General features: G+C 40.7%; 4 protein-coding genes and 1 non-coding gene across 9 annotated transcripts in view; 2 read left to right on the top strand and 3 right to left on the bottom strand.

Moving 5' to 3' along the window:
- The window catches only part of LOC108670085 (mucin-5AC), a 44862-nt gene extending 32388 nt beyond the window's left edge, over positions 1-12474 (bottom strand). For 2 of the 3 annotated variants that reach the window (XM_018157538.2, XM_047883651.1), the window contains exon 1: positions 12377-12449. The gene's annotated coding sequence lies outside the window, so the exon portion shown is untranslated. Of the gene's footprint in view, positions 1-12376 lie in introns of all 3 variants that reach the window. The other variant, XM_047883650.1, reaches the window with a different exon arrangement.
- An 11180-nt stretch (positions 12475-23654) lies between these two features.
- On the bottom strand, positions 23655-33886 carry LOC108670078 (fizzy-related protein homolog). The gene is made up of 11 exons (XM_018157531.2): positions 33850-33886; positions 33293-33303; positions 32409-32516; positions 31672-31857; positions 31309-31443; positions 30273-30461; positions 29227-29451; positions 28679-28811; positions 28162-28325; positions 26578-26775; positions 23655-25374 (listed from the first exon to the last, which is right to left on the bottom strand). Exons 1-11 carry the CDS (start codon positions 33884-33886, stop codon positions 25333-25335), a joined length of 1428 nt encoding a protein of 475 aa, XP_018013020.1. The 3' UTR covers positions 23655-25332.
- Positions 33887-63696: 29810 nt separating this feature from the next.
- LOC108670084 (fidgetin) lies at positions 63697-124433 on the bottom strand. 3 transcript variants are annotated; one of them, XM_018157537.2, is made up of 6 exons: positions 123655-124433; positions 118449-118512; positions 67892-70368; positions 67584-67701; positions 67083-67182; positions 63697-66683 (listed from the first exon to the last, which is right to left on the bottom strand). In XM_018157537.2, the coding sequence occupies exons 2-6, from the start codon at positions 118449-118451 to the stop codon at positions 66577-66579; spliced, it is 2805 nt and encodes a 934-aa protein (XP_018013026.1). In that variant the 5' UTR covers positions 118452-118512; positions 123655-124433; the 3' UTR covers positions 63697-66576. The 3 variants fall into 3 exon arrangements, with proteins under 3 accessions (XP_018013026.1, XP_018013025.2, XP_047739608.1); XM_018157536.2 differs by lacking the exons at positions 118449-118512; positions 123655-124433 and adding an exon at positions 77562-78406; XM_047883652.1 differs by lacking the exons at positions 118449-118512; positions 123655-124433 and adding an exon at positions 70781-70983.
- Positions 118977-120010, top strand: LOC108670077 (octapeptide-repeat protein T2-like). The gene is made up of 2 exons (XM_018157530.1): positions 118977-119006; positions 119462-120010. The coding sequence occupies exons 1-2, from the start codon at positions 118977-118979 to the stop codon at positions 120008-120010; spliced, it is 579 nt and encodes a 192-aa protein (XP_018013019.1).
- A 9906-nt stretch (positions 124434-134339) lies between the features above and the next one.
- Trnak-uuu lies at positions 134340-134412 on the top strand. Its single transcript has one exon. It is a non-coding gene; the product is annotated as a tRNA-Lys (tRNA).
- The last annotated feature ends 9767 nt before the right edge of the window (positions 134413-144179 follow it).

Raw genomic sequence — 144179 nt, 5'->3', positions numbered from 1 at the left:
CTGAAGCAGCTACCTATATGAGTTATGATAGTACAGCATTATGATCAAATAATGACAATGTTGTACCGTGAATATCATTTATAAATCGCAACTGAGGCTCTCAACTAAACTTTCTCCGCAGATGGAAAATAATCCCGTATAAAATTGCTATCTATAAATTACACGGAGTATGGTGCTGGATGAGGGGCAGAAGAGGGGGCAAAAAAGGGGTAGGGAAGAGGGGGCAAAAGGGGTGGGGAAGAGGGAGGACGGAGAGAGGGGCAGGAGAATGGCAAGGGATAGTGACACGGGAGAGGGGCAGGAGAGAGGGGCAGGAGAGAGGGGCAGGAGAGAGGGGCAGGAGAGAGGGGCAGGAGAGAGGGGCAGGAGAGAGGGGCAGGAGAAATGCAAGGGATAGTGACATGGGAGAGGGGCAGGAGAGAGGGACAAGAGAGGGACAGGGAAGAGAGACTATAGAGAGTGTAGAGGAGGTAAACATCGTAACGGGAAGAGATGAGACTAAAAGTTCCTCGTCATGCGGAAACTTGCAAACAACTATTAGGACGAATAAGAGCCTGCAATGTGGCGCGGGAGAGAGCAAGACGTGGGAGAAAGTGTCGGGTGTTCAGCTAGTCCCGAGACGACGTGGCTGAGACACTCGCGACGATAAGGACCGAACTACGGGACTACGGATTGCACTTCAACACGGACACAAAAATATGGCTACATGGCAGCTGTAGGAAAAATTATTTCAGTCGCCAGGCTACACACTTAGTTCAAGTGAATCAGTTCACTCGACACATTTCCAATCATGATGCGAACCAGAATCGAGGTAAATAATATCCGACTAACCACCAGATCTATTTTTCAAGTAAAACTAAGCCAAATAAATGCAAGATAACATCATAAATTCGTAAATTTCAAAAACTCAACTCGGCTCGTGTACTTCAAGATAATTAATATATTAGCCAGGTGCTTCACGAGGCTCAGGTTGCGCGTGGGAGCGTCAGAGACTGCTCGTCAGGCAAGTGATTAGTTAAGTTAGGATAAGTAATGTAAGCATTATTGTTTATGAATGTACTAATAATGGCTTAGCTGGTGTTGCTATTGCCAATGATAGCTGTTTAAATATTAAAGCGAATCTCTCACTCCATGGAGAGTGATGGGCACATGGCACCTCATTCAATAACGAAGGAACATACCAATGTTCAAATCAGTTTAATGTTCAATACCGTAAAATGGGGTAACTTAGACTACTTTTTTTAAATGATGCCATTTTTTACTAGCTAAATTAAACTTAAATTGAAACATGCTAAATACAGGTTTATACTCTAGGTTCACTCATCATAAATTGCTGGCTCCTGCTTCTCATAGTTTTTATGTAATTTCAAAAAAAGTGATGGTCTTTGTTACCCCAGCTCTTGGGGTATCTAAAGCCGGGTGGTAAAATCAATTATATTTTTTGGTAAAATAACCTCAAATAACTCCAGGTTTTGGTGCATTGTAGTAGAACTCTTCTAGTTACATATGCAAATGACAAATTTGAGGAAAGTGTCATAGTTTGCAAATGGGTAGACTATAGAGTGTAGAGGAGGTAAAGATCGTAACGAGAAGTGATGACACTAAAAGTTCCTCGTCATGCAGAAACTTGCCAACAACTATTAAGACGAATAAGAGCCTGCAATGTGGTGCGGGAGAGAGCAAGCCGTGGGAGAAAGTGTCGGGTATTCAGCTAGTCCCGAGACGTCGTGGCTACGACACTAGCGTCGATAAGGACCAAACTACGGGACTACGGATTGCACTTCAACACGGACACAAAGATACGGCTACATGGCAGCTGTAGGAAAAATTGCACTTCAACACGGACACAAAGGTACGGCTACATGGCAGCTCAAGGAAAAATTATTTCAGTTGCCAGGCTACACACTTAGTTCAAGTGAATCAGTTCACTCGACACATTTCCAATCACGATGCGAACCAGAATCGAGGCAAATAATATCCGACCAACCACCAAATCTATTTTCTAGTAAAAGTAAGCAAAATAAACGCAAGATAACATCATCAATTCGTCAATTTCAAAAACTCAGCTCGGCGAGTGTACTTCAAAATAATTAATATACTAGCCAGGCGCTTGACGAGGCTCAGGTTCCGAGTGGAAGCGTCAGAGACTGCTTGTCAGGCAAGTGATTTGTTAAGGTAGGATAAGTAATGTAAGTATTGTTGTTGATATTGTTGAATGTACGGCTTAGCTGGTGTTACTATTGCCAATGTTTAAATACTGAAGCGAATCTCTCACTCCATTGAGAGTGATGGGCACATGGCACCTCGCTACATAACACAGGAACATCACTAATGTTCAATACAGTTTAACAGCTTTCATTATTTCTGTACAATTTGAAGCACCACAAGAAATTATGATAAAATGAGGAAAATTACCTAAGATGCGAGTTTTTGTTGAAAACGTTAATCTCAATCTCAAAAAGGAAGACGCAAAGACAATCTAACAGCAATTGGCAAAAGACGCCGCAAGACTGGATGACAGTTGCAGGGCACACGCAAAGGTCTGCAGCGACAGCAACAGAAGCAGCAGCAGCTGGAGCAGCAGCGGCTGCAGCAGTAACAGCAGCGGCTGCAGCAGCAACAGCAACAGAAGCAGCAGGGCTGGAGCCAGAGCTGAAGTAGCAGCTAGAGCCAGAACCGAAGCAACAGCAGCAGTAGCTGGAGCCAGAGCTGAATTAGCAGAAGCAGCTGGAGTTGGAGCAGCACTATCAGTAGTAATAGCACCAGCATTATCAGTAACAGCAGCAGTAGTAGCATCATTAGCAGTAACAGCAGCAGCAGGAGCGCAAGTGAACCAGGCAGCCGTAGGGGCGTTGCAGAGAGCGAGGGCGACGCAGGTCTTCAGTTATTCCCGTTACGCGACACCAATGACGTGCAGGTCGCAGCTATCCTGCCTCCCCACCACCAGCTTACACATTAAAACCTAGTCAACGTTCAACTCTTCATAGCTTTGCTTGCCACGGTAAACTCGCTCACACACCAGATCTTTATCTGTAATTTTAAGTACTCCTAACATAGGGTCCAAACAATTGATGTTTCGTTCCAGGTCGATAATATTGATGAAAACTAAATGCAAACGTATTACCCCATTATAATCAACTAAATTACTAGAATTTTACTCAAGACGCTCGTAAATTTATACTTTTTGAAAGGGTTGTATTGGTAATTATGTCAGGTAGAATTGTGCCATATGGCTTCATTAAAAAAGTGTTCCTAAAGGCCGTATTACATGTAACTTAGTCACACAAATGATATGATTATGTAATATCATAAAGTGTAACCTCAATATAATACTAATTAATTAATAGCTCTTTATAGCCCATTTCTATTATTTCTGAGCTCATCCTTGAATTTCATTGATAATATTATATCGTTATTAACGGGTCCATGATTTTTAAAGTGGAGAAATTTATTTCGACCTTGGAACACGCGTCATGAGGATCAGAATCAAGACATTGCCATTCATGAAGGAGGCGTGGCGATAGAAACTCCGGCGCGGCAGGAGGGTTGTCTGCTGGACGGCGCGTTCATTACATGCAAGTTGACGCAACACAACGGACTGCGTACAAGTTCAGGGCTCGACCCAAACGTCGGAGACCCGTCCAATGTGACCATGTGTCTATCTAACACGTCGGAGTCTGACCACAACGTCGGAGACCTGACCAATGTGACCATGTCAGTCTATCCAACACGTTGGAGTCTGACCAACGCGTTAACGCCAGACCAAAACTAAACGTCATGTCAAGAATTAATACTTGACCTAACACGTCAAAACCTGACCAACGCGCATCAAGAACGCATGTGATTTGCTTCAGTAATCCAGCAAGGGCAAGTCCAACTATTAATGATAGTTTGGATTCTACGGGGCATCTGTCAACACGGCTCACATCAAATGAAGATGTGGATTGTGCGGGAGACATGGCAGGTTATCTCGAGATGCTGCAACTTGCAATGGTAAAAGCACCTGACAAGTTCATTCAACGGCATCACTTATAACGTAATGGAATAAAATAACTCATCCCAACCAAAAATTTGGATCGTCTAATCTTATCTTTTTCTAACTGCCCAATTTTTCACGGCAAAAGAGAAAAACATAAATTTAAACGTAATTGGTAAAGGCACATGGATTAAACAACTGCAAGGGTTTACACTATTTTAAATTTACAGACGCCAATAATAAGTGCAGGTAAAGCTGATCAACGCCAAACAGTGTGCTATAATAGCCAACTGCGCCCTCGTTACAAACCCTTGTCACATCGCACCGGGTCAACAACCAACCAAGATAAACGGTACAATATATAAACCTGGCTGAGCCTCAAGTAAAAACGCGTACTTCAATCCCCGTCATGCATTCACGTTACTGATTAGGTGCCGACAGGCAAGAGGATGATTAGTTGCAAGACATGGTGAACGAATTTCAAGAGTTTTTGCAGTTAAAAATATTACCTTAATATGATTATTAATTATGATCCATCATATGTTATTTGTTAGCGGTTTTGATTGCAGCTACAGAAAGAAGAAGGCACACGAGTTTAAGTGAAGACATTTCGAAGTACTTAATTGGCCGGTAAAATGCATGGGCCACCGCCGACAAGGGGAGGCCCATGGCGGCAAGAACTTCACACTTTTGTTGGCCGACAAAGAATGAACACCACAATTCCCCTTCTGTCATACTTCCCTGCCTGTACCACTTGCCCCTCTGCTGCCTGCATCACATGCCCCTCTGCTGCCTGCACCACACTTTGCTCACTACAATCTTTCAGCTGCATATTCAGTTTTTCCCAACTCCTGTCATTCACGTTATCGCTTATCTGCAATAAGACAGATCAACCAACAACATCCCCTCTTCTTCCCATAAACCTAAATGCTGCTTTTATCCCTTCCACCAACCTTCGTTCAGCTTCCAACCACTACAGCAAGCACCATAACTTAATACAGCAGCACCACTCTTGTCAGACCTCTTGCTTCATCACCACAGCCTATCCACCACAAGTTTCAAGTGTCCTTCACTACCGCACCACACGTTCCCAGCACCACACGTGTTCATCATCACAGCACCACGACAGCACTACAGCGCAATAGCAGCAGTTGCGTACGACGTATTGCACAGAACGCATCGTGGCAAACCTCCTACTACCCTCGTCTTGACGACAGCTGCAAAAGCCTCTTTAGACTCAAAATGATACGATTATTCAATACTTATATGATAATAATTATAATTATTATTTATCAGACGTCCATGCATTCTACGCGCTGCACCGATCTATCTTAAGTCAATGTATAAGCAAACCGAAATATTTTTACTCAGGGTAAACACACGAGTCGACACGATCTGACGACATGTCAGATCGTATTTAGACGATTGGTTAGAACCTCTATTGTAATATACCTATGACAAAAATTTATAGTTGTAACTTGTACATAACCTCAATAGAAACTAATACAACTGAATTTTTGTAATTTTTGAAACATTCAGATAGTTGTGTATATTAATTACTTCATATCCTAGTTTCAAAAAGAGAGATCTTTTAAAACAAATAGCGAACCTCAGCTTTATTTGAGGTGTGAACCCAACGTCCAGCTATCAGCCAATGCACATCCAAAATGAATGCAGTAATTGAGCGCGTTATACGCTCAGGATGTAAGTGCACAACCTGGAACTCTGCAGCAGCTATTTCCTTTTGAAACTCAACCGCTATTTCCTTTTGAGCAATTAACAAGTGGACAGCAAACATGGTTTTCGCATTGTAATAGTTTACATTACTTAAATAACATTGAACGTGGAGAAGCGATGTTTAAATGAAAATAGAAACTCGCTCAGAATGAAATTCAAGAGGTGTTGCAAGTTGCAAGAAATGCTGGGTAAACTCTCAGGGTTTACGTGGAAAGTAAGAAGAGAGTATCATCTCAGCTCACGCACGAAGTAAATGCACCTGACAAGTGTTGAAAAACTCATCCCCCAGTGAGGGGGGGAGTAGGGGGGTGGGGGTGCAACTCAAACCACACTCTCCCCCCGCGCCTGCTCCTACAGCTAGCTATAGGATTTCCCTTCCAGCTTTCTCTGGTGCCTGCCTACATCCTCCCTGCTCCTGCTGCTACTCCTCGACGCTTCCTTTCCCGTAATAAACCATTGCCATCATCTTAATACACGTGCATTCCTCCGTCCACAACCACCGAGGATATTCGTGATAAAAATTTGTCAAAAAATTAAACGTACCGTACTGGATTTTATTCGGTCAGTCAGCAACCTGCGTAAGTTGAGTGCGATAATAGGTCTGGATTTCATTTTAATTATAGAAAGAATAATTGGCAGCAACACTAGAGTACTATACACAATTTCTAAATACTTTATAGCAGTCAAAGAACTAGTTGTCGACAGATAATATTGCTTTAGCTCCAAGAATACCGTTCAAAATATCAAACCTTCATTTGACTCAGAACACAAGCTAGTAATGACCGTTTTTTTTAGACCAAATTAAGCCGTATGCGTGGGACACTTTTTTCCTCAATCTGAATTGCCCCTCTGCTGCCTGCATCACATGCCCCTCTGCTGCCTGCACCACACTTTGCTCACTACAATCTTTCAGCTGCATATTCAGTTTTTCCCAACTCCTGTCATTCACGTTATCGCTTATCTGCAATAAGACAGATCAACCAACAACATCCCCTCTTCTTCCCATAAACCTAAATGCTGCTTTTATCCCTTCCACCAACCTTCGTTCAGCTTCCAACCACTACAGCAAGCACCATAACTTAATACAGCAGCACCACTCTTGTCAGACCTCTTGCTTCATCACCACAGCCTATCCACCACAAGTTTCAAGTGTCCTTCACTACCGCACCACACGTTCCCAGCACCACACGTGTTCATCATCACAGCACCACGACAGCACTACAGCGCAATAGCAGCAGTTGCGTACGACGTATTGCACAGAACGCATCGTGGCAAACCTCCTACTACCCTCGTCTTGACGACAGCTGCAAAAGCCTCTTTAGACTCAAAATGATACGATTATTCAATACTTATATGATAATAATTATAATTATTATTTATCAGACGTCCATGCATTCTACGCGCTGCAACGATCTATCTTAAGTCAATGTATAAGCAAACCGAAATATTTTTACTCAGGGTAAACACACGAGTCGACACGATCTGACGACATGTCAGATCGTATTTAGACGATTGGTTAGAACCTCTATTGTAATATACCTATGACAAAAATTTATAGTTGTAACTTGTACATAACCTCAATAGAAACTAATACAACTGAATTTTTGTAATTTTTGAAACATTCAGATAGTTGTGTTTATTAATTACTTCATATCCTAGTTTCAAAAAGAGAGATCTTTTAAAACAAATAGCGAACCTCAGCTTTATTTGAGGTGTGAACCCAACGTCCAGCTATCAGCCAATGCACATCCAAAATGAATGCAGTAATTGAGCGCGTTATACGCTCAGGATGTAAGTGCACAACCTGGAACTCTGCAGCAGCTATTTCCTTTTGAAACTCAACCGCTATTTCCTTTTGAGCAATTAACAAGTGGACAGCAAACATGGTTTTCGCATTGTAATAGTTTACATTACTTAAATAACATTGAACGTGGAGAAGCGATGTTTAAATGAAAATAGAAACTCGCTCAGAATGAAATTCAAGAGGTGTTGCAAGTTGCAAGAAATGCTGGGTAAACTCTCAGGGTTTACGCGGAAAGTAAGAAAAGAGTATCAACTCAACTCACGCACGAAGTAAATGCACCTGACAAGTGTTGAAAAACTCATCCCCCAGTGAGGGGGGGAGTAGGGGGGTGGGGGTGCAACTCAAACCACACTCTCCCCCCGCGCCTGCTCCTACAGCTAGCTATAGGATTTCCCTTCCAGCTTTCTCTGGTGCCTGCCTACATCCTCCCTGCTCCTGCTGCTACTCCTCGACGCTTCCTTTCCCGTAATAAACCATTGCCATCATCTTAATACACGTGCATTCCTCCGTCCACAACCACCGAGGATATTCGTGATAAAATTTTTAATATTCGTTTAATATTTCGTCTCGAAATATTGAACGTACTCGATTTTATTCGGTCAGTCATCACCCTGCGTAAGTTAAGTTCGATAATAGGTCTGGATTTCATTTTAAATATGGTGAGAAAAATTGGCAGCGACACTAGAGTATTTTACACTATTTCTAAATACTTAATTGCAGTCAAAGAACTAGTTGTCGACAGATAATATTGCTTTAGCTCCAAGAATACCGTTCAAAATATCAAACCTTCATTTGACTCAGAACACAAGCTAGTAATGACCGTTTTTTTCAGACCAAATTAAGCCGTATGCGTGGGACACTTTTTTCCTCAATCTGAAGTGTAATGAATACAAAGCAGCACTATATAGTAACAAGCAATAAGCTTCAATATAAGTAATAATGTCACTCGTTTGCTTGAATCGCAAATTCACTAAAAAGTTAAAAGCAAAGAAAACCACAAAAAGGCATAGTATTTTTAAGGAAAACGTTTTCTTTTTAAATACTATGAAATTTTGTGGTTTTCTTTGCTTTTAAGTTTTTAGGTTCAATATAATCAAGCGTCTAAGTCCCGCTGCACATACCAACTCAGACGAGCTAAGCCTTGCATACCGCAGACACCGTGGGGCGATGTACCCTCGAGCGTGTTGAGCAACTGTCCCTTCCAGGCGCCTCTTACATGCCATACAAAGCCCTCTCCTCACCCCCTTACTCCTCTTTCACTGCCTTTACAACGGGGCAGTGAATTGCCCTCCGCTACCCTCCGAAATTCCTGCCTCTTTCCCACGCACATTCTTTCTTACCCTTCTTTTGAGTGGCTAACGAACTGCAAATGCCAAACGATTGTGCACGATAGATATTAATATCTTCCTTTGAACTTTCAATGTGCAAGAAACTATACGACAAAATACGCTCGCACTTCCAACACCCTCTCTTCGAAAATCCTTCTCACCCTAAATTTCATACTTCCAACTCTCCATATTCGGGGATATTATACCTGGTTTACTACTCTCCTACCGCGTATTTGCTACTCTCGTACCGCTGGTATGCTCTACTCCTCCATATTATCTCTGAGTCATGTCTTTGCCAGAGTCCACATGTCGTTTTCACTGCCACTTTTACACTCCGGTCTCCCCACTTTGTCTTGTCTCGCGCCAGGACACTCCCCTCTCCGACCCACGCTCGCCCAGCCCTCGCAAAGAAGCGCGCGCGTTACAGGCAGCGGTCACATTCCTGGACCTTTTCTCGTCCAGCACATCGCATCCCATCATCCCTGGAGCCGGCGTCACTCCAGTGATGCTATTCCAGCCTGCTATAGTAATATACGCGAATATATACATTAATACACAATAAGTACGTGGTACACGAACGATATAAGTACGTGGTACATGAACGCAATAAGTACGTGGTACATGAACGCAATAAGTACGTGGTACACGAACGCAATAAGTACGTGGTACATGAACGCAATAGCCAATAAGTACGTGGTACATGAACGCAATAGCCAATAAGTACGTGGTACATGAACGCCGTGATAAGTGCATTGTACTCAATGAACTCTCAAGGAACTTAAAAACATGTCCCATGATAATAGTAAACAATAATGATAAGAAGGAATTTATGAACATGTTCCATAATTACACTTAACAATAATGATAAGAACGAACTCAAGAACATGTTCTTTAATTACACTCAACAATAATGATAAGAAGTTCGCGGCCTTTTCACCTATGGAAGCAACAGACGCGCTCTCCCACGTGACGCGGTGAGCATACAATACAAGGGAGGTTCTTTGTGCGGTGCAGCGCCAGCATGGCTGATGGTTCCTGGCGCGCGAGGGCGACACTAACCCCCATGCCTTACTCATGTATCGACCCATCACATGGCTGTGATGCTGGCATCATGGTCCGCTCATGACAGTATTATGCTCAAGAGATGAGGTACATAAACCTCCAGTTATGTCTGCATCATGCAAAAATGATGGAGCATCATGCCTGAGGAATGTATGTATCATGCTCAGATGATGAGATGCAATATGTTCCAGTGATGCCCTGCATCATGCAAAAATGATGGGAGCAACATGCCTGAAGAATTCATGTATCATGCTCGAGGGATGAGATGAATCATGCTCAATTGATATGGCATCATGCTTGAAGGATGCATGTATCATGCTCCAGTAATGCCTGCATGATAGTCCAGTAAAGCCCGCATCATACTCAAATGAATCATGCTTAAAGGATGCATGTATCAAGTGATTAGATGCATTAGCAGCAGCAAATTTTCATGATCAATAGGAAAAAATCATTGGCAATTTTTCTAAGAAGAATAGTTACATAAGTGATTGCAATTAACAAATACATATGAATGTGAGTATGCTAAAAAACCAACCAATATTTCTGCATTACTAAACTTATTTCATATAGTCACCCCAAGTTATAGTCTATTGGCTAACACAATGTTTCCAATTAAAATTCATCAGGATTTATATCAAGTGAAATAAATCAAGGAACATTAGTGGGATATCAAGTGTATTCACTGACTAACTGCAAGCTTATGGGCAAGTAGAAAAAATGTAACTCAGTACTCACTGCAGTGAGTGACAGAGAGTGCATTTTCTCGTTGACGAAAACTTGAGGTCACGAACAGACGGACATAGCGAGCACAATAGTGCATTTTTTCCATAAATGAAAAAATGCGCTAAAAAGACTGGCAATCAGAGTACAAAATCATTTTTGCGAACAAAAAGAGCATAAACAGAATTTTATTATCCGGTACTCATGAAAAGAATTCTTTCATTTATGATTTGCTAAGCCTGGTAAGCCATGAACAGATAAGGGAATTCTGGTATCAGTGTTAAATGAGAAATGCTTTTCACTGATGCAGTGCATACTTGGTTTTGCCAAAAACATTCCATCCAGCCAATCTACAAACATTTACAACATCATGAATGCTTGCATCCATTGCAATAACTGCGCATACAACTTTGATGAATATTGTGATCATGCTATTAATTATACATGTTTAAAATATTCATTTTTGTAGCACCTGGCATGACTTTGATCCAAACCTCTTTATATTTGAGCTATACTGTTATTCTTAGTACAAGTCAAAGGTGGGCAAAATATCCCAGTGTGGATCAGAGGTATTTTGGTAAAAGGTAATGCTGTGTGGAGTCTCCATTAATCTGGCTAGAGATACCTCAGTTGACAGTAGGTATGTGACTGAAATGAGATGCTTCATCATTAAATACTTCAGAAATCCTCAGGAAAAAATCAATTGTTTTCTATTTGCTAGGTAATTCCACTAAAAAAAATGGTATTGGAGATGGTAGATGAAGGTGGGTTCTTTCTGGTTGCAAGCTGGTGACTTAACCTAACAGACTAGGTAATTGATGTTTAATAGTAAGAAAACTATACAATCAAAGGTAATAAATTACAAATTGTTGAAAAGATAGATAAAACAAATAGTGAAATAGAAGCACATAATCACAAAACTGACTCATCAATTCAGGTTTCCAATTGTCTTTTCCAGTTTTAAAACCTTCAAAAATAGCTATTGAGAAGTTGGCTGTTGCAAGTAAATCAGAAGAGAGCCTAGAATTTAAATCACAAGAAGAATGACATGAAATGGCAAATGTGGTCACAACTTCAAGCCTCAAGGGCACTCAATTGCCCACAGTCCAACACTGCATTATCAGGACAAACCGTAATTGCTACATGCGCAGCCTAACCTGCTAACCATATTCGAGTTTTGGAATCGGGATTCGGGAACAGTACCCAAGATAGGATACATAAAATATTAAAGAAATCAATTAAATATAGCGAGAATCAGCATAGGTCGGAGTCACGTATAAATAATTTATAAGTTAGGCCTAATGGAGCCCCATATCACCTTCGGCTTCGAGGTTCGAGTTCTAGGTTCATGCAAGTCGCTCATATCACAACCGCTTAAGTCCGAGTAGCTACCACACCTTACATATGAGAACCATTCACATTTCACAGCATAAAATATGTCCCATATCTTGCTGATCATAGCTATATAACCGAAAAAATAAAGCAAAACAAGCTATGAAGTAATGTCACTCGAACCATGGAAGGAGCTAAGGAATGACGAAGCCAGCAGCAGCAACATTACCTCCATCGTTCCCTCCTGATTGTACGAACGAACATGATGACGATGTTTACCCTCTACACTTTAACATCTTACAAGTCGTAAGACAGTAACACAATATGACTAAAATTATAACATAGAGATTTAAGATGCAGTTGAATACACTGATAATATAATATTGCAACACATATCAGTGAATCGTGCATACTTACAATCTAAAATGAAGAGTCTTCTTACGCACACACCATCCTCACTCGCATCTGAAACGCAACTGAGTTTGTGACGTCATGAGCGGCCTCAAGTCCCAGGAACGCTCGCATTGGTGTGTCGTTGGAAGATGAGACCCTTACTTTCTTGAGCAACTTCAATTCTCATATAACTTACCCTTATAATTCATTACATGATTCAATTTAGATACTAATTGCACAAGTTACAATGGGTTTTGTTACTTTTACTCATGATTGTAGAATTCCTATCTTTAAAATAACCGATTTATAAAATTTTAGTGTTCTTCGGGACATAAACAAAGAAAACTGCTTTCATGAACGCTCGATTTCTTCCAGGATTTCAGAATGTTCCTTCTCACACGAGAGAGTCGAACCCTTTTTCCACGTGATAAGATTATTAATTAACAGTAATTTTGTATTTTATTTTAAATAAAATATACTGTAGATTAATTCTTATTATATACTGTTAATATACTAACTAACTTACAAGCTTGAAAATCTCCCAATACAGACCCACGTGCCAAGAAGTAATTTTAGGCCTAAATGTTAGCTTAGACTGGAAATGGCCGTTTGCTTTATGCGTAGAAAATTTTAGGGTAAACGAAATTGAATATTTAACAGAAATTATTGGACGTGTGAGGCTTTCTTTCATTGATTTAATGAAAAATAATGAATTTACACGGGTGTCTAAATATTTTGTAACCCAATCCTAATCCAAGCGTAATTACAATCATGTTTCTGATGAATGTTCAGGGAATATCACTTTCAGAGGGAGGCAGTTCCAATACTTTTTTCGTAGTTTCTTATGAAGATATCACATTTTTTTTCAGTTGGTAGAGTCATTACTTCAACTAGGTTTGCTTGTCGTTATTCAGTCTCATTCAAATGGATAAATTTTCAGCGCAGGTATGCCACGGCTCCCTGTGCTGGGGAGCCGTACGAGGCAGAGCAATTGTCTTTTTAATGTGTGTATCAAAGTTCATACAACTGATGTCTGTTCTTGGCCTGGTGTACTTTGCTAAAATTTTGCTTAAAGCATTGAACTAACTCTAGTTTACTCAGGAAAGTTCTCTGATTGAGGCTTGCCAACATCTCGTCATACATAATGAAACTATGGTTTACATAGCATACACGATGCCCACAGACTTAGCTTCACTGCAAGCGATTAGAGATTCTCGCTTAATAACTATTCTGCTGATAATATAATGCAAGCTGAAGAACCGATGTTCGAGGGCTATAGTTTATAGACGCAATGTCTGTACATGTATTTTTTCACAAAATTTTCGCGTAAAATTTTGAGAAAAATAAATAAATTCATGTTATAATATTTTTATTCGTGTGTAGTTCCACGTGCATATGTGTTCGAGTGGTTGTAATAATATGACCAAAACTAAGTAAAATGAACGTCCTAGGTAGCTTTAACTATGCTCACAATTTTTTTATTTGCTTATTCCTCACTTATTAAGCGTATAGTTGAGATGTCATTAGTTACTAAATTTTTATTTCAAATAGTAATTGTTATTCTGCATGCAAGGAAACGCCATCTGGAATTTAGTGACGGGCCCAAAGTTCCGAGAGGAGAGACATTGCCGCGCTCCAGCGGCCTTCAACTTGTCCTCGAAGCTCCGTGGCAGGACATTCGAGCAGTTCCATCTCGCGACACTCAGTTCCATCACCTGATCATTGCAATGTCTGCCCTCAGTTAAGAACATTATTTATCACTGGATAGTACTGAATTCGCTGAAATATGTTAGTGTTAATTATGAAGAATCAGGGTTGTCTTTTTATGGCTAGACAGCGACAGGTGTCGGTGCTGGTGCGAAACTCCAAACCCTCTCGCCACCAAAGAGAAACGACAAAACAGAAACACAAAAAAGTAACTAATTGAACAAAGTTGTGAAGCCTATGCTACTCTTATTTCTCTAATAAACATTTGTAAACAATATTGTTCTCAAATTAGACTCAAAAAGAATTGTGAAGCGCGCATAATTACGAACTAAGTTTCTATGTTGAGCATCAACAGCACCTGCTGCGTGAACGCAGGGGCCGCTTCCTGACTTACCTGCCGCATAGCCAGCAGCGCTCGCCAGGGACAAAGAGGGGAGCCGAGCACAGCTGCCTGGTGTCCGTAGGTAGCGAAGTCATGTTCGTTTATCATTCAAAACGATCATATGGTCTCACTGAAAGCAATAAGCAATGCTATAAATGGGACTTTTTATATTTTGGGACTTAGATATTTTTTTGTGAGTATATACATGTCCAAAAAACATGGACAACTTGAGTATCTAAAGAAAATTTTTATGGATTATGAGAACCAGTGGAGCAATGACTGAATAAGAGAAGCTTTGAGGTAAAATGACTAATAAGTCAATATAATGTCATGTAATGAGTTGATAAACCTTGAAAATATTACGTCAAAAGTGTGCCTGGTTGTATAAATTATTTCTGTTGCCGTTAAAATGTACTTGATGTAACGAGATCGGCACAGAAGCAACCGCTGGCGTCCATGACATTCAATGAACAACGTCAACGCAACTCACGCCACTGCGCGGGGGGAGCTAGTCCTATACACGTGGGGCTATGCTCATACAGAAACTGAACACTATTCACAGAATACATGGCCATAATGTTCCAGGTTTGAATGAAACCGGCATAATGAATAATTGACTGCAAGTGTATAATGAGATGTGCCCATAAAACCAGTCTCATTATTTCTATGTGATTATTTTGCTTCCAGTGAGCAACTGGCATAATTTCAGAGCTAACCTGAGGTCGCGGTAACGACTCAGAAAGCTGTTTATGTTTACGTAAAGTCCTGTTGTTATCTCTCCTAGTTCGACAACTATCATTTTAGAGAGAGCACAAAATATTTTAATTTTAAATTTGTTCATTCAAGCCTAAAAGTTTATTATCTTCGTCTGTTTCAACAATAATTTCATACTCTAGCACTTCAAATTAGTAATAAAGTTAAATAGAAAGAACTTAAAAAAATTTAAATATAAACTAAAGCTGAAACTGCAAGCAAAAATTCAGTGTTCAAGTTATACGCGTATGAAGTAACAGCTATGAAAATATATAAGTTTTCAATTTTCAGAAAGCAAATTTATACGTTATGGCTAGCTGTTATTCATAGAGGTTTAGCGGCGCAATTGACGCGGTTGTGCGATGTAAGAATGAAGGCAGAGAAGGTTACCTCTAAGAGGAGGGAGCTGCTGTGCTGTGTGGGTGAGGCGCAAAGGTAAGGTAAGCAACGGACTCGTCAGCAAAGGGGAGGCACATGGAGGGTCGCGGGAGAGCTGGAGGCGGGGGTTAGGAAGATGCAGGTAAGAAAACTACGTTCACGTGGAGCGTCGTCCCGCGTAAAAAGTTTTCTGAATTTGGTAGTTTCTTGTCAGGATTTTTGTTGCTTTTAGTATTTAAAGTATCCATGTTACATTAGGATTATTTTCAGTCAATTACTGTGGAAATAACTATCGGCTTTTATGGTAAAAAAAGAAAGATGAGCAAAGAATGTGAACGCAAGAGCCGGTGTTTCGAGAGAGGGGGGTTGGCGAGGGCTGCTCAGCTTGGGGGTTTCGGAGGGGTAGTCTCCAGAGTGGTGGTTGCTCGCTACAGAAAAAAAAACACGTAGGGAGTAAGGAGGAGGTTAGATGGGGAAAGAGACAGAATGAAGAAAGGCACAGGGATAACGATGGACAGGTTTTGATAGTTGATGCGTACCGTGCGTTGTCATTCACGACCTTCGTGGTACGAGGGCGATAGCGCATTATACTGCGCCATGATAATAATAACTCGTGTAAATGCTCATTCACGAAGGTTTTGAGAAATGTAAGTAGAATGAACAGTTTTCTGAAATATTTGTAAATGAATGATAGAGATTAATATTTTATTTAATTAGTGAATACATTAGTCGGCGTAGATTAAAAAAATTGCATGATCACAGTCAAGAACTCTAAGCTTCGTTGCCATCATAGTATTCACACTGGAGTGAGGGCAGACATCTTAGAGTGCCATATTGGCAACTATTCGAGACGATTGAAGGTCAAGACAGGATTAGGTTTAGGGAATGTCTAAACCTCTAAGAGTACATCATATTGAAGCAGAGTAAAGTTAACGCAAATATTGTTATAGTCAAGGAAAGTGTTGGAATTCCTACGTACGGATTGCGTTGATTTGCACTAAAAAGTATCAAATTTTAGAAACACTCAATCATTTTTGAGAAAAGTGATGAGCTTAATGAAAGATGGCGTAGTGCAAAAATAATTCTTGAATAAGTACTACTAGACTTTTGATTATAAAATTGATTATTCCAATCAATTATGGCATCTAGAGACAAACTTTCCAATTATTATTACAATTTATTTCATATTTGTCGAATGAAGTGTGACGTGAACACATTGTGTCCTACATGAGTGGTATAATTACAGACCCTGTACACAAGGCGCCGTCTTATCGCGCTCAATGATAAGGTAGTGAGGTAAAGCTCTAACTTCACAGGCAGAGGGACTAGTCGCCACGCTACGGTCTTCTTTCGCTAAGGAAACTAAAACAAAACAAGTGGTGGAGAGCGGCGCTGTGAAGAGGAACATAGACGCTATTCAATTGTCGGCGCTGCAGTGCTATGGTCATACCTTTATGGTCATACCTGTAACAAAATCTTACATGACTGATCAATAATTTAGGTTTTATATGAAATATTCTTCAGTGAGGGAAGACATTTATATTATAAAATGAAGACATGAGTGAGACCAAATACATAACACGATCAGCCTCCAACCTCTCGTAAGCTTGCCTTACCAAATAGGCCTATATTGGCATCCCACCGTATCACAGATACGATGCGTTCCGATCGAGGCATGATTTGTGATTAAATACTGAGAAAACAAACATGTAAAAGACCCATTTCTCATTATAGGCCGACAATGCCATAAGTTTAAAATATTAAAAAAAAATCGTCGCTTTCAAAAGCAACAAAAAAAAAAATTATTGAGCTTAGCATCTCATAGTCAAAGATTTTTGAAACTATGTTTTTATAGGCGTTAAAACAATTTAATTGTTTCAATAAATTTCTGAATTCCCAAAATGCATTGCATAGTAGTTTTAAGTTCAACAAAGTAGAGACTTCAAATAAAACAAAGTAATGGGATCCTTTCAGTGCATTCTCCTTATTCAAGAGAAACCAACTTCGTTGCTAAGAGATAGAGGAACTTTGCAGGTAATGAAAAGTAGAATACAATTGCGCAGATGCATGAGTAAAGTTATAATACGTTTTAGCAAGAAGCGACTTGATGGAAGTTAAAAGATCCGCATCGCGGGGATTTGTTGCTGGAAGGATATATACTGAAAGAATAAGTACTGATATGAACAAACATTGTAAATGTGTATTGTATCAGGGACAGCAGTACTCAACAACAAATGGCTGTTCTAGCGCTAGAACAGCCAAACTAGAACAACAAATGAACACATATTGGCTGTTCGGCTTCACGTAAGGAAAACCCGCTAACTTCAGTGGAACAACAACCTATGTTGGACAGCACTCCGCGAGACAAAAACATTAAGAGCAGCCGAATTTTAAAGGAATTAGCGCAGGAGCTGAGAAGAAACATTCTCAGTAACAGAACAAATACAATAACAGTATAAAAACGGTAACATAAAAATATAGTAATGACAAATTACAGTAACAATAAAATTACAGTAACGTGAAATAACTGTGACACTTTCATGGCAGTAACAGAAGATACAGTAACAGTTAGAGTTAGAGCAGTTAGATACAGTACAGTTAATCACCCTAACATGAAATACACTAATACAGTATTAGTATAATCACATTACCATGAAAATATAGTAAGAGTTTAATGACAGTAACAAAGCGACAGAAGACTCAGTGTTATACTGTAGTAACGGCTGGACGTTCTAAGTGAGGCAGGTAACGTTGGAGGACAAGACACAGGTTGCGGTTGTCAGGCTTTCGGTTCTCATGAGACAAAAAAAAATAATAACTCGACTCCACAAAACCAGAGGGAAATCGTTTCTTTCCAGCTAGCCAGATCCAGTCTCTCAGTTGCACCAAAATGGAAGAAACGGAGGATTCGGGAAAATGTCCCTCGTTCTAAACCGGTCTTGTGAAGAATCATACATGGATTTTGAAATTCCGTCTGTGAATTTTACCTGGAGTGAATGGAGGACAATAACTTGAGATAATTGGCATACGTGATAGGATAATTAACATGACACATTTTTACGGAATCTGATCAATTATCATTTTAACTGGCCAAATTTGGCCCATTCTTCAGCGCCCTCACTATTGTACTATACAAAAAGGTAAAACGTTAAGAACCTCTAATCCGAGCCAAAAGGATTGTTAGAATATTCGCTCATGGCCCACGAGCTGAGAAAAAACAGCAATCAAAGCTTATTGTTTGGCCAAAATGAAAGATTACTTGACATGAAAAAGAATTTCTTCGAGAAGCTCAGTCAGTACCGACGTCGTCGTTATTATATCCAAGCGTTGTCACATCCGGAACCAAGTTCTATATATATACTTGCATTTTGACAAAGAGTCCTTAAAATAATGAATGAAGATTTAACGATCATAGTCAGTCTTGTTGACTAATGTGCCTCGATTTTCCTGATGACCGCAGAAAGCAAAGGACATAGCAAAATGAAGCATTTGTTTACGTATCCATTGGTTGTCGGCAATGTTATTCGTACCCATCAAATCCTTGTAACTACTACGCGGCTATGGGCGAACGTTCAATACGGAGTTGGGCTCTCAAAAGCGATATATTTAATTTCTTTTGATAGTATTTTTGAATACTATGCGTCTCTATACATAATTTAAATCACTTTTCCTGTTAAGTTTGTGTACTTACATACATTAAAATACGATTTTTCGAATGTACGAATATTTATTTCCCCCCACTGTATATACGTACATTTTGATTAAGAGTCCTTAAAATAAAGAGTGAAGATTTAACGATCATAGTAAATCTTGTTGACTAATGCGCCTCGATTTTCCTGATGACCACAGAAAGCCAAAGATATAGCAAAATGAACCATTTGTTTACGGATCCATTGATTGTCGGCAATGTTATTCGTACCCATCAAGGCCTTGTAACGAGTACGCGTCAATGGGCGAACGTTCAATGCGGAGTTGGGCTCTCAAAAGCGATAAAAAAGCGTCCACCTTATGAGGCGTGTCGAGAAAAGTTTTCAATACCACAGTCTAAATTCCTAGTTAACCAACGATTTCTAACGAAGCTTTCTGTCAGAAAAACTTAAGTTCTGAATTTACTTGTACACCTTAATAAAACTCGGCCGTGCGCGACGAGGTAGTCTTATCCTTAAAGGGTATTGATCAGATTGATTTTTCAATGTTGCATGAATTTTGCGAGGTTTCGGTCAATGAAAAGCTATGAACTGTCACAGCGTGTGGTTAGAGTCATCGAAATTTCACATATAAAGCGAAAATTGTATATATATATCGATTGAATAAATTTAAACAGTTTCATATAAACGGTAGGTAGTTCACTAATATTCACATAAAATAGAAATCAATTCACCGATTAAACAATAATTTCACATAACTTTGATTTAGTTAATGCGGTAATTAATGTGCAAAATCCCAAGTCGCAGGAACTACGGCGTCTGAAAGGCCAGCCTCAGCTGATGGAGGAGGCCGAGTTGACTGCGTCGTAGAGAGGCTCCCGATGTCGGGGCGGCTGGTGCAGAGGCGGTTCATTTGCCCATTGTAAATAAGACGCTAGTTTAATAGCAGAGGCTGGGTTATCAAAAATAGTTAGGACTATATAATATAGGACTATATAATATTTTCAATTCAATGTGGAGCTTTTCCTCGAGCCATCGGGGTAACCACTTTTCTTCATTAAAAAAAGACTATGTATTTCCGTCAGCCAATCACTCGAGGTTTTTCAAGCTAAACCAACCAATCACAGACGAGAAATCTGCCGTCAAGTATACCTAAACCACTACGACTACACTAGCGAATTTTGAAAGTTGCGCCTCGTTGGGCATCACTAATGGGAGATGTAAGGTCATCGAAGGCGTCGTTTTTGGCTCCAGTTTTCGCCTTGCTTCGACCCACACCAAACAGCAGCGGAGCCGTCACCGAACAGTTCTCATATCATTACCCTGCTTAGATTGCAACTTTACCAGGAATAAACAGCAAAGAAAACACCAAGTAAATTAATCAAAATTCTAATTCTGAATTCATTGTCTTCTCAAGAAGAGAAGACGATCTTCTCTCTGAATTCATCGTGTTCTCATCGTCTTCATCGGCACAACAGCAAGAATTCATCGCCTCCTTTGCCGATTGTTGTTGTGCCGTCATTACCACCGCACTCTAAGCCCTCTTTCTTGGCAGTTTGTATGAAGAATCGCGAAGAATTGAGTCAGGTGTTGGATCCTATGCATACTTTTCTATATTTGGGCCACATGAGAGTTAATGTATGCATAAGAACCCATGAATTATGAAGACTTCAATTTAATTATTCTCTCTATATACTCAACCCTGCATACCAGAAGATTTTAAAGCAGCTATTGAGGTCTAAACCCACATTGCATGCACTGCAGCTAAGTTCTCTTCGACTTGGTTATTCAGTTAATCCTGTCACAAAAAGCCAGTCACTGCTTTCATATCGTCATCGACTTACATGGTCAAATTTAAACGATTTTTTTTTTTGCCTAGAGTAATTAATGGATGGCCACCGTAACTCATGAATTCGACCACCTGCCGCTTGAGCTCAATTACTAGCTTGATTCAGGAGGTCCTAATAACACAACGGGTTTTGTCGGCAATATATTCTGAAATATTTCACCATCACTAAGATAAAAATTACCTTACAAACTTTCCATAAATTATTAGAGAGAATTAAAGCTCAGTGGCGTAAACAGCCACACAAGGAAACATACTAAAGAAAGAACACGAAACACGTAAGTACATTCCCAGCATCACACGGCAGTTTACCTTAAATGCGATTTTGCAGTATTTTCGTTAACGGATTTAATGGAAATAACTGAAAACACTTTGTGATACTCGTCGGAGTCGAACGTAATACGTTTGAATAAGAGTGGACGAACGTAACACGTTCGACTTGATAGAAGATGTGCACACAAAGGAATATCCAGGAATAATGGAAGTAAATTAGAAGTTAACATAATGGACAACACGGCCAGAGCAAAAACGCCATGGCACACAATCTATTTCTGTGGGATTTAGGGGAGAAGCTTCATGCTATATTAGGTTCGTTTTTAGGAACTAATGCAGAATGAAAATGAAGGGAGGAAGAATATGAAATTAAAGGAGAACCTCAAGAGTACACGAGGGTTTCATGACGCAAACACAAGGGCAAAACGATTTTGAATGCGAGTGTCGGCCTCCGATTTCATACAGATATGTAGCGACTAATCGTTCGAAAACTAGGTAGGAAAAGTACAATTGTGATAAAATGAAGCTCCAAGGTCAAAAATTTCTAAATTGTAGAAAACTGCAAAAAAATTTTGCGCTCTTCGAGCTTCTATTAAATTAGGGAGCTGCGCCAAACTTTCAAATGACACAATCAAGCCATGATGTACATTGCGTTACATTAGCCAAGCTAGTTCAGTTAATTCAATGAGCTGCAAGTTAACCGTTAAATAAATAGAGAAACCTATACCCTGTACATGTTTGAACGCGCTCGAATTCTTACCGCCAAAGAACTTTACTCAATACAGGGAAGAACTTAATCTGTCGTGTCGGTAGGCGTGCTGAGAAGTAGGACTCGAGGCTGGGAATAATTCTGCACTTAATTACATCTATCAATTAAAATAAGATGGATGTAAGTAAGTAAGATGGATAAGATGGATGGAGTAAGATAAGATCAGATAGTGACAAAGGCCAGAGTTAAGAAGTCCCGACCAAGCGTCCGAAAATGAGGGTTTCTCACTGAATTGGCAAGGTTGGCAAGAAACCTCAGCCAACATCTTGGATAATTTATACAGAAATATTATTTTCGTGCTTGCCACCTACAATTTTCACGAGAAAATTCCTTTGATAATTCAGTTTAGAAAATGAGGTCGCTCCTTTATAAACGTGTCATAGTTGCACACAGATGTTTGCACGCAGTTGGTTAACTCGTTTGAAGCGCAATGCTATTAAATGACAAGAAAAACACAATTCGACGGAGTAAGTTGCGCAAAAATGGGTTGAGTTAGAAAATACAGACTTGAAGTTTCGGACACTTAGTCGGGTCCAAATATTGCAGTATAAAATCAACACAATATTGCAGGTCGTAAGATAAAAGTCTATTATTGCAACAAATGCAGCATTTGACACCACGCTAGAAACTTGCAAACAGAGCGGCTACGTCAAGGGAATACAAATTTGAAGCGGTTAAGACGAACTAAACACGCGATATCATGACTAGGATACAGCAGTCGTCACGCTCGGCCAATGTTTTGAAATTTTTTATTTCTCATAAGGTACGATCCTTAGCCAGTAAACTGGATTAACATAGCTGCGATACTGACGGCTGCGTAAGGTTTGGTTCTGTTGCAACAACATGAACAACGTAAATTGAACACTAAACGAAATTTTTGAACAAGCTAAAATCGAACTCGAAACAAATCTCGCTTATTTTGAGAGACACTGCCACAACGATAATTGCAGGAGCAAAGACAAGATACGTTGAAACTGTGGGCCAAACATAGCAGAAACGATAGAAAATAAAAGAAAAAAACAGCACCTCTGATGACGTAACGTCACATCAAACAAAACAAACTAAATAAAATATTTGAATGTAAGAAAATAGAACACAAATCTGTACAAATGCACGTGCATGCATCGAAACAACAGATAAAAGAACGGAAAACCAAACAAAAGGAAAGTGGCAGCAGTAATCCCATAAGAACTTTGTACACGGCTCGGCTGGAGCAAGAGGATGCAATTTAGGTTAGATCGAACAGAACATTCAGCAGCAAACATTGCGACGACCGCAGCACTGACGTGAGTTCATGACCACGTTTGGCTTCTAACAACGCCAGACAAAGAGTATGAAGCATCCACCAGGCGATTTAGCCACCAGACAATGTACGCCATCCACCAGGCGATGTGCGCCATCCACCAGGCGATGTACGCCATCCACCAGGCGATTTAGCCACCAGGCAATGTACGCCATCGACCAGGCGATTTAGCCACCAGGCAATGTACGCCATCGACCAGGCGATTTAGCCACCAGGGTGCAAGCCATCCACCAGGCGATGTACGCCATCCACCAGGCGATGTAGCCACCAGGATGTACGTTAACTAGCCATCCAACTGCTAAGCACATCATACAGCCATAACAAATTGTACACGTTCAGTAAGAATTACACCGCACATTCGAACGCGACACTCGCTATGTACATATTAGAACTACTAATACCTAATACAAGTGAATAAATAACGCAAAATTAATGATAAATGGCACAAGTGCCTCAGTACGTTACGCAGCTATCGTACAAATGATTTACAAGTACGCAGAAGCGTCGATCGGAATGAAAAATAAAACCGAAAGTGAATTTTAACAACAAGAGACGCGGCACAAATTTCACGGAGTTTCTCCGTGAAAACTTCATGCCGCAGCTTCGTTCCACATACAAATAGAATTAATTTGACCACTCACACATAGGATCAAGACAAAATCTTCAAGTGGCTACAGCAATAAAATATTTATCATGTATAACTGAATAAACACAATCCATTTAACACATTTTAAAAAGTGATCAAACGATCGCACATTGTACTACAACATAGGTTTTTCTGAACTTTAAACCGCATCAAACAATTACGCTAAAAATCTCAAACCTTCTGTGAGTATATCAATGTTCCACTTTTTCTATAAGAATGAAACAAGTTATAACTTTCAAACTTGAATACCTTCAAAATGGAATCGATAGCGTAACAACGAAAACCACGAATTTAAGAGGCCCAAATTAAACTGGGCTCATTGCAACCAAATCTCGTGCAGTCATGCCTACCCAATTGATTAATATGAATGAACTAGGATCTAGTCGTTCCTTATAACCCGTTTTCGAGAGAATTGTTTTAATGCACGCCTATATCGCGTCTATCCCGAATGCCAACAGTCACTCTAACATCAAGACTGGCACACTTCAGTCAAGACTGTTCATGGCTTCGTGCATCCGTCATGTAAAGTCCAATATTGTTGAGTCAGTCAGTCAGTCGGGAAAAGTCACAGTTATTCTGCAAGCTTCAAAACAATAATACAATATAGGGTCCAATCATAAGATTCTCATGATACTACAATTCATGCCTTGATTATACTAAATTGTACGATAGCGTGACTATCCCTTTACATCCAAGCCAACACTAAGACCAGATGAGACAGTATTTTAGCAGAAGACTTTATCGAAGATAATAAACCTCGCATTTTCAGAACCTCGGTAAAATATTATACCGAAACGTCTCATCATCCATTCAAGTCTGTTAACGAGTTATACTCAAACATGACGAACATTAATACAAATCGACTTCTCAACATTACAAAGACATTCGTAGGTGAGCTTGAACGTGGAGAACAAGAACAGAATAGGCAATGCTTCGGAAAGAGCAAACGAGAACGAGTAGCATGCAACCAGGAGAAACGCATGCTTCTTATGCAACGAACGGGAATTAAAAGACATGAGTGCAGTGCAAATGAAATATTAGTCAGTCTCCTACTGATACTTGGGGAAGAGGCCAGTAATGAATTAACGAAATCAAATAAACCAAGTTCCAAGACGAAGATTATAATATGCATTTGATGCACCACCAGAGCAGAAGAATAACTTTTCCATCAGGAATAATTTTATGTATGGCCGCTCATCCAACGTCCACGATGCGTGTAGACAAACGACGGAGGTTGGCGTCAGAACTGTACAAACTTCGTTGTCCACTGAGTTGTTCACCGCAGTGAATGGAAGAGGTTCAGAGCAGACTTCGATTCCTGGAAAACAAAATGAAATTAATTCTCTTCGTGACTATATTGTAACAGAGGGTGGTAACTTTTTTGGCATCAAGGAAATCTGTGGATTTTGCTGTTGTTTCTATTATAAGCATCAACTGAAATTTGGATTGTTGCAGCTCTGAGAAACTGATTTATATTTATGATGTGATGATAGTTCCAATGACCATCAAGCAAATAACCACCATTATATATAAATGAAACTGAATAATGGCAAGCACCGAAAACCAAATGTGTGAGTGATCACTAGGGTGAAGGCATAGGTAAGGATATTTATAACGATACGGTAGGTGATTAGTTTTAATCAAATAATTGCGCACGAGTTTTCCTCCACAGATATTGCATTCTGCCAACACACACTATAACTCGTCATTCAACTCGTCAGGGAACAATAACACTACAGCAAGTCCATCAGACTTCGCCCAACGACGCCCCAACAACGATAGATAGTTTCGATTGGGATAGTTTGACGGCCGCACGTTCTCTACCCCTGGCAAGATAGTTTCATTTGGGATAATAAGGTATGTTCCCATAAATGGAGATCATTGACTTGTTGTAAACAGACCACAATAACGACGCCCCAACAATATCTGCACTTCGGATAACTTCATATGAAGTCTCTTAAAAGGAAATTCTCAAAATATGATGATAATCCTCTTATGATAACTTATCCTGAATGAGTCAGTCCACCCGTGGTTTCCCAATAGTTTATTGTAACTTAAATGCAACTACCCGGTTAATGACTTATCTATTAGCTAATTGAGCAATTAAAATGTTATAGTGAGAATAACTGGCAGCTGGCAGAACTATAGAGTTATAGTAACTGGCTGCTATGAATGTAACAGGACTTGGCCATTGATAATTCATTCTCTACTTCTGGAATCAAGCGTTCGTTTCAAAACCTTGGCGGGTGGTTCTGCAGGAGATGACCCAGACACGTTCAGGTTGCGGGCTTTGCTGAAGACATTCCAAACGCACGAGCCTAGCAGACAAGACCCACCTTGTGACTTCGAGTTTGCTGAAGAAATTCCAGATGCACAAGCCCAGAAGTCAAGACAAACCTTTTGGTAGCGGGCTTTGCTGAAGATGTTCCAGATGCACAAGCCCAGAAGTCAAGACAAACCTTTTGGTAGCGGGCTTTGCTGAAGACGTTCCAGACGCACGCGCCCAGCAGTCAAGACCCACCTTCTGGTTACGGGCCTTGCTGAAGACGTTCCAGAACCTGAGGGTCTCGTCGCCGGCGCCCGTGACGATGGCCTCGCCATCAGGAGCCATGGCGAGGTACAGTACGCGGTAGCTGTGCCCTGTAAGCTTGGCCACTTGACACAGCGACGGGTACTTCCACACGAGGATCTGGTTCTGGCTGTAGCCGTGAGTTGATACCTGTAATAAGAGATCATTTCAATCAATATCCCATTTGATACGATGTAACTAATCACATGAGATGAATACAGAAACAAAATTGAAAATTTCAAGACTCAAAAAACACAATTTCCTGATAAATAATTCATTCAATTTACAAATATATACAATTACCGGTAATGAATTTATTTAATCAAACTATAATTAATTCAACCATTGTAAAAAATCATAAAAATAGATCAAGAAGATTGGAGAAAATACAATGTGCATTCTGTTATTATTGTCACTGTTTGCCAAGAAATATTGTATTATTATTATTATTATCAAGAGGATGTATTCAGCTCGTCAATATTTTCCTTCTGTTTTCTTATATTAATGGAAGCTAGCTTATAAACAGTAATAGAGAATAATAAAAGTTAATAGAGAATAATTCTTCAGTACCATTTATCGAGATTTCTCATCGGCTTATAGTGTAACAATTTGAAAATTCTACATAAATCAGCCTTAAGTCTCTGATGAACAGATCTCAGAACATTTCACCGGCTTTTTGAGAGGAGCGGTATCTCATGCAGAGTCGAAATCTGACCGGGATCCAATAATTAATACTTTGTAGCATCAGGTTCGGCCTAAGTTGAATCATCATAATTACTAAATATTCATCATCATAATTAAGGCATCAAGCTTTCTCACGGCTTTTCATCGCTTGCTTCAGTCAGCATTTTATGGCTCAGCTCTAGCGCTGCTAAGTAAATTACATCATCATCCATGCAACTGCGCAATATGCAACAGTGTTCAGTTACACGTAGAGAAACCATCATTTCACAACAGCAATGATTCACTGCACTAAAGGCACAAGTTGAGCATGAAACAGGGAAATAAATTATCAGTTTACAACAAAGTACAGAGGAAAATGCACCATTTAACAACAGCAAAAATACATTGCACTAAACTAAAAGCACCAGTTGAGTATAAAAGAGGGAATGAAATGCATCAGTATACAGCCAAGTACAGAGGGAAATGCACCATTTAACAAGAGCAATAATACACTGCACTAAAAGCACCAGTTCAGTATAAAACAGGGAAAGAAATGCACCATTTAACAACAGCAAAAATACACTGCACTAAAGACACCAGTTGAGTACAATGCAGGGAAAGAAAGGCATCACTTTATAACAAAGTACAGAAAGATAGGTACTGAAGTACAGTAAAACTACACTGCCCCAAAGGCACCAGTTGAGCATTAAACAGGGAAAGAAATGCATAACAAAGGGAAGAAATTATAACAAAATACAGAGGGAAATGCACCATTTAACAACAGCAAAAATACACTGCACTAAAGACATCAGTTGAGTACAATGCAGGGAGAGAAATGCATCACTTTATAACAAAATACAGAGGGAAATGCACCAGTTCAGAAGCGTGTTTGCTCCAGGCGAGGTTGCAGACTTGTGAGCCCGTGTCGACGGCCTGCAGGGGCTGGCAGGTGAGTGTGTTCCAGAAGCGGATGTGGCGGTCCGCGGTGCCGCCTCCGCTCGCCAGCAGACCGTGGTGGTGAGGTGACCAAGCAATCGCTGAGGAATAAAAGACATTAATTGTAATTAATAATTAATTAATATCACATTATTTAAATACATTAATAATTAATGAATTATTTAATAATACATTAATGATTAATTAAAAGACACATTAATCTTGGTGTGATCGTGGGATGAAATAATATGACAGTTCAGTTGCACATTTTACCTAATGAATTGAGATTAAGTTATTACATAAGTTATAAAATGACAAAAATAAATTATTTCCCTAAATTAGCTCTAGTGAATTTTCAGACCAAGTCGATATAATCAGACACAATGGGATATTTAAGACAAAAATACGCTTGTACACAAGACCGTCATCACGACCATCATGCAGCCGTAATCACCTTTGACGGCAGCGTTGTGATCAGTATAGGTTTGAGCCGGGCACGCCGTGTGAAGGTTCCATACAAAAAGCTTGTTGTCATTGCCTCCTGACGCGAGATGAAGGTTATCTGGAGACCACTTCAGTCCACATACCTGCAATATAACTTAAATGAACACGCACTTCTGAGATATGGGCAGGCGAAAGAAAGTAATAAGAGCCTTCATGAACCAACCACAAAGCCTACACTATATAACAACTCAAGGATAAGATGACGTCAAGTTAAGACTAACACATTCAGTCAAGTACATACACACCTGATAATAAACTATGAAAAACGATATAACAAATGAATATAGGACATAGAAACGCAAAGTATAACTTGTTGTTGACCTCTCAATGAAATATGATAAAATGCTGCTAAGAAGATTTTATATTCGAATCTCCAAGAGGATCAAGGATATTATATTCGAGAGGAAAGCTCAAAAGAATTAATTCAATTAAGCAAGCGATGATAACGTGCCATGCTGTGGTGTAAACCAGATGCAAGTTAATGCCTCAAATAGTGACCTCTTGTCGGTGCCCCAGGAGTTTCCTGATGGGGGCAGCACGCACGACACGCAGGTCGCGCTGCAGGATGTGTCGGTCTCTTGAGCCAGAGGCCACTGTGTCGCCGCTCCAGGCCAGAGCTCCGACGCGGGCAGTGTGTCCGTCCAGCACCGAGAGGCGCTTGTTGCTCCCCACATCCCACACTTGTACGAGACCTTCATGTGTGCCCACCGCCACACGATCACCCTGAACAGCAAAAATGACAAGTGAGAGGGAAGTGATCACACTTTTTATTCCCCACTTAGGGCTGTAAGCCTGGAGTATCACTCATGGCGTGCTGTTGGACTCGAATGAAGTTTTATTAGTTAGTACATGACTTATGTGAAAGATTTAATTTTTTTAACAGCTTACACTGCAGCATCATAGCTTTTCAGCATTATACGAGGATGACGTTTCGAAAACAATCTGAGAGCCAGGGGACAAAGTTCATGGTTCACCTGACGGAAAATTCAGGATAAATGAATAAAGCGAGTTTAAAGCAATTCGCCTACTGGCTCTTTGTGAGCCTCACCTCCCCTTTAAAGAGCAATACCTTATAATGAAGAATATTAGATCTACTTCTACTGCCGATTCTAATACTGCAGCACCAATTGAATGGTCATTGATTTCGCCAATACATATGTTGTTTGAAGTTTACTACTTTTAATTTTCTTTTCCTGCATAAATTAAATAGAAAAATGAATTACTGGTGAGTTGAAAGTCAAGAGGTACCTATAACTCTACTAGTTTGGTAGGAGCTCTCCTACAACAGCACGACTGAATTGTTTCAAGTTGCAATACTGCTTTCACATCTGGGAAGTACACAGCGGAGGTGCCACCAACAAATAAGCATCTGAAAATCAGTCAACTCCTTCGTTGCACTCGCACAAACTGCTAAGAATATCTGCACTATTCCAACAGTTTATAGTATGAACACAGCCAAAAAGGCCAGTATCGTCAATTTTATGACATGAATGCTGTCCAGAGTGTCAGTCCGGCTAATCGAGTGTAACGCAATGATAACGCACTCGGTCACTCCAGGAGACGCTAGTGACGCTGTCACTGTCGTTGCTGAGGTCACACAGTCGCGTGACCTGCGACGTGTAAGCATTCCAGAGATACACACACGTGCCCAGCCCCACACTCAGCACGTTCTGTGAGCTCCAGTCGACCAAGTTCAGGTAGAAGTCGTCCTGCAGTTCCGGGGCATCCAACACCTGTCACAAATGAACGAAGTCAGAAGTGGACAGAATTTATGAAACACGCACTAGGAAAAGGAGTGAAAATGCAGTCATTATATAACCATCTTTATAAATGTAGTTTAAAGTTATCTAACACTTGAAAACCGCGTAGATATGACCGCGAAATATGATATAATATTAAATTAATCAAAATGATAAACTTTTAGGGACACAAAGGAAACAAGAAATCACTTCAAGTTTACAGTAGCAATTATGTAGCCAGTTCCATCTATTCACACACCAATTGGGCTCAAAATATCAATACATTCCAGAAGAAACTTGAAGGGGATATAAAAAAAAATACCTATGAGAAAATATATCAGGATGATTTTATTACAAGGTCAAGTGAAATACCATCCAAGACAAGAGCAACACAAATAAAAATTGTAAACTGAAGTAATGCAGAGGAAATAGATTATCTTCACATCAAGGCAAGGCATTAAAGAGGATGAAAGCCCGTAACAAAAAAAAAAAAGTTAATCATTAGAAAAAGTTCACAGAATTTCAATCCTTGACCAACTATGTCTATAGCTCTATACGGTACTACTCACTCTCCACGGTGACAATTAACATTCTAATTACCTCATTCGAGATATAATCTTGTTGAAATTTGTTTGCAGTGGATGAAGAGAAAAACTAACTGCAGGATAACACGCAAAACAAAATCTCCATTACTAAAAGCTATACATGAGGCCTACAAGTTAAAGATTTGGTTGTTGTTTGCTCTTGAATTTTAGCGAGGTATCAAAATCTGGAGCTGTAGATGCGTTTATGACTATTGCAATAATGTTATTTAGAGCCATTAAAGACAACAACAGCTTGCCTTGAAGGGAATTTTACTAATTTTGCGTGTAGCCTTGCGCGGCGAGCTCAACATCCTGTGCGTCTTGTTAGACACGGGCGAGAGGGAGTATGGTGACGTCATGCCGTCGCGGTTGCGTGCTTTGGCAGGGGAGAACTGCAACACAATTGTCACAACGCAATGTTAAAACGATTAGGTACAACTGAGTAATGAAGATGGGAGCTTTATGGATTAGTATATAATGCGACCGTTAGAGCAATGCAAATAGATGCAAGATCAGAATTCTTCAATAGAATGCAGCAGTTTGGACAAGAACAAAACAATCTAGCATAGAGCTTAACAATAATTTAACTATAGTTTTTATTTCCAGTTTTGGAAACTCACAGAATATAGACTAGGATTAGTGATGCTGTGCATCCTGCGCTCGTCTGTGCCGTAGGAGTTCTCATCAGAGCTAACCCCAAGCAGTTCGTTGTGCAGCAGGGCAGAGTAGGCGCTGCTATCTTTAGTACCGTCATTGCTGGAACTGAAGTCTGCCTTCAGGACTTTGCTGCCATCTTTGCTGTGTTCCTGAAAACACATAGAAAATAAGAACAGTTCCTGCTATATCCAAATCATATATTCAACCAACTTACTCTCCAAGTGATAAAATTTTTCTTGATTCACCATCTAAGCCATATACTATTTGCCTGCTTCATCATCCATGTTGTACATTGTAACATTAAGGTATTTCACAATAAAAATCATACATATTTGCCTGTTTAACCTAACTTTACCTACCAGCTTTACCAAGAGAACTCATCTCATTCATCATTCAAGTCATATGCAAATATACGTTTCATATTTCATTCATTAGTCAAGTAATATACAAATATTCATCTGATTCATCATTCAACTTATCATCATTAACTAAACACAAGTATAAAAAACATTCCAATCAACAGCATTAGTTACAATATATTAATTACAACAGATTACTATATTAATTACAACAGATTATTAATTAACTATCAACAGATTACAACGATAGAACATACCACATTTCTTGACATATGTATCAAGGAATATGTAAATACTTTAGAAGGTGCTACATTCAGAGACATATTAAGGCATTTAGTCACCGGCAGAAGGGCAAAGTTAACCTCCCAAGCGTTGTTGGCGCGGGTGGGGATGAAGCGGTCACCACCTCTTTGCTTTGATGGAGACCCAAAATTCAAAGAGCGTCTGGGCTGCAGGCGGAGATCAAACACTGATACTTTCAATTATGCTCATATTTTCTGATGAAATTTTCTCACTTCCATAAAATATTCAAGATTTACTTGAATACAATCATAATATTAAATACAATGCTCTAATGACAGGAATTGTTGCATCTATATTGTAAGTCTACAAAATGTAAGTCTACAGGCGTCCCTAAGACAGGGTCAAGTTGAGAGGTCATAAACAATAATTTTGTAATATTACAAAATTATTAAATTATTGTTATGGAATTTAATTTAAACAATAATTATTTAATTATTGTTATAATTTTATAATAATGCACAGAGAAAAATATTTTTTTAAAGGAAATTATCATTGAACTAGAAAATTTTTCATGAAGAAAAGGCAACTCACTTGGAAATCCTTTTTTAAAAACTAATTAATAATGACCAAGACTAGAATTTTCACACGAGTTGAATAGTCTCAATAGAGTTCAATAAACTTGAGTNTTTCATATATAAATATATATATAAAATATTCATTTTACATAATTTTACAACTGCATTACGCAAAAACTATTGCATGCACATCCATGGTAGTAGCTTTGTTGAATGAGTCTTGTTTGTAGCTTTCAAAAGAGTGCAAACACTTTGTAATTAACGAGAGCAATGATTTATATATACAGATTTAATTCAAATAAATCTTTGTACATATTGTTAAAAAATGTTCATATATATATTTTTAAAATTGTCTTGCGCAAAAACTATTGCACGCACAGACATGCGGTAAACTGCATTAGACGCACCTTTTCAGCAGCTACAAAATGAGTCAAAAAAACAGAAAAGCCAAAATTTCCAATCTTTATGGTAGCCAGTCCCCTTAAGCTGTCACAGCATACATAGATCCTGCCAGATTTCAAAATAAATTTATTTTATGAATTAAACTGAATCACAACTTCCCAGCTATATTAATATTGTCATCCTCGGCATTCATCCATCTCAAGAGGCAATGGAGTACCTATCAGGCCTGCCTGCATTGCTTAGAATGGCTGTACATACCAATCCCAGAGTGGCAATCCAATCCACAACATCACAAGTGAAGGCAGATAGTTGCAGTAGCATCAACCATTGTTTTTGTCAAAACCTCCTTCGAGAGTTTCTAACGTAGCACTCTACCTCAGTGCAGAACACAGCCTGCCCAACAGTGAGTCTCTAGCCTAGGTGCTGCTAGAAGTGGGAGAACCAGCTGCTTGGTTCTCCCACAAGAATGGGTTGATGCGGCTCAGTTTAAAATCCCTCATGCAGATGTCCCTGAAGCTTGGTTTTAGGCCTCCCACTTTCCATCAGCCTTCTACAAGCTCACAGTAGAGGAGGTCTGTGGAAATGCAGCCCAAAACCATCTTGCTGCCATGTGATATGAGGTATGCACTCAAGACACCTCATGTGGAAGTTGTCAAGATTATTTGGGGGGTCTCACATAGGTGGTGTATGTTTGGCAAACCATACAGAAGAGTGCCAAGGACAGAAGCCTTGTAGATGCACAGCTTGGTCTTCACATTGAAGCTCAAGATATTTCAAGTACGCTGATAACACAAAACAGGTGATAAGTAACTGGAGTCCCTTCTTGGTATGAAATGCCAAGGCTGCATTGTTGGCAAAGAACATCTTGCTGATTAGGACCCTGGTCTTGGCCTGTAGATGGGCTGTGTTGAAGAGCTTTCATGTCTGTCAGAATACGCATCTCGTACTCACGATCCATCCTTGGTGATTTACACAACAACCAAAACAACCTGTGAAACATAATTTGAAAATATTGATAAAAACATACAATTATCATTATTGACAATTTGCAATTTTTGAATCTGTAGTGTATTAGATAGGAATCTCAGTACTTGCAAGGCTCAACCAAGATTGGAAAATTCCTACTTATTACTAAAATTTTGCAGCTCCAAAGTGAAATTTTTACTTTTTTTAAATTCGGAAATCTTGCATCTAATACATAAATCCAGCACACTATTTTCAATCTTCATTTTTTAATCATATTCATCAAAGGAAGTAGACATAGGAAGTAGACCTTCATCATGGAAGTAGACCAGGAAGTATCATGAATACCAGTACCATTCACAAGATATCGGAAATAATAATGAACTGGAAATTATAAATGAACTTGCTCCTATATATAAGTCTATACTTTGCCAATATGACAATAAAACTCTAGTGGCAGCTTGAAAATCAGATATATTCCATGCCTGAAGCAAAGAGCCCAGCAAGTAGCTACTGTCAAAGCCACTTAAGGGGACCGGCTACCCTCCAAGAAAAATTTTTTGTTTACAGACGGATCGTTTTGAAACTTGGTGCACATATGTAAAACATAAATCTAAGACATTTTTGTTCGTGTAAATTTTTTGACAAAAATCACAGAAAACATGAAATTAATAGAAAATGGCAAAAAAGGGGGTACTCTAAAAAAGTTTACAACTTTTACAAATCACATGCTGCAATGTCAAGACACATATCATTCAATTTGTAATAACAATATCTAGCGACTGTAGAGCCCCGATTTTTTATTTTCCTCATCATTTTTTTTATTCGCGTTCTTCCCATTTTTACCCTCCACTCCTCTTCCACCCCATATATAAGTCAACCATGCACAAATTAAAAAAAAAAGGGCTTCTAGAGTTGCTAGGTATGGTTTTTACAAATCGAGTGGTATGTCTCTCATTTCCGTAGCTCAATAACTATTGGATTTATAAACTTTTTAAGGTGGCGTTTCTAGGATTTTTAAATTGTTCAGGGGAGCCAAATAAAGTAAAATTCATTGAAAACTGAAGAATATGCCCCAAAAAATCTTGATATTGTAGCCCAAGCTTTCCCATTGCCAATTTTCAAGACACCTCATGTGGAAGTTGTCAAGATTATTTGGGGGGTCTCACATAGGTGGTGTATGTTTGGCAAACCATACAGAAGAGTGCCAAGGACAGAAGCCTTGTAGATGCACAGCTTGGTCTTCACATTGAAGCTCAAGATATTTCAAGTACGCTGATAACACAAAACAGGTGATAAGTAACTGGAGTCCCTTCTTGGTATGAAATGCCAAGGCTGCATTGTTGGCAAAGAACATCTTGCTGATTAGGACCCTGGTCTTGGCCTGTAGATGGGCTGTGTTGAAGAGCTAACTATCATGTCTGGTGTGCTACTAAGCCTTTACCATGGGAGATTGGCTGCAAGGCAGCAGAGGTTTGGGTTTGGAGTTACCTTCTCTTAGGCAAGTTGCCCTACAAGGTTGATGAACCTCATTATCCTGAGCTGGTACTTGAGACTGAGAGCCTAGGAGAACTGCATGTGCTGCAACAGAGATGTGATTGTAGTAAATGATAGGAATTTTCTTATCAGATGTCAGTCATGTGACATGGACAAGCAGGACTGGAAAAGTACTATTTTTTCCCGCAAAATGTTGCACCTCTAATATCATATAATTTCTGTAGGTATGAAATTTGGCAGCTCTAATGTCACCATTTTTTGCGTGATTGAAAAAATTGCAGTTTGCACTTTGCAAACATGTCATTTCATAAAATTTTCCACATAATTCCCCATTATATATTGTATACTTCTCCAGTATATAATCCCTAGTATATATAGTTCAATGCTCCTGCCTCCAGCCAAAATAACATGCACTCGTGCAGAATGTAATAACATCATAAAGTCAACCCAAAACATTTCCTTGAAGATCATGCAGTTGTGGTCACGTCAGAGCAGTCAGACTGCATTATCACTTGTTCAGTTGCCGCTTAGTGAAGACAAATGTTAGTGACTTTTTAGAGTAAAATTAGAGATGTGTGGTAACAAATTCATGGGACTTTGTAAATAATAAGTTTGCGGCTCGTAAATGGCTTTTTATGGCTGAAATATGGAATTCACGGCTCAAAGAAATGGAATCACGGCTGGCAAACCCATAAAACCATGGCTCAAAAAATCCAGTCACGGCTTGCCAAGTAGCAAGTAGATATATTCCATGCCTGTGGACAAGGCTTACTGAAAAAGTTTGTAGTGCAAGATGTTGTTATTTCATTTAAGCTTAGTTCACCATCTTTTATTATTGTTACTGAACTAATGCATCTTATCATCCTAATTAAATTTTTTGAACGACTATTTGAACTTGCAACGTTGCAAGTGATTACGTTGTATGGCATTGGAAGAGTGAGGAACTTGTTCTCAAATTATTAAACAGCATAGACAGCATTTGAACTTTTTCAAACTTACATTTTTAGATCAAAATACTGGCTTCCAAGGACTGAAAATAATAAATGAATAATTGTTTTTAGAATTCCATCCTGCTTGCTTACAATTTTAAAAATAGGTAGCCAGAAGACTTTTTACCATCAATTTGTCTTTTATATTCTGCCTGATATTAAAGACTGGCAGTCAGCAGTCAGGCACTTGTGCATTGTGTCCACTGCCCAGTTACTAAACAAGTTCTTTAGTAAAAATTATATAGTACAACAGTCAATTTCTTCCTTAAATTTTCAAAAATCATACATGGAACTATCTTTTCAACTGAGAAACATCAGACATTTTTATTCAATATTTTATATGTATACATAGACAAGTAATCATGCCACACTCAGGATGATGTATGTTTTTGGGGAATTTTCCCGCGCATTTTGACTTTTTTTAAGCCATTACTGCGCACAGTTGACGCAATGTAATCAAAATTGTTTCTCTTCGCACACATGTTCACGCAATCCTGGCCATCAATTCTACATTGCACTGCCGTGCAAGAGACGTTTGTGGAGGAACAGACGTAATACTCAGAACAGTATGCCTTTAATTATCTTTCAATAATATATGATTTTTCTTGATACGGAAATTTGCTGAATGAGAAATCTAGAACTTTATTTTAGAAGAAATTTTCTCCAAAGTCCTATGGCAACACTGAACACAGTTTGTTTACATTTTGTAGGTATGTATAATAGCCGCAGTTTACAATTACCATACGTATCCGACAAGCGGAAGAGTCAGAAGTAACCTGGACATGTCTTACATTTTATTATTGTTAGTTCAACTTGCGTAGTTGATATAAACTTTGATCTTTGATGACCAACGAAATATAACTTCATGTTTATTATGAGGATTGGAGACTTCATGTTTATGTTATTCATGAAGTTATTGTTATTCATGTTATTATATTCATGGGAGACTTCATGTTTATTATAGTACAAGTATGTAATGATCTTTATTTAATTAGAGCCATGTTGAAATGTTTTTTTTTTTTTGAAGCCCGCTTCTAGATCATTAATGTTTTTATATACATCTTCATATTGTTAGGGACACTCACCGCTTCCATCAGATCTTAAAATGTAAAAGTTTAATAGATACAGATTTGTATGAATAATGCCATTCAATATCGTTAGCTACTGGTACATTAAATTGAGGGTGAAACATGGGAATGGCAATGATTAATTTATCTGAAGCAACCTTTACAAAATTAGCGCAAAACAAGCAAACGGATGTCATGTCAACCGGAACTCAAACACCACAGCAGAGAGTATTTTATGCAGCTAATGAATTTCGCAAACTTTGCTGGAAGTGAGATTACTGAATTTTAGAAAAAAAGCAGGATAATTCCATGAAAGGTGGTAGCAGAACTGCAATCTTGATGCTCTATGGTGATTCGTGCTATGATAACCTACATAACAATTTTCATATGATAGTTATAATTTTTGCACATTCAAAGTACACATGACATAACATAACGCACGGTTACGCACCCAGATTTGGAAACCATAACTGCTCAAATGAAGCAAAAATAGACGACAGACCATTGACTTATCTTGCAAATATATATATTCATATTTTGTATCACATAGTTTAATTACGCTCTGTAATTATGCCGTATTGGCCTAATTTGTATAGTCAATTTACGCGCATTGTTATTAGGTATTGATCGTGTCAATTTTGCCGGCCTGGAGGATGTTGGGAATGTAGTCCCAACATTGGCATGCAGGTTTGTACTGTTGATGTGCAGGTTAATACCCCTACTTGCCGCAACCAGTCCAGATTCCAGTCATTCATTAGAAGGCACCAATGGCACATCTAAACTTTACTGGTCTACTTATAGGACTCAAAAATGAACTTGAGGGAGAGTCTAAAATACTCTCTGCTTTGCCACTATGTCAGGTACAATGCAGAATTGCAGATGGTACCTAGTGTAGAAATTGTGCTTGGTAATGTTGGCAAATTTGAAAACAACAAAATAAAATGATACCACCAGTCCGCCGCCAGTCCACCACAGCACCACTTATGGCCAAATTGTGAATTAAAAAAAAGTTAAACATAGACTAGGCTAGGTACCTATAAAATTTACTTTTCAGTCTTTTGAGTAAGGCTATGACAAAGAATCAGATGTTGAAACTGATTTCTCCAGATTACTAACAGTCAAGACATATAAAGTATAGAATTGATTCAGCGCTGACAAAGTATTTTTTAGCCAAGACTTAAACTTTATCTTGAAGTTAAACTAAAATAATGACCGTTGTTTGCAGCGTCGTGCAGAACGGGCAACGGCACAGAGTCAGAAATGTTCACCTCTAAATGCAGGCTATGCAGCATTAGTAAACAGTTTGTCTAATCAAACACAACACCAAATTCGAGAAAAGTACCAATAATTAATTAGTAAATGCATTAATAGTAACTATCGTTAGCTTTAGGGCATTGTTAGTTGTTACTGACCCTGGAAGGAGATGTTATCTGCATATCACCTAGTATCCGCTGTTTACTGTAAACAGTATAGTATTGCAGTGATACAACATGGCTACCGATGGTGCATTATCAATGGTATCGATTAAAACGTGACCAGCATCATGGAATATGGGGCAAAAATAATAGTAATAACAAAGTAAAATTAAATCTGCGGGAATGGTAAAATTAATTAGAGTTGCAATTCCACTCATTAAAGGTGCTATAACATATGATTTTTATTCATCTCGACTTGAACGTTTTTATTTGTATATGTATATATTAATTTTCATGAAGAATAAGTTTATACCAGACGCTTAGTAGCATCTCCGTTGTTAAGGGGAGCATCTACCCTAAAATTGAAAATTTTTACTTTTTCGGTTTTCATACTAATTTTAAAGCTGACATTCTGCCCTATCCAACGGTACCACTGCCATCTCAATACGTTGATTTATGATTTCACGACATTTCATGAAAGGGTGGCGGGTGGGGAAGTTCTTTAAGTAATTAGATAGGAACTAATTAGCTGGTGAGCTCTTTATATATAGTGTCTACTTGAGTTGTGCTGCAGTTACGTGTTTACTCTCATCTTAAAGCTGACATTCTGGCCTATCCAATGGTACCACTACCATCTCTGTACGTCGATTTTTACGTACACGACACTTCATGAAAGGGGGGCGAGGGGGAGTTCTTTCAGTAATTAGATATGAGATAATTCGCTGTCCACCATTACAAATATAGTGTTTTTGTGAGGTCTGACTCAGTGTGCCTCCGGGCTTTGTAGGGAGAGATACGCATGTAGATGCTCCCATCATCCTTGAGTGGAATCAAGCTCCAGAAACGTTTAGTTTGGTATCTATGCTACATTGAGCGCATATTGTGGTGCGCGCTGGACTTTGTCGCGCTCTCCTCAACATTCACACTTATTGTCACGGAAAACCTATCTCCTAGAGTTTTGAAGCTACAACAATGAGACATATACCGTTCGATTTGCGAAAGAAAGATCTACAATTCATCGTAAACGTTTTTCCAATTTCGTTATAGTTTGGATTTTATTCCGCCAAAAGGGGGTGTGTGGGGGGAAAATCGAAAAATTTCCGAAAAATTTACAAAAAATGCCGCCACACCCAAATAATGAGAATTTCAAAAAACGTTCACGATGAATTATAGATATGGTCTTTACGCATCGCATGATGTGTGTTTCAATGTTGTAGCTCTAAAATCCTAGAAGAAGTAGGATTTCTACGGTACCCCCTTTTTTGGCCGTTTTCTAAGAATTTCACGTTTTCTTTCATTTTTTTTGAAAAATTCACACGAACAAAAAAGTCTTAGATTTCTGTTTTACATATCTGTACCAAAATTTCACCAAATTTCAAAGTGATCTGTCTGTAAATAGCCGAGATAAATTTTAGGGTAGACGCTCCCCTTGATCAACCGAACAATGCGGGTAAAAAGATTTTGATGCGCTAACATTTTTTACCTATTAATAAACTGTGTATTCCTTGCACTTTGTCTTTTACTTAAAATTAGGAGAACCGAGATGCTTGTTTGTAAACAAACAATTTTAAGGGTTCTTCTTTTCCAATAGTCTAACAAATTTTTAGGCCACATTTTCGTCTCATTTGTGATAGTGAAAAATATTCTCCAAAACTATGAATAACTGTCACAATGACACTATCTGGTAACATGAAACTAATATACTTATGCGCTAAAATTCAATAAGCATACACAATCAGTCAATTTGCAGCTCCTTCAGCTCAAATTGACCTAATAGCTATTCAAATGATATGACAGATCTCAGCTTCAAATACCGGATCGACACTTCAGCGAACTCGCCTGCGAACTGGCCTGCGCACTCGAATGCAAAAATTAACTTCACTTTCAACTCAACCAGCCATAAATCCATCAATAATGAACGAATTTTATTAAAATTTGAAAGATAAGTAGATAATATCAGTAATTTGTGGACGGAATTATTTCAGATTTTACATCAATACTTTTATATTAATACGGAAAACCTAACTTCATTTTTAACTCAACCAGCCATAAAACCATCAATAATGAACGGATTTCGTTCAAATTTGAAAATTAAGTAGATATTATTAATAATTTGTGGACGGAATTATTTCAGATTTTTACATCAATTACTTTTTTTATTAATACGGAAAACCTAACTTCACGTTCACCTCGCAGGTTAGGTCCTAGTCATGTCAAGTTTCAGTATTTTGTGGCATTAAAAAAAAGTAATTGATGTAAATATCTGAAATAAATCCGTCCACAGACTATTGATAATATCTACTTAATTTTCAAATTTGAATGAAATCCGTTCATTATTGATGGATTTATGGCTGTTTGAGTTGAAAATGAAGTTAGGTTTTGCATTCGAGTGTGCAGGCCACCTCGCACGCGAGTTCGCTGAAGTGTCGATCCGGTTGAGTAACGGCATTCTCACGCTTTTCTGCAAACCTGACTGATCAAGCCATAGTAGCAAAAGTCGAATTAAAAGATTAAATTGATATCGAGACTTTTCAAAATGCTTGAAACTTTATTTTTACACAACAGCTATATAAATAAAGAGAATTTGACGCCACATCAACGATAGCAACAAAGAGAAGTTCGTGACACGTTAACAAAAGTAATAAGGAGCAGCTAGCGACCCGTCAACGATAGCAATAAAGAACGGCGGCTGGTGACACGTCAGCTATAGCAATAAGGAGTAACAGCGATGTGACAACGATAGCAATAAGGAACGGCTGGTGACACGTCAACTATAGCAAAAAGGAACAGCTAGCGACACGTCAACGATAACAATAAAGAATGGCTGGTGACACGTCAACTATATACAGCAATAACGAACAGCTAGCGACACGTCAACAATAGCAATAAATAGCAGTTGGTAACATGTCAACTGTAGCAATAAAGAGCAGTTGGAAACACGTCAACAATAGCAATAAAGAGCAGCGGGCGACACGTCATCGATGACAAAAAAAAAGAGTAGTGGCGGCATGTCAATTATAGCAATAAGGAGCAGCTGGCGACACGTCAATTAATTAACGATAGCAAAAAAAGAGTAAGTGGCGACAGAAGGAGCCTTTGGAGACGCAAGTCTTTGTTATCAGACATCGACTTGTTCTTATCAGCGGCTGTGTCGGTGGCGAGATGAGATATCGTGATGAACTCGATCCTTACACAATATCTGCTTGATCGGTAACAACTGTAGCAGAAACAACTGTAGCAGAAACAACTGTAGCAGAAACAACTGTAGCAGAAACAACTGTAGCAGAAACAACTATAGCAGAAACAACTGTAGCAGAAACAAATGTAGCAGCAATAACAACAGCAGCAACAGAAGTAACAGCAACAACTGTAGCAGCAACAACACTTGCAGCAACAACGGCGGAATTTAAAATCTAATTTTCCGTCTGCATTGAAGAAAGCAGTATTTTTCTTCGGTTATAATAGTTCTGATATACGACCTTTAAATAAAGACATCATTCTTCTGGTCTTCCCAACAGAGTTTTTTTTATTTGATATTGAATATATTCATAGCATTTAATTTAAAAAGTAAGCTGTAGTAACTAGTAATCATTGTTAAAATTATTGGCTGAACTACATCATCATTAGAGTATCAGAACTGTGGTACGTGGCTACGAAAAATCCCACGTTTTTATCGTATGGTATTTTCAAACCTTGTTTTCATGCAAGAAAGAATAAAAATCCACGAATACTACTAACAAAGCGCATTAGTATTCTAAAAGTTGTGTGAGAAAAATCACGTGATTGTTATCTGTAATTTTTTCTTATTTTGGTTCTAAAACAGAGTATTGTTGTGCCATGGATCACGAAAGACTCATATTAAAAAAATTATTGAAGCCAGTGTCAATTTTGGGATGAAATAACTACGGTAGAAAGTAATTTAAAGGCGCTACGAATTACGCAAATGCGTTCATATAAATAACTAGCCATTCCATACGAACGTACAATATCATCATTTATGTTCAGAAATTGAAATTGACTCGAAGGTATGACTCGGAACTGGTGTTCCAGGCGCACGTAAACAACTTGGCCATATCAGCGTGACGAAAGCTAAGCTGAATATCGAGGAAAACATCCGAACAAGTTCAGACCTGAAATATCAGGGTCGGTTCACTCCTCACGGTAAGGCTTTGACCAGCAGCAACTTGTTCAGGCGGGTACGTTTTACTCTTGTCCACACGCTCACCTACTGTTAGAAATAAGGTGCCCATTAGAATATTTTTACTGGAACCTTATTTCTACACCAGTTCTCTTAAATACCACATGCCACCACATTGAGGAACAGAAACTAATTGGTTCTTTAGAACTAATCTTTTAATATTTGAGAGTATTTCGTATTTAGAAGGCAGGCAGGTCGAGCGACTGGATAAATTAAATTCTGGAGCAGCCTCAAGACCGAATTTCACATGCTTGAAAATACGAGAGATAAAGACCTTGAATTTAAGTTGCTCATCATTGCGTCGGGCGTTCTTATATATATACTTGCAGCATTTGATGCCATTAAAATTTGATCATATGATATCGCGATACCAGAAGTATGTGCATAAGATAAGGCATAAATCTATTTATAGTTCCAAGCTGTAAATTATGTTTAATTTGGAAAACTACTTGACAAATTTGAAACTCGTAACGCAATTAATTTTTGAAAATGTTCGAGAAAAAAACAATTGTATGTAGAAAGCTATTGGTTTCGGAAAATTTTTTAGAGGAGGTAGGAGAAAAGGATGAAAAGATTCAAGGTTGCAGGAAAAAACTAAAGATGATGGTTAAAATGTTTGGGAACTGTGTTGAAGATATGGAAAATGGTTTAAGCGTACGGATTAATAATTAAAACTGTTTGAAGAATACATTTACACCCTATTGAAAATGAATGGAAAGTGAAAAAATACAAGATATTATGGATGACACATGTAAAATTTATTATAAATAAAAGGAATGCGTGTAAAATTGTAATTAATTTTAATTTATTTTGAAATTAAATACATAGAAAATGTACGTATACACACGCATATATTTTGAAACGTAACATGAGATCAATTCTCATGAAATGAGACGACAGGTTCTCAACGCAACTGATAAACTCGATGATGACATGACGAGAACGCTGCACACAATTAAACTGCCATCCTAACGTTACATTGGAATGCTGTTCTTCAAACAACTACACGAAGTGCTTAAAGTCGTTAAAAAAATGAAGTATCATTGTTTAATCGCTAATCACTTTTCAGAATGAATTTAGGCATGGTTGCCAACTCTACCGATTTGCGCGGCAAATAATTCCTAGAGATGCTAACCACTGGCGAAAATTTAACTGTTATCCCACCATGGTTGAACCAGTATAAGGTTGACCCAGGAGAAGCTCATTTTTGCGGATGTAGTTTCTTGTTCGCCTGTGACGTCACTGATCTCAGTGACGTCACGGGCATTAACCAATCAATGAAATGCTATCAAACCAGTCAACCAATCCGTCATGGAAATGACGGGATTGTTTACGTTTTTCGATCACAGAGACGTAACAAGAAATTAAGCTGAACTGAAAGATGGAAATCCTCGTGGGTCAACCTTATATATTCCAACCATGTTAACCCACAACCTAAGTCAGAGTTGTTACGGTTAGGTATGACTCCTTGTGGGTCAACCTTATATAGTTATAGTTAGTACAACCCAAGTCAGAGTTGGTACTGTTAGGTATGACGCGCGCTAGCCGGCAACCGCGTCACCACTCACGAACAGGACGTCCTACTTGCGGCAGGCGAGCCCGGCGAGGTTGTTAAGTGTACAGATTACGTACAATTAAATCTATTTTGTGCGCCAAGCAAAATTTTACGCAAGATTTTTTGATTAATCTTGCATGATTTAACTTGGCAGATATCATTAAAAGAAAAAACATGGGGTAATAGAAAAGATATAGCTTAATTATTTCAAAGTTAAAAATTATTAGCTTCAGTATATTCCTAGAAAGTTTAGACAATTCAAAAGTGAATTAATTGTCATCAATACCAATGCGACGAAAGATAAAGAAAATAGAACTACAATGGCGTCTTGGCTGTCATAAATCTATCCTTAATTGAAACGGTAACCAGGCGTTTCGGTACGAATAGCATTCACGACACTTGATCTATCCGTAGACGAAAGGTCGTTGTTTGATTTATTCGTCTAATAAATGCCTTTTGTTTATCTGCAGGACGAAAATCAAAGATGCTCGCCGCCATTATTTTACAAAAGCTTTGACAGCACGCGGCGCATCAGGAATACGAGCGCCTGAAGGTTTGGGGCACTACACGCGAACGCTTATGAATGATATTTGTGACACAGGGAGGTATCATTCGTGACACAGGGAGGTATCATTCGTGACACATGGAGGTATCATTCGTGACACAGGGAGGTATCATTCGTGACACATACACAGAGACGAGGTATCATTCGTGACACAGAGACGAGGTATCATTCGTGACACAGAGACGAGGTATCATTCGTGACACAGAGACGAGGTATCGCAGATGAAGACCAATTGTGAACTAAATTAGGCAGAACGAGCTCAACTGCTCCTGTAAACAATGCGCCGGCGCCACAATTTGCCATTGAGCTACGAGAGCTTTTGTTGGGCGCGAGAACAACGCAATTTCTGGGCGTTAATAAAGCGCGTCTGTACAGCGCAGTTTATTTTGACGGTATAACTCAGTGAAAAGCAGGGAAAAATTAAGCTGTAAGTTGGGATCGTCATTAAATATTGATAAGTACATCAAAATTGGGGGCAGTGCGACTAACTACTAGCATAAAACTATAAGCAGTAAGACTTTTTATGAGTGGAAAGCTTAGAATTTGTAAAATATAGGCGGGAGAAACTTTGAAAAATATGGGCATATCAACAGCTTGGAAATTTTCTGCGGCATGTCGCATTGAAACATTGGAAAACATTTCCTAATTATAATAAACGTTTCAGGTAGAAACCGTTGTTCTCTTTCACAGGATGAACCATTCAAAAACTGATACGGATATTTTGCTGGTTTATTGAAAAAATTTCTCTCAATTTTTCTACCATTACATTAATCAGACTTCGCGCTCATCGGCAATAAATATGAGCTTTAGTTTCTATATCATGTTCATTTCCAGGTTTATTGTTTTATGCATTCAAATTTTATGACTCAATCTTGCTGTGTGTTCTTATTTAATAGGAATAGAGAATAAAAAAGATCAAATGTTATCAGTGTCGTTATCAAGGTAATAAATGTCGCTCTGCACGACTGCACCCATCATCACTAGCATGAACTTCTGCTTATGTTGAACCCAAACAGCCAAACATCAACCAATGTTTTAACAGCTGTTGCGACTGCAGATGTAGGTGATGCAGAGTGAGCTGCACCAACAGTTGTGTCAGTGGTAGCATCAGTTGTGTCAGTGGCAGCAGCAGTTGTGTCAGTGGCAGCAGCAGTTGTGGCAGTGGCAGCAGCAGTTGTGTCAGTGGCAGTATGTTGCACAAAGCTTCAGTAAAGCTAAGATGGGTCACGTAAACAGCGTCGGTTTATCTTACACATGGGAACAGCCCTGCTCAGACCGTCCCATGCGATACCCTAAGCCCATGTATAAAGGCTCCATATTACATGGGCTCCTAAGCCCATGTATTGGCAGAGACGCTGATGCGCAACAGCGATGGGGCACACGTAAAAAAGCAGACACTTCGTCGATGTTGCTGCTTTGATACGCGTGACATTATATTCATATAATTAATATATGAATATAATACATATACGTCTCGTATACTCGTTTCGAACAAAATTTACCTTACATCAACCGCGAAACGATCTGCCTTTTTGACTGGGAGGCAGGCCTTTGTGCTGCCTATATATAGAGGAAGTTAAAATAAAATCAAAGAAACGATTGTAAAAAACATTATGAACTTGAAAATTGGAACCATTGTGTTTATACGTTAATCTACATGATTGTCACCGAAAGGATGTGGTCATTTATTAATCACCCACTAAATAATGTTATTCTAGTTCAATTTTTTTTATTTCGGAGCGACGATGAGCGGAACACAAATAATCAACCATAAAATTCAAGGAGTCGAGTTATGAGCTAACAAGTAAGATGTAATAATTGTCCTGCGACAAATAACCTTCAGGTAATAATTTATCGAAGAGCTTTAAACAAAAGTGTCAAATAGAAACGGAAGTAGAAATGTATACAAAAGAATAACAGGATTAATGTTTACATTCATCCGTTTTTCTCTAAAAGCTGATGAGATTGTATTATATATTAGATTACAATGTGAATTGACGAGAAATCTGGACTGGGCTTCTCAATCGCTCATATCGGGATTCATGTTAATTTCATAATTTCATTTTCAATCAAGGATTCTATTGCCGAAAATTAGAAAGATGTCGTGGCTGCCGATTTGGGAGAGATGAGTGGTCGTGGTAAGGTTTACACACAGGAAGAGGTGGCATGGGGGGTTTATTTGTAGCGAAGGAACACGGCAACTTATTAATAAGAAGTTCCCTAACGGAATGTTTAGGTAAGACGAGAGCTTGCTTCCGTTTAGTTTTTATAGGAGCGTTTTGTTTTTGCGTTCGCCCTAGCAGTTGTGGAGACTTTAAAGCTTCCTTCGGCCGTATGTTGCGCTTCGTGGGGCAGCTGGCGAGCAGATAATTTGTCGTTCGAGGAGCCGTTTTTTAGCGGCACTTATCGTCGCCTGAGTAACAAGATGCTTCTCTCCTCAAGTGAGACTGCAATAACGACCACAGCCAGAGGATATCCTCATCTGCACCGCAGATACGTCCTGAAATGCATCATCATGACGCAGATCACAGAGAAGCTTATCTTGAATCCAGTAATGATGAAGAAAACATTTCTTGCTACGAATAAGCATTAGTAATTTGTATTAAAGTCAGTTCCAGTAATCTACTTTTACTTTTCCTCTCGATGCACACCGTGTAGTTGCAGAATTCACTCTTCATGACCGCCTCCGGGTCTGCACACGCAAAATGCCTATTAGCTCGTAGGTGCACGACATGTGCATATCATGGTCACTTAAAAGCAGTTAGCAGAAAAATCTGCTTTTAAAAGCCAATAAGTTGAGTTTAATTTAAAATAGAGAGGAGTGCAGATGCACGCTAGTGTCTGAGGCCCGCGACACACGAGCCTTTCCGGCGGACATGCCGTCTGCCAGAGCAGCGTTCTGCTGCTGCGTGTGTGGGGGCGCTGGTGCAGGTGAACCAACAAAAGTGGTTCTCACTGGAGGCAGGCAGAACTTAATTTATGTTAATGATGGCTACATGGATGATTGGGTAGCTAGTTTATTCCGACAGGTTCAATTGAGTAACAAGGTGAGGCAATTTAACACGCAGTAACCAAACTTAATTATTTCAGTAGCGAGGCTGGACTCGTGTTTTTTTTAATTATGGAAATAAATTTAAATCATAAAATAATAGCTTTTTTACGGGGAAATTATTTTTATTTTAAAGTGAGATTACAAAATCATTAGTCATTCAATATTTTAATTTTAATGATGCAGATAGGGTCAAGTCAAAGGACTCGTTTACCAACATATCAGAAGTTCAAATTGAATTTATGAAATGAAACAAAAAAATTATTAACACATGCGTGTGTTAATACGGTCAGCTTGACCGTGGACTACGAAGTCCTACACCCATTATAAGGTCGTAAGGTTGTGTATAGTTTAACAGGTTTGTTTATACATGTTTTTATGATTAATTTTTCGAAAAAAAAAGAGCCGATTGAAAATCATCAGGTAATGGAAAACTTTAACGAGATCGCAAATTGACGGCACGCAATTTGATGGTTTCAACCCTTGGAATAATTTTTTGAGGAAGTAGACGCTGCACGAAGCTTTTTTCACCGCAGAGACAATTTGTCATCTCGGAATTTTCTGATAAATGGCGAGCAGGAAAAACTTGCTGACGCACGTACGGCGAAAGGAAATCTATGCAGAGATGACAGGATGGACAGTGAACAGTGACGCAGGATGATCTCTGTCGTGGAAGGAGTAACAGCACCTACAGTGAACAGTGACGCAGGATGATCTCTCTCGTGGAAGGAGTAACAGCATCTACAGTGAAGAGTGACGTAAGATGATCTCTCTCGTAGAAGGAGTAGCAGCACCTACAGTGAAGAGTGACGTAAGATGATCTCTCTCGTAGAAGGAGTAGCAGCACCTACAGTGAACAGTGACGCAAGAAGATCTCTCTCGTGGAAGGAGTAGCAGCACCTACAGTGAACAGTGACGCAAGAAGATCTCTCTCGTGGAAGGAGTAGCAGCACCTACAGTGAACAGTGACGCAAGATGATCTCTCACTGAAGGGAGTTGCAACACTTACTGGATTCCAGCAAATTTATGACTTGATGAGGCTTAGTTTCCTGCTATAATCACTTCATTTGAATCACAATTTAAAGTTAATTGAAGCTTTTGCAGCCATTGATAAACATATTTATGAATATGCGCAAGAAATCCTTCCAGCTTAAAGCTTATACAAATTTATCGATAACATAAACAAAAAATCTTACTCTTGTATTTCATGAAGTTCATTATTAGTGCCTGCTGATAGAAAGAAAAAAAAATTTAATTGAACAACTCTAATTATTACTTTTATTTGCGGGAAGTGGTTTAGCTTTGACGAAAAGAATTGCCAGTTCCTAGGCCGTACACCGCGTTGCATGAGCAGTCCTCGCATTATATGACGCATTGAAATATTGATGCCTGCTTAATTGATTTGAAATAGTCCTGCGATAGATAAGTTCCAAGACATTTGTATAACGGGAATATATAGCATAATTTGTGATTGCAATTAATTACCATTCATGTGAATGAGAGAACTCGCATTTATTCATGGTGATTTTACTAAATATTTTACAAAATTTAAGGGAAAACGTTCCGTACATATGGTCAATTATATTTTATTGAAGCATAACTATTCAGTAAGAAATATATTTCGTTCGATTAATGGTGTGAAATATATATTGCCATATACTATACGATCAAGATCTTTTAACTCAAATATTATTCACGCTTATCATTGTAACATATCTCAAAATTTAGTATTAAATAGGCATTTTACCTATAGGTGTAAATTAACTAAATGTTTTACATGCATATGGCTGAAAAATACGAAATGAAAGCTTGCATGGCAGCAACGAACGTATCGATAACACAATATATCGAAAACACAACATATCGATTTACACAATATATTGATAAGTTGATAACACATTTAACCAATTTAACTTATTCAATCTCATTCAGCTTTTCTCTTTGGTATTTGTATTTCAGTTACATAAATTATTTTTTCACTCTTCTATTGATGTGATAAAACATAAGTTTTATGCTCTCAGTCATCATAAATATGGTAATGAATTTATTCTGCTGAAATGAAACAAGTAACTCCATTAGTTGATGTAATGTGTCTATTTTGACCACTAGTTATATATAATGGATAAATAGTTGATTTTTTTCTATAAATCAAAATAGAATGAAATAATTTAGGACTGCGGAACGCGTAGCGAGAACGCAGATGGCTCTAGGTCAGGCTGAGTGCGGCTGAGTAGACGGTGTTAATCTCGGGAAATTTTAATTAGCGTCCCGACGTAAATGTGTTGGTCAGCGAGAACGATTTAGAAATGCTGGAACAATTTGAGTCCGGCTTAGTGGGGTGATGTTAAGAGCGGGAACATACAGGCTGAAATAATAAGCAGTTAACATATGCCTCCTGACTTTAACTCTAATTTCCAGGCTTTATATACGTTGTGGATGAACACTTGCTGAAAGGAATAAAAAATAAAATGAACATTTGAGGACTTGGAAATGAATGTTATGTAATAAATATAAACAGCGTAATAACAAAGCTTTATTGGAAACAAAATTGTAGACTTGTAGAAACTAAAATGTGACCGGGTTGAGGTCAATCTTCACTAAACGCCTTGATGCTAGACAGTTCAATCCCTCATACAATGAGCTGAACATTAAAGGAGGCAGTAAATGATGGTTGTAAACATACTACATGACTCACTTTCCCCAAGAGGCGTTTCAAATGACGTGAAACTGAACACAAATGGACAAAACAACGGACGGCGCGACAGCTGCCGCTTGGCCTGAGATTAGGAAGAGCTGACCAGCGCGTGTTCAGCACGAGCGTCTGTCGTTCGTCGGGTCGTCCACGTGCATGATTATGTATAATTATCTTATTAGTACGAACAATAGTGAAGTGTTAGTACAACAAATGAAACTAATTGGTACATGTACTTATATTATTAGTTTGCTTTAATCTGAATTTCACCATGAATTTAAAAACAAATAAACAACATAAGAAAACACCGTATCTTCACCGGAAACGTTTCGTAGAACAGCTCCATCTTCAGTTTAAAAAAACTTTGAGATTAGAAGAACAATCGATAGGAAAAAAGACAAAGTTGCACGAGTAAGATTAAAAACTGAATACAAAATAAACGAGCAGCGAACATAAAATCTATAGTTCAATAATTTCAAATGTATTAGAAATTGAATATAAATGTCTTAAATGGATTTAATGCCATAAGAACGCTTATAGTTTTTTGGCCGCTTCAAGTTCTAAATCAGTAGTTTTTAAGTAGGCGACCCATTTATACTTATTGACAGGGTAAATGTTCACGGCTGCTTATCGCCAATAACATAGAATCATAGATGAATGGAACGATGTTTATTGAATAACGTATACAGTACGTGTGGGATTTTTAATCATGAACTTCATCCGAGTTCATTCGAGTTAGGATCTGATCTCACTTTGACTTCACGTACACACAATATACACTTCCAAATTGTTCGCCTAAGAACACCTTAAGGTTGGACAGAATAATGTAGCGGGTCGCTCAGCACTAAAGCATTCAAATGACAGCAAAATTAGCATTTTTTAATGTAAAAATTGTGTCTTGTAGATGTATTTAAAATAAAAGCCGTACGACATTAGCTGTGCGTCTTGCTGATCACTTAGCGGTTCATATTAATGAAGTCTATATTCCTTCAGCACAGCTGACAACAGTTCTCTTCCTCATAGTTTATTATAATGAATATTAAATTTTACATAAAAAGTAGTATTTTGGATGAAATACTTCTCTTTAATTGATGAAAAACAGTTTTCACGCTGTTTTGGTTTCTGAAATTTCAAAATCTGTGCAAGATTAATTGTGTTCACATAATGTGCTGATTCATTACGCGCTTTATTGTTCAAATAGTAATTTAATTTAAAACAATACATTTCAAGGGCAAAATATCTGATTCGATGGCATGTCGCACTATAGGGACAATTGGTTGAACAAACTGTATGTATGATATTATAAAAAGACTGCACCTGGACCACATTCCCGTCTAATGCAAATTATAAACAGAAGTACATATTAATGTAATTCTAAAAGTTTGCAAATTATTAATGAAATCAACTGAGAATATTCACCAGGCATGTTTAGAATAACCAACTCCTCCGCACGCAGTCTTCTAATAGTTCACGGTCAATGCCATACATCTCAATGTGTGTGATGTTCATTAATGTTCCACTCACGCAAGACGGAAGCCAAGTTTCGTGTCACGAGTTTTGGTTACGTGACCCACCATGGAAGGTCACTCGTGTACGTGAGATAAGTGGCACGCCGTCCGTGCGACGGAAACTGTGTTCGACACAACAGGAAGGCGGAGGTAAAGTTCGTCTAATGGCTCTTAGGCCTCTAGACTCTTGTACCGACTTCGAGCACGGAAGTTAAACATCGGTGTTATACATAGAGTAATCTAGGCATGAATATGCATTTGCATGTAATTTACAGCTGAGTGCTGATGTCGCCGAGATCAGCAGCGTTTTAGTCAGGTAAAGCGCTATACTCTATCCTAGAATCGGTTTTGTTTATGTGAGAGGTCGATTGTTAAGATACAATAAAGCGTCTTCAATAATATAATATGGAGGGAGCAATAAAATTAATTTCCAAGCTGAAATGAACTTGCCGCTTCTGTCGTAGTCTTACGTTGCTCAGTAGCCAAGCAATAGCTTAATTTAGAAAATTTGTACATTATAGATTGCATCAAGGAAAGGCGATAAGTTTTCTACATTCCAACTTCCTGCAGGAAAATTAAATGAAATGGAAGATAACAGTACATAATGTAATACATTTTTCGTTAGTAGCCAATTGTTATATTATCACATCACGTCAAGAAAGTCGGTAATGTTCTATTAATCTCTGATGTTCGTAATTTGGGACGCGTTTTTATTCAGAGAAACGATAAAAACATCCTGCTTGTTCCACAGAATTAAAGGAAAGATTTAGTATGTCCGCCTCATTCTACAATACTCTGATACAGTATACTGCATGGCACCTCCTGGTACAGTGCTGCACGGCTGCCTTTTCACAGTGGTGCATGGCACCCTTTCCACCTGCCCGGTGACACTGGCACTAACAATTTAATCCAGTCGTCTGTTCCCATTTTGCCAGTTTAAACTTGCCAGGTTAAACCGATTTTGATTCCTCGCGACTTTGTCAGTACGTGCCACAAGGATAACATGCAATTTATAACACTCTGCCTTACCAGCATGCCCATGATAAACCTATACACGGTTAACCTTCTACGTATACAATCCTGTTCCTTACTGACATAACCTGGTTAGCCTTCATATAAGGTTGACCTGCAACATGTAACCCTGTTCATCACTAGCATAACCTCTAAGCTACCATGATTGTAATCTTCAGGGTTAACCTGTCACGCATTACTCTTCGCTTCACGAGCATGACTTGTTATATACCGTCAGGGTTAACTAGTAACTACCTTTTAACCTTTTTCGGATTAACCTGCTCGTAACTTGCTATGTTTGAGACCTGGTATTATGGATACCGCAGCTCTTAATTTGCTTCTCAAGTGGGCAGACGGTGAACTAATTTATTCGAAGGTCGTGCGTTAGAATCGCAGGTAAGCTACCATGTGTTTGTATCTGGGCGTCCATCTTGACAAGTTTTATTCCTTCAAATTTTTTTGCGGGAGGTTAAGCATTGCTTCTCTGTCAGCTGTTGCTTGAGCGATCTAGTTTTTATAGCATCTACAAGACTTACGCTTGAGAAATATGAATAGCGATAAACGGACGATTGTTTTTTGATCTGCGAAGTTCAAATCAGTCATATTAATCAACAAATTCAATTCGAAATATATATTGCTTTATCAAACGCGCTTCGACAGCAATTATATTATCGAACTACCAACAAGATCATCCGAATAGGACCTAACATAGAGCGTAAAAAATATAAAAACAATAATTTTTAAGGGAGTGGCTAATTAATATATATAAGGGTTAATTTATTTATTAATCAATATATTGTGATTAGGTTTTCCGGTAAAACCCAAGCACAAAACCTTTCCGATTATTTCTTTCATTGTAAGCCTTTTAATTAGTATTCACTTATTTATATTTTAGGGCAATTTTTGGTCTAGGAATAGAATTACTATTTTACTAATATTATTATTAATATTACGGGAATTATCCGTCTTTCCAAACAATTTTTTGTGGGTATTGTCTTCGTAACCTTCAGCTCCGCTTCATGAAATTTTTCAATTTCGTAAACATATTTTTCACCGTTAACTCCCTTTTGAGGAAGTTAAGTGCATCAAATAGTGCAATAGGTCTGAAGTGATCCAGTGCTTCGCATTTGATGTTTTGATGTATAGAAATAATTCATCAACATCTAACTCAGAACAGGAAAGTTCATACAAAATTAGGAAAACAAAAATTTGAACAACAAACAAAATCCTGATTCGTACGAAGACATGAAAAATACGTATCACATCAGGAAGGAAAAAGCAAATTTGTACTGAATTGTTAAGTCGCCATCGTAATTCCTTTCTACGAAATCTTTTTGTATGCATTTTCGATTAATACCTCATGCTTTTAAGTTTAATTCGGCGTGTATTGCTATCGGAGGAATGTTCAAACGTCGATGTATTCCATTTTTTTAGTCATTCCAGCATTTCGACGATAGCACATGAACGTTCGCGTGTTAGGGAGATAGAATTAGGGTTTCAAGATCACAGCGTCGATCGTCAGTATAATCTTCAAAAGAAATTAATGTGGTGGCCTTTGGAATGCCTATGGTCGCTTCTAAATGTCTGATGACGGAAATGTTTATTTTGCATTATAGTGCACACACAAATGGTGGCGAGTTGCGACAGAAATGTAACTAAATGAAGTACAAAATTTTGGTGTTGGCCTGTGAGAATTTCCTTATTACTCATAGGGATCAATTTGTGTCTAGCTATAGCTTATTTGCAAGATCTATTATTAGCGTAGAATTGTTTTTGAATCCGCTTCTCTAACTTCATCCAAATAATTAGTATTTGTTCTAAGTCAAGGGTTCTGCCGCGGATCTTAAGGCGTCGGCATCATCAGTTATCGGTTGTATAGAATTATATTTGCCGCCAATGACAGCCTAGAGTTGTAACGCCTTAACACGGTGTTAAAATCTCATGTAATTTATTATTTACAAACTCAAAACATTCGAGAAGATTGACGTTGCTGAAGTGTTTGACAACTTACACGCAACACGCAACATCCAAGTATTTCTACCATCTTGCTATAAGCCTGTTTCTCTATTCCTTGGTTTGTATGCATGTCGTGTAAATTTCACATTGTTTATATATGTGATCTATTAAAATTATTTATGTAATCTGTTGGGAAATTGGACTTAGTTTATAGCTTACAATTTCAAATTAATTCAAATTAAAGCTTCATGCTTTATATTGATTATTATTTCATCTAAATTAAATCAATCGATTCATTTTTTTAGTGTTCTTTGCTGTTCTGCGAAGATCATTATTCAAACTTTAGCCGTAAGTCCTTGTCTCAATTTCAAAAGCATCGAAACCTTCAACTGTTCTTATTTCCCTGTCCAACTTCCTACCTCTTGAACTGATTTAAATTATTTTCCTCAAATTATTCTTCCTTTATAAAGTGATCACCACACTAGACATTTAAATCTCAGGTTCGTAGTGTTTTCTGTGTACAAGTGATATTTTGATCACTTGTTATAACCGTAATTAGTTTACCCTGGCATATTGCAAGATTTATAATTCAAATTTATTTCTTCTACAGTACACATTTAGTCTGATCCTGAGACTGGCCGGCCTAAATTTATTTCTACATCACACATTTATCACGTCTTCTTTCAACCTGCCACCTTCAACTTTTTGTTTACCGTATTCTGAAAATTGCATTTTGGGATTTGGCTCTTAAACGCCTCATTATTGCCTGCATTAGAATGAAGCAAATAAACTTCAAATCATACTCAAAACTTGGTTGAATAAATTAAAACCTTCCTTGATTATTTCTTTAATTTGACATCCTGTCTATTGTGTGAAAACCTCCTGGGCCAGTGAATGCGTTTGATTTAATTAACCTCTAATTTGCTCATAGCTTGGCTGTGACTGAATCTGCGTGGTGCCACTGTGCTGTGCATGTGATCTACACACGTCGGTCAGCGGTATACCTTGTGGAGCCTGTAGCAGGTTACTGATCCACCTGCCGGAAGCGCAGGTCAGGAAGGTCACCCACCCACTGGAAGGATCCCCCTTCCACATCATCCTCCTCCACCTCCACCGTTCCCCCTCTTCTACGCCGCGCGTAAGGCTTCAGGCGCCGAGGTTTGTAGGCGAGATGTCCGGCGTACGCAGCAGCGAACATCACACTCATGTAGGCTGAGTTCTTAGCTTTCGAGGGCTTTTTAGGATAAATCGAAGCGCTACTTACCTAAACACTTATAATAATAATGATTAGTTCATACACTCATCGTCACACCTATTCATTCATTATGATGATGATGATGATGCATGATGAGTGTATACACTCGTCACACCTAAACACTCATTATAACTATGCGAAAACATATACCTCATGAACTAATTAATTTAGGACGGTTACAAATGATCAAGTATTGCGGAACAGCCAATTGTTAACAATAGGATTATTTTTAGTATTCTACTAAAATTCTAGAATAGTAGAATTAGAATTAGAATTAGAATTAGTAGAAGTAGTAGAAGTAGTAGAAGTAGTAGAATTAGAAATTAGAAGTAGAATAGTAGAATCTAGAATAGTAGAATTAGTAGAATAGTAGAATTAGAATTTTAGTATTCTACTAAAATTCTAATTCTACTATTCTAATTCAATATATAAAAAAATAATTATTACTCTTACTACATAGAGAGATGATGTACGAGTCTCTTATTATCTCTTCCAAAATTATTTATCAACTTATTATTTCCACTCAAATGACACCCGATGAGTATATGCGCTGCTCGGCAGGTTCACTCAGATGTCAAGGTTGCGACGACCGTCAATCGATGAGTTCGTCGCATGTGAATGAGTGCATCACGTACAAGTTCCCGTGGGCTTTTCGATAACCGCGACGGCGTCCTGAGGAAATGACAGCGCCGCGGTAGGCAGGCAAGTCACGCGGTCGCTGCCGAGGACTAACACGTTCTTGCTTCGCGACTCAACGCCAATTTTCTCATTTTTTTGGTGGCTAATTGCCATGGTGCGCAAGTTTGGTATGTTTGTTGTGCGTGGTATATCTGGAAGCCGTGTATAAATATTCCGAGTGTGGTATATCTGGAAGCCGTGTATATTTATTACGAGTGTGGCCTATCTGGAAGGCATGTATACATATTTCGTGTGTGGTATATATGGAAGGCATGTATGTATACGTATACATGATATTGCGTGTGTGGTATATCTGGCAGCCATGTCTACATACATGTATTCCGTGTGTGGAATATTTCCCATGTGTCTTTCGGCCTTAGCTTTTGTGGGACACGATACATAATATACACGTAGCGACTTTCACATACTTTATTTCGATTTAAAATTAAACAGTTAAAAATAATGTGTGATCTTGAGTAATATTCTCTACTAATCGAAAGGAGTATGTCAGTTTAATATAACAGGATTTATATTATCGTAGTATTTTGTTTATAGAGACATGAGAGATTGCGAATGATGGAATTAATTATGCAAATGCTACAAGTTGCACATTCATTCTGCCAAATAATTCCTACGAGTCTAGTAACTGTTTTTTAAGCTGCAGAGAGTTCGATAAAGTTTGTTTAATTTTCAGAGATAGTCATTTCTTGTAACTACTATATACCTTGGATGTTTTTACAGTGCAGCGAAAGATGATTTGTGAGTAGCATAAAAATTTACATTCAATCTTTAATGTCATTATGTAGGATTTTCCGTGAAAAAGATTTTAGACTTCCTCATTATAAGTAGTTTTAACTCATTGAGTAACGTAAAGTTCATTTTGATGATAATAAATAGTGCCTACCTAAATGGACTTCGACAAGTGTAGAGTACGTGAGTAAGAACAAAAAACGAGGTATTTTTCAGGAAGAAAAAGACAACAGCCAAAACACGGGATTTGTAAATAATTTGGTTGGCAGTGAATGCATTGCCTAGAGGGCCAAGGAGGAGGCGTTCTGTGGAGTGGTAGCAGGAGTGGCTGGAGGGAACCGCGTCGTGCAGTAAACCAAGAAACGTCGAAAAATCAGGACCATTTAACTCGGCTTTCGGGAGCGGAAGTGGTCGGAGCTTCGCCGGCTTTGGTGATGGTGGAGAAGGGGTGTAAATGTGGAAGGTTTAAATGATGAAAAAATCGAGTAAGTTTGCTGGAATAAAGAAGTGAAGAGTTGAGATCGAAATTTGTGTGTTTAGTCTCGTCGAATTATATTTGTTGAAGTTATAGATTGGTTGGATTTATAAAGGATATATTTGTTTGAAAAGAGAAAAGTTAGATTTGAGTGGTTCAAAATGAGTGGTCATTAAGGAAGAGAGTTAAATCAAGCGAATTTGAAGCTTTGCATTGTGACGAACAAAAATACAGGGGAGCGAAATGTCTTAGTTCCCTATTAAATACCAGTTTACTGAATAGGCCGTATTGAATTGTGCACGGTCTCCAGTGTATGATGAATGCTAATACCAACGAATATTACGAAGTTACGAATCCTCAATCAAATTTTGATTAAAGTTTCCCAATTATCCTCAATATAAAATATTTTTCTATATTTTCATAATAATGTAGTTAGTAGGGCGATTCAAATACTAATAGAGATTGTTTGATTTACGACGAAGTGAATTTCCTTCTGTGCGCCAGGCCAACAGAAATCAACGATTTGATCCTCCCACACTTCTGACTCGCTAACGAAGGTATTCTTTCAGAAGCCATTAATTACGAGTTTAGCGATTCAACTTATGTCGAGTTTCACGTAAAATTTTCCAATGATCAGTTCAGTTTAACTGCCTTTTTAGCGCATTTGCTCATTTTGAAAAAATGCACAATTGTGCTCGCCAAGTCCCTCTGTCTGTCTGTCCGTCCGTGACCTCAAGTTTTCGTCGACGAGAAAATGCGCTCCTGTCACTCACTGCAGTGAGTACTGAGTTATATTTTTTACAGATTAAGATAATGGACGATCTTGTATGCTTTATATAATCTGAGCTACAATATTTACTTTTGACGCTAACGCGCTACTTTATTCCTTGAAAATCGCGTGACTGACGAGCGGTACGTGACATCGCCATTTAACCACAGTACCAGAGGGCGGAATTAATGATTTATCGATCGACTTTCCAGGGTTTGAAGTACTTAATTAATTAACAGTGGAATTTTTTGGAAACACAAGGCGAGTACGTGATAAGTCAATCGAAATTAAGTTACGGCATCTCAAAATGTAGTGTAGCCCTACTAGTGAACATTTGAACGCAGCGTCGCGCATGAGACGATGCTGACGATGCGACGTCCGAAGCGTCTCCGAGGCTCAAGCGCTCATGTGATCCCATGAAAGCCGGAGTCCAAGGTGCAGAAATAAGAGCTAATGGCTCTTTAGAAATTGAATCGAGTTTGCATTAATGATGCATCGTAATGCATCATATGTATGAGTTTGCATTGACTATTGTAAGTACCATTTAATAATGATTAGAGACTTTCAAGAGCCGGTATGGCTAGGTGAAAATGAAGCGCCAGCAATTTTTAGTATTGAAATCCGAATTCGTGATTGAGTGGACTTAAAAGTTTCCAGAGAAGTATTTGTCTGATTCTGCATAAGTGAGTGACAGTGCATGATTAACTATTAATCGAGCACATACACATTCAAACGTCGTGGTTGTCACTACCCTACATGAAGCTGCTAACGCAAAAATTTACTAATTCCATTTGCATTCACTTTATAATAACACAAATATCACTGATATGAGTTAGTCAGCTTCCTCACATGCATGCAGCGATATAACCATTTCAACGAATCCTAAACAATTATCTTTCCAGGCTTAACATGCCAGTTCCATCTCATTCTGTTTTCAGAACTTCGAATTTCAACTCCACTGCGCGTTTAAACAGTTGAAACCATCAGCTACCCACCGGTCGTGTGCAGCTGAGGTGCGAATGACCACAATATCACGATGACATTAATTATAGATGAGCCTTCAGGACAGGAGCGCAGTTGACCTACGTAAAGTAACGGGCTAAGTGTGCTGAACAAATTCTTGCGTGCGACATCATAATTTATAGGAGGTAATAAAATATATTTTTTTTGTATGGCTTTATTTTAGGTTTCCTTTGCTGCAATAGTAGCAAATAATAGGAATAATAATAGCAATAGGAGATATAGAAAGTTTTTTGTACAAATTTAGGCAATGCTGACGCTATGATACATATAACAGGTCTGCGCTAAAAAAAGCAACAATGTGACACTCCGCTCTAGCTTAGACGAGCAGGGAATGAACTATCTGCTTTAATAATAATTAACATTTGAGATCCCAATCAATTAAGCTTAGTGCGAATACCAGGTGCCTCAAAGTGATCATCAATTTAGATTCCGAAACAGAAAGCTTTGATTTAGAAATTTTGAACGTCATGAATAGGAGGAAGACAGCGCATTTCTGCGAATTGGAGAACTCATGGCAACTGTAACGAGTATAGCGACTGTAAAGAGCAAGCGGAAGCTAAAGAAGCAAGTTATGGGCTAGATTCAGAGGTGTTATTACTGCAGCTTCCTACAACCTAGGTCACGCCACGATCATTTTACATTTTGCCCTTTAAAAAGACAATCGCACTGTAAAGTCGATCCGATCATGCATCGCCCCACTCACAGGTCGATTAAACGAATATCTCAGCCATGAGGGCTGGGCAATTCAAGCGACAAACGTGCGTATTTCGCGGCGCCAAGTGAACTACAGGGGAGACTGCCCTAAGCTGAGGAGCTGCAGGGGAATAAATTAGGCAAGGCAGAGCACAGTTCGTACGTCCTCATTCACTTTATCTCACTAGCAAAATGTCCAGATGTTCCTGCCTCAACGTTAGCAATCAGTAAATGAATTGTTCGGTGCACGTGAAAGAATAGCCCACAAGGAGGACGTCCAATAAATTTTCGGTTGAGATTCATAAATTTGTTGCACAAAATTGTCATCTTTTGGTGTATATCTTGAAGCGAGTGAAGGACGCAGGCGAGACTGGCAAAGAAAGGAATTAAGGCTCGAGAAGCGGACAATTAAAAGCATGTTGCTAAATACTAACCAGTGTTTGAGTCTCCCAAAGCGTCCTGCCATCCCCGTATCAAAAAGCTGAGACAAGCTTAAGTGTAGGAATAATACAACAACAACCAAACGCAACTGAATGGTTGAACCAACACCTATAACTGCATGATTGAAGAACCAACTTCAATTCTGTGTAGAAAACACATCATGTAAATGTAAGCTGACAATTTTTTATTACAAACTGTGATGTCCCGAGCTGACTGAACGGTTTATAATGTAGACATTTTAATATAAGACGTTTATTTGCTACATTTAAGTCGAGCTCGGATCGATTATACGAAATTTTATTCACATTGTTCACTGTTCCTTCAACAAATTTGAATTTTTTGAGGAAATAAGAAGAGCACCAGAGAATTTACTGAAAGAAAAACGTCTTATTTGGAATCAGTCTTCTTATTAACTTCGAAGCTAATTTAAATTAAAAATATAATGAGCGTTTAAGGGGTGTTGCACTGTTGTGATTGGTAAGTATAGCACCGATGCCATGTAGTTTCGTTGATCGTCACCATGCAGCATCTCAAAATATCTAACAACGCAAATAACTACATCACACAACACAAATAACTACATCACTTTTGAACAACTACTCCGGTAATCAATGTGATCACGCAGATGCAGTCTTTTCCACATTGACCATATATATACGATGCCGGAGGCTCAAATGAGGGCCCCGCGATCAAAGCATTTTCTTTAACATATATGATGTAACTATAAATGATTTAACCATATATGATGTAACTCATGCCGTGGCAGGACGAAAAAATGCCTTCGAGAGCTTGTTCAGTGAGAAATTATGCAATCAACTTCACACTTCTCACTACAAGAAACTCCCAATTAAGCTCGCAAATAATTGCACTTGGATTTTTTTTACAAACAACAGCTACATTCTTTTAGAGGTTACTATTCGTCAAGTGGACGCGCTACTGTCCATTAATACAAACAATGAAGCAAGTCTGCTTAACAGCAGCTGCTTCTATATTTTGAGATCTAGGCAAGTATATGAAGATCAATTATTTAAACCTACATAAAAAGAACATTCTGCTCAAGTTGCTATGTTTTGAGGAAAAGAAAATAAGCGACCACCGGAATGTAAAAAAAATTGTGGAGAAGGCGAAGTTTTTGTTAGTGGTGATTGAAATAATGAAACTCGTAATGGGAAGAAACTGAACGATCCCACGCTTCACCACTCAATGAAGTTAAAATCATTAACTTAGCAAGTCTAAGAACTAAAAAGCTGAAAATTGTGACAGAAACCCTGGATCCGAGTAATCCAAGAACAAACAAACACACGCATATAAAAAAGCACGTTTCCATGGAGGAAATAATAAGCAGAACGTAAATCCTTATGTACAACCAAAGATTGAAAGTTGTCCTTAAAAGTAATCAGCACGAGCTGCCACATGACGCCACATTAAAGATTTACAGGACACTGCCATCAGATCACAACGAATAACACACGCTATAACCGCGCCGTGAGCACTTAGGCCAAGACTGAAACACAGGGCACGTATCGTAATGTTTCTTTAGTTAGAATCCTCACAGCACGATCACGATTACGCACCAACAATGTTTTTGTGTTTCACTACCACTGATCAAGTGTCTTCTACAGGCGCGATTTGTTGAACACCATCACTTTCAGGAGCAATTCTCACAGTCTCAGTCTCACAGCGTTGACAGTCTCAGGACTTGTCAACACTTTTTTAAACACGCGACGAAATTCTTTTTTTTTTGGTGCTACTCTTCAGGCGATCCAACACTTGGATGAGCCATCAGGGATTTCTTGGCTCCTGTCTTGAAGGATATAAGGACACCACATGTTCTGGATAACAAGCGAACAACACCTCAACTTTTTGTCGCATCACAAGTTGCTGTCCAAGCCTCATCTTCTGTAGCAGTCGTTCCTCACGTAAAAATACATTATGATATAGAAACACAAATTTGAAAGACGATTAAAAGACTCGATGCATACGTAAGATGAACCCAAGCCAGTATCTAAAGTAAATGTTCAATGTACCGCATTAAAATTAAACTTGCGTGCCGTTGAGCCTCAGTCATAGCACTTCGACTCGCTTACAAGTTCAGTTCCGTCCTTATAACTGACACTGAAATGTTGGTTCATCAGCACCCTATCTGGGGTGAAGAACGTGCAGTGCAACAGATAATTAAACTCAGAACTCGATATGAAAGTATTTTCTGGCAAATTGAAATTTTTTTAGGCCAGCTTCCAGAGAAAGATCACGGTGGACAATAACGAATACTGATGCATGACAAAAGGCTCGCTGGCACGAAGCGCTTAATCTAAATCAAAGAATAAATGAATAAACGCCTAACCACCCACCCAAACATGTAAAATAGAAAGCAAAGAGTAAGAAATCTTTTGACCAAAAAGTGTAAGCGAAGATATCAGGCAAAGCCAAGGTGTTGTGGCAAGTAGCAATTGTCAGGGTTGGCTAATTCCTTTACCTCCCGTCGGAACTGGCAGTAGCCACGCTACGCATGTACCCTAACATCTTGGCGAAGAGTTGTATCTTCCATAGAAGCGAACAAGTTAGAAGAAATTAGTAAGAGTAGGAAAGTGGAACCAGTAGCTGACGTACATCTCTAAGAACCTATTTACAAAGCAAAGTTGAACGGGCCTGCATGCATCCTAAATATTTCTTTTGCGAGCTAAATTTGAAGCCTATGGTTACCTCTTGGAATCATTATTTCACGCCAATTTCAACTTAACACATCATAGACAAAGTTCAAAGTAAATTCAAAGTAAAGCCTTCTATTTCTGTCTAGATAGATAGTGGAATTTATTCTTTTTAATGAAAGTGGCCCCACTTCGAAAATAACAAATTCCATGAAACCAAAAACGAGCCGAGATATGCATAGCCTTCGAGCGGGAGCAAAGCCCAAATTTCAAAATAAAATTTGCCGAACAATAACCATAGCTGAAGGGTACAAGATGGCTCAAAAGTAGAAAAATATAGAAATCATTTTGACAATATCTGAACGTTTCAGCACAATACAAACGAGCCCCTTTAGATGACGTCCGGATAGTTTGAAGAATTAACGCATAACTGAATGGTCAACATCGTGAGTTGTGCCGAGGAGTGTCCGATATTTGTTACCTAATAAAAGGTGCAGTAAAACAGAAGAGAATAGCATCCACCAAACTCGACGGTCGTGTACTCCTCGATTTTTAATGAAAGCTCGGACTCCATATGATCAGTTTTTGCAAGGAAAAGAAAAAAAACCTTTAATGTCGACGATGAGTTTTAAAGTTCAAAAGAGGACAACAGGTGAACGAAAGTGAAGTGTTCAGGGTAATAGGCAGCATAGGATTGTCTTTTAAATACACAACAACGTCAACAAATAATCTTCCATTTATACAAATGAAAAAGAACTCTTCCAACCCAGATTTCTACAGAATCCTACGTAGATCTAGCTGACATGAGTATTTAATATGTTCAATATAATATATATTGCAATATAAGCAGATACCTCGATATATATTGCAACGAAAGAGGTATATTGCTTCAGGGAAGTTAATTTGTTTAGCAATCCACGCAGATATCCTATGGACGGTTAAGAACAGACTTATTTAACATCCCGAAGCACAAACAATATAGAAAACGCAGAAATTTTCTTCTCCTTCATTACTTCAAGCACTACAAATCCTCGAGAATTACGTCTGTACAATAAACCGATTTATACAAAAAGCTGAAATTAAATGAAAAAAACATAAAATTGCCCATCAACGCTATGAATTACTACGAGCACAGACTTTCTTTCCATCAACAGAGGCGACGACAATCTCAAGCTAAAACCTAATTGGCAATGACAAGACAAAATGACCTTAGCAAAACTTAAAAGCTTTTTTGTACACTACAACTAGCTCACAAGTAACGCTTTACTCGTTAATAGGCGCAATAAATGCAACATGAAACTGATTCATCCTCAGTCTCCAATCATCTTCCCAGAACTTTCCAAAGTTTCAATCGTCTCAATAAAGAATATTGAAATTAGGAATGTCATGAATAACCGAAAATGTCAAGCGAGTTTTGTTTTAAGGTTGCTTATGAAAAGTTCAGTTGCAAGACTGCTCCTAAAAAGACTGTTAGAACAAGCTTAAGAAGCGATCTAGATAGCAATTGAGAAACAATGCAAATAATACAAAAAGCTGTCAAGAGCAACGAGAATGCGTGAGCAAACAAGCTCAACAATCAAATGGTCAGATTTTCAATCTTGCACAGAAACAGAACTATCTGTAAATATTGTAACCTTTGTGAACACAAGAGAGCAAATAGCCTGGGCGACTAATGGTAATGATGGTACAAAATCCTAAAACCTTGAAGAGAACAAAGCGGGGCACTATTTCATAATTAAATTTTGCTCTTATCATCTACATTCCCAGAACTTCACAAGATAAGATCACATAACGACACTGGAGCAACATGTAGGAGTACTCTCAGACGCCATAGCGCTACCGGAATATTTCAAACACATTGGCGTTCAGAGCCTGCATGTCCGGTGTGGGGAAGGTTAAGTAGAAGACACGCCAAGGAATTGAAGGTTACAAAAACGCTCTTGAAGATGACAAAATGGGAAGAGCTTCAGTCGAAAGACAAACTTTGTGACCAGTGGGTAGGGGGAGTTAAGGGTATCTAGCGGGAGAGTCCGAAGATGAATCATTCCGATGTCAATGAGAGAATATTTCTAGCACCTAGCATTACTACGATTTAGTCTATCACAGAGATGACAGCGGCAGCCAAAGATTTGGCGAATCTGCCCAATTTTTTAACTCCCTTTGGCTTTCCTTTCTTGTCATCGTCGTCCCGGATATCTTCTGCAAGAGAAAGAATGATTATTTAGAAAGGAATGAAAGGTCTTCTCCTTGCATTCATCAAGTGAAACGAAATACGGACAAACAAAATTAGACTAAGTATATAAAATTGTATGAGAAGGTAACCTGTCACAATCATTAGGGAACTTCAAATAATAACATCCATTCGTAATAAACAAGTAAGCCGAAGAGTTCCTTACATAAAATGCAACTGAAGAAATTTCGGACAGTAGTACGATTCATAGGTGGAATTCAAGGCAAGAAAACACGATTAAAACCAATAAATTCTGAGCGTGTACGCACAGCAGTTCTTGATTACCGTCTTTTTTGTTATTTTATCCACCCCCTTAAGCGTCAATTAACACGGCTTGCAAGATTAGTTTAATGACTGGCGTTACGAACCTGTTCTGTGAGTGGCTTCTTGAATGTATTTCTTATAGTAGCTCATGTGCTCGGCCTTGTATAGACACCTGTAGTTGGTCATGACGGATGCGAGATCATCCTGTCGAGAATAAATCAAACATCACATTAGTATATAAAACTAATTAATTACCAGACGGTCTTGAAAGCTATGGCTGCATCACGCAGACAGTTGCGAAACGGGATTAAATTAGAATGGTCATAAAACATCTGGAGGAAAATTGAATATCACTGTATTGCTTAAATAAAATTAATGATACATTTTTCAAGTAAAAAATCATTATGAACAAATGATAAAAAAGATTGAAAATCAACAATATTCTGAAAAGTATAACAGAATTTAAGTAAGAATGAACAATAACTATAGTTAAAGACGATAGACAGATGGGATTGGAATAACATGGAAAACTCGCTATACAGTTAAAGCATAAAGCAAAAAATAAATTCGAATACGCAAAATAAAATGCACCAAGGACTACTCACGAAAGTAACAACTCGAGGATGGTTCTGGTGGTGTTGATTATTGCCGTTGATTGACTGCTGGGTCGGTGGATTATAAGAGGCTTGCCTCACCACCGTGTGGATATCAGCCGCAGAGTAGCTAAAACATGGACAAAATCATCGATGAGAAACTCAAAACATAAGTGAATACTTTCAATTTTATAATGTCATTGCTATTGCACTACATTCTTATAGAAGGCATTGCTAGAGAACCTATCAGTTAGAAAGGAATAATTTAAAGGTAAAGTTAATGAATAAAGTTAATTTAATGGAATTGTCAAATGACTCACCCTTCGCTCTTGGAGAGAAGGCACTTATACTGATCACTTGTGACGTTATTGGCGTAATTGTTAAGGAACATTCTGAAGAGTTCCTCTCGCTGTTTCTCGGCGGGCAATTTGATGTGGATGTTGTAGGCGAAGAGTCGTCGGAGCTCGTCAGGCAGAACCCAAGGGCTGCACGTTGTTGCCACCAACATAACTTGTTCGTTGATAGAGTTGGTAGGATAACTGGGCTTGAGAGTTGTCTCTCCGCGTACTTGAGCCATAAGCTCAGCCTTAGCCCATTTACCAGCTTCAGTGAGTTCAGGCAAAGCGAGCATCTCGATCTCGTCCATGAGCATGACGCAGGGTTTGTGAACGCGCGCATGATCAAACATGTTCCTGATGAGCCCTGCGGCGGTTTGAGGATGCATGGAGCGGCTCATGATGAAGCTGGGCGTGCAGGCGATGAGTCGCGCACCGCCAGCTTCGTAGGCTAGAGATCGCGCTAAGCTCGTTTTGCCGGCACCTGAAGGTCCGAATAACAAAACTCCGCGACAAGAGCCTTGTGAGTCAAAAACTTCGGGGAACTTGCTACCTTGGAATAAGTTTTTGAGCGCATCTTTGGCGTTTTCGTGACCAACGAGCGATGACCATCCATAGCCTGGTGTTTCGATAAGCATTGGCACCGCATTCGGCATGAGCACGCCACCGTTGGGACGGTTCATGGGCTCGTGCTCCATTTCGTGGAGTCGTCTCTGAAGCTGATGTCTCTGTTGCTCCATGTGGTCTGTGTCAGAGTCTCGCATAGACTCAGTGGCGCTGGGAAGATCAGACAACGAGGCGAAACTCGTAGCGTTCTTGACGTGGCCGCGGTCACTTCCACTCGAGGATGAGCCGCTGCTGCTGTCGGGACTGACGCGTCCGGGGCCAACCAGCGTGGGGCTTGGAGTCTTCTTGGTCGTGGACTCGGTGTCACTCTTGCCGCCTCCCGATGTCTCTGAGCAAGGCACTGACTCGCGATCCAAACTTGTTTTGTCGCCATCGTTATTTTTGCCGGGGTTGGTCGAGTTCGGAGAAGCCATGGCAACACAATGAGGAGGCATAACGTGCATGCCCGTGCTCATTGGTGGTCGGATCATGCCAGGCAGCATAAACTGATGGCCGTATGCCATTTGCTGTGGCCCTGCGTTGTGCATCTGAGCGAGATGTTGGTGGGAGTAGGCGGCCTGCATGGCAGGGTTGTGAGGAGACATGGGCTTTTGAGAAATTCGGACATTTGCCATGCTATCAGATAGCTTATTGAGTTCATCCAAGCTCTTGTGCATGGCAGGGCCAGTGCTGGGGATCGAGGAGAGATGGTTGGACTGAACTAAAGCTGTACCACCTCCCGTGTTGTTGCTGACGGTGCTCACCACTTTCCCTAGGACGGCACCTCCTACGACGGCCGCACCTCCCATCGCAAGGGCGGCTAAGGGATCGACACGACTCATGGTACCACCTCCAAGTCCACTGCTGATGGACATTGGAGGAGCAAGGACCGTTGGTGGACAGGAAAGTGGCATGGAGTGAGAGTTTGAAGGACCAGGCAAGCTCATGGCAGCAGCAGCACTGGCAACAGCAGCGGCGGCCAGACTGGACATGGTGGTAGCATGAGAGGACGAGGGAGGCCCTGTCATACTCGGGGAGTACATAGGTTGGTTGACTGATCCCAGCGACACATAGGGCGAGGAATGAGGCAGAACCGGGCCAGGTTGACTTGCGTACATCTGGTGCTGCTGCTGCTTTGGTTGGCTCATCATAGCAGCCATCGCAGCGATGCCACCACCAGCCGCCATTCCACCCATAGCAGCCATTGCAGCCATGTGGGCTCCACCGCCCCCGATGTGTCCTTCGTCGTCTTCTTCACTGTCCTCTTCGTCGTCTTCATCTTCAGACGCTCCGCTACCTTCGGTGATGTCTTCGTCATCATCCTCATCGTATTCATGGATGGTTGCGCCCCCGCCGTTTCCAGGACTCCCAAGTCCATCCATGAGGCCGCCTGCTGCGGCACCAAACGCTCCAGCGAGAGCTGCACCAACGTTGGCTGACATGTTTGGCAAGAAGGAGTTCATATCAAAGCCGGCACCACCTGCATCCATTGGTGCACCCATGATGCTGGCACCCATACCTGCAAGTCCCATCTCTCCCATACCTCCTGCCCCGGACATGCCTAAAAGCCCTTGTAGTAAGGACACGGCCCCAGCATCAACTTCACCGCCCCCTGAACCACCGCCTTCGCCGCCGCCGTTGTACGGGTTCTGGAACATGTTTATGTTGTGCTGATCTCCAGTGTAGTAATCTTCCTCGTCATCGTCTTCTTCATCATCGTCGTAGTCTTCGTCGTCGTCATCATCATGCAGGTCTTCGTACATGTGACCTGCAGCAGCCGCAGAGCCTGGGTTCTGCTGCTGCATGTGCGCCAACAGCGCTTCGATCATGTCAAGGTCCGCTCCCGAAGGCATCTCCTGCACAAAAGAAAATACAATACGTTAAGAATGAGTGATAGAAAAACTTACAGTAGAGACAAGAAAAAATTAATACTGCGGTGAGTTTATGATAACTAAGAGAAATGCATAAAATAAAACCACGAGCGTGCTAACTGCAGAGCTAAAAAGTTGGAAAAAATCTGGAAAAATAGAGCAGAATCATTTTTACATATGTTATCGAATAGACACAACATACCGAGGCTCTGTATACGCAAAATTTCATAACCGCCGGAAAAAGACAGTTTTATGAAAATTATCATTCCAGACGGATTTTTAATTGCAACGACGAAAATAAAAACCAATTTGTTTCTACAGCTTGAAAGGCAGCAACGTTAATTGAAACAGAACAGCTTTTACCCATGAATAATGATAATAGGTGAACAATACAGACCGAAGTAGCAGGCTGAATCATTGCGTTGATCATCTTTGAAGATTCGTCAAATAAGCGTTTGTGTGAAGATTTCAGAACTCTTACACCTTCTCCACAGAGAGCTACTAAGCAAGCATCGCCTTCTTAATGCCTGACTAACTGGCTCAATAAGCGACAAGCAAAAGTTGAGCGCGTTTTCAAATCGAACGAAACTCCGCAGCTAAATAATAAATCGAATAATGAAACAATTGGAATAATCCATTAATTGTCTGCAATACGAGCTAAATAAAGCAAGGTAATCCAAACCCATGCACTTTGACCAGAGAATTTAGAAGTCGTAAGGAGCTACAACAAGCACGACTTATTGCAAGCACCAACGCTTGAAAGATAAAATGCTACAACATTAGAAGAGTGTCTCATGCATTTTACTAACTTTGTTGAAGAGAGCGATAAAACTCTCAAGATATGGAGATGGCGACGTGCTGATAACAAGAGAGCGCCGAGATAAGAGATAGCACCTGAAGAAGCCGTCGCACCTTCCCACGCCATATGAGTTTCGTGTTATAGTTTTTGAGCGACAGGATGTCTTCTCAATTTTCAATTCGTTTAAAAAGAACTTTAGACTAAAAAAATGCGTGGCTGACTGCAAAAAGTTAAGAAAAGAGCGAGCACAACCAATTGCAGTACAGAATTTTTACTAAGTGAAGTAAAATATCACGTCAGTAATGAAGCAAATGAAAGAAAAATATCATCGTCATAAACGATCGATTATTTATCTGACAAAAGATTTGTGATTGAGGAATACTTAGCAGGTGCGAATCATGTCTGCTGACTATCCTTACCAATAGTAACATTGAGGCAATAATTATAGATCATATAGGAGCGAGTGGTAAGAAGCGGGCGCCTCAAAACTGCCAGAGGGAACGGGTGGTGGTAATACAAGAGTCACCGCTGAACATCTGTCCCCACGTAGCCACCCTAGTGTACGCAGCGCTGCATGGTCGCAATTGGCTAGTAAAATAGCAACAGGAGATTCTCGCGAGATAAGGCCTGCTGAAGCAGCTACACGGATGTCTTAAGAAAGGATACGATCTTATCGGAGGCCTAAAAACATGGGCAGTGTCAATGCGAAAATGTTCGTCGCAATGAGTAACTGAATTAGAAAACGGACGTCACCAAATAAATAATCGCACAGTTGTTACGGATCGGTTTTTACAAATTTTTGTTTTTTCACAATCTACAGAAAAAGAGATAATAAAACAATATTAGAAATTAGACGAACGGGATGTGAAACAGAATGGTGAAGTACAAAATCACTACAATGAAATAAATGAAGTTTATTAGAGCAGGTACAGGCAGGTAGGTGTGATAGGAAAAACGGAGAAATTGGAAATTATCAGCAATCGGTATGAACTGAAAACATCATAAACTAATGCCAAAAAACTTCTGTAAATTCAAATAGAAACAAAAAAATCTGCCCGAGAAGTACGTATCAGAAGAGCGGAGTTTTAGAAGTTTCCCTTAGAAGTAACAGCGCGAGTTACATTACTGATCTTGAAGTGATGTAAACATTTCTGGACCACCTCCAGTTATGGCATAACGAAACCAACTGTGGCTCAAAAAAATTTATTCTCAAGATTTATAACCTGATTGGATAACTTAATCACTGTAACGAGCATTCATAAGAAGATTGTACAGAAGATAGGGCCCCTAACGCAGATAACTTCCATCCAGACATCTTTCCATTAGTGGTGATAGGATGCGGAGATCATCTAAGAATCTATACACATTCCCAGTTCTGATAAAATGTGACGACAAACTAGTGAAGAACTCTTATCTACCGAATGCTCGATGCCTTTGTCATTATTTGAACAAGTGATCCCTGCCGGATTTGTATACATGTACGATCTTCTTCAGCTGTCACGCTCAAGCTGTGCGAGGCTCAAGTATTCAATCCCCTTAGAGCATACTGCTGAAATTTATAGCTTATTTAGTGAGCTCCAAGCTTCTAAAGACATGAACAGTTGCTCTCGCACGATCATCAAGTCATCACAATACAATGATGAATAGTTTCTTTAGTCATAACATAAGTGTCAAGAAGTACATAAATCTAATGTTAGAAATAGGTTTTTACTGCTAATCCAAAAATAGTATATTTAGATTCTATTGATGACAATTACACTTGATGACAATTATTACAATCATCTAAATTATCATTATTATTAAAATTATTGATGACAATTATTTAACTTGAGATTCTGATGACAATTCCACTGCATGAGTGAGTTGTTGGACTTTAGCACACCCACTACGGTGCATTGAGTACAGGACCAACAGGTTTAATAAGGATAGGAGCACAGCAAGGTGGTAACTTGGACCATGTTCACGCACCAGCGCAATAAAGTGCCAGAGACAGGAAAAACACACGACAACACGCAATCCTTATAAAACAGGGTAATAAATTATGTTATTTCTGTCACGTTCTTGGTTTACCATATGCCAGTTCACAAGACATGCATGTTAATGAGCTCAATATTCAAATCGTCAACCGAGAACTTCAAACATTTGCAGTTTTTGCAAAAAAATTAAGGTTTTCAATCACGATTATGACACAATCACGATTATGACAACAATGAGTTGAAGTATTTTGACACACCTGAGAACTGAAAGTTGATATGATTTTTTCCAGAAGACTTTGCTCATAAGAGTGAGTGTGAACGAAGCCTCAGGTAGGTAGGCCTATACAGATGCCTATCTATGCTACGGGGTGGTCCGAAAGAACGATACCTAGTCTTCGTAATCGTCCTGACTAACCGTATTCGTGATACGCACAACAGACATTAGAACTGATCTTCATCAGCTATGTTAATTGCCTACAACTGATCAGAACACATCAAGCGGGAGGCTTCTAATCTTAGCGCACAAATTACAAGTCACGTAATACTCTTTTGAATTTATAGTATCAATAAAAACTGCGATGTCATAATAATTGACAGCTACGTAAAGTTCCATCCTACTTAAAAATAATTTTTGTGTTGATCGCAAAAAGAAACCTTTTCTCTTCATACAACCTATTAGAAAATAATTTGCTAACCTAAGACACCAATTAAATCTTAAGTGATTGGTATTGAAACCTTCACAAGGAATAAAACGATTCTAGATAATTCTAAATATCGAGGCACTAAAAATTGAAACTAAATAAATGACTTTGAACTGAATGATAGTGGTTTGTGGTGAGACCACAAGACGTGGATCGGCACCACCTTTAACAAGTTCTGAGCGGTCATCCAACGATTATAAAAATAACTTTTTGCGTGAAATTAATTAAAACGCAGGACGGTTACTTTGCTATGACTAGTTAGCAATAGCAGTTATCAGGCGTAAGTATTCTTAAAATATTAAATCTTTACAGCAATCGTGATAAAGAAAAGTAACTCTTGAGTACTCGAAAAATAAATACGATGGTTATTATAACAACGATTGTTCTTCAAAACATAAGGAAAACATGATGAAGATAATTGAAGACAAGGAGGAACCATCAAACCGAAAGCAGCGTCACATAAATGTGTAGGGCGCAATAAGAAACGAAGAAGCTGGCACAGACTGGTTTAGAGTGAGTAAATTATAGAGAACAAAAAGCGGTATGCGCATAATTAGCTTTTTTGTTGGGGTATGGGGCTGAGTTAGTGGGGTTGGAACCCACCTGAGACTAACTCAGCAGGTCAAATGAGAGATCTACGCGCGCTGTCATTTTGATGATGGACGCAGGTGCGGGTGGTCGAAATGCCTTCGTCAACTCAGAGGTTCATGGGCACAAAACAAATTCTCACTCATCGCTAGGACAATTAAATACTTATATTTTCGAAAAATAAAGTCATTAGGATACCAAAGAACAAAACAATTTCTCACCCATCGCTAGGACAAGTAAATACTTATGATATTTTCAGAAAAATAAAGTCATTAGGATACCAAAGAGTTGGTCATCCGTGACGATGAGAAATAACAGCTGTGAAGTTAATTTTAAGGCGTATACGTGAAGACCTGACAGGTAAACATAGGGAAAATAGGAACTTGAATTTAGCTAAAACACAAAATGTTGCTCAGATGAACATGCCACGTAGGATTTTGTATTGACATGAATATCAGTTGCAGGAAGCTGCGTTGGTACCATAATGTGAATCAGTTCACAAGGGACTCGCTCACTTCCGTAGGAGCGAAATACTCGCGTGTTCAATGATGCATATCTCATAATGGCAGAAATTGAGGAATAGGCCATAAATGTTACTCAAACAGGAAAAGGAAAAGCCTACGTACACGAGAATAGGAGAAAATAATCTGCCTTTTGGACGATTGTATGTGTGTTCTTCTCACTCACAAAATATAGGCAAACCGACTTTAATTAGTTCAAAAGTTGGTTAAAAAGCTTCAATGTGTTATCAGAATTTCGACAAGACTAAAATTACATACAAGAATAGTCAATACTCGATAGATTAAAGGACTTGTAAAGTTCAAGTAAATAGAGTGGATTTACTGAATGTAACAAGAGCAATCATATCTAATGATAGCAAGACAGGCGGGTGCGGCAAGACAGGCGGAGGCGGCAAGACAGGCGGAGGCGGCAGACAGGCGGAGGCGACAAGACAGGCGGAGGCGGTAAGACAGGCAGGTGCTGCAAGACAGGCGGAGGCGGTAAGACAGGCGGAGGCGGTAAGACAGGCGGGTGCTACGGTAGCAGCTGTAGTCACGGTAGCAGCTGTAGTGACGGTAGCAGCTGTAGTGACGGTAGCAGCTGTAGTTACGGTAGCAGCTGCAGTGTGCGTAGCTATAGATGCAATAGCAGATATCACACTGAAAATTTTTAATGATACATAGCTAATATTCAGTTGGTACCTTCACCTTGTTTGAGAATTTGATTTTGAGAATATTTTGGATTTCTAAATAATATCCGGGCGTTATAGTGGAAGTATTTAAAGCGTTCCATTGAAGGCATACTGACAGACAAGTTTTCAAGCACCGGAACATTTCACTGATTGAGATACATTCAGTGAGCCTGGTACCTTAGCTCCAGAAGAACAGTCGAACAGGTAAGCCTGGGTTAAACCCACACAGCTTACGCACCACCCAGCAAACACCACAAAAACCGCCAAAACCACCTTCATCGTCACAGCTCACCCCTCCACACCACCCACGTCACCCCTACACCACCCACATCACCCCTACACCACCCACTTCACCCCTACACCGCCCCACGCTACATTCCGCACGGAGCCCACTCGAGTATGAAGTTGCTATCAGCGATCAGTAGCATCTCGTTAGACGACAGTCATAAAACAGGAAAAAATTCCACGCGTTTCATATACATGTAAGAATTCCGTGAAAGAGTTTTACCATTATTCAGAATTATCTTTAAAAATTGAACAATATGAGAAATTATAGAGTTCTATAATAAAAAATATGAGATGAATAACATTCTTCGGAAACAACTTGGAAATGCGTTGGTAGAACAAAATTTGGGAATTATGCAACGAAATTGCATTCACCATCACGAAAGATTTTTTCGAAGCCGAACCCTGAGTAGCTCGCTACCATAGCCGCATTGCTGTCACATATCGACGCATGTGAGAGGCTGTTTATAAATGAAGCTTTGGTCCTCAGAAGTCACAAGCCTTGACCGAAATAACGTCACAGTATATAGTCTTTGTAATAACTCATAACGCTACTGGCGTCACTTGTCTAAAAACTTTTACTGGAATAAAAGGATGTTCTTTTTCATAACCGGAACGTTGATAAGGAAATCCCTATTATACGTCAGGCACATACATAAATCTCAAGAAAAGGTTAGTAAGCACAATTGAGAGCCGAGCATATAGGATGAGATCAGGCGAGACTAATGCGGCCACACACGACAGACTCCGAGGCTATTCAATAATTTCAGGAGTCGCTGCTTCCATTGAATCATGCGAGACTCGCGGCACCTCGCCTCACTTCGCGCTCTGAATGCCATCAACACAAGCACGTGTATATAGGATACTTGGGGGACCTTGCCACGTGGCCTTACAACTCAATCATGGGACAGTACACTCAGAGAAACAAATGGGCCGTACTGTCAAATAGAGACGCATTTTCTTACACATGGCACGAGTAGAGAGCGAGTTAGCAGTGATACGCACTTCTGTCGGACCAAACTGAGCCAAGATGAGCTACAAAGAAGCAACAAGTGTATCGCTATTTGGAGAAAGATTCGCTTATTTCTATGAGTGCGTGATTCTAGTAAGTGAACTGAAATAGTAGATAAATTTAGATAAGAAATTAATTTGTTTCACCCTCAAAAATTGAATGAAAATCGGTCATTTTCATGAAAACTGAATCAATACATGCATTATTTATTCATAGCTTGGAGGTTATACCCCATTAGATCGTGCTGATTTTTTGACCAAAAGTAGCAGAACAGGAAACGCTGCTCAACTTCTTAGCAAGCTCTGCTACATCAACAAGGCGATGCCAGGTAAGTAGTAACAGCAGGTGTAGTGAATGAAGCACGAATTATTACCGACAAAAAGACACAAAAGTACGACTAAAAACTTTTTGATCATGAACAAAATCCGATGTAAAGTTAAAAATATCTAAGTTCTGGAGAATAATATGGAAAAACGTCCAAATAATAGATGCACTGAAGCGACAATGTATTGAAGATAATAATGACAGGAGATTCAATTAGGCTTGTCAACTCGACGTGACGGCCCAAGTAAGCTCACAACGCGCTAGGTACAGCAAAAATAATAAGAATAAGAATCATGCTCACATCAGGCATCAGTAGCGCAGGAGCAGCCGACGAGTGCCTCTGTGGGGCCGCCTCATATTCACCCTCATACTCTTCTTCATCGTAAATTTCCTCTTCTTCGTCATCGCCGCCATCATATTCCATATCACATCCATCAAATGGGTTCTCGAACTCATCGTTGCCGGCAGTTTCAAATACTTGTCCAGCTCCATAATCATTGATATCTTCAGGCTGAAAACTGTTTCCAGCATCGCCGTAGCCTGCAGCGCTTATCAAGGCAGCCATAGATGGAATGCCACCAGCTGATCCATATGTCATCATGACTTCTGATGACCCAAAAGGAGATGCTTCGTTTCCGCTAAATTGCCCACTGTCTATACTAGGACCTCGGAAGTGATGTGCCTCGCCCTGCTGAGTGTAGCCACAAGCTCCCAGCATTCCTTCTCCGTTTTCTTGCCCATTGTACGACTGAGCTTGAGCCATCAACAGATGTTGGGCCAGTAACTGTATGTTAGGATGATCATCATTTTCGTCCTCATCTGAGTACTCCTCTTCTTCGTAATCATCGTCATACTCATCATCATCATCGCAGTGATCATTGGTGTTCTGATATTCGGGCTCGCCGATATCACACTGGCTGTAATCCATGATGTCGTTTTCTGTTGTTTTGAAACGATGGACCACTGAATTATTTCGACCTACGATGTAACACGCACTAATTCTTTGCGACTGCGAGCGCGGTCACGCTCAAATAACAACTTTTATACTGGCTTTTATAAATCACGTCATCTCTCGAACTAACACCAACAAATAACACAGAAACAACAAATAAGGGGCACTTAGGCCACCTAGAGCACCACACTGCGTGTTTCGTCAACGACGACGAGAGAAGAACTGAAGTGTAAGCACGACTCGTACTCTTTAAAGGAGGCCGACAAGGCCTACTACGTCTGGGCACAACCAATCACTTACCTGAGAAGGCGGGCGGTTCTGTCTCATGGGTCGAAGCAAAACTCAAAATTCGGTAATGAGCCACCACTGGCTCATAAGGAACGTACTAGGCACAGGACATAAAAAAAAGCAAAGCTCCACCTCAACTTTTTTTTTCATTAAAAAATGTTCCGGTGAGTCTCCGGAACGAACGTGAGGTATTAATTCATGCACTACCGAAATGCTGGTCGGAAAGAATACTTTTTTAACAGAAACCACCAAGCCCTGTTAGCACACGTGCTTTCTTAGCTATTACCATAAAAGCTATGAGAAACAACACAATTTGAATTCATTACACTTTAGTCATTCGGTGATCTAAAAAAATACAGTTCGTAGACGTGATAACGTGATAGTCTGAACGAAGACGTGTACAACTGAACACCGCTGTAGGGAAGTGACCATACAAAATCAAGTGACCACGGACTGAAAAAGCAAAGAAGCAGTCCGTAAAACAAAGTGCATTGTAGTCGAGCTCAGTTTTTATTATGTTAGTAAGAAATTAAATAACGCCTTTTGTAGTCATTCGGCACGCAGCGTTACAAATGAACGAGTGACGATAAGGGGGAAAAAAATACAATATGATCTGCAGCAACAAAACCTTGCCGACAAAGCAAATCAAATCCATCATCTCGAACAGGATGTACAGTCAGTCGACTATCTCACAGAACTCCAGCAGAAAAATATAGCTGAAACTTTCCACAATATCGAACTAATTAATGAATGGAAAAATAAACAACTTGATAATTTAGGGACCGAAAATACCGAGTCGTCTCATATCAGCTTTACATGATTACAATCATTAATTACATTATCCAATTATATTCTGACGTTTTGAGGACTCGTCGTGACAGGAACTGTTATCGGACGCGATAAGTTTTCAGTAGACAACAGGTATTGTCAATGGGACAGTATGTAAACCTACAGAAATAAAGCTTAGATAGTACCATCAAACCATGAAATGCATTAGAATACTGTCATTATTGAGGATTGGGCTTGTATCAATAAATCACGTCAAGATTTAAGAATGAATAGTCAGGTCACCTCAGAAAATCAGTGGTGAACTTAAATTTGTGATCTCCACAAATTGTGATCTTAAAGAATAAACACAGAAGATTAGGCCTAAAATTATGCATAATCTACTGTAAGCGTCTACTAAGCGACGCGTGAGAAACACAAGTTTGCATACTTACAACAACGAAGAAAAGTTCAAGTACCTACATTAGAATTTAAGGATTTCCTTGAATAAGTTACCTCGATATCACATCAGTGATCGTAAAGCATCCACGCCACGCTACTTACGGCAATCGCGATATATAGCAGAAGTTCATTCGTAGTGGCAAGCTTCAGCCAGCGAGATGAGGAATTGTTCACTAAAACAACACGACGACTTGGGAAAGCGAATCACGTTGTTGAGCAACCGATTCTAATCAGCGTTGAAAAAGTGTTCGTATCTGTACAGAACCATGCACTGAATATTTCATGAATAAAACAATGAAGATGATGACGGTTCTCAATATGTACCATGAACTACCCATTTTTTGAAATACTAGACAACAGTGAAATATGACCAAGCAGCAGACAAGCAAATGGCTACTTGAATTCAAACCTATATTATGCAGCCAACCGCGCAATTCACTTAGAACAAATTGCTCCTATTCAGATCTTGTAAGTGAATTAAATCGACAAGGAATTAAAATAAATAACAAAATCGGGATTTCTGCAATTATTGTATTTAAAAGTTATTCTTGTTTCAGATATTAGATTCGTTCAATCACGCCTTTTAGGAAGTAATAATTTAAACACTCAGAAGCAGGTATGATTGAACTACTCATTGCTAGTTAAAGCAAACTTTGTTCACGTTAAATGTCATAAATATAAAGCTACCTAAGAGGAGCAAGTTATTGTTTGGCGATGTTGAGGTCAAAATAAGGTATTATATGCTTCCATAGACCTGCCTACTGTATGAGCTAAGAAGGCCTACAGCTCATCACGCATATAGGGTACGTCCGGCTCGACTATACTGGTTCTGGTCATTTCGTCCGAGCACAAGAAGCAGCAGGAAAATGTTTGCCGCTGAACACTTCTTTCCCTTGAATTTGGGCTATTGTTTTCGCCTCGGTGAACAAAGAGACATCGAAGACCACACCGATAATCCGGGACCAAAAAAGCGCGTCAAGCCTATTCCTACCGCGACCGGGCACAAAATTTGAAGCTTGGTCAGTCCCACAGCGGCTGTCATTCATCTATCTTAGCCTAACAGGCTGACTAATCAATTATTTCTTAAGCTTGTTTATTTGGTCAAGGAAAGGTAGACGCAGGTGGGAGGGTGAAGAATGAGTGACGAGAGAAGCCACACATTCCATAACTCACCGAGCTCACAAGGAGTAGCTAGAGGGCGAATGAAGGAAGATGTGGAGAAAATTGAAGTGGCTCATCGCAGTCCATGAAATAGTGTTGGCTACGGCAGTGGAACAAAAGACCTTCAAAGGCCTACTGCTCTACAGGTATACAGCGTTCGACCAAATATTTCACGTGGCAATTGTCCAGAAACAAGCGGTGAATTGATGAGTCAGAACTAGAACAATCCGGGGGTGTTCTTGACAGCAGCGAGTGAGGCATGACATCGCAGGTGTGTGCGTGTCGCTACCTTTGTTGTTGTCATAAGATGAGTACTCAGCGGATATACAGCGCGCTGACATTCAAGATACTTGCTATACCCATCAAGTTTACATGCAAATTAGACTAATTATCTTCAAATTCTGTGAAATTATGTAAATAATTATTACCATTAGGACCTACCGTAAAAAAGGATGGCAGATAATAAGAAATTGTTTTGCAAACTATGAACATTTTCAGCAGTAGTTCCAACACGCGGAAGAGGTGACTTCATAGCTATTAGCGACGGCTCAATTTGCAGTGAATACAAATATTGAGGGCCATTCTCCCAGTACAATGAAGCTGTGCTGCATTCTCAAGAACCATCACGGAAAGTTCTTATGACTAAAAAGTCATAAGAACATTTCTTCTCAACAATCGATGCTAAGTTGTTGCATTAGGGAAAAATTTCAAACTTATATACCGCGAAAATTTTTAACCGACTTTCATGTCTTAATGCTATCACGATTTTTTTCACAAATAACGGCTTCTGAAATTGCGGCGTATCAAACTTTGAAAAAGTGAGAGAATGCTCGAAAAATTGAACTAGTGAAGTGACTGAGGTTGACGTGTGAAAGTGAGGTACTGGTATACGATTGGAGGGGAATGGTGGAGAATAGAAGCGAGAGAGATGAGAGGTGCAAGTGAATGCTGGAAATTGTGAAGACACAATAAATAAGTAATCATAACGCTCTCTTGTCGCTGATGGTTCTGAAGTGTATGAGTGATGTTTAGCTGACCGAGGCTTCAATTGCGTGAGTCGAGACTTAAAAGAGCGTCAAACTTCTCCCCCATTTGATTCACCGCAAAAAATCGAACAACAACTACTCCAGAATTTTCAACAAATATTTATCTAATTCACAACACGCCTTACGAACACTAGAGCAGTTAGAATGCAAACCTCTATTACGTCGTAATATAGTCGTCTGTGGCAAGGCTATATATTGCTACCCTATTGTTAAAATATCCCTATATATACATATATTGGAGTTGAATGCAAGTGAAGTGCTTTGTTGGCGTTCGTCGTTCATCTTCAAACATATTAAAATACAATAGATCGTAAAGTAAAAACAAGGTAAATTGCTTTATAATTAATTTCATCAGGGGAGATGCCTTCTAGGTAGCTGGCTTATCCTTTAGCTCAAACACATCTGGAGGTACTAGGGAAAAAAGGCTGTATTACTGATGGCTATCATGTCTGCACAACTGACAACTAGTGTTGAAAGAGAGGAGTTTAGCTCTTATAAACGATAAGGTGGATGCCATAGGTAATCAGGGACTAATTTCATGGCTTTTCTAGTGTAGTAGTATAAGCCTATGAAGTGCGATAGGCAATTGAGGCGTCGAATAATCTAAGCTGCAGCTGGCAGGCGTTACGAAAGGTTGTGGGCGACCACGGCGCTGCTCAGAGGATTAAGTTGGGATTACCTGAGACTTATCCGCTAATCCTTCTAAAAGCCAAGACCTTACGACACTTGAGGCTATCATTGACAGAAGAGCTTGGGTGCTAGCAATATTGTGCGCAGGATCTAGAGCTCTCACATGTACAAGGCTGCTATGGTACATCTACTTAAGTGCTCCTAATTAGTGGTCAAACAACCACCGAAAATTGGCGCTGTTGTGTGCAACACCAAGCCGTGCATTGTGGTGCCCACCTCATTTGCTCACAATTGCTGCAATGGCCATGCAATTCACACACATTTTACGACCAAATGGAGCCGCTAACGGGTCGTTTATATGGCGGTGCTCGAACTCTGCCACCGGGGTTGATATAGCGTGTGCTGGAATTATTCAATTACCTTTACATTCACATCAATATTCATGAAGCAGCAGAGAGAACTTGTCACACGGATAATGAATCACACATTACTCAAATGGATTGATAACAAGGATTGATGCAGGATTGTTTAGCAAGAATAAGTCTTTAATGTGTACTTCCATATGATTTGCAGAACTTGCAATAAATAATATTTGGGGCGAAACGAAAAGCTGATAAGAAGAATTTAATTGTATACAATCACATACCTTTTTGGAAGAACGAAATTACACGATAAACCGATGAGCTAAGAAGTAGTCATGGAATCGTTACAATTATGCAACGATGAAGTGTGCTGTAGAAAATCACAAAAATAAATCAGTCGGGTATACCTAAATAAACAGCAAAACCAATAAAGATCAAGAACTAAGAGAACAAGTTCTAGCAGCAGACAGCGATGACGACACTCCGTAGGGTCACGTACGGACAAGAATCGCGACCTGGAGGAGTTCTTCCATGGAAGCCGCAATCCCATTCGACAGGCTTAACAAAGCCACACAATCCCACACCAAAAGTAGCGCAAAAACCTCGACTAAAAAGACACACAAAACACATACAATAACATCTGGCGTACCAAAGACCAACTGGTATTTGTGAATGCATGACTGTTGTGTAATAAACAACAATAATAATAGTAATTCTAAATAAAAATTTACATGATCTTCCGATGAATGATCGTTCGTGAGGAATCAAGATAAAAAATTAACAAACAGCAAGGAAGCGTTGGTTGAAACTGAGGAAAGGAGAGTTCATCAAGTCTTGCCAAATTATTGTTTCGTTGCGTTCTGACAGTTATGATAATGAGTAATAAAGCTCCGACAGCTGAATATGTTCAGACGACCTCCAAGTTCGGGACTATAACCAGTGAGTTATTATAGGCTGCATGACCCAGGAGTGGACAGAACCAAAATATTCGTGCGTCCGTGTTACTGAATTAATTTTTCGCATAATTACTGAAGGGAATAATGAAGATAGTGCTTTGAATGAAACATACTTCCAATTCTTTCTTGCAAAAGATGGAAAATAGTGCTGTAAATATTACTAGGTACTTTAAAGTGATCTATCTCAATGTCTAGCACAATGATGCGAAATAAAAAAATAATCTGCAGATATATTCTGTTTATAGCCACATAGTGATTTTTCTGAATTCATTCTCTTTTTTGTCCGTTTTTGGACAATTTTGTCTCATTTGTCACGAAAAAAAGTAACGGGATTTTAAGCTAGCATCTTTTCAACTTCAGTGTTAATCTAATTTGCATACAGTCGCTTTTTAAAGCGGAATAAAAGTTTTTTTCTTAATTTTGGAAATTTTGTTTACAAGTTAAAGATAAGCCTCACAAAATTTCAAAGTGGCATGTCCCTTTCTTCATGAGTAATTTATATAAAATGACTAGTGCGCTCAAGCTAAAAGAAAGCAATATATCTGGATTAGAAACAGTAGATTTTGGAGAACATTGAAGGTAGAACATAATCGTAGTTCAGCGGAAGCAATTCACATGTAATAAGTGGAATAAGTTCGTAGAATATGCCGGAAATAATTATGGGTCAGCCACAAAAGTTTTATGACGGGAAGTTAACGAAATTATGGTCACAGTGTCGTCTAGAATTTTTCGGAGTTCCATAATGAAACTCACAGATGTTGATTGCATCTATTATGATAGAAATTCAGTGCGATATCACAGAAATCCTAATGTCAGATGAGAAGTCAAATAATATTAAAAATGTTTACCTATTTGAAACTTTCAAGGGTGCGCATTCTCATTACATTTTGTTGACCGTCAATGATGAGGAAATAAACAGGCAAGTCACCCTTTGTCAACACTTTTTTTTGTCCAAGTAAAGCTGTCAGTCGCGCTGAGACCAACGAAACGGAGGTAACGGTGATGTATTTTGAATAAGTAACTTGAAGTTAACTTCCAAGAGGAAAGAAACGTAAAACAATCATTTTAGAGCGAGCAAGGAGAAAACAAAGACGACATTTTTCGATTGTAACAAGTCAATCATAAGAAAGAAACTAGAAAAAGAAGACACGGATTTTTATCAGGAGCCCATGCGCACAAGAGACAAAAAAAATGTTCTATTTCACTTGGTAACACAATATGTAGATAAGAACGCGACAGCTCGTCTCAGGCCCTGAAAAAATAGGCTGAAGATACGGGAACAAAAGGGCATGAGTCACGTCCGTAAGACAACGCTCACGAACTATAAAGATTAAAGTGCAGCAAATAAATGCTTCAAACAACAAATTTACAACTGACGGATAACACGCGACGCATTCAAGAGAATGACTTCAAAGGGGCGAATGAAATTAGGAGGGAATACGAAGAGAATACGAGAATGCTAGGTGGAGAATTCATAGATACTTATAACGACTTAATAATATATGTGCATAATACAGCCACTGACAATATTAAATGAAAATATCATTCATAAATACCTGAGAACGGTACAATGACAACAGAAATATGAGTAGATGGCACTATCATTGGTTTTCTGGAGGCAACGTAATACAAGCCGCTGTTCTCAATGAGATAAGCCGTAACTCGAAAAGCCTATCGAGAAGGAAATGAAGCAGAGGTGGCCCCGTGGATTTTTTGACGCTTTTAAATACTACGCACCACAAGCTAAGTTGATCCTGAAGCCTAATTAAGAGCCAAGATAAAACAACTCCGCTGATCACAATTCATAAGCCTGTTAAATTAATTGCAGAAATTCTAACATTCATCGCTTTACGAACACGACGTATAGATATCACGATCGCAAATAATCATATTTCTATGTCAGCCAGTCTGAAGAAAACGCCATGCATCGCGGAAAAAATTGAGATCCTAACAAAAGCAAGCAGTTTGAGGAGTGAAATTTAAGAGAGTTGCAGGAGTGGGGATGCAAACAGGTTAGAGACAAGAGAGAGGGGGGAGTAGGTATAATAAATGAACATCAGCCACTGGCGCGCTACCGTCCATATACTGCTCAAGCAAGCAGTAAAGAACTCGGACAAGCGACGAGCCGGCGAACATCACGTCACCGGCATAAATGCAGGTATCCATTCAGCCTATGCAGAGGTCGAGCTTATAGACATATGAAACTGCATTAAGGAGACAGAGAGGCATCCAGTCTGCAAGAGGCATACGCATCCAGCGTGTGATAAAAAAGGAACTCGTCTTGAGTATTTTCCAGCAAGCGCAAACTGCTCGGAAGGGCAAGCAAAACTCGTCAGGTGCAGGCAGACGTGCAGGCAATAAGGCGCAGGCAGACGTGCCGACATCAGCTGCAGGCAGACGTGCCATCAGCTGCAGGCAGAGGTGCCGACATAAGGCGCAGGCAGACGTGCCGACATCAGCTGCAGGCAGACGTGCCATCAGCTGCAGGCAGAGGTGCCGACATAAGGCGCAGGCAGACGTGCAGACATAAGGCGCAGGCAGAGTGCAGACGTGCAGGCAATGCGTGTAGCTGCATGCAGCAGACGTTCTGTTCTGCCTTTCACCACCGCCAGCCTTTTCGCTTGCAGGCAGAGTTAGTCACTCAAAAGCCTCCTGGCAGCGATAACACGCATCAATGTACTGTATATGACGCGATGCGGTTATTTTTGCCACTATATCACGCGATCAAAGCATTGTCAAATTTCGATGAAAAACACGATTTCAGTTCATCTAGAAAGTACTATGAACACGTATAGCCTTTGTCGTAAAGAAGCGACCATGCGGGCATTATGGGTGAAAATATCATCAGAATTCTTGTATTAATACATGAACATTAAGATGACGGAGTGCAGATAATGCAGATGTATGTTAGCGTTATTTTCCAATCACTCTAGCGCACTTCCGACTGATTGGAGCGAGTTCGATCATGGGTTCTATAGGGTGGTGCTTGGAAGAGTTCGGTAGAACTTAGTTGGTTTAGATATAAAGGATCTTGATGCACATCTGGGTTGGTGATTAAGGATCATTCTGCGCAAATTGTGAATGCATCGAAGAGATGCGAGTCTGGCTAGCACGAGGTCACCCACTTCAAGGCCTGATTATTGCAAACAGGCGACGTGCATGAGCTGCACGTGTCAAGCTGGTGTTCAAATATGCTTAGTAGGGGGATGGCAGGTGGAGCGTATATTGGGTATTTATATCTTCACATACGTCTGTGGTGATTAAGGATCATTCTGCGCAAATTGTGAATGCATCGAAGAGATGCGAGTCTGGCTAGCACGAGGTCACCCACTTCAAGGCCTGATTATTGCGAACAGGCGCCGTGTATGAGCTGCACGTGTCAAGCTGGTGTTCAAATATGCTTAGTGGCATATTTGCCACTTAGGATGGCAGGTGGAGCGTATATTGGGTATTTATATCTTCACATACGTCTGTTTAGAAGGCACAATTACTATAACCCTAACAAAATTTAGAGTCGCCCCAGCTTCCGGTAATCCAAATCAGAAGCTGCCGCGTCTGTAAATTTTCACTGGGAATGTTCATAAAGTTAGCGATTAACCGATGTGGTATGAAATAAACACGAGCAAGAGACGCGTGCGATGACTGACTATACAATTCACAGGTATAGTCTTCATGAACGAATGGACTTGCTGTTGCGTTCAGTGAGTAACAAACTATTAACCTCCTTTCAGAGAACCCATATTTAATTTACTTGTCACAAATGAACTGTGTAGCTTCCCATTTCACAAGCCATACACGTACTCAATTATCAACACGATGCTTCTTGAACAGAATTTTTGTGTCAATGGAAAAGATCGAATGTTACAACGTGTGAGATTCATGGCAGCTCGGAAAAATAACTTGCGATGTTTATGACATAGCTCCTTTACTGCTTTAGAACCTCTGATGTATAGTGCAGGAAGCTAGATGACCGAAATAATGCTGGAGGATATCTCTGGAGAATACATTTTCACTACAATAGCAAGATGTATTTCTAACAGAAATATCATTGTAAGAAGCACACAAATATCCTATTGGGTTAATGAAGTGTTAATGAAGCTGCGTTCAGTGTACAAGAAGCTGACACTTCATCACACCACATTTTTGCCGAGGCTATAGTTCTTAAAAATAAACGCAGAATCTTATAAAAACGATAATTTAATGAATTCTGGGCGGAAGATCCAGATTTATGATCAACGCGGAAGTCCTTGTCATGTCTAGCTCGTAAAAAAAGACCACTATAAACAAGCATTTAGCCTCGCGTAACTTTTTACATTTTCTACCCACGAAGAAACGACAATTAAATTTAAAATGCATAGTTTAGTCACCAAATCAATGTTGATACATTTGTATTATCAGAAAGCTTTCAGTAAAATATTTGTCTTGACTAGTACTGACTGATTCATGAGCAACTGAGCAAGCACAACCAGCCTTACACTTATGGACTTGGTATATTATTAATTAGTATCCAGCACCCGAGGGATAGTATAATCCAGCAAGTTGGACTTGGTAGATTATTATCTAATGTGCAGCACCCGAGGGATAGCATAATCCAACAAGTGGCACTGGACGCAAGCTGTGGTGATGGATGCAGCCACCACAGCCACACTCTCCGGAAGTGAGGTCAGGGACAGCACTGCGCCTGCTGCTGCTGTTGTCGACACAACTGCTGCTGTTGTTGATGTTGGTGTTGAAAACTGCTGCTGCTGTTGACAACTGTTGCTGCTGTTGACAACTGTTGCTGCTGTTGTTTTTGGTGTTGGCACAACTGCTGCTGTTGATCACTCAACAAAGCCACCGTCACACGCCAAGTTGATCACAAATGTTTAGTCGCCAAAGTTTGATTAAATATAATGTATAATTTCGAGCAGATAAAATGCTCTCTATTTTATCATTTTATCATCATCCAATCATTTCATCATTGATTTCGCAGTTCATTTGATAACAGGTAAGTAAGAACGCTGCGTTTCTTGCATGTTTTTGAGGTGGAATCAGTGACACGAGAAATGCAGACTACAGGCCTGCGTCAGGAGTAACCAGCGAGTCGCTCGAGGTGACGCGGCAGTGACGCACACAGCCTTCGAATAGCGTCACGTGATGACGCACGACGTAACGCTCATCATGACGCACGACGTAGCTTGCTTCACGGCGCACGGACGCAACTAATTCCGGGATCTATTCAACAATCAATGACGATAACCGTAGTAGAACTTCAGAAAAATATCGCAGTCCGAGTCAAGTTCAATACATTCTACCAGCACCAAGTTCTCTGAAGTTACCTAAGCTAGAGATATACACTCAATATATTACATACTCAACAGATAACGTTTAGTGCCGGACTTGTCGACTCGCGACAGCACTGCGTCTGAGTTGCCGCATGCAGTGCGGTGGTGATGGCAGGAAGGTAAAGGTTAGATTTACGTGTGAGATGGTCTATTTAGGACCGTCTAACCTTGGGACCAACTAGATGGTTGGTGCATTTAACAGGCAGTAAGGAACAAGTGTACCCGCACTAGGTAGTTATTAAATAAGAGATTTGATGGCTCACACACATTGAACAGAAACGAGTGCGAAAATTCAGTCGGGTGCCCAAAAAATCTAGATTTTGAGATATTTGATAATTTCGTACAATTAAGATATTTGATAATTTCGCACGGGAAACAAACTTGGTAGTGTAAATTTAGCTCCACAAGATAAAATATTATGTAACGACAGGACAACATACTGGTAATATCGATGAGGCAAAAAATAACGGAAGGATTAAACAGTACAGTTTATAAAACACATGAATAAGAAAATGTAAGTAATTCTTAATTGTCTAATTACTTAACAACTAGTCTCCGGAGCACAAAATTACTTATTCAATTCCTGTAATTCCGCTCATTTAAAGGGGAAAATTAAAGGAACTGACATGAATGAAATTGCACGGAATAGTCAAGTTTGCACCGGTAGAATAAATGCTGTGATAAATCGTAGCCTCTCCACCTGCCGAGGAGACAACATCACAAGTCAAGCTTCACGCCAATTAAGGCGATCAGTCATTAGCTATCAGATGAGAGAGCTATCCGAGTCAAAGAAAACAAGTTGCCGTGAATTTCTGATGGAAAATGTCAAGTTACTCACCAAGATTCTTTGGCAAGCAGTTCCAGGGACAAGCCTACTAGCACTGTAAACACTCGTGCTATTGGTCACTATAGGATGATCAGCCAAGCTCATACCCATTCTAGGCGTTGATTGGCTCACTTTAGTGAGTATCAGGTCTACGTGGACAAGCTTATAGACAAAAGAATTTCCTCGGCAGGCCAAGTTACATGCGTCTTTTATTCCACATACACATTTTCCAGTAATAATGATAACATACATAGCAAAGTGAAACTGAGTAACATATGATGAATGAACATTAAATAGGATAAACGAAATGCAAGCAAAGAAAATATCAAGTAAATTGAAGACAGAAGTAAGGTTTGCGGTGGCATTGGCGGGCGACCCAACTGGACTGGATGTAAGCTCGCTTCTGATTGGCTATTAGCAGCGGGTGGCACATACAGGATTTGCTCTGGGTTCCGTTCAGCATTGTCACTGAATACAAAAACCTTTTCGTCCGCCCACTCTCGGACGGAGACAATAAAGTATGGCAACATTACCATCAACACGCTCGCTCTCACTGGTGAAGGGCAAGTAAACATTGCCACTAAGATAATACTTGTATAATGAGATAAAATAAATTTCAGAATAATTTACCGTCGTACAAAATATCATTAAAGTCATAAGAAGATTATAAACAATTTCAATATCAGTGTTAATTTTTTCGAGCATCCAAGAAGGGAAAAGGCAAATTTTTAAAATGTTTCCTTTCCCCTGTGATCAAACAATAGATGAGGGTCATGCAAGGTGTAGCATTACATCATGTTCATAATTTCTATCAGATCACATACAAAGAAAAAACAACAATTCAGCGTGTTCAAGGATTGCGTCAAACATACAAGATGAAAGTGTCGATGATATGAAACTAGAAAAAATCGCAAGAAATCATTGACCTATGGACAAAATTATACTGTAAGCTGCAGAAAACTTGATGAAACAGTAAATTTCTTAAGCATGACACAAATACACAAATGCAATGCCATTTAAAATATACAACTGCTACGCAAAAATGACGTACTATTGCCAAAGTGAGGTGACCAGCAGTTTGCTACTCCATAACCGGCTTGAATGTTGTGAGTTTTGGAACTCAGTCATCTAGCTTGAATTAAACATTTCATCATTCTTGCTCTTTTCATCAAAGTACAAATATCTCAGTGACGTGGCTGCTCTGTGCTTAAATGGTTGGCAAAAAAGCACTCTACCAAGAAGTACTTGATACCAAATCTTTAGCGCAATGCAGATTTCTCGAGCTTGACGGCTCCTCAAGCATAAATATGTTCACGATGCGATGTCGACACAACTCAAGAGACGGAAGTGTCGTATTTGCTAACATTCCACCCAAATAACTCAGCCTCAAGAACCGTTTCTGACCGGCCAAGACAGACCAGGTCAGAAGCAAGATCAGCTCGATTAGAGTACGCGGACTTGTGAATATAAGGTACGAGCCTCATGGACAGACGTAAAAGGAAACAATTGTGGGGGTTGAAACATACCTCCTACCTACCCTGCCCCAGAACGCCACCACCACCACAGACTTAGCCAGCCGTATGATGATGACGATGATCGCCTGGTGTGCGTTTTGCAGAAAGCAACGTTCAGTGTGCAGTCGCGACCCCGACTAAGAGAAACCAACCACCTGCTGCTGCTCCAGCTACATCGTTCACCGAGTTGATAAATATTCGCTCGTTTACAAAAACAACGCAACTCACAACCATCTAGATGACGGACGAACTCACGGCCTCCGTTCTTGTTACTATGCAAGCCTTGTGTGAATTTTACGATTTGATTTCATGTTTCCGCTGCTATCTTCCAAAATGGTAATTCAGTGCTGAGAATGAAATATGATTTTCGTATAGAAACAATGAAGTGCGATCTGATATAAATGGACAGAAAAGCCGCAACCAACTTGAAATATCAGCGACTAAATGATTAGTTCTAGTTATAGATTAACAATGATGCACTAGCAACATATTCTTACGAATAAATAAATTGACAAATCATATGATATTTATTTAAATACCTCTATTAGACCCTATTGTAATAGGAGAACGAATTGTCATCTAGGGTAGCGGAGCGCATTGGCTGTTAGAAGAAGCACTTCAATTGGATAAGTCAAGAGCCGCAGGACGAATGATTACGACAACCTAAGCGATGGATTGTGAGCCAAGAAGGTCAGAGCGCTGGTGCTTCGACGTTGCCACATAACCACGGCCAATCTAGCATATATACATACACACTACCACCGCATTGAAAAAAATGCCAGGTCCGGTACAACTCAATAGCTAAACTGTGCACGTTACCATGTATAAATGAGGAAACAATAGAATGTCTTTCATATCTTACGATAAACTAAAATGTTGACATACGTTTATCTAACATGTACAAGATCAAATGGACCAAGCAGAAACAAAACGGTGTATCATGAATATAGAGGTTGTCAGAGCGCAACCACACGACGCGCGGTTGCCACATGTTACTCGTTCTTGATGCCTAATGTCGTCGGATAAGTGAACTACTCAGCGCAACGATTGAGCCGTTTCACATGATTCTCAACAAATTAAATTGAAGGGAAAGGTATAGCGCAAGCCCACTCATGCTTAAAATGCACGCTTTTACCGGGAGGAAATGGAACGCTCACACCTATTGTTCAAATGTTCACGCACTCCAACAAATGTTTGTTGATGCAAAGCACAACTAACAGAGGGTGTTAAACTTGCAGAAGATGTTAGAGGCCTTTAACTAAACGCTGATTCAGATGCAAGTCCAGACAAGACATATTGTCTAGATTCCAAGAAACAGCAAATTTAAACAAAACTCGGGCTAGAGTGTCGGCGTCTCAGTGCAGTCGCGATGTCATAAAAATAGGGAATAAACACATGGAAGATCTTCAACTCTTCTGGAGCTTCGTAATTTTCCCAGAAACGAACCTTTGAATACGACTTGAAAAACAGTATTTTAAATCTGAAAACATTCGATGGCTTTTAATGTAAACAAATGAACTCTTTCAAGAAGAAATTAAAATAGAAACTAAATGTGTTCTTTCAGTGAATGCTGAAAATTCTGAAAATCATTGACCCTGTTGGTGCGTTTCTTGAAATTCCTTCTTAGTTCTTACAAGGATGTAAATCACGAAAACACACATTTATTGGAAAAATATGAACCCGGAACCTTTAAACAGGTCGAGAGTAATCTCTTCCTCCAATCGGCGGTGAATCATCTGCACTGATGATTAAGCAGCTAAGAACTCCATGAGTGTTAACACTTAACAGGAAATCCCATCAGTAGTCCAATTGTTACGACTGGTCATTTGAAGTTAGGCTAGTTTTCTTTACTTTCAATTTCTGTGCACATACTGTTGATTTTAAATGAGAAGAGCAGGTACAAAAAAATGATGCAGAAGTACAAGTAGCTCATCGTTGGATCAACGAAATGAGGAGGGTTGCAGAGGCCACCTGCAAACGAGCTAATTTTTTTTTTTACTTTTAACGACGACTCGGCAGTATCCGAGTATCAGGACCGTCAGTCATTGAAGGCATAAATCAGACTTAAGTGAAGAACGAAGGAGGCTGTATTTAGCAGTTGCTTCTTAGCGAAGATTACTGCGAGCTGCATTTTTTAACATCAGTAATTTGGTTCTCAATAAAAATAGCAGCATTGTTTTAAAGTCTATCGTAATGTCAAGGTATGGACTTATTGTAAGAGGAAGAATAATTTGAATTAGCTAAACATTTAACATGAGGTTGCGGTGCCTCGGATAGAGAATTATTCGCTAACAATATCAAATCCACTCTTAGTCTCTACGAGTTAACTAGACGCATAATAGTGCTTGAGGGAGAAACAAATGATCTAAGCCTCGTAGATCATAGGAAAGGGACCACCTAATCTACTTGTGACCTCCACCCTTTCATACTACCGTGAGAACCGTCCAAGATGAACCCTGGACGCTAAGAAGGTAAAGCTCCGTCCACGTACTGAGCACTTCCAGCGGAAATAGCGAGTGTGGGTGGCCAGTCGCCTCGCTCGCACAAAGCTCAGGCTCCCTGCTATGTACCGCTGACATAGCATGCTCGAGTTGTACTTGTACTCACCGTTGAGTCATTCCGTTGTTTCATGGAAGCTTCATTTTTTATGATAAAAACAACAAAACCTCCGTGTCAGTCGGTAGGAATACTATATGGGGCCGCTTATACCGGTTTGAGTAAATGAACTGTAAATACTATGATATTACCGGTCAAGAGATGAATTTAGGACTAACAAGATAATTTAGATAATTAGGTAGTTAGCATTAGGTAGCAGTAAGGATAAATTGAAATACAAGTCATGGCGGTGAGTTAGTAAACACCGGCAGGTATAATAAACAAGAGTGTAGACAACGCTACAGCCTGCCAAAAACTGCTCATCATCATAAGAAACAACACGGAACACAAGCAGTGGCGTACATACACGCGCTATCGATACACGATTGTTATTAGTAATTGTTTCAATTATGCTTTATGTAGACTCAGGCAGCATGGGTCATGATAGTGCCAACATGGACCATGTCGGTCAACACTTCACGACCAGACCGCCGTGACGAAGACCCAAATGACGTGTGGTGTTTAGCAAGTAAAGCAAATCTCGACGCGGGGCCCGAAGGTCTAGGCGCAGCAGCGGCTATGAGGACAGTTGTGAACTGCGTAGGTGGCAGCTCGTACTCGAGTGAGTAAGTTAGTGCAAGCTGCGCCAGCACAGCGCATAGCAGGCAAATAACTGCATACTCTCAAGAACTAATGCGGTAAATCCAGCTTCAATCTCACTAGTGCGGACGTAGTACCTATCTCAAACTGCAGCAAACATAGTCCCGATACAGCGCAGAGCAAGACGAGCCACGCGGAGCAACGAGGCAGGGGCTAGACGTGGCCACAATCAAGGCCTTCAGTTAGGCAGCGATTCATGTTCAACAGAACGAACTGTCGCTCGAGCACCCCGCACATATCTTGTCATGACGCAACAAGTTTGAAGCTTTGCTGGTGTAGGAGAGAACTTCCCAAGCGAAGGTGAATTTCCCCACTGAGAGGGGAAAACACTAAAAAATTGGTCGCTAAGGAAATATTTTTACGAAGGTAACGAGTTTTTTGCGGTTCGTTAACAAGAAAACAAGGTATATGAGCCACAGGCCGAGGTAGCGCGTGCGTGTATCTTTGTGATATGCTAATAGTGGTGATTAGCTAATATTCAATAATAATGACAGACATAATTACCGTTATTTCCACGTAAAAAACTGATCTTGACTTTCTAAGTATCCACAATTCAAAAATGAATATGTGCCATTATATTAAAGCTGAAATATAAGGATCCATACTTGGTGTCTTATCTCAATGTGGGCCATTATTCGAGGCCAGATAATGCAAAAGCCAACATCATTGTACAATTCCCTAAATAGACAAAGACAAGTGCAAATTGATATCGAATGCACCATCTACAACTACGAACGCAACGACCACATAAGAACACACTGGAAATTCCTACATTATGAAACATGTCAGCAATATCCAATTTACTCAAATAAACTCCTTGACTTAGACATCTCAGCTCGACGCACAACAGAAGAATGAAAAATGACAATATTCCTAGCTTTATCACAACGGAAACTCTGGTGAATGTCAGGCACACACATTTAATGTTGGAAACACGAGCTTTGGCAAGCCAACTCCAAGTGTAATTTGTATCTACTGTAGAACAAGTTTGTAAACTGGATATAATTCGATACAGGTAACAAATTAATCAGTCACAAAAGAGTGCCCAAAAGAACTCACGCTCAATGGACAGGGAGACCACTAAGGAAGCTAGAAGATTAAGTGTCGACACGAAGAGAAGGGGTAGCTTTAGGGAGCAAAGAGCTACTAGAGGAAAGGGGACAAGTGGGGGGAAGGAAGTGGGAGTAGCCACAGCCTTCCCTACGAGGGGGATAGGGATAAACTTCTACAAGAGGCAGTGAGAGAGTGATGGTGTAGACCCCGACAGGAAACGTTTTAGGTTTTGGTTGCACCATGGTATGAATCACAACCACTGTATTCATTTTGATGCTTAAACTATTCACGATAAAAGAGGTGTTAGGTTGGTATCCTGTATGCGGCACTTGTTTTAACTCTTTCAGAACAGTAAGCAAATTAGCACTCGGTATGCAACAGTGGCTGGTGGGACAGTGGCTGCGGGTTTGTCTCCGCTGCTCAACATATAATGAATATAGAACGAAATGGAGGCATGACTGCAGCAGCCAAAAGGTCAGTAATTGCGTCGACTTCAGGAGGTTCAGCATGGAAACAGATTACACTATTTTATGAGTCATACTCATGAAATTTTTCTAAGAGTAACACTCATAACACCATTTTATGAGTAACACGCACAACATTTTCTAATGACTAACATATGTACTTATATATTTGAGCAACGCGCACTAGCAAGCGGAGACTAGATAAAACCTGCTCCTACCAGTCGTTACAATCTAAATGACGATCATTGCAGAACTAACTAATATCGAAAATGGGATTGGTTATCACTGAAGCCTCGATAGTAAATAATTTGCTAAAGATAGAGCTCCTTCAGCTACACTCTAGTCAAGCCGAAGCCGAAGATGTTCATCACAGCAAGCGGTACGAATATTACACACATATTGTCAGCATACTTGCACGCTCAGCAAAATACACATGCCCGTCAATGACAACATTGCGCATCGGTAGATGGAATGAATGAACTGGAATATGAGGCATTCAACAATATAATCTGAGCACCGTGTTCATCATTTCACAAGTCTATGACCTGACATGCAGTTTTCTTTTTAGAAGAAACGAAACGATAGAGAACATTAGAGAAAACGAAACGATATAATATAGCAGATCCAACCTTCACACGTACATTATGTAATTTATTGCAAGAGTTTGTAATTGTGCGGCAGATTAAAAAGTAGATAGCGTATTTTATTGCAGAAAAACCATATCCGCATTTTTCTAAAATGAATTAACAATGTGCAAGAGTGCATTCAAAGAAGCAGTTTAGGGCCAGATGAGAAAAGAAGAGCTACGATGTAGGAATCGAAAACGACCTTCTAGTCGTTTGCAGCAATAAATTGTTGCAGATGATGATGCTCTAAACGAGTTTAGTTTATCTTTATCTAGGAATTGATCGTACTGCACAGTGCAGGCAAGCCACCATCACAACAATGACCAGATCCTTGACATTCCTTGATAACGAACAAGGGTCAACAGGCGTCTCACTGTGAGGGCAAGAGGTCGGCGTATCTTCCTTTTTACATAACATAACATAACATAGTGATGTCGGCTCTGAAGTGTAGGCCTGATGTGGCCTGTCGCCGATTCTTTTCCATTTCGTGCCTTGTTCATAGATCTAAACTCGTGTCATTTGACCGGATCTTTTCATGACTGTGCAACAACATATACCGGACGATGGGAACCACGCTCAGCAAACGAGGCGAGGTACGTCACCGCGCAGCAGGCACAGTGCGCTACCGCACACCTCGTACATGCAGTTGGCTCCCAGCGGACATGCATAAATTCTTATTTAATTATGGAGGAAGATGAAAGAAATCCCTTGTGTTGATTCGTAATCTTGAGTGGTTCAGCTGATAGACTAACGATATTGCGCTCGGAATGTAGGTGCTCAGGTGTGAGTGGAGATCCGAGCGCGGGAAATTATTCATTTGAGTGCTGCTTGGGCCCAAAGGGTCAACGGAGCTGGGCAACCCACCAGCCCTGTAGACCCGTCCCTCCTTCAAGGTGGAGCGCGATCTCAAAAACATCGACCTGCAGATGGCAACACTGTGCACAGGTAAGCTTGAGTTGCCAAAGGTCGCTGATATCCTCAACCTCGAGCCGCTAACTTACAAATTCTTCATGCTTGGTAATTTCGGAATACAATACTGACGGCGATCTGTTCGAAGATGTATGATATAGCTGTTTTATTCGTGTGACATCAGTCTCAACTGTCCAGCAAGTGCAAGTACGCATTTGATAGTTAATGAACAGTGAAGCAGGTGAAATTTTGCTAATTAACAGTAAATTATCGAATATTAATCGATGTGAACTGGAAGTCGACTGCGCACATTAGATGAAATGAACTAAACTACTAATGGCGAATAATTAAAATTTGTGCAATGATGAACCAAAATACGACAGTAACCTTGATTATACCGACAATATTCCAGAATTAGAGAGGCCATTACAGATTGGCTATGGTATCGCTTCCCACACCTGCGTCCATATGATCGAATGCCCGCCCCAGTGACAGGAGTACGTAAGCGCGACGTGAAGGCATGGGAGCTCGTAGTAGATGTACCTATACCTGCCTCATGTCAGAAAGACGGGTTGACTTGACGGAGGCGATTATTAGGATTTGAAACAACAACTGCTGGGGAAAGAAGCGAGGATCGCTTGTTATAGTCATTATATAAGAGTATCCTAAACGTTGAACTTGCATACAATTTGCGTTAGTCTTTATGCGCCACAAAAATTTAATTTGATAATTAAAAGGAAAATACATTAGTCAGGAGAATTCCACAGTCGGTTTGCAAGCAAGCATACTTCAGCGCGGTTTCAATGTTGCAACTAGATACCGCACCTTCTGCCTCTTCATTTAAAGAACAAGATCGTTGCCAACGTCAGTAACAGAACAAATTTCGAACGACGCCCGAGTCACAAACATAACGCCTATAGGAAGACCTCTTTAGTTGGAATTAAGTACAATCCTTAAGAACATGCAGATTAATCATTAAATATAAATCTACAAAGGCTGAAAATGACCTACGCATTTTGATGGTGTAATAAACATTCGACATAACCAGATAAAGCTGGAAGCTATGTCAAGGAATACATAGAGCAGGCAAGGGCTTCAATGACTACGGTGGAAAGTTGCAGAGCTATGCAGGAGGGCGGAGTCGTGGCGCAGAGATGTTCAGGTCACATTTTCTGGGCTTGCTTGCAGGGTAGCCCGATAAGTGCTCAGACCGAACAATAGCAACAATAACAATCAGCTTATCATGCAGGCACAAGATCTCGAGGCCAAAAAGGCGATAAGTGATCGCAGTTAAATATTCCTGGAACTGAAAACGGGGTTTTACGTCAGCACGAGTTGGTTCACACGCGTGAACGAACACATTTCACATGAGTGAACCAAGACATTTTACACGCGTGAACCAACACATTTTACACGAGTGAACCAACACATTTTACACGAGTGAACCAAAACATTTTACACGAGTGAACCAACACATTTCACACGAGTGAACCAACACATTTTACACTAGTGAACCAACACATTTCACACGAGTGAACCAACACAGATCACACAAGTGAACCAACACAGTCATAAGAATGAACCAACAGGTACCGCGGTTCCCTGGCTTAGAGACGACTGCGTTCACATCGAGCGCAAGTTGCCTCGTTCACGCAACGCTTTAATCTTAACGTACATTACCACCAACGAATGCAAATGTATTTGGCCTGCAAATCTGCATCAGTATTTTTTCAGCGATTGTAAGTTCTTCAATCCATCCAGTGAAGCGAAATGCGAATAGGATGTTACAAAATACTAAGGCTAATTCGAGCGCTGTCTGAACACGCGTGGTCTTCAGTAAATTCCAGGTATGTTTTTTCTCAATGTATTTTTTCTATAGGGATGGTTTTGTTAATACGAAACGTCTCCTTCCACGGCCACTCGCCCCAGCTCGGCTGTAGGCGATCACACACAATGACGCATAAGCTACTGTACTATACATCTCCTTTTAAATTCAAGGCACACACATTAAGTAATACTTGTTTATTTGCTTGTTATGCTCTTGCATTATGTAGTGGGTAACAGGCGTTTATGCTCTGTGTAGGCTTACACGTAGAGTGAACTGAATTGGTTTATAAGTCAATAAACATGATGAGTTCCATTTGATAGGATTTTCAGCAAATAGTAATTGGAAAAAATCTTTCACATAGGCTTAATATTAAGATAAAAAATAATGTCGGCATGAAATTACATAAGCAAGCATTAGTTGCCTCGTTCACGCAACGCTTTAATCTTCACGTACATTACCACCAACGAATGCAAATGTATTTGGCCTGCAAATCTGCATCAGTATTTTTTCAGCGATTGTAAGTTCTTCAATCCATCCAGTGAAGCGAAATGCGAATAGGATGTTACAAAATACTAAGGCTAATTCGAGCGCTGTCTGAACACGCGTGGTCTTCAGTAAATTCCAGGTATGTTTTTTCTCAATGTATTTTTTCTATAGGGATGGTTTTGTTAATACGAAACGTCTCCTTCCACGGCCACTCGCCCCAGCTCGGCTGTAGGCGATCACACACAATGACGCATAAGCTACTGTACTATACATCTCCTTTTAAATTCAAGGCACACACATTAAGTAATACTTGTTTATTTGCTTGTTATGCTCTTGCATTATGTAGTGGGTAACAGGCGTTTATGCTCTGTGTAGGCTTACACGTAGAGTGAACTGAATTGGTTTATAAGTCAATAAACATGATGAGTTCCATTTGATAGGATTTTCAGCAAATAGTAATTGGAAAAAATCTTTCACATAGGCTTAATATTAAGATAAAAAATAATGTCGGCATGAAATTACATAAGCAAGCATTGAACGTTCATTTGCTTGAAACTCAGCAGCTTATAATGGCCGTGAGTAGCTATATAGCGCACTACCACTCCTGGTAATGCTGGCTCATCGTGTACTGGCAACGGCGCTATAGAATTAAAACCCAGTACACAATAATTCATATACATGGTGTGGTAATTCATATAACTGGAACACATTGTATTCATCGTTTCATACATAGTACGGAACACTCGGGGTAAAAAGGTGCAGGACTTTGTATGCAAGAACTAAACAGTTACCTATCATTAATGATTTAAAAATTGAAAAAGATATCAACCGCAAATCGAATAACATAGCCGAGTCTCATTGCACACATAAAAGGATGCGTGTTGATTTAAAGGAGCTAAGTTAGCTAAGTAGCCATTGATAAAGAGAAGAGCCTCTGCTGTAAGAAGAAACTAAGAGCACATGCACAATGGCACGGTGAGAACTTAGGCACAATACACAACACGGAGCACAATGTACCGCCACACGCACTCTCCTCTCCGGCCCGATGTCTATTGTGTACATTGACAATGTTGTGCAGTGAACTGGTGTGCGGTGCAGCACCTGCACTCATCAAAAGGCAAACTTCTTTCTAATAGGATCAACAAGTGAACACAATCTTTTCCCACACTTAGTTGCAGGAAAATGTATTGAATTTTATTTGTACACATCAAAAGGCAAACTGCTATCCAATAGGATCAACAAGTGAACACAAACTTTTCCAACACTTGATTGCAGGAAAATGCATTGAATTTTAAATGTACACATCAAAAGGCAAACTGCTATCCAATAGGATCAACAAGTGAACATAATCTTTTCCAACACTTGATTGCAGGAAAATGCATTGAATTTTAAATGTACACATCAAAAGGCAAACTGCTATCCAATAGGTGCAACAAGTGAACACAAATCTTTTCCCACACTTAGTTTCAGGAAAATGCATTGAATTCTAATTTTTAATGTTGTTAAATGTCTACAGATGCATTTGTTAAGTTACTAAATGTTTACAGATGCATTTGTTAAGTTGGTAAATGTTTACAGATGCAAGCATTTGAAACTGACATCAGTTGTAGTGGAAAAGCAACGAAATAGAGCATATCTCCAAGAGTGAGGTACAAAAGACTGAGCAGAGGAGATATTATTTATTTTCTAATTTATGCCAATGCACAATTAAAGCAATTTCTTCACACCCTCACCCACACGCATGTTTAAGTTAGCAAAAATTATATTAGGTGGCTGAAATGATTGGCCATCTAAAAAAGCTTGTGTGAAGTGTCCTTGCTCAATAGAAACATGACGGCTGTAATTAGGTACCTAGCACTCACACGTGCCCTCTTTATCAGCCTCTTATCTATGACACATTGAAATAGAATGAATTAACAACTGAAGTAAAATGAAGTGAAGAGAAATTTATATTACGATTGGTGATCACAAAATATGAGGATAGCAAACCACATATTTTTTAATTCCGCATTAGTTTGAGGCCGAAAATTTTAGGTGAACTTTCTCCTTATGTTGCATTTTGGCGCACGTCTTTAATATCTGCACGAAGCAGTTACCAATAAGCTCTTGACGCACGCCACCAATAAGCTCTTGACGCACGCCACCAATAAGCTTGCACCACCTTGACGCATGTCATACGTTGCACGCAAGACACGAATGTCGGACTCGAGAAGCTGCCATTATGTACACAATTAATACAGTGCGTACACATTATGTACAATGAAGGAGGTAGCGTTTGCGACCAACAGTTGCATACGTCACAATTGTACGCAGTGAGCGCTTAAAAACTCGCTACACGAGCCCAGTGAAATGAACATGACTGTGGTAAACAACTGCGAATCTTACACAAAAAAGTTGACACTATAACTTGGTTTCAAGGTAATCAAGGAAAACACCAGCACCATCAACATCGTAAAACCAACACAACAACAACATAATCACTAGAATAAAAATCATCATTAACAGCTACAGCAGAATATCAAGATCAACGTGCTGGTGAGACAGCGCTGCCTGCACCGACCCCTGCAGCATGGGCTGGTGAGACAGCATTGTGTGCTGTCAGCACACTTTCATTCATAGGAAGTAATGAGTGAAAAAACGGTTCTTGAATTAGAATTATAATTAGATATCTAGTAATTGGAAACAATATAAAATTGAGTAGAAGACAGAAAGCAGATAAGGGCTTTTGCAATAAAATCGACCTGTTACACACAGAATTTTAACGTAATATGAAACCAATGCTCCGATTGACTCGTAACGTTAATTTGAGGCCCTGCACGGCGTTTTCCCGAGCATAAAACGCATTCGTAAGTGTGTACGTTGGAGGCAGCACATAGACGAGTGAGTTATACGAGGATAGATGCTGAGTGATGAAGTGGTGCGTACGAATTCACCACGAGCTGATGAGTGATGAAGTGTTGCATACAAACTCACCACGAGCTGATGAGTGATGAAATGGTGCGTACAAACTCACCACGAGCTGATGAGTGATGAAGTGGTGCGTACAAACTCACCACGAGCTGATGAGTGATGAAGTGGTGCGTACAAACTCACCACGAGCCGATGAGTGATGAAGTGGTGCGTACAAACTCACCAGTTACGCCTCGTATTCTGAGCGCAACTGAGCCGTGAGGCGTAGAGTTGCTAAGTGATGAAGTGGTGCGTACAAACTCACCAGTTACGCCTCGTATTCTGAGCGCAACTGAGCCGTGCGGCGTAGAGTTGCTGAGTGATGAAGTGGTGCGTACAAACTCACCAGTTACGCCTCGTATTCTGAGCGCAACTGAGCCGTGCGGCGTAGAGTTGCTGAGTGATGAAGTGGTGCGTACAAACTCACCAGTTACGCCTCGTATTCTGAGCGCAACTGAGCCGTGCGGCGTAGAGTTGCTGAATGATGAAGTGGTGCGTACAAACTCACCAGTTACGCCTCGTATTCTGAGCGCAACTGAGCCGTGCGGCGTAGAGTTGCTTACACGCGTAACACGATACGCGCTGCTAGCAGCTTGCTGGGAGTGGAACACGGCTCCCGCTGTTAGGGCTTGTCTAATGCTGCTACTGGTTATGAGGTAGTACTTCGTGCTACTGGTTATGAGGTAGTACTTCGTGCTACTGGTAACAGAGTAATACTTTTTGCTACTGGTCAGGGGTTAGGTTTCTACACTACAAGTCTGCTGGCAGCACTAGCCCATAAACTCTTGCTGACCATGCTACTAGCCATAACTCTTATTGGTTGTACTTGGTGCTACTGCTCAGGGGTTTGTTCTTTATGCTACAAGTCTGATGGCAGTACTAGCCATAACTCTTGCTGACCATACTACTAGCCATAACTAGCAATAACTCTTATTGGTTGTACTTGTTGCTACTGGTCAGGGGGTAGTTCTTTATGTTACAAGTTTGATGGCAGTACTAGCCATAACCCTTGTTGACGTGCTGGTTGTACTTGGTGCTACAGGTCAGGTAGTAATGCCTATTTCTACTACTGTGCTACCAACTTCTCAATTCATTACCAGGATTCAAAGTGAAAAAATACGCGTTTCAGGTTCGAGGAAAACACCAGCGTTCCATCACATCAAATTAATATCAAACATGGCTCATTTCCTCACGATTTGCTCATTAATAAGAATTGAGTTGCTAGTGCAACCTTGACCAACAGCGTGATCGAGTAGCCTGCGCACTTTGATACACCTCATAGATGGTGTGAGGTTTCATAATGAGCATAGCAGGCGGGAGAATTAATCATAGGGACAAGAGTTTCACTAATCTCGACGATGATGTTAACGTAAACGAGGTAGGTAATTTCACGGCCACAACGAGACAATTAGTCACAAGGGCACAACAATGCAGGGACTGCTATACGCTAATATCAAGGCCATCACATCATAACGATGTCGTTTTGACCGCATGATCTATCAATGCGTTTGTGTCGAGCAACTTTCATACGCAGCGAATCTCCTTGTTACCCAATTTAGCGCGCCAAAATAAGCATGACATCACTTCTTAAATTTTGTCAACGTCGATATAAATATCTTTTTTTTTCATTGCTACAAAATCCTCGAAAAATGTATGATTAAGATAAGGAGGCAATTTAGCGCAAGCTTTGGAACCTCTGCATTCTAATTATACAAGGACACGTACGTGGTGGTGCGCATGCGATTGCGGATACGTGGTGGTGCGTATACAAGGATAGGTGGTAGTGCGTACACTAAGGCGCATTAACACATTTGCAGCACATAGACTAATTTCTCACGCACTAAAAATCAACCAAGAGAATAGGAGAATGAGAACTGCTCATCATCATAGCATCCTAAATGCACGCTTCACAACACGTGTGAACAGCGTCTTTGTAAGCATAGTGCCAGATTTAGGATTAGACCGTAAGATCAACTAGTTTTTATGATAAGACCTTGAGAACATCGGTGCAAATTATTCATGGGTTTTCATCTCCACATAAATTATACCAAACAAAATGAAAGGACAAATTGGTCTAGATCAACAAAACGTTTTGATTTCAGTAAAGAATTCCTTCTTGTTCTCAGTATCGAGTCCCTTCTTGTTCTCAGTATCGAGTCCCCGCTTGTTCTCAGTATCGAGTCCCCGCTTGTTCTCAGTATCGAGTCCCCGCTTGTTCTCAGTGTCGAGTCCCTTCTCGTTCTCAGTATAGACTTCATCAGTATTCAGCGCAGATATGCAAATTTTAATCGTAACAGATCGACTATATAAAAAGATCAATTGTATTTTCCCAATTATAAATAATACAATTAAATTGTCATAAAAAGCAAAGGACAGTTTAATCGAAAGCAGCTAAATCTAAAGTCACTCATTTCTATATATGAACGATCATTATGACTTCTAAACAAGTGCACGTAGTGTGATAAGCTGAAGTGTATGTGTACGAACACGACCCGTTGACATTAACTTGTTCATATTTCATAATTGTTATTCGGGTACAAAAAATGATCAGCACACAACGAGTGATGCCCGGGCACGCGCCATTGGGCATGCCAGGGAATGTGGCGTTACTCATTGATTTCATCAATACAAGCTAACCAAACATCGACTAGGAGGAATGTCGCTCCATTGCCTCGTGTATGTACCGCAATCGCGTGTTTTGAAAACATAAAACTTCAAGTTTCCTTCAGTTTTTGCAGTGACACATGCCATCATTTACTTAAGAAATATGGATGAGGTTTATTTTTGCACCGATTCCTCATATTGGTTTCGTGGGTGAGATTCGAGCTAGAAGGGTTTCGCTCCACACCTGCACGTACAAATGCCACCAAACGTCACAAAAGATTGCTAATGTTGCAGTGATATGGTGACATTTCAGGTGACGAGTGAGCGTAACGGCTTTCAAATGAAGTTCGATAACCCAGCTCCATGGCGACAGTTGGGATCACTACTTAAATGAGGTTTTTGCGAACATGATGTCCCAAAACACTGACAGCACGCTGAAACATATGGGAGCTAAATAATGGTCAATTCGACGAGGACATTCTTGAAATAAAAAATGTCGATACCTGCAAATATTTTATATCGCGCTGAAAAATCGATATTTGTTTAGTTTTTAAACACACGAGAAATTTTTAACTTTTAACACGAGAATTTTTTTTTTATTTACTAACTAAGCATGTCTGTTTTTATCTAAATGACCCGGCATTTACTAAAATGATTGCGTACACTAACATGTCATAAAAATCGTTATGAAAATCATCGCGATCCAGACCCTTGTTGTCAAAAAAAAAAAAAAAAACCGGCGCGTGTTTCACTCTCGGGATACATGAATCATACGGAGGGGGGAAGTACACACAGAAAACAAGTGACCGAGAGGGTGAATCTGAATTGTTGTTACGGTTTCGATGTCGGCTTCATGGTATATTCAGGGTTAGACAGGCGCTCCAGCAACAGCATCAATGACGTGTGCAGCATGACTGCAGCAGCATGCATTCTACGTCAAATTCACATGTTTTACCTGATGTTAACAATCGGTGAACTAGATGATTAAGTTGATTAAATGAGATTTTCCGATATTGTTTGTAAAATTGCCGGCCTAGAGTGATATATTCGGAAAGAGATCAGGATGTAACGAAAGAAGTAATAAATGTATTCAGGAAGCAACTACTGCTAATTACAACGAAAATATCGAAGATTAATTAAATGGTAAATTTCGGAGAGTCTTTCATGACAAGAGCAAGCGTCCAGAACGGCCATCCAACAGACTAACCAACGAATAATTTCGTGATACGAGCCAGGTGAGCTGCGACACCAGGAGACTGAAGAATGCCCGTGTTATTCTTACGAGTAGCCAATAGCATGTATCAATTAACAGCCGGGCTACAGATCAATCGAAATCTCGCGAGCTGGAGACCGCATTCACAACGAGACCTCAGCACGGAGTCTCAGTGCGGTAGAGATTTCCTTTGATATAAAATACAACAGATCAAGAATGACAAGGCGTTAGTCAGCCTAGACTATACCAATGAAGAGGACTTTGTCGAGATAGCGAGAAGTTATTCATGAATTGATGGAAGTTTTATGTTGATGACATAAGTCAAAGTGACGACATGAACGCGGTGCGAGACCAGGCGGCTGAGAAGCCGTGCAGGTCAGCGGTGAAAGCTGGGAGATGTCCAGTCTTAGCGCGCTAGTTTAGCGCCTCTAGTAAACGACAATATTATACTAACGCCCGCTAGTTTAGCGCCTCTAGTAAACGACAATATTATACTAACGCCTGACATGTACGTGTTTGGATGAACATGCGAGGACATGTATTGACATGTACGTGTTCCAAGAGCTGCATGGATCACAAGGCCACGTCCCACAGCTCCATCTATCCCAGGAGACGCTCGTAAATGCCAAGGCTGCAGTGGAGGCAAATCTCAGCAGCTCCATTGACAAAAGAAGTGACCAAGTCATCGTAACAGCAGCGCTAAGAGGGGCCATACTTTCAAAACTCGCTAAGTGAACGTAAGTACTTACGCTCTAATTTCTTGTCTACGATTGGTGGATTTTGCTCGAAAGGCCGTCAATGATTGGCTGATGAACTTCCGATCTCTTAACGTTTTTTTAAGGTATAGGACCAGGACTCTTGAAAAGCTGCGCTAATAACATTAATAAAGCACTAGAAATATCAGCGGTGAGACAGAGGATATATTATTGGTGAGAGATTACCTCAGAGTAGCAATACAAATAACGAAGGATGACCTACACATATAAATTGTTTAATGATTGATGGTCATGGACACTAATCACTAAGTGCTTGCAATTAATCAATTGAAGGTAGTACCTCTTGAGGCACAGATGTTGAGGTCTCGTCAGCACAGGTGTGCTGTGTCAAGCCAACAGTCGTACATAAAGCCTCACAACTGCAAATAAGCATCATGTGTCGCTTCCATAATTTTAAATTAAAGTTTTAAACAAATTAGTTATAGTCGAATTTATTTGTGAGGATTTTTAATGATAAAAATAAATGTCCATACAGGATTACGAGCAATTACAGTAGCGGGCGGCGGAAGGAAGCGATGCGGTCTTTGATACTGCGTCGATGTGCCAACAACGCTGCGCAAAAAGTACGGTGATAATGGTGCATCGTGAGAAGGAATGATGAGGGGCATGAGGAGGTTAAGTATGAGGAATGATTACTCAGAGAAATAAAGGGATATAGGTAGAGGCATCAAGCATGTTTCACTGCCGCCCACGAACGCGTCACTGGGCTGTTGTCACACATTGTCAGGAGAAAATGACCAAATCAGATCACAGAAAGGGACCGAAAAAGACCCAAATTCCATATTTAATCGTAAATTTGTAGCTTATGTCGATAGAATTAAATTATCTGTGTTTCAGAAAAAGTAACATAATTTACCAATTGAAAATATAACAAGTTTAAGGTCTTAATAGATTTTTGCTGGCCATGCGCAATTGAAAAAATGGTTTACTCGCCGAATTTAGCGGGAAAAAAGCCTTTCTTTCAAATCTGCGCTCCACTCGCGGCGCACTATACCACAGTCGTGCTCTCGTCAGTCATGCATGGCTCATTCACGGCTGTGCAGCTCGTCTTCTTCTCGTCAGTGTTGTCACTAGCGGTTATTTTGTGAGCGACACGTTGACGTTGTCACTCTTGTTTGTCTTGGTTCTGAGAGGTGTCCCTAGTGAATATTCCGACCACATGAGTGTTTTAGTTCATTGTTCTAGCTGTTGATTGATGTTCAACTATAAGCTTGACTCCTATAGTCAACTCGCAGTCTCTTGTTCATCATCTTAATTAATGAGGAGTTCTAAAGTGTGCATTTTGGTACAAGTGGACGATGACATTTCCTCACAAGCATGAACTTAACAGCTTTTGTCTAGTATATATATAAAGTGGCTAAATAATAAATACTTACACTAAGATGACCACAACCAAACGCAGTTGCAGTCAACACAGGCATGTTTAGGCTATGCAATTTTTGCCGTTAGAGTGCAAGTTTCATTCGCAGTTGCTGTTGATGCAGCGATTGCGATCATTTTATTGATGAATTGATGTTCGTATATCTGGTTATAGAGCTTGTAATAGCCTGTGGATGAGCCGTGACTAATCATACGTTCAATTCTCTATGATTGATACGCGTGCCTCCTCAAGCCATGCACGGCACTCGCCTCTTATTCCTTCAAGTTTGCGTTCGAGCGATGGCTCATATGATGAAGCTCCTTACTTGCAGGTACATAAACTGCTCCAGCCGCAGTCTAATTAACTGCACTTACGCAAGCTGCAGGCGCTGCAACTCGTCTTATAATTGCTACTGTCATACTTAGTTATTGCTCCTCAGACTAAAGCATAAGCGCCTATAAATCGTGACGTTCGCATTTGCAGGTACAGAGGTACAGACGTTCCAAGTACGCAGCTGCAGACGTTACCAAAGCTCGCAAGTCTATAGTTGTATCTTAGTTTGCAGTCATCGCTACTTCAGAAGATGATGGAAAGACAACAATATGATGAGAAAGATGAGAGAAAGACAACAATAGCAGCAGCGGCAATATCAGCACCAGCAGTACAGCCCGGCACCTGCAACAGCAGCAACAGAGCAGCAGCAATGACAGAAGCAACAGCAGCATTAGCAGAAGCAGCAGCAGCACCAACAGCAGCAGTATAGAGCCAGTGAGCAGCGTCAGGCACTCCGTTATAAGGTCTCCTTGGCTGCCTAATGCGGACGATCTTCAGTGACAAGGGCTGCTTGTTCTTATATATCAGTTACGACATCCATACACACCAGAATACTGCACAATCAAAGCACACACAGCACCCGCACACTGCTTCATTCATTTGCAATCCGCATGTAGAAGGCATTGAACAAAATGGACTTCATTAAGTACAGGAGTGCTGGCTTAATGAGGCGAAAATGTGCAGTACTCGTAAATTTTCTGATACTGAATGATTTTTGACGCTACAGTGAGATCTAATGTCAGACAGCTTGTTAACCAAATTGACGGAATAACTATAATCTCGCCTGTCCTTTATGTTACGGTAATGTTTCTATCATGTTCGCATGGTAGTCCTGAGGGAACTAAGGACCTAAACTATATAGGGAACTATAGGACCAGAACTATAGGACCAGAACTATAGGACCTGAACTATAGGACCTGAACTATAGGACCTGAACTATAGGACCTCAACTATAGGACCTGAACTAAGAGCTGAAATAGCTAGGGACAAGAGGGAGTCGGGAGAGAAGCAAATTCACCGCCGCGGACGACACTGCAGTCTGGCATAACTCCCCCTGACAAAGGAGTAGCGACGGCGGCGGCTCACCTATAACAGCAGGCTTCGCGCAACATAAAAACCAATGCTGGAAAAACAGCGAGCTTGTGAAGAGCGAGGGCGGGAGAGGGGCCACAGCAGGTGAGGGGCGAGGGCAGGTGAGGTGAGAGGGGCACTTTCAAATAACTTCTTCGAGACCGGCGACTTGCATGGCCTGGTTGTCGCACATCAAACTCTGCATGCTCTTGCGTACATAGTGGCATACACGATGTAGACGATGGTCGTGCATGCAGAATAATCGTGATAATCTCAGAACCTTGATACCCAGTGCATAATGGCAAAGTTGAGTGTTTTTGCTGGAATCCAGTAAAGTTTTAATACCTTATGACCTTTCCAACTGTGCAATGTTTCCAATATAACAAGGCTTCTTCACAAGCCTTAATAGTGACAAGCTCATCTGAAATTTGTGAGCATACAATGAATTGAAAGCAGGCGTGGCAGATTGTAGCTTCGTTGATAGCGGCAGTAAATATAAGAGCTGGAGTCTTTATAACTTGTTTGTAATCCGCGTATTGCTTCATTCAAAACACGCCAGGCTGCATGGCATTACATCAACACATCTTTCCATGCAACACGCTATCATGCCAAGCTCTTGCATTGAAAATAATATCTTGCAGCATGCAATAATAATACGAGCCAGGAACATGCAATCACGGCATCTCTTACTCTGTTATCTCGCTCATAAAAACACATTTTTTGTACTTACTGCAATTTTTGCGAGATTTGGCTAGCTATTTACAAATTTCCTGCATTAAGAACATTACATTTTTGAACTTCTAATCAGTGCATATTTCAAATGCAAATTCACTATTCGAAGTTGCGGGTTCCATTTTCAATTCAATTTTCAGATTAAAAGTAAAATTGCAGGAAGTATCGCCTGAGATCAGAAGAACCTGAATAAAGAATGAGAAAATTGATGATGAGTGTAAAGTAAAGAAGTTATAAAAAATAAGATCAAGTGTAAGTGAAAGAGTAATTAGAAGCACTAGGAACTGATGTACATAAAGACACTGCCGAAGAAACTTCAAAAAGAAGCGCAAGGTCGCGGACGCGTGTGCTGCTGCTGCGACCAAGACTAGCCCGTCTGATGCCTCCTGAAGAAGCGTTCAAATTACCATGCTCATGTCCATGTGTTGTATATCTTGTCATAAGCAGACATGAACATTTGACTGTTTAATAATATTTACAAAATCTCAATGATCGCAAATAAATTTTAGTACTTGTTTGAGCATAGTTAGTGAACTAATGTCACGGAAAATATAACTCAGTACTCCCTGCAGTGAGTGATAAAGAAAGCATTTTCTCAGAATCGACAAAAACGTGAAGTCACGGACAGACGGACGGACATGACGAGCACAATAGGAAATTTTTCCCATAAAAGAGAAAATGCGCTAAAAATATAAAATCCACGCAAGAGTAAATGAGAAGAGGAACTGCGAAGGATGAGTGGAAGGCCTGAGGCCAGGGCAGGCTCAGGGCAGGCTAAGGGCAGGAAGCAGAACTCAGCTCCTGTGATGGCAATTGTGAGCAGGAAGCGGACGCGGGACTGTCCCGCCAGCGTCTCTATGATAGCAACACGCAGCGCTCCCACCAGATCACAATTACAAGTGTGGGAAACTCCGAGAAAAATAATTGCGTAACTCAGAGCCTCAGAGGTGTAAGGGAAACTTTGGAGATTATGTAACACATAACTATGATATGAAGTTGCGCGTTCAAGGCGTATGAAGAAAAACTTTAAAGCACTCAAAGAGAAATTCTGCGATTGCCAACAATCATCAGCTGTTCACAAATAATAAAATCAAGACCGATATCAACGCAGATGGTCTAAAACTTTTCTTAGAAATAATTAGAATGAGTTTAACACGAGTGTTACAATAAAGTTAAGAAGGTGCACATTGATAATCACGGGCCTAACACGCCTTCCTGCTACGAGGCTTTCCGTTTACCACGAATCTTAAGAAGTTCACGATGCTTCAAGATATTCCTACAATTGAACTGATACAACGGCTCATAGTTTCTAGGAACCACGCCATACAAACTAGAACTGCAGGAACAGAATCATAAAAACCCTAGTATAAGTGAAACGTCTCAGTTCTCAACTCGAAGATTATAATTACTCAGCCTTAAAATTATTATCTGATGGGTTAAACAGAAATAATTAAATAATGGGTGCTTGAACAATTGTAAGTTATCCTCTAACGAAAGTCAACAGTAATCAATTATTAATTACCCTCTGCGATAACAAAAGTCAACAGTAATCAATTATTAATTACCCTCTGCGAGATATAAGAAGTTATTGGCACAATGAAGGTATCGCAGGTCGCAGGGCATCGAGCATCAGTGAAGCGCGCAACAGGTTGTTGTTGACACGCGAGGGAGCGGAAAGAGGGCACGAGGGTGAGGGAGATCAGAGGGAAGTGTCGGTCGTAAATCGTAATGGTGTAGCGAGGGTTTGTTCATTTGAGGGTACAGGTGCTGCTGGGCTCGTGGGAACCAGGGAGAGCAGAGCGCCAGGAAAAGGATGAAGTTCATTACCTCACGCACTACCGCAACAAATTACGCTACTACCTATTTATTATATATACCCTGGCGAGTAGGGAGGGTGCGCTAAACGTTGGGAATTTGCCCTTTAGCGATCATTGCGTGCTGAAATACTTGCGGGAATAGTGTGCACTGTATGGTTGACTGAGAGGGCAGGGAACTAGATGCGTGTAAATGGGCACTAAGTTGATTAAATTGAAAACTGTAGACGCTATCTTAGGTAGGCTGGTCAGTTTCATGAGTTGGAACATTATCAGTTCTAGTCAATGTGTTTGAATTGGTTTCATATATCGAAAATTACGTGAAATAACAATTAATGGAATTCTATTTGGCATAGAAACGTTCCGGATTCACAATCTTAAAAAAAATGTGTGGTAACAAATGAGTTTCTCCCAGAAGGTTCAATATTTCTATCATGCTCTACTTTTCGGCCACAATAAGTAAATAGGCTTTTAATAAAAAATTCTCATCATCAACAAATATAAATAGGTAAGTAGACACACTAAATGTATTTTACTCGGGCACTCCAGTTACACCTAATATATTGATAAATGTGCTCCCAGGAGGAGATTAACCCTCAGTCAGCCAGCAGCATGCCAGAGATCGCCGTCTCCCTTATCTGCGACGTTGTCTACAGCATTACAAGACCTCCGTCACTACCGTAGCGACAAGCCCATAAACCACTGGGGTAATTAGCGACGTCTTCCCTCGTGAGGTCCGTGACAAGCCGCAAGTTAAACGGTCGCTAGCGCACACTTAACAGCAGGTCGTTTACACGTGCGCCATTGCGAGGGGGCGAAAACGGTAACCTTCCTAAGGAGTAGGACTCACTACAAGCCACATGAAGTAAACGAGTTCAAAGAATACCAAGCCGCTCCACATAAAGTACACGAGTTTAACTGTAATCATTTGTTTTCATTTAATTTGTCAGAATATAATTCTGAGCTTATGTAATTCGCGTTCTTTTATAACATCATAAGTTCCGCTTAGGAAAATACATGAATGAAGAGTACTGTCGCACACGCAAGATTTTCATAAACAACACATCATGTTAAAAATTTATTCAAACGACAGAATTGAACCTTGTGTTCAACAAGATGGGTATTTATAAACAGCTCTTTTTACTTCAATCGCCTGAAAAGAAGAGATTCGTCCAATTTTCTGCGTGAAAATGTCACCAGTAACTATCATAAACATCATTCTGATGGCGTGGGAAACTGTAATAATAATGCCAAAAATATACATACAAATCTTGGAGATAAATGACATATAATTCCACTAAATATAATTTTCAGCTAATTGGTGTACTGATCCATTACGATAGATTAATTTCCTTTGTTATAGCAACATTTTCGTCACTGAAGTGATAAAGAATCAGAACAAACGGCGGATGTTTGCAGGCAGTGCGGAAGTAATGCGATTCAAACGAGACGTTGACAAGCTGCAGCTATCAAGACAGATCTCTGAATGAGATCCTCTGGGATATCAATTATTAACAATGAATGAAATTCTCCAGGATATTATTATTTACCAAGACAATTGCGCCGAGGAGCACGCGCCGAACGCGGGACACATGTGGGCCACGCCGGGCGGAGTCTGTACAAGTATAATGTTCACACTTGATACAGCTTACAGAGCGACAGGAAAATGCTGGCGACAAATTGTTTTAAAATGCAAAGGTCTAAACTAATAGGTAATCAATAATCGTGGATTAGAAGAAGAGCATAAAGTTAGTAAACGATTTTCAAAGGAGAAATTGCACGTCTGCGATAGACTTACAGAGTATAGTTTGAACGGTGAAATGATAGTGGTATTATGAGTGTGTGGTTATAAAGCACTTATCTAACTATTGCATTAAGAATCGTGGTTAGAAGACAAGAAACATTGATATCTTTTAAAGGGAATATAAATTAAGCAACAAACGACTGGGCGTTCATGTAGCGCAGGGTACCCCAAATTACTCTCCCTTACTGTAACAAGGCTAAATTAAATCACTAATATTCGTCCCACCTTGATCCCCCCCGGAAAATTGCTTAATTACTACCAGTCTGGGAGCTACTGTGGTACGGAACAGTCGAGTTTCCGCAGTATCACTCATATGTGTGCGGACGTGCATCCGTTGAAACGAGATTTGGCGGAACCAGGCAAGGCGAAAGTTTTGGCGGATGCTAATACGATCACGGCTGACAAGCTGAGAGCAGCCAATGAGAATTGTCAACGCGATGCTGCGACAACGACAACGAACTGCGAACGACCGTTTTATGTGAATTTTGAATTAGTAAACGTGAGTATAAATATAAAATCTGTACCTATAGGGAATATTTCAGAAAATAAACGGTAGCGGTATCAAATTTGGGACATGATTGGTAGATGAAACGCTGTCGCGAAAAGAATAAGATACTATAACAGTACGTATGACGATCCTATAGGACAATAAATTAACAAGAGTGAAAACATTGAATCTGAAATATCAAGGAGTGAAAATGGCAAACGATTTCGAACACAATTAGGACAATGATTCGAACACTAAGATTACTATGTCAATGAAACGCACAATAGCAAGAACGTCAATGCTGACATTGTCAAGACAAGGAATATCGAATATCCGACACAAAACATAGGACGCATTAAGCCTCAACAAAGGATAAACAATGAAGTATCAAGTGATGCAGCAGCGCATGTGTTATCATAGAGACAATGCATGCTACGTAACACGTGATCGCAACAATTTATAAGGCTTCATTAGTATGACAGATCACTGCCACCACCACAGTCCGTCATCGCTGTCTACCCAGAGATGCTGAAGCGGTCGTTACTTCTACGAAGATTTGCTTACTAACCCTGGTGAATCTGTACGTTCAAAAATCTTAAGGAAAAAATTAATATACAAGACGGCTGTAAACTCAAATTTAGCCATTTAAATAAATTTTCTACTACCTTAAAAATGATCAAGCTGAAGATTTGTGCAAAGAATCAATTCGCTTAGACTTAGAGCATCCGACTTGTCGGCGATATGAGCGATGCGGAAGCTATAGCGTCAACAGAGCCCAGACTCGACAACAAAAGATCGATAACAAAAAGCCACATGAAAGACAAAAGCTAACGGCTCCTCGTGTAAGCACATTCAATTGTTCCATTCACAATATATTAAATGATCGGATGACTTCCATACGATACATTAGAAGTAAAATGTCAGCAAGAGGGAAGCTTGAATATATCGTGTACCTTCAATATAAATTCATTGACTTAGTACTTCACGATCACATATCCTTGAAAGGCTGGAATAAAAACATTTCTAAGCTAGATACGACCGCATGGGCATGACTGGTTCGAAGACAATCAACATCAGTAAGTCAAAGCCATATAGTGCAATACGGAATACATAAAATTCGTAAATTTAAACTGGTTACCTTTGATACTGATACTGTGATCGAGATTTAGATTCTAAAACGTCGACAAATTGTCCGAATATAAAAGAATATGGTTAATCATATCTTGTAAATATGCCGATTGAGTTGGTACATAAATCGTTCAGGTTAAGAACGATCAAAATTATTAGCCGTACAATCAAAACTCGCTAAATTACACGTAGCGGCTGATCTCTCGTCTGTGATAGGTAAGTGTAGCTTGAAAAGAAGTCAGTGATTGACTGAGGAAGTTAAGAATACGCAAATATTTTTGATAGTACAGCCTCCGTACAAGCATGACCATTAATTTGGTTACAATTTGTGTGCCGAGCATCGCACAGAAAGCGACGACGAAATGTTAGGACCAGCGTAGACGGCAAGACGCTCACGGGCGCGATGAGAACACATACTTCCTATACGGTGACAACAAATGCTTCCTACGCGGTGACAACAGATGATTCCTACGCGGTGACAACAGATGCTTCCTACGCGGAACTGAAGCGCCTACGTAACAGTGTACGATACCAGAGCAATCATTAGTCGCTACACACGCGTCCTAGAAGATCTAATTATACTGGTAAACATATTGAGGGGAAGAATAGAGCGGATCTTAACAGGTGCCGTTCATTGACAAGGTCGAAGGATGTATCACGGCGGCAGCGTTGATCGTTCCGCAAATATTGTAGAATTAATTGCACGTCATCAATGATAGTGTAACTCGATGATTAAATATATATGTATGCTATAACGTTCGTCGTCACTGGAAGTTTCAGTTTGAAAAATGCATCTTCTTAATCATTACCTCTATATCACGAATACAGCGTCTCATATCAAAAAGATGAAGCAAGTAAATTCGTAAATTCATGGACGAGAAAATAAGTCTAGGTGGGATGAACTTTAAATTTCAGGTGCCGTTCATTGACAAGGTCGAAGGATGTATCCCGGCGGCAGCGTTGATCATTCCACAAACATTAAAGAATTAATTGCACATTATCAATGATAGTGTAACTCGATGATTAAATATATATGTATGCTATAACGTTCGTCGTCACTGGAAGTTTCAGTTTGAAAATGCATCTTCTTAATCATGACCTCTATATCATGAATACAGCGTCTCATATCAAAAAGATGAAGTAAGTAAATTCGTAAATTCATGGACGAGAAAATAAATCTAGGCGGGATGAACTTTAAATTATCAGCCCTGAGTGCAGCCACTGTGCTCCTGAGCCTCTGATGTTATGGAGAATCGCGGTACATATTCATTATATATGTTCAAGTTTGATGAAGATTAGAGAATAAATTTCATTGATACGGTAAATCTTTTGTTTATCTTTTTATCAATAACTCAAACAATACTCTCTCCGTCGGTCTTGGTAGATCAAAAATCAGTTTACCAAAAGACATTTCAATGTACGGTTCAAACTATCAACATTTATTATAAAGTTATAAGCCGTATATTGGGCAACGAAATTTGGATGAACATATGAATAAAATTACGTAAGTAAAACTATGCTCGAAAATTAAAGCCAAAAAACTAAATCAAACTTGAACAAATTCTGCCATCCTATACTAATATCCCCATAGCGCACCGTACACTCGGATATAGTTGATAGGTCGAGAGGAGCGTACAGTGTTCGAAAATACAGTGGGGAAACGGTCTTACCGGCGTTCTAGTTAGTATAAGTAACCAGCCGCCGTGAAAACAAACCGTTTTGTCTTTTTTTTTTAATGTTACACGGGATTTCTAGTGTAAATTGTAATAAAAACGGCAACACGGTGTGTGTTTTCACGTGCCGGCCGGTTACTGAAACGCTGTTAATACCGTTTAACGATGATTTTTCTAACAGTGATGATGGAAGAAATGTTCGGAAGAACTGATAGACACAAAAATTCGTGATTCTACCATGTAGAAAATATTTGAATAATTGTGAACAAAAAAATCTCATTCGGCTTTCAATTTTGTCAAAATTTGTGGAAAATGTGTACAGTTTATAGGTACTCACCATGTCGGCAGTGTGTCGCGGCTCTCACTCAGGACGATCTTGTCTCCCGAGGTCACCAAACCATCTGCACACCACGAGACATCATCAGTTTATGACCGACAGAGAGGATGAAAAAAAAAACTAAACAAAAGTAAATTTGATGACCTAAAGAAAAAGTTGAAAAAAAGTTGGGAGAACCAAAGTCGACACGGATTAAGGCAAGTTCGAGTCCAGGCGAAGAAAGTAAGAAACTGTTGACGAACAAGACGCAATTGAGGGCGTTAACATAAGGGGGGTTAACATAACTAAAGGGGGTTAACCTAACTAAAAACTGGAGGCTAAAAAACTACTGCACCCAGTACAGATGGCTCAGCCAGCCACTGCACCCAGTACAGATGGCTCAGCCAGCCACTGCACCCATTACAGATGGCTCAGCCAGCCACTGCACCCAGTACAGATGGCCCAGCCAGCCACTGCACCCAGTACAGATGGCTCAGCCAGCCACTGCACCCAGTACAGATGGCCCAGCCGGCCACTGCACCAGTAAAGATGGCTCAGATGGCCTCCGTCACTACTGAGGTCCGAGGACGCTAGCAGAGGTCGCAGTATCGCTGATAAGGGCAGACTGATAAGGAACAAACGGCTTCCGAGTACACGGTTGAAATAGCAACGTGCTAACAACCAGTTATTTGTAGAGTTTTTAATGTGTATAGTGTTATGGAAGCTTAGAAGTGAGGCTCTCTGATATTAATTGCACTTGAGGAAATTTGGGCGATAGTTTAATTCACACTTCATTCATTCTTTCACACATTCATTTATCACAAGTTGTCAGAATAACGCCTTATGTCGCGTGCACGTCAATGCATGCAGACAACACGAAAAACCGGCAATTAGCGCAATGTGTGCGAAGCGCTTTCGGGCGTACCACTTAGAATAACGAAAATAACGTGAAACAAAACGCGCATAACATTTTCAACTTTGACGCTACAAACACGACCTCGACACAAGCACGGCCAAGCCACCAACCCTAAAAGCCACCACCCCTACAAGCCACCACCCCTACAAGCCACCACCCCTACAAGCCACCACCTCTACAAGCCACCACCCCTACAAGCCACCACTCCTACAAGCCACCACGCCTACCAGCCACCACCCCTATAAGCCACCACCCCTACAAGCGACCACCCCTACAAGCCGCCACCCCTACCAGCCACCACCCCTACAAGCGACCACCCCGCCAGGGTGGGGGCGGCGTAGCAAGGCCAGGTGGCAGGCTGCGCTCGTCGCTGTGCGTATACGCGACGAAGGCGGTGGTAATTGCGGGCCTACAGAGGCAACGCTGGCCTCAGGAACAGGAGGACAACAGGAAGGGAAGAGAGGTGGAGGACAACAGGGAGGGAAGACATGTGGAGGACAACAGGAAGGGAAGGGAGGTGGAGGACAACAGGGAGAGAAGACATGTGGAGGACAACAGGAAGGGAAGAGAGGTGGAGGACAACAGGGAAAGAAGACATGTGGAGGACAACAGGGAGGGAAGAGATTTGGAGGAGGAAAGAGGACAAGAAGGAGGGAAGAACGTTTGAGGAGACAGAAGGACAACAGGGAGAGAAGAGAGGTCAAGAAGGACAACAGGGAGAGAAGAGAGGTCAAGAAGGACAACATGGAGGGATGAGATGTAGAGGAGGGGAACAGAAAGGCAAGAGATGTCGCGGAAGCAGGAGTAAAACAGGGAGAGAAGAGATGTGGAGGCAGAAGGACAAATAAAAGAGGTGGGGATCTGGTAAAGCGAGGAAAGAAAGTATAAGGAAACTAGCTACAAACAAACGAAAGAAGGGAAAAAGGCGGTGAGTAAAAACGCTACGAGAACGAGGATGAAGAAAACGAGGAGAAAAAGATGGAGGAGGTATCGTTCCAATGCGTGTTTTTTCTTTCAATTCGGAGGCCTTGCGAGACACCTGCCGGACTCATGCCGCCGCTCCGCACCCTTACCGAACACACGCCACACTCAGCTGCGACCGCCACACTCAGCTGCGACCGCCACACTCATGTATGATGTGTAAATACAGGACAGCGTACAGTCATGCATGTTCATGAGGAAGCTTCACTCGTATCCACTCGTGTACACGCTGTACAGTCATGAACGTTCATGTGCATACTACAATTAAATGCACTTGAATGCCTGCTGTGCAATCATGCTAGCTTGTTGCACGTTTTACCTGTAAGATATTGATAAATTACATTGAAAATTATGATATACTAAAAGAAATTATGATATACTAAAAGAAATTATGATATACTAAAAGAAGACAAAAATATCACAAGAATTTGAAAAAACTTTATCAGTATATGACTTCATTTATGTTTCGTAAATTCTGTGGCACGCATCTAATAACAACCCTAGGTCACGTTAATAGCCATGGAGGCAGATCATCTCGCAGGAATACTCCCTAGATTGGGTCATCACGCCAAATTGAGATAATTAGTCGTAGATTACTCAGATAATATCTTCAAATAAATCCATTTATATAGTATTCATGTTGACATATACCCGAAGCAAAAGAGCGTCTCGATTGAGCAGTAGCCATGGCACCTAATGCGTGGACGCAACCTGGCTAAACAACCGGGGATACGAAAGCGGTGTAAACTCGTCCCGATGGTTCAAAATTATATTCATGAAAACGTTAACTTGCTTGCATCGTACAAATTAGGATCTTTGATTATGATACTGCAGCCACTGGCCGCCACTGTATCCCATCGATCGATGGCAAGGAGATTTCAACACGCGGCCAGCGCAGTATCTCGCAAGACAAGACACGCGTCTGCCGACGCGATGTCGACGGCATTTAACACGAGCCAAATATTCTCAGGCTCTTAACACTACACGATTCAAGACTTGGCAGCAGCAGCAACCACGAATAATTTGATATATAACGAGCTTTATATTTTTGTTGGGGCTTCAAGAGAAACCGAACCTATAGTAAGAGAGTATATGAATTTACTTACAGAAAATGAAATACGTTGCTGTGATTTTGAGATTGATGGCGTTTAGAAATGCGACTCTTTTTCATGTGATTTTTAAAAGTATTAAAGAGACTCTCGTATTCATTATTTTACAACAAATACATACATCATAACATAATAAATGAAGCACAGCATAAAACAGTTGGCTTTCTTCTCAGAATGAGAAGGCATAAAAATCTAAGATTTCTGTGGATGCCCGTAATTGCGATGTTTGGTCAAGGAAATCAATTGCGAAAACTTGAGACAAGAAAGTCCTTGAATTAGCAGATAAACTGTGATAGTTAACCCAGAGAAGCAGAGCACAACAAAGAACACGACATCATGCACTATTTGCAGCTCAGTTTATTCGCAAAGCAAACGAAAAGCGAACTACTGAAGCGTTTCAGGGCGGGCTTGAAGGCCAAAGCTCGACTGTTACATCGTTGCAATAACACCAAACTCTGGGCAATCCAGTCAGAGCCATCAACAAGAAAAACATCAATAAAATACATGCGTTAAAATATTAAACAGAGCAGACATTTACGGGCGTGGTTGCTTGCAAGCTCGTCTCAAGGATGAACTCACTGGAACGCACATCACGGCTCCGCAATCATGAAATAACGTAACAATTTTTTGAAAAAGAGCAATAGAGAAATACTACTGGTGAATCTTTTACCAAATAATATAGTAACAATATAAAGACTAGTATTGCAACTCTCAAGTCTATTAACGGTGACTACCTTATGACATTATGACGAGTCAAGACTTTTTAGTTCAATAGATTCATGTCCCTTAGCAGTGAGTAGTAGTGACAACGGATAGTGCATCCATTGATGAAATGTTGATACTTAACCAATGATAGGTAAATAACCTCGATGTTTGAGCCTGAATGCAGGTAACTGACGATATTCATGCCTGAATGCAGGTAACTGACAATACTCTTGCCTGAATGCAGGTAACTGACAATACTCTTGCCTGAATGCAGGTAACTGACAACATTCTTGCCTGAATGCAGGTAAATGCACTCATAATATTCATACTTAAATGCCTCTAGAAAAGACCAAGATAACAATCTCTCAAAATTTTTGTACCTATACAGGTGAAGAATTCACTGTGAATAATCAGTCTTTACATGAACATGTCGTATAATTGACAGTAAATGAAAATGACTGTAAATGTAAATCCACAAACAATGTGCATTATAGTTAGCCAAAAAGATTATGAATGCATGAAAAGAAGTCCAATTATGATTATAGTTTCAGCTTGTTGAAACAAGGGAAATATATTGATTGCCAGTAATGATGTTCTCATCTAAGATCTGCAAGTCAAGAGAGCAAGGAGGCATGCCATGGGTCATTGAGTGCCAAGACAGATGCCAAAAAGTGCCATAGGAACAATTGAAGCTAAAACTTTAACTGCTATTCATCAGCCAGCATCAGTCAAGAGCATTACCTTATTTTCATTAGATTTATTCTTATCAACTCTGCAAAAATACAGGTTATTTATTCTTCTGACACCTTAACTTCAACATACTATTCAATAACATATGATTAATTTTAACATAATCATTTCTTCAAAAACGTACAAAAATTATTAGGAAATTATTAAAATACTTGATTAAATTCATGTCAAATAGCCTTGTAGCTTTTACAATAATTGCCAATGATACATCATTATGCAAATTGCAACATTATTGCTATAATTGTAAGGCTTATAAGTTATAAGCCATAACACATGACATGATTAGCTCTTATTAATTACTATTGTTATTATCTTTACTATTAATAGTAGTATTTAATAGTAATATAATTACTATTCAAGTTAATCAGAACACTTCCAGAGTTCCAACCAGATTAAGAGTATTGAAAAAATTCCTCATTCAACTTTGTTGGTAAGAGAGATATGTATAGTTTTTAATAGTTTTTATCGAGTCATTTCAAGTGCAACTACAAAGTAAAAACTAATTTGATTGTAATTTGTAACAAATGGAATGTGGATGGGAGTTGCCATTTGGCTTAGCTATAAATTACTTGCCACTTGTCATTAAAAGTCATTTATAATTTTATATCATAGGCATAAGTTATCATAATATAGTCAGTTAATAAAATAGATCTTTGCTGGTATTGGAAGTCATCATATATACAGCAAGTATGCTAAGTTAAACCAAGTTTAGCCAATGTACCTAGTTAATTACTGAGAGAAAGATTATATATGAAGATAGACTTACCTTATAGCGACCAGAGTAATAAAAGATGGGGATGCGTTGAGCTAATCCAAAAATTGTAATCCGATCAGTCAGGCTTAAAATTAAATCACCAATTTTAAAAGTATCACTGAACTAATCACAATTACGCAAACGGTCACTGTAGCACAACTCTAATCACAAATTAGACGGGGCGGTTAATGAGATAGCTAGCTAGATGGGTCCACACTAATGCCAATGGGCTAAACTCGTTACACTGCAAGTTAATCGATTAAAGAATTTCAGTTTGATGTTCGAAAATTGAAAAATAAATGTCAAAAGAGGTCTAATATATAAATTCTTTTCGCTGAAAAGTTTGGAAACGATAAATATGCATCAAGAGATTGGTTAAAAATGGATAAGCGTTTTCGAAAATTTAGTTATCTCACTAACTTACGTTAATTCTTCAAACGTTTTCCCAAATAACTTTCAGACAAAGAGCTTCGATAAATGAAAACAGCAGAGGTAGCCCGCGAACCTGTAAAAGAAGGCTAACAAAAATGCTTGCGAGGAGTCAGACGAATTAGTCGCGGTAGTGCCAGTTCATAACAGGTTTCATTATAGAGGCACACATACACCAATTCTCAAATGTAGTTTTTTATAGCAGCCTTAAACCATCTGGACGATGTTAGGTTCCATGCCAAGCAAGACTACAAATGTTCAATACAATAATATTATTCTGACACCTCCTAACCACTTGAATGATGCAACTTGACGTTGATTTTGTTGAATATAGCCTTGGAAACAAGTGTAAGCGCGGATTGCGTAGGACAACGTGCACCTACCTCGATGTTTTTATAGCAGCCTTAAACCATCTGGACGATGTTAGGTTCCATGCCAAGGAAGACTACAAATCTTCAATACAATAATATTATTCTGACACCTCCTAACCACTTGAATGATGCAACTTGACGTTGATTTTGTTGAATATAGCCTTGGAAACAAGTGTAAGCGCGGATTGCGTAGGACAACGTGCACCTACCTCGATGTCTCTAGCGCAACTGAGCCTTCGCAGTCAGAAGTTCAGAAAACGACTTCACTGAGCCGCTGCAACAACGAGTGTGGTGCTTCCAAACTTTACAGGACAGACAGGTTTTTGTTCTAAAAAAATTGTGCCAGGATTGCAAGGCACAATCAAGCAAAGGAGTGAGAATGCGCAATAGAAAACTGACTAGTGGGAGAACATAACAAATTTTGAAGGCTCGCATTCAGTTCCGTTGGATCTCTTGGCAACCGTAGCCATCAAGTAAAAGTAATTGCGTCTCAGCAAATTACAGACTCTTGCATTTTCGAAGGCCAATTTTATCCAAATCAAACGAGTGAAAAAAGTCTTGTTCCAAATGTAGACTTTTGATACATTCGTATTTTACGTTATTTTGAATTTTTGCCAAACAAATGTAATCGCCATTTGAAAGTGACAATTATATTATCTATTAAATGATTAAACTTCAGAATTGCCACTGTCTCTGACCACCACTCAAAGTTACTGCACTCAAATCGCCGCTCCTCAATAAAAAATTACTAATTATTAATTAGACTGACTAGAACTACGACTTGTAGGGATTAATCACCACATAATAATTAATAAGATCCTCCAATCTCAATGGAACGTTGTTGCTCCGTTTCGATTCCAAAATAGAATATTTTTTGGAGGCCGGCGACATCAGTGTTGTGGTGACTCAAGCGGCATCGACGTTTTTTTCAATTTTATTTTAATACCAATTTTTAAATTAACTTAAATAATGCGTACCTTACAAACTATACTTGTTCGATTAGCTTTGGTTAATTACAAGCACGAATCATAATTCAGAGCGGGCCCGATACAAACCAAATCCGAGATTAGTGTTTAATTTACGTATCCTGTTTCAATTCACAAGAGAAACAATACAATTTGCACGAGATCGCTACTTATTGTGATGGCTGGTACTATTTTTTCCTCGTCTGACTCGTCTTACCTTAATTTTCATGGCATTCCAGCAATTGTACAAGCATTGGGTTTCCCGTACAGACATTTCAGAAAGTCGAAGGCGTCATCATAGCAATCGCATTATGATGAGTTCCTTAGGCTGTGATTATGACGCGACAATCTTGTCTACTTAGTAGGCAACTATAGACGTTCTGGTCAATTAATGTGCAAGTTTAATCCATGTACGTGTTGCCGGTGCTATGTTCGACACAACGATCAGGACATGCCTGGAGTTGGCAAGTCTAACTCGAAGCGCAGTCTGGAGAGTGACGTCAGCGAGTGGAGAGTTAGGTTGCGGTTATTTATGCATTCTATTATTGGGCTAAGATAGGTTGCATAGATGAAGCGCCAACTGTAACACTAGCATTTGTCTGTCTAAATGTTTGCTTAGTATCTTATGAATACTTGAATTGATCTGCACATGTCTGCTGTCATGTTAATTAAGATCTCAAATAGCGGCTAATTGGTTTACTGCAATAGAAGAATAGATCAAACATCGAACTAAGACTGCATTGATATTATTCAACATTTTTCCTAGTAGAAATGGGCGAATATCACCAGCTGAATTATTCTAACATTACCTAGGAAAGTGCGTGGGACAATGCGACTAATTCAAAGGATTTCCTGTGCAGGCAAAAGGATATGCCACGCATGCCATCCCGCCACAGTCGGTGAAGTGAGTGAGACTTTTTCGGGATAGCAAGGCACTTTCGGCCTTTTTGTCGGTCATCCTAACCAAATTTAGCCATGCAGATAGCATGTCAATATTTGGACAAAACGACCCGTTCATTTCCTGAGTGCAAGGCCATGCTTGCGAGGAGCCCTTACCGTGTCATGACTGGCTCTCTAGTATGAGACGCGGTTGAGGAGATGTTCTCTAGTTTGTTCTGGCGTGGTTGTAGAGATGTTCTCTAGTTTGTTCTGGCGCGGCTGAAGAGATGTTCCCTAGTTTGTTCTGGCGTGGTTGTAGAGATGTTCTCTAGTTTGTTCTGGCGCGGCTGAAGAGATGTTCTCTAGTTTGTTCTGGCGTGGTTGTAGAGATGTTCTCTAGTTTGTTCTGGCGCGGTTGTAGAGATGTTCTCTAGTTTGTTCTGGCTCGGTTGTAGAGATGTTCTCTAGTTTGTTCTGGCGCGGTTGTAGAGATGTTCTCTAGTTTGTTCTGGCGCGGTTGTAGAGATGTTCTCTAGTTTGTTCTGGCGCGGTTGTAGAGATGTTCTCTAGTTTGTTCTGGCGCGGTTGTAGAGATGTTCTCTAGTTTGTTCTGGCGCGGTTGTAGAGATGTTCTCTAGTTTGTTCTGGCGCGGTTGTAGAGATGTTCTCTAGTTTGTTCTGGCGCGGTTGTAGAGATGTTCTCTAGTTTGTTCTGGCGCGGTTGTAGAGATGTTCTCTAGTTTGTTCTGGCGCGGTTGTAGAGATGTTCTCTAGTTTGTTCTGGCGCGGTTGTAGAGATGTTCTCTAGTTTGTTCTGGCGCGGTNACACTATGACGTCACGCGGACACTATGACGTCACGCGGACACTATGACGTCACGCGGACACTATGACGTCACGCGGACACTATGACGTCACGCGGACACTATGACGTCACGCGGACACTGTGATGTCACTTGATTGCTGGAGTTTACAGCATTCATTGGAAGACACAGTACGTTATTTTAAAAACTACCACTTGATTATAGAATAATGGGAGCGTTTTTACTTACAAGATAACATGAATTTATTGGAATGGCTTAATTCGATCTACCTCTGTCCCAACTTTGTGACCTATAGATGGCGTGTTGCTGTGGCGTGTTGATGTGGCGTGTTGACGAGGCCTGACATCAACTTGCAAACGTTGGATGATATCAGCGTCTTCAAACTGGGATACGTTGACTTGAAGTAACGCAGGTTCAATTGATTCATTTTATTCTTCAATTGATTCATTTTATTGTTTTTTCCATTATTTAATTTATTCCTTTATTTATTAATTTATTCATTTTCTTATTTTTTTTCATTTATTTATTTCAGCCTGTTGGGTGGACAGCATGTTGGAGTATCAATGTGAAGAATGTGCGCTACATTCTATTGAACAGAGCATGGACGACCAAGAAAGAGGCGTCTGGTTTATTGCACGACAATGTATTCAATGCGTACATTTAGAATATTTGGCATATTGTTGCTTAACAAGATCTAAGACACTATATCGATTCACTTTATCAACAATGAATTATTCTCCCTGAGATGTCATTAATCAAAATTGTCCACACGCTACGTGCGCAGGCATCCTCACCGGTCCTGAGCGCATCCTATATAATCCCTTCAATTGAACACTATTTAACACTATTGAACACTAGTTGCGAACACTATTGAACACTATTTTAAAGTGTTCAATAGTGTTCAATAGTGTTCAATAGTGTTCAATAGTGTTCAATAGTGTTCAATAGTGAACTCTTCATCAACACTAAGAGTCGCCCTCAGTCTCAGCCTCCGCATTTATGTTTCCTTCACTGCTCTCATGAACTAATTTGTTTGCATTGTTCTTCTATTCACTTCAAACCCTTCCCCAGCTCACTGCTTAATGCGCCCTTACCTCGCAAGAAATATGTCACCCAAAGACTTTAGGCGCCCAAACGCCTCCAAGAAATACGTCACCCAAAGATTTAAGGCGCTCAAACCGTCGAAGAAATATGTCACCCAAAGACTCAACGCTCCCGAACCAACCACGAAATATGTCACACAAAGACTCAAGTCGTACAATCCTCAGAAGAAATATGTCACCCAAAGAATGAAGGCGCACAATCCTCAGAAGAAATATGTCACCCAAAAACTCAAGCCACCCAAACGTCCGAAGAAATATGTTCCTAATACTCAAGGCACCCAAAGCCCCAAGAAATGTCGCCCAAAGACTAAAGGCACCCAAACCCCCAAGAAATAAGTCACCAAAATACTCGAGGCACCCAAACCCCCAAGAAATATGTCACTCAAAGACTCAAGTCACCCAAACCTCCGAAGAAATATGTTCCAAAGACTCAAGGAACCCAAGCCCTCAAGAAATATGTCACCCAAAGACTCAAGGCACCCAAACCTTCGAAGACATATGTTCCAAAGACTCAAGGCACCCAAAGCGGCAAGCAATATGTCACCCAAAGACTCAAGCTGCCCAAACCTCCTAAGAAATATGTCACACAAAGACTCAAGTCGCACAATCCTCAGAAGAAATATGTCACCCAAAGACTCAAGTCACCCAAACCTCCGAAGAAATATGTTCCAAAGACTCAAGGCGCCCAAACCACCCACGAAATATGTCACCCAAAGACTCAAGGCACCCAAGCCTCCAAAGAAATATGTTCCAAAGACTCAAGGCACCCAAACCCCCAAGAAATATGTTCCAAAGACTCAAGGCACCCAAACCCCCAAGAAATATGTTCCAAAGACTCAAGGCTCCCAAACCTCGGAGGAAATATGTTCCAAAGACTCAAGGCACCCAAACCCCCAAGAAATATGTTCCAAAGACTCAAGGCACCCAAACCCCCAAGAAATATGTTCCACAAAGACTCAAGGCTCCCAAACCTCGGAGGAAATATGTTCCAAAGACTCAAGGCACCCAAACCCCCAAGAAATATGTCACCCGAAGACTCAAGGCACCCAAAGCCCCCAAGAAATAAGTCACCAAAACAATTCTCGTTGGATATCCTCGCCACAAACGCGGCATGACAGCACAGGTTCCTTGTAAGGCGCTGTGGCTCCGCCTCTGCTTGCTTCAGTCGCTCATGGCCGCTCATTTGACCCGCAATTCCGTAACAATAGAACTCGAATTTCTTGCGAGCAACTGCAATGCTTGCGAAGAGAAGAAGATAGAATAATAATAAGTCGTAACTCGTTCGTTTCTGTAGCGATTCGACACGGATGGCAAACGCAAGATCAGAAATTCGAAAATGCAATTCGTACAAAAGACAGAACGAGACCGACGTCAACTTATCTCCTTTATTAAATGTTTTCTCATGAAGATCAGACTTGACCTTTGCTGGCCAGTTGCAACCTCTTGTTTTGTTTCGGAGTCTCGCCTCCAGGATTCTGAGCTTTTGTCGCAACATCGAGAGATTTTCTGATGGAAGTACATAATTGAATTTACAAGGTGTATATATGACATATAACATTTAACTGGCAGTAACTATTGTGATGAGGAATCAAAGTGATGACTATAGGCTATGTCTATATGAACGGGCATACCATACATATGACTATAGGCTATGTCTATATATCCTATATGTCTATCCGAGCGAGCATACCCTACATATGACCATATAGGCTATGTCTATGTATATCCTACATGTCTATCCGAGCGAGCATACCCTACATATGACCATATAGGCTATGTCTATGTATATCCTATATGTCTATCCGAGCGAGCATACCCTACATATGACCATATAGGCTATGTCTATGTATATCCTACATGTCTATCCGAGCGAGCATACCCTACATATGACCATATAGGCTATGTCTATGTATATCCTACATGTCTATCCGAGCGAGCATACCCTACATATGACCATATAGGCTATGTCTATGTATATCCTATATGTCTATAGGCTGTCTCTTATACACATCTAGATGTGTATAAGAGACAGGTCCTGAGCGCATCAGGGCCTTCAGGAATTAAGAAGATCTCGATGGTGATCACTCTGATCTTCACGTCATCCCACGGGATGCTCTTCAGCACCTNTATACGTGACACGTGCCTGTATACGTGACACGTGCCTGTATACGTGACACGTGCCTGTATACGTGACACGTGCCTGTATACGTGACACGTGCCTGTATACGTGACACGTGCCTGTAAAGCTGTTCAGGACAACAGTTATTTGGCTTCTTCGTCCACCGCCAACCCTCCGCTCACTTTTGTACTGAGCAGGAATTATCAATAAAGATATGCTATTTACCATGAGTTTTTACTGAGCAGGAGTTATCAATAAAGATATGCTATTTACCATGAGTTTTTACTGAGCAGGAGTTATCAATAAAGATATGCTATTTTACCATGAGTTTGTACTGAGCAGGAGTTATCAATAAAGATATGCTATTTTACAATGAGTTTGTACTGAGCAGTAATTATCAATAAAGACATGCTATTTACCATGAGTCTGCACTGAGCTGGAATTATTATCAACACAGGTAAGCTGTATTTACCATGAGTTTGTACTGAGCAGGAGTTAGCAATAAAGTCAATAAAGATATGCTATTTATTTAGCATGAGCTTGGCCCAATTATACCACGTTTACGCAGCTCCATTTCACCACTAAACTGGCCAGCACTCAGCACCGACCGTTTGTTAAATGGACACCAACAACATCAATTAAACTTACAAAGGCGGAAACTTAAATCGGTGGTCGGTAGTATCGTGAGGANAACACTCCGAGATCTCGAACTAGTTGCTTCTCCTCAATTTCTGTGCCATCTGATGCTAAGTAGCGATGTGGCATCCCGATCTCTGTGCGGACTCTGTATCTTGACCATGCTTCGGTAGTAGCGTGAGGACTTCATCCATGCGTCGGTAGTAGCGTGCGGACTGCATCCATGCGTCGGTGGTAGCGTGAGGACTTCCTCCACGCGTTGGTGGTAGCGTGAGGACTTCTTCCTTGCGTTCTGCATCCGAGTTTGCTTTTCACACTCGTCACCGGCATTCCTCACCCGCGTTCCTCACCCGCATTTCACACCCGCTATCCTGCTATCCTACTCACGTTCTGCACCCGCGTTCCTCGCCCGCGTTTCGGCGCTCGCAGCCTCAGGGCGCGTCAGCCTTAAAACTTGGCGTGGGAAAACGGAAGCGTCGCGGCATCAGAATAAAGGCAGGTGAAGTGTGGGTGAAGTGCGGGTCTGGACAATACAGGCCGGTGAAGTGCACGGGAAGTGCGGGTCTGGACAATACAGGCCAGTGAAGTGCGGTCTGGACAATACAGGCCGGAGAAGTGTACGGGAAGTGCGGGTCTGGACAATACAGGCCGGTGAAGTGTGGGTGAAGTGCGGGTCTGGACAATACAGGCCGATGAAGTGCACGGGAAGTGCGGGTCTGAACAATACAGGCCGGTGAAGTGCACGGGAAGTGCGGGTCTGGACGATACAGGCCGGTGAAGTGCACGGGTGGTGCGGGTCTGAACAATACAGGCCGGTGAAGTGCACGAGTGGTGCGGGTCTGAACAATACAGGCCGGTGAAGTGCACGGGTGGTGCGGGTCTGAACAATACAGGCCGGTGAAGTGCACGAGTGGTGCGGGTCTGGACAATACAGGCCGATGAAGTGCACGGGAAGTGCGGGTCTGGACACGACACGCACAGTCAGCCGTATTGGGCCCACATTTCACCGCCTGCCGATACAATGTCTACCAACAGGTGACAGAAGGGCAAGCGGTCACGCAAGGAACCACTTCACGTGTCGGGCAACCGTATTGTAAATGTAGTGATTGATTTGATGAAAAGATAATATGGTGGAAAATATAAGGTAAACTGGATTATGGGTTCTCGGTTTACAGCTGAGGGGTTAAATGGTAAACAAAGTTGAATAGGAAAAATGAAAGATTTAAATTCACGTATGTAAATTAGAGAGTGAATTAAAGAGCATATTATAAGGAGCATGAGAGGGGTAAGCAGTTGCTGTAGGAGAAAATAATATCTTATCAATACACATGCCATGACAGGTTGAGTGCATAAAATAGTATCCTTCATGAAAATATATATATAGCACGCAGCATTCATTTGGTTAAATTTAGTGATGATCAAGCCAAAGCAATGAAGACAAAAGTTAATGGGAAAAAATCATAAATTAGCCATGTCACCAAAAAATAAAATATTCACAATTAAATAGGAATAAACTAACAAAAAATACAGGTAAATAAACATTTGTTTAAAATCAGACGAATGAAAAACAATTCATGATAACCAGTAAAACTGAAATGATGCAGTAAGCATTGAAGTAGTTTAGCTAATAATAGATGCAACAGTAATAATTCAAGCTGACAGACTAGAGTGACTGTTTACAGCGGACAGACAGGCAGTGAATAAGTTTACATCGTTTAGTTTAAGCAGTTTGGTAAATAGGCAAAATATTTTAATTTACAGCGAAGGATACTTAATGAAAATTATAGTATCAAACTATTTGCACTTTTTATTTTGTTATTTAAAAGCCCTACTTACGCACTCACCGACGTATTACGTCCTCTCAAGGCAAGCCACCGACACAAAGTAAACAGATCATTAAAGGATACTGCGGACAACAAGTCCTCAAACTCGGACAATCAGAATAAAAAAATCAATTGGAGTTGGAAATGAAATTAATGTGGGTATGAACATACAAATTTGATTTGTAGCGAAAATGTCATGGTAACCCCCGGTTACAATGGTACGGTCGGCGAGATACAGCAAAAATTTACAAAATGCAACAAATCAATCCAAATTTGAATTCCATTTAGGGACGAAAGAGGCTTGCAATAATCTGTTTCGAAGTAAATCAGGCGTTGACGTGCATCTATTATATTCAGTCTATAGGGCCTGACTAGGGACTTGTCTGAGGAGTTCCTAAGGGTCAAATCAGCGGCTGGTTAAGCTGCTCTATCTTCACTCTGCTTAGCCGCTGCCGACAGGCCTTAGCGCGACGTTCGACAGGCCCGGCACCAGAAATATAGGCGATGCATGTTCACTCGTGCATTGCTCGTACCTCACACGTGTGGGGTGTGTATATAGGCGATGCCTCGTGCAGACAACAGAAGACAACAGAATACAACAGGAGACAACAGGAGAAATAAACAGGCAGCGAAAAAGCGCGCGGTCGAGACGACGCAATTTGGCGGCCGTTATCCTGTTTAGCGCCGCGTGGTCGCCGGCGACGCGGCGCTAATGTTGCGTCGCGCGGTCCTGGCACGAACATAGCGCCACCCTCCCCTGCGTGTTATTGTCACGTTATTGTGTCTTGTTGATGTTAGGTACGCGTTATTGATGCCTTAGTGAGGTATTGTTGTTTTATGGTAAGAGTTATTGAAACTTTGAAACTTCCAACAGCTATTGTGCACTTATTAGGTGATTGATGCCTCACTGCATGGGCAGCTAGTGACGTTATTAACGCATTTTGAGTGGCGTTATTAACGCGTTCTGAGTGGCAATATTAACGCGTTCTGAGTGGCGTTTTTAACGCGTTCTGAGTGGCGTTATTTAACGCGTTTTGAGTGGCGTTATTTAACGCGTTTTGAGTGGTGTTATTAACGCGTTTTGAGTGGTGTTATTAACGCGTTTTGAGTGGCGTTATTAACGCGTTCCAAATGGCGTTATTAACGCGTTCTGAGTAGCGTAATTAACACGTTCTGAGTGGCGGTATTAACACGTTCTGAGTGGCGTTATTAACACGTTCTGAGTGGCGTTATTAACACGTTCTGAGTGGCGTTATTAACGTGTTCTGAGTGGCGTTAAAAACGCGTTCTGAGTGGCGTTATTAACGCGTTCTGAGTGGTGATGTTAACACCTACTTGCAGGCCTCACCGTACACACATTCTACACGCTCTCTCTAATTGAATAAAAAGCATTCAAATTTCTTAAGCCTAATCTGATATAGTCTAGGTTAGGTTAGCTGAAAAATTTCGGATTTTCTTTTTATTAGAAAATGTGAAACTCGGCCCAAATTTCTCCCAGTAGGTCGAAATTTTGGATCATTTTGCGCGTGGTCATGCGTTCTAAGAGTGTGGCCCGGATGGCTCAGTCGGTAGAGCATCAGGCTTTTAACCTGAGGGTCCAGGGTTCGAGTCCCTGTTCGGGCGTCGCATTTTGGGCTGTGATTAAGAAAAGCTTAACCGTCCTGAATAAATGCGATATGTTCTTTAATTATACTCGTGCGATAAGTTTCTTAACTGTAGACATGCGACAAGTTCCTTAATTGTACACATGCGATAAGTTCTTTAATTGTACACACGAACTAAGTTCCTTAATTGTACGTGGCGGTCTAAGTACACGTAGCGGTCTAGGTACACGTAGCGGCCTAAGTACACGTAGCGGTATACGTACACGTAGCCGCCCAATTAAGTGCACATATAGCGGTCTAAGCACACGTAGCGCCCAAGTGCAAATAGCGGTCTAAGTACTCGTAGCGGTCTAAGAACACGTAGCGCTCTAGGTACACATAGCAGCCTAAGTACACGTAGCGGTCTAAGTACACGTAACGGCAGATATCTCATGTGTGACGAGTGGTCTTACCAAAAAAAGTTGTCAGCCAGTACATGACAGCATTTAATATTTTTGCTCGTCTGATGTCAAATTTTGGGCATTAGGAACACTTGTTTACTTAGTGAGTCACGCTTGATGTTCTAAAGCGGTATGCGTTTTTGCTCCGGTGTTGTTCATTTATTATTGTTATACTGAGGCACGTTATATATATTCTAGCCTGAAACAATATCGTTTTAGAGAATCTCTTTCGTTGCTTTTGCGCGGCCTGTATGGACGTTATAGTAATGCAAACTCGATGTTTATGTGATACATCACATCGTGTTCCTGCTATATGGACGTTATAGTGATGCAAACTCGATGTTTATGTGATACATCACATCGTGTTCCTGCTATATGGACGTTATAGTGATGCAAACTCGATGTTTATGTGATACATCACATTGTGTTCCTGCTCGGCCCATTGAGCTGTTTTGTGGCACATTGTGTTGTTTCCACAATAACGGATATCCTGTGCTGTTGAAAGCAGGATTATAAAGAAGACAATATAGAGGAATATTAGCGTCCATTGTTGTTTGTATAGCGACCAGGTTTTGATACCGCCGTGAAACGCTTCCGCTGCAATGGCGCCGTTCAGTGTTCGCTACCCGCAAGCATTTTATATTGTGTGATGGGTATAAGCTTGAGTGATGGAACAGAGGCAGGCGCACGGCGAGAGAATTCGATTCGGGTTTTGTCTTGAAAAAAAAATAATAAATGGAAAACTTGGCTATCAGGTTCAGAAATAGGAAAAGCTAGATACAGTATATTGATCTAAGGAGTTGCTCTAAATCCCAGATTCAATACTAGTTTAGATATTCTAAACATGTTTCCTATACACGCAATCCTAGACTATAGGTCGGATTGCTTGTTTCAGGCGATGCGATAAATGTTTACTTGATGCAGTCAATAGAGGATGATGCAGCATACACATCAGGTTTTTATTAAGATCTATTTTAATAAATACACAAAGGAAGATGGAATATTGAATACTTGATTCTGATTTGAATCATTTGGAATGATCTTGCACACTCTTAATTTTCGACATTATTTTACATCACTCTAACAATCTTCACCATCCTGGAAGACCAAGTCACTCTTCACAATCCGATGCTCGCGTACGCCGTAGTTCCGGCTGTCTCCACTACGCCTTACCCTCACCGCAAATTATAAGTGGGTTAAAGACGGCCAATCATAAGACGCTGATCACACGCCTATTACACGCCCCTGGTTGCCTGCAGTCGTCGGGGCGTCGCGTGCGCGTGTCGGGGCGTGGAGCCTGAGTCGCTGCCGTCGTTGCGTGACATTATATTGAACTGAACTCTGGTTAATACTTGAATAAATATTCAAGTATTAACTACATTCACCTAATACGGTAATATATTAAGATAATTATTTCATTTTCGGACAGTCGCAATATTAAACAAAATGAGACATTCATAATCACCGCGTGTGAATATACAGTATGTGAGTTATAGGGTATATTTTAGGGTGAATTTTAAGGTTAGGTTGATGCGTGAGATGTTGATGCAGTGACGTATAGCCACTATAGTGGCTGCTATAGCAGTGCAGTGAGTCACTGAGTTAGTTTAGTTTAGTGACCACACGTTTACTAGCGCTTCTCATCGAATGTCAAGATGAACATAGCCAAAGAGGTGGAAGGTCTCAGTTTTCATCAGTTTATATACCCTCGAAGTGTCTTTTGACTAAAGTAAAGTAAGAAGTAAATTATGTTTGGCATCTGAAATGATATTAATGAATATACACTTCTATTAATTATGAATGTCTGAAACACGATTTAGCTACTTTCAACAATGGTTTTCAATTTAAATAAAACACAGAGAAAATGAAGCAGCTTGTGGCATTTGCTTGCATTCCTAAAGTTGTCAATGGAGAATAAATACGTCAAATGCATACATTGACAATACAAATAAATCTATTTAGAACGAAACAAAACTCAAAAGCTTGGGAAGCCTGCTACTCCATTTGCCGCTGAGCTTCCGTCCTTAAGCCACCACAAGGCGCGTCATTTTCGTCACGTTCTGTCCGGCAAAAGCAGCGCCGTGAGCGCTTTTTTCGACGTTTTGTTGTTAGCGAGGCAGACAAGTTCCCAGAGAACCAAGGTCCAGGGCTTTCAGGCCCGCAATTACCCCAAACTCAAGACCAATTACCCCAGAAGACCGGACAATTACCCCAAAACTAGATGGCTAAAGTAGCAGCTTTAGCGTCCCTTACCTGGCCACTCACAAAGTTCACACGAAATCCACCGAAGGCTTCCTCCATAGTCCACCTATTGTCTTCTGGCCATTAAGCCATACCAGAAGTCACGAGAGAATCTTCCTTTGCAGTCTGCTTGCATTCACTACAGTCACTAGAAAATCTTTGAGTGTTTCTAGAATAAACATTATAAAACTGAAAAAAATGTTCATGTGCGGACTGCTTCCGGAAGGAACTATTAGAGAAGTTGATTGTTACGGCGCACCACGCGGCGCTGCACGACGCACGCACCACGCGGCGCTGTGTGACGCGCGCACCACGCGGCGCTGCATGACGCGTGCACCACGCGGCGCTGCACGACACGCGCACCACGCGGCGCTGCACGACACGCGCACCACACGGCGCTGCACGACACGCGCACCACGCGTCGCTGCACGACGCACGCACCACGCGGCGCTGCACGACGCACGCACCACGCGGCGCTGCACGACGCGCGCTCCACGCGGCTAGAGACAGGTGTTCGTTCGTCTTTGGTGGCCTCGAACATTACTGCACTGATTATAAGATACTCGAACACCGCAGCCCTGATTATAAGATACTCGAATACCTCGGCCCTAATTGTAAGATACTCGAACACCGCGGCCCTTACTGTAAGATATTCGAATACCGCGGCCCTGATTGTAAGATACTCGAACACCGCAGCCCTGATTGTAAGATACTCGATTACCGCAGCCCTGATTGTAAGATACTCGAACACCGCAGCCCTGATTGTAAGATACTCGAACACCGCAGCCCTGATTGTAAGATACTCGATTACCGCAGCCCTGATTGTAAGATACTCGAACACCGCAGCCCTGATTGTAAGATACTCGAACACCGCAGCCCTGATTGTAAGATACTCGAACACCGCGGCCCTGATTGTAAGATACTCGAACACCGCGGCCCTGATTGTAAGATACTCGAACACCGCGGCCCTGATTGTAAGATACTTGAACACCGCGGCCCGGATTGTAATTTACTCGAACACCGCAGCCCTGATTGTATGTAAGATACTCGAACACCGCAGCCCCGATTGTAAGATAAGCGAATTGCGACATCGCTAGATGTACATGCAGCGTATGCTAGTGCAGCGTATTAATGCATGACAATTGACAATCTTGTCCCAAATCTTACGACGATCGTTAGTTGTGTCATCATGGGGAGAAATGACCGGTGTGTTAGAGGCGAGAATGTTGCATCCTAGCCCAGTACTGTCGGTCGGTAATGACTTATGACCGACGTAGCATTTACGACGTACAAATGCAATGGCCACACTCACGATGATCGCTATACGCCACACCCATGATGATCACTACGACTACAACGCCTCACACACGCCACACGCCATCCGCCCCACGCCACACGCCATACGCCACACGCCACACCTGCTCGTCGCCATTGGTTGCTCTCGTCCGCACAGCAAATTGTCCGCTTCCGCGCCTTGGCGGAACCGCGCATCCTTCGCGCGCCGCGCAGGATTTGAGGTTCCTATCATCCATCACCCAGTAGCTCGGATGATGAAAGTATCTCGCGTTGCACCAGCGACAATCATCCATCATCCAATAGCTTGGTGGATTGTAAGGCTTCATTCCATCGAAGCAGGTCTGCAACACATGCACTGAATGAGTCGTTCAATACAGCGTAGCTTTAAGTACATGTTAAGACCTTATGACCTAATGATGAGTTGGGATTTCTTAGTTCACGGTCATGCTGATGTCGTACTCCGTCTCCAAGTAGTCGATAGGCAAGTCGCCCCCGCCCTCGGGTCCTTTGGGCCAGCTGATACAAGATGCTGTTGCTTGTCACTTGCTAATGGTAGTTTTCCATTACTGGGCGATCCAGGATCTTTCTCGAAAACTTGTCCAGTCGTCTCTTGAATGTCGCAAGGGTGAACTCTCAGCACCATTGACAATGCATTTAAGAGCCTCAATCCTGCAACGGACAGTGATCCCTGACGAAGAGACTGCACTCTGGCCGCGGCTCGGTTTTTAAATGGGGGAATCTTGCTCAGTCTTCCCTTTCTCTCGTTGTAATATATCACTATTTTGGAGATCTCACTTTTGAAGTTGGGATCCAGTCCGGTTATCATCTTCCAAGTGTACAGCATGACATACCTCTCTCCTCTCCTCTCCAGTGAATAGTCTCAGGTGTTTCAATCTTCCCCACTAGTCCAGCTTCAGCTCCCCCATACCGCCGATCACGGACGTGAAGGTCCGCGCTCGCGGCCGCCTCGAGCGGCGCCCAAAGCTGGCAGCAGTACTCAAGATTAGGGAGCACTAGAGATTTGAAGAGTGTAATCATTGGTGCTGCTTCTATCGCTCTAAATGTCAGCCAGATTCACCCTATTCATTGTCTGCTTCGCGCAACTATTTATTCGAAGTGGTCACCGAACGTGACTTCGGTACTCATCAACACTCCGAGATCTGGAACAAGTCTCTTCTCAATTTCTGTGTCATCTGATACCAAGTAGCGATGTGGCATCCCGGTCTATGTGCCGACTCTGTATTTCATTACATCGAACTTGGTTGGGCCAGTCCAAAGTGCTGCCATCTCCTGATTGGACTTTAAATTTGTATGAAAATATGCGGTAAATTCTTTTCACCCTTCGCATTCCTCGTGAATAACGTCATCTGCTGTGTATGTTGGTGAAGTGAAGGTGAAGGTAGGTGAGGTGAGGGTGAAGGTAGGTGAAGTGAGGGTGAAGGTTGGTGAAGTGAGGGTGAAGGTTGGTGAAGTGAGGGTGAAGGTAGGTGAGGTTAGGGTGAAGGTTGGTGAAGTGAGGGTGAAGGTAGGTGAGGTGAGGGTGAAGGTTGGTGAAGTGAGGGTGAAGGTAGGTGAGGTGAGGGTGGGGGTGGATGAGGTGTGGGTGAGAGGGTAGGGGCGAGAGTTACAATCTCATAGTTCACAAGAGCGTGGCGTCGTGGGAACCTCAGTGGAGGGCGGTCAGGGTGGGATGTAAGGAGGGGGAGAGTGGGCAAGGGGAAAGTGGGCAAGGGGAAAGTGGGCAAGGGAAAAGTGGGCAAGGGGAGAGTGGGCAAGGGGAGAGTGGGCAAGGGGAGAGTGGGCAAGGGGAGAGTGGGCAAGGGGAGAGTGGGCAAGGGGAGAGTGGGCAAGGGGAGAGTGGGCAAGGGGAGAGTGGGCAAGGGGAGAGTGGGCAAGGGGAGAGTGGGCAAGGGGAGAGTGGGCAAGGGGAGAGTGGGCAAGGGGAGAGTGGGCAAGGGGAGAGTGGGCAAGGGGAGAGTGGGCAAGGGGAGAGTGGGCAAGGGGAGAGTGGGCAAGGGGAGAGTGGGCAAGGGGAGAGTGGGCAAGGGGAGAGTGGGCAAGGGGAGAGTGGGCAAGGGGAGAGTGGGCAAGGGGAGAGTGGGCAAGGGGAGAGTGGGCAAGGGGAGAGTGGGCAAGGGGAGAGTGGGCAAGGGGAGAGTGGGCAAGGGGAGAGTGGGCAAGGGGAGAGTGGGCAAGGGGAGAGTGGGCAAGGGGAGAGTGGGCAAGGGGAGAGTGGGCAAGGGGAGAGTGGGCAAGGGGAGAGTGGGCAAGGGGAGAGTGGGCAAGGGGAGAGTGGGCAAGGGGAGAGTGGGCAAGGGGAGAGTGGGCAAGGGGAGAGTGGGCAAGGGGAGAGTGGGCAAGGGGAGAGTGGGCAAGGGGAGAGTGGGCAAGGGGAGAGTGGGCAAGGGGAGAGTGGGCAAGGGGAGAGTGGGCAAGGGGAGAGTGGGCAAGGGGAGAGTGGGCAAGGGGAGAGTGGGCAAGGGGAGAGTGGGCAAGGGGAGAGTGGGCAAGGGGAGAGTGGGCAAGGGGAGAGTGGGCAAGGGGAGAGTGGGCAAGGGGAGAGTGGGCAAGGGGAGAGTGGGCAAGGGGAGAGTGGGCAAGGGGAGAGTGGGCAAGGGGAGAGTGGGCAAGGGGAGAGTGGGCAAGGGGAGAGTGGGCAAGGGGAGAGTGGGCAAGGGGAGAGTGGGCAAGGGGAGAGTGGGCAAGGGGAGAGTGGGCAAGGGGAGAGTGGGCAAGGGGAGAGTGGGCAAGGGGAGAGTGGGCAAGGGGAGAGTGGGCAAGGGGAGAGTGGGCAAGGGGAGAGTGGGCAAGGGGAGAGTGGGCAAGGGGAGAGTGGGCAAGGGGAGAGTGGGCAAGGGGAGAGTGGGCAAGGGGAGAGTGGGCAAGGGGAGAGTGGGCAAGGGGAGAGTGGGCAAGGGGAGAGTGGGCAAGGGGAGAGTGGGCAAGGGGAGAGTGGGCAAGGGGAGAGTGGGCAAGGGGAGAGTGGGCAAGGGGAGAGTGGGCNGCAACAGCAACAGCACAACAGCAACAGCGCAACAGCAACAGCACAACAGCAACAGCGCAACAGCAACAGCTCAACAGCAACAGTACAACAGCAACAGCATAACAGCAACAGCACAACAGCAACAGCACAACAGCAACAGCGCAACAGCAACAGCACAACAGCAACAGCGCAACAGCAACAGCTCAACAGCAACAGCACAACAGCAACAGCGCAACAGTAACAGCGCAACAGCAACAGCGCAACAGTAACAGCGCAACAGCAACAGCGCAACATTAGGTCAGAGGTCACCGGATCCCTGAGATTAACGCGACGATCTCACAGCGCAGCGGAAGATCCTCATTGCGGCGACGCTGGGCAGGCAGAACAGATCAGTTGACCGGCGCGTGGTGACATACTGCGTGCAGTGTTATGTTACGTCACTTATGATAATGTTATGTTACGTCACTTATGATGATGTTATGTTACGTCACTTACGTATGATAATGTTATGTTACGTGCTATATTACATCACGCATAATTGTACGGGAGTGATTCAAGAGATTTGGCCAATATAGCGCGCTCGATGGAGACTCAAAAAGATTTGGCCAATATCGCGTGCTGGATGGGGGATTCAAGAGATTTGGTCAATATAGCGAGCTCGATGGGGGACTCAAGAGATTTGGTCAATATAGCGAGCTCGATGGGGGACTCAAGAGATTTGGTCAATATAACGCGCTCGATGGGTGACTCAAGAGATTTGGTCAATATAACGCGCTCGATGGGTGACTCAAGAGATTTGGCCAATATCGCGTGCTGGATGGGGGACACAAGAGAATTGGCCAATATCGAGTGCTAGATGGGGGACTAGTGATTTGGCCAATATTGCGCGCTCGATGGGGGACTCGTGAGATTTTGCCAATAAAGCGCACTTGATGGGGACTTAAGCATGCAGTAGCGGATTAAATGATAGTCATGCCGGAGTTAGCTCGTCTGATCCTTATATGTTCTGTAGTTTGCTCAAAAAACATGCAACCGAACAGAGAATTACACAGCCACTGCTTCTTAGAATATGTATCAATCAAATCATCACAAATTTGCTTGCAGTACCTCGCTCAAAGATAACGCAAATAAATCGCAAAGCTAATCCAATTTCTGTATGACTAGACGATTCAATGCCCAGGCTTATCGTCAGTTTATAATGCTTGTTTGGCAATCAAAAGTTCGATGGAAATGCACTAAATGCAACCCTGCTGGAAATGCTGGAAATGCAACCCTGCATCGTTTAAAGGTGCATTAATTTTGCGAATTATTATCAGTAATGTGACACCACACCTTTAGTGTTGAATTGAACAAAAAGGAAAGGCCAAATGATCTCACGATAGCTAGCTGGACGCCAATGGTGAACATGCTTTGTCGAGCTCTCCTGCAATAGGAAGGAGGTCCTGCCTACATTTTTGCGCCTGCAAATAAATCTGTTGACACCGTGCGCGCTCGATGGGGACTCGAGAGATTTGGCCAATATAGCGCGTTCGGTGGGTGACTCAAGAGATTTGGCCAATATCGTGCGCTCGATGGGGGACTCGAGAGATTTGGCCAATATTGCGCGCTCGCTCGATAGGGGATTCAATCATGCAGTAGCGGATTAAATGATAGTCATGCCGGAGTTTGCTCGTCCGATCCTTATATGCTCTGTAGTTTGCTCAAAAATATGCAACTGAACAGAGAATTACACTGCCACTGCTTCTCAGAATATGTATCAATCATCAAATAGATGATTTGCTTGCAGTACCTCGCTCGAAATAACACAAATGAATCACAAAGCTAATCCAATTTTTGCATGACTAGACAATTCAATGCCCAGGCTTGCCGTCAGTTCGTAATGCTTGTTTGGCAATCAAAGGTTCGATGAAAATGCACTAATAGGTGCACCTGCGACGTTTTGAGGTGCGTTAATTTTGCGAATTATTATCAGTCATGTGACACCACACCCTTAGTGTTGAATTGAACAAAAAGGAAAGGCCAAATCATCTCACGATAGCTGGACGCCAATGGTGAACATGCTTTGTCGAGCTCTCCTGCAATAGGAAGGAGGTCCTGCCTACATTTTTGCGCCTGCAAATAAATCTGTTGACACCGAGATTCTATTACATCATCATTACGACACATGCAAATCATCACCTTATGAAGCGCACGTGCAGTCGGTGCACCAACGCTAACTAGACAAATGACGTTGAAACAACATTTAATTAACGTAGATTCAACGGGAAAAAACGTTAAATTCAACGGCAGAACATATGCGCCGGCAGTTGTCGCCACGGCGACAATAGCAGTCAAAATTAGAAGGATTTTATCTCGGAAAGAAGTGAACGTTTTGTAAAATTTGTCAGCATTTCTTATAATTTACCTGCACGAGTCTTTGTTAATACATACGATCAATGATGAGCTCCCGGCACTTTTTAATATGTTTAATCCCTGCACGCACTGCAGTAGCATCTTTGGCTGCGATTAGTGAACATCACTAGCTGTACNTACCGTGACGTGGTCAAACGTCCCGGAATTTATTGTGACGTGGTCAAACGTCGCGGAATTTATTGTGACGCGGTCAAACGTCCCGGAATTTACTGTGACGTGGTCAAACGTCCCGGAATTTATTGTGACATGGTCAAACGTCCCGGAATTTATTGTGACGTGGTCAAACGTCCCGGAATTTACTGTGACGTGGTCAAACGTCGCGGAATTTGATGCGACTCACCCTCACCCCACTCACCCCACTTACGTCCTCTCCCACTCTTCCAACTCACCCTCACTCACCCAATCTCCCACTCA

This window comes from Hyalella azteca, unplaced genomic scaffold, assembly GCF_000764305.2.
Source record: "Hyalella azteca isolate HAZT.00-mixed unplaced genomic scaffold, Hazt_2.0.2 contig13406, whole genome shotgun sequence".
NCBI classification, from domain to species: domain Eukaryota; kingdom Metazoa; phylum Arthropoda; class Malacostraca; order Amphipoda; family Hyalellidae; genus Hyalella; species Hyalella azteca.
This window is presented reverse-complemented; position numbering and strand designations above follow the sequence as displayed.

What these genes read in the sequence shown, in the direction of transcription:
- LOC108670077 (XM_018157530.1), top strand. Translation starts at nt 118,977, where the DNA reads ATGGCTCAGATGGCCTCCGTCACTACTGAG. An exon ending in TGGCCTCCGTCACTACTGAG is followed by an intron (nt 119,007 to 119,461) that starts GTCCGAGGACGC and finishes CAACCCTAAAAG; the next exon opens with CCACCACCCCTACAAGCCAC.
- LOC108670078 (XM_018157531.2), bottom strand. Translation starts at nt 33,886, where the DNA reads ATGGTTTTGGGCTGCATTTCCACAGACCTCCTCTACT. An exon ending in TTAGTAAAATTCCCTTCAAG is followed by an intron (nt 30,462 to 31,308) that starts GCAAGCTGTTGT and finishes CATTTGTGACAG; the next exon opens with GTGTTGGATGCCCCGGAACT. An exon ending in TCCTGGGGCACCGACAAGAG is followed by an intron (nt 28,812 to 29,226) that starts GTCACTATTTGA and finishes GTTATATTGCAG; the next exon opens with GTATGTGGACTGAAGTGGTC.
- LOC108670084 (XM_018157536.2), bottom strand. Translation starts at nt 78,188, where the DNA reads ATGGATTACAGCCAGTGTGATATCGGCGAGCCCGAATATCAGAACACC. An exon ending in CTGCGCTACTGATGCCTGAT is followed by an intron (nt 70,369 to 77,561) that starts GTGAGCATGATT and finishes TCTTTTGTGCAG; the next exon opens with GAGATGCCTTCGGGAGCGGA. An exon ending in AGAAGCCACTCACAGAACAG is followed by an intron (nt 66,684 to 67,082) that starts GTTCGTAACGCC and finishes TTTCTCTTGCAG; the next exon opens with AAGATATCCGGGACGACGAT.